We start from the raw sequence: 144,179 nt of genomic DNA on the forward strand, positions 1-144,179 counted from the left end.
TGCAACTCTGCGACTTATGGCAGTGACGTAGCTGGAAAGAAAAGTTTAATGTGGCAAAGGCAATTGTTGAGAAGAGGCAAGCATTTTAATGTTTGAAATAAAGAGATGTATAAAATAGAGCTATTTAATGGAGCCAAACATTTATAAAACGTCATTTAACATGTAATTTTTCTATATGTTTTTTGGGTCTTGCGGCCGTGCTAACTACTGATATATAGCCTATACTACATAATTTTTCATTCAGGCACGTTTTAAACCTTTCAAGGTTTTGCCACCTTTTCCCGTTCGTTAACGTGCTGGTAGGTCTATATCGATTTTTGCAGTTAGTATCTTTTTCGTCCCGGACGCGTTAATGACGAAAAATAAAATGATTGATTAATTAATACCATGTCATTAAAACGTTGCAATAGCATTAAAACCCATTTTTGGTGGGCAAGATAACATTTTCCAGGGATAACTGCGTCCCCAAGCCCCCAATAGTTACCTCCCTAAGTTTTGGTGAGCTCTAGACTACCCCGTGCACCCCGATTGAACAGAGCTGCATTTAACAATAAATTGGCTTTGTCAAATTACATTCATGACTTGCAGAAACGCGCGTGTGATTCACAAAACTGTAGAAAAGCAATCAAAAACAATAAATTTAGCTTGCTTTACTATCAACACAAAACAGCTAAACAATCAAATAAAAATTTCAACGTCAAGCAGGTTTTAACAGTAACTTATATGCATATTTTAGTCACAAAACGCTAAACTGACAACCGGGCAATTTTCCATCGCTTATTCTTGTGGTGGAATAACGCACCAAACACGTGTTTGATTGGTCATTTTTGACTTTTGATTAGAGCAAAATGTCCAAGATATTTCTCATTTTTTCCTTGGCAGACTCTTATGCCACTGCTACTACCATCAGTAAAACAAATTTCGTTTTTAAAGTTAATTTTATTTCTTAAAACACAAATAAAGGGTTCAGTGCAAAATGACTCCCAACATGTTGCCGATTTGCAATGCACATCGGCAGTCTACTATGAAAAAGCTTTTTGGGAGCAGTCGAGCGTTTCGGCTTCTCGGACCTTGTTTGTGCCACAGTAAATATCCCCGTTTGTACTGACTGATTCAGAAACAGTTATTTCAGCTTTGACCCTACAGCTCAGTTTGTTAGCGCATGACTTTGTGAACGAAGAAGCTTCAAGATCAAGCGACACTGCTTCGGCTCTCGGGGTGTGAACTTGAACAAGGCACATTAAGGACTGCTCTCCATTCAGCGGCATCAAATGGATGGAATAATTTCCTGGCAACGACACTTCAACAATTGGAAACTTCACTCTGTCAATCTCCTTGACCAGGCATGTGTCAGTAGTTTAAAGCCTCTTTAAGTGTGCGAAACTGCCAGGATTAAGCTCTCAAAGAATCTTTCCCAGTCCAAGGATAAAGACTCAATCAATCAAGTGACAAGGGTAAACCATAGGCCTACTATGCTACTCTAATATGTAGCACGAAAAAATTAATCAGAACAGTTAAGTTTGAAAGTGATTAACAGAAGTTTGACTCGTTTCAAAAGTTTTTGCAAAGTTCTGATGCAAATATTTTGACCAGTGATGGTAGTTACCCAATACAGCACGTATGGCGCAGCGAGCCGGTTATCAGCATGACGCATTATGAAATCAGCAACATGCAGTATTTCAGCAGTCAGTTTCTACATCAATCATAATAGTTGGAAATAAAAAGCAAAACATCATGACAACATATTTGGCATTTGGTGAAGGTTCAGTTTAGTTGAGAACATCTAAATCCGGGAAAAATAGTTCAAAAACCAGCCAGCTTGAAGTTGGAAAGGACCTCTTGGTTGTCAGCTAGTTTGGTTTTTAGGTGATTCCCCTAGCAGAAAGTCACCGAACTGCGTCGCTATATCACTGAGCGAACGTAAGCGGCAGGCAGGCATAGCAGAAGGGCCCGCGTCTCAGCTCGCTCAGGTGTTGTAAACTTTTCCAAAAAAAATTTCAAACTTTTAAGAGTGTGAAAATTTTACTGAAAATTCTCCATGGCAGAAACCGGTGAGAATAAGATATTAGAATAGAGTGATTCAGTATAAAATGTAATGCGACTTGCAACATTGGCATTCGAATCAGCAGCTTGCAATAGCACGCAAGTCTTAGCCAGTGATGAGTTACCGCGGTATCATATGCTTTACAACAGCAATGTACAAAGTAACTATCTTTTTCCTTTCATTTTTCATGACCCAATTTCCTTCATTAAGACGTTGCAAATGCAAACTTACCTACCGCACTTGCTAAGTGTAGTAGGCTACTTTTGTTTACGCACTGTCAATATGCGACTCAAACGATACACTAAATCAAATTACAAGTACAAAAATGCGTTCAATGCAAAGTAAGGATGGTCTAGGGCGGTTAAATATTTACACCGGCCAGATGTGATGCTTAATCATTTACACCGTTTTTATTTCTGTTACAAATGGATATCAATGTTTTACAGAAATGAAATTCAAGCAAAGTTCACTATGCGATGTTTGCATGATCTCTAAAAATAGCAGTCAGCACATTGTTGTTTTAATAAACCTTGCTAGTAAGCAAAAGTAGCCATGTCTTGTGTAGGCTTTGATCTTCCTTGGGACAACGAACCGTTTTGGAATATTTTAGCGCAGCCGTGTAAAAGCGAAGAGTGGCCACCTCAACAAGAGGAAAACAGACTTATTTTCTCTGCAAAGCCACAGTTGCACAGCATGGACGCTGTGTCCGGTTTTTCATCCGAGTCGGACACTATTGCAGAAGACAATGACTTATTTCCTTTAGAAGTTGATTCTTTATTTGATTATAGGCTTACTGTGGAAGAGCAACCAGCATTGTCGGCTGACTCAATCGAACTAATAATCGACCCTCTCCCTCCAGTGTATACTGACATACCTCAATCTTCTGCAAACGCAAGCAATGCTGTTTTCTCTCAACCTTGGTCTTCCTCTGAAGAAAATCACGTCACACAAGTACAGAGCTTACCCTTTAAAGACCTCAGCTTGAATATTAACTCTAAGGATGAGTTAGAAATTTCAGACGATGATTGTGAAGACAATGAACTGGACCATAGTTTGAAAAATGGACAAATTTCCAATGGAATTTTACCAGCAGTTGAAACAGTTTTTTCTCGTAATCCACCAAATGCAATTTCAATACATACAACCCAACCTCCCCCTTCACACTCAAGCGATAGAGAAAGCACTGCAAATGGTAAGTTTCAAATACTGAATAATATTAAGTCATTGCCAATTATTATTTTTTTCATCTTGTTAAACATAATTCAAAAATCCAATCTCACTCTTTTAAGAATTGTAAAATTGTAAATTACTTTTGAAAGTAATTTTCTCGTTCTGTTGGGAGGTGGTCAATGTTGGTAAAATCTGCAGCATCTTCTGTTAGTGTACTTGTTCAACATTGTGTTCTTCAAGCATAGTAGGCTAACATATTGTTTACTGTGCCGTAGTTCAATCAGTCTTTAGAAATTGGATCTTAAGTAAACTCTATACAAAGACCTTTAAACAATGGCCTCAAAGGCTTTCTACACAAATGAAAGAAAATTGATTTGCATTGAAGTTAGTGAAATGCTCTCCGAACCTAAACTGTTGTTATTTTCAAACAGCAAGAAGCTACCTCAAGCAAACCAAAGGGCAGCCGATATTGTATCTTGTTATTTTTCATGCTTTGGAGCATCCTGAACATTACTTTGATATGATCAAATGGGTTGATAGAACACAAGGAATATTTGAGGTAGGTTAAAAATGTTTTGAAAAAACTATGCATGCTGTTTTCGTTCTCGGTATATTCAGCTTAAAGTATTGAACGTTTGCAGCAAGTTTTTGCCCTTCAAATTAAATGCATTTTTGTACGAAAACCGCACACAGATGAACGACATTTGTAACTTATTAGCACACAGTCCCAACTTATCCACAAAACAACTGCAGCAGGCCTTCCGTTTCATGTTTGTGAAAATTGCCTATGTTGTGCGTAGTCGAACAGCAGCTCAATTTTAAAATTGCAAACCTTAGGTTGTTGATTTACGATTAGTGACACACATACATTCATTTTGCCTTGTCCGATTTTTGTGCCATATTGTAAATCGTTTCAGAAAACTTACCAGCACGCAGCTTCATGGCCTGTAGCCATTTTCTTTCTCAAGGCTGCTTTAACTGCAGCTAGCCTCTGTTTGCCTGTACAGCAGTAAAGTTAAGCGTAAAATGGTTTTCCCATCGTCCAAACCAAATCTGCAGTCTTTCATTTATTGAAGTCAAAAACATTTCACAAAGCAATTTCATATTTTTGTGTTAGAGCACTTTAAATATTTTATAATTATAAAAACACTATCTAATGTAACAGAAAACAACAACTACATGTAATTGTCATACAATTATTGTTGGCTTAAAGAAATGATAAAAAAGCGTATTAATCAGCTTAATTTATCAGTATACATTTCTGTCATCTCAAAAATAATTTTTTGTAATTTTTTCTATAGTTTACACAAAAATGCATTGTTGCTTGTATATATGGTATAAAAATAATTTATTCCAAATTGGTAATAATAATAGGTAATTTTGCAAAAACAAGCGTTTGACTGGACATACATTCTATTCAAATATTCTTTAGTCGATTTTTGGGGAGGAGGGCTGCAAAACTATAAAAAGAAAACTAGAACAGTAGGCAACCAATCAGAGAATGGTGTAGTTACTGAAGAATTGCTAGTTTACTTGATGTAAATTTTCTGTCTAATCATCATCATCATCATTATGTTCCTTCCTCGTATTGAGGGTTGGATACAATGCGCCATTGTTCTCGACCATGAGCTGTTCGTAGGTCTACTGCTTTTTCATAACTTAGTTTTGTCCATTTAGTGTTGTTTGATGTCCAAATCATTCTTGGTCTGCCTTTGTTTCTTTTACCGTTTATCTTTCCTTCTGTTAATGATCTTTGTAACGACTTTTGCCTTATTGTGTGTCCGAAATACTTCAATTTTCTTCTTTTGACTATTTGTAAGAGACTTTTACTTGAATTGAATTTGGATAATGCTTCATCGTTAGTGATCTTTTGTTTCCATGAAATTTTTAACATTTGCCTGTATGACCAGAACTCGAAGGCATCGATCCGTTTTTCCATTTTTTGTGAAACTGTCCAAGTTTCAGAGTTGTATAAAAGGGTTGACCAGACATAGCATTTTAGCATCCTTTGGCGAATTGCTAAATTTAAACTTTGATTGATTAAAACATTTTTCATTTTTTATTGCAAATTCTATCCGTCTTAGAATTTCATGTTCACACCTCCCATCTTCAGTTATTAAATGTCCAAGATAAGAAAAAGATTTTACTTTTTGTATATTTTCATTGTCAGTTATAATTTGGAGTACTGGGGTGTCTGGTGATTTTGAGATTGTCATTGATTTAGTCTTATTAGCGTTAATTTTCATATTAAATTCTTTGCCAATTGAGTTGACATTGTCCAATGTTGACAAGTTGACAATGTCTGTTTAATGCTGGTTGATATTTATGATGCAGAATCAGCTATTTTTTTTAATCAAGTTAATCTCGTTCGAATGTGAAACATAAACCTCTTTTTATTTAAAAAACCACTCAGATGAATATAATATTTGAGTATCTCAGACCTGGGTTTAGTTAAAGTCTAATTAAAAAATTACAAAAACTTTTTAAGTATTTCCAAATATTTGTCCTCTTGTAAGTGCAAATTTGCCAATTCATGACGATGTCACAGTGTAACGTTTATGAAGTTATTGAGTTTTAAATTGAACTTCATAAACTTGGTTTGTAAGTTTGCGATATAGCCGACGCTTTTCATCCTTTGTGATCTGGACCAACAAATATTATCACTTTTCAATACTGTACATCATTAGCATTAGTTATATGATCATTATGATGATCAAACCTATAAGCTGTGATCCTCAAAGCCCAAATGCTGTTCCCAATCACGATGAACAAATTCAGTTCCTGGGCTCGATGTACAAGCCCTGGACAAGTGAAAAAGTGCATGGAGTAACACTCTCCTCTTGTTTATTTGTGCATTTTTTGATTGATTAGCTGAATTAAAAATGAAAAAAACTTGATACTTTCAACTTTTGTTCTGCTGGTTGACATTCTTGTGGCACGTTCCAGCACCAGTTTTAAGGGAATTAAGAAACACAAAACGATGAACCGTTTTGCAATACAAAAGGGTAACATGAACTTGCAAGATAGACAGCAACTGTCACTTCTTTTTTTTTAATATAACTAATTACTTTTACTGAAATTGTGTTTTGAAACAGCCTATGTTATTGAACAGTTGTTTTTTCTTGAACAGTCGTTACAGTTTCATAGATGCACTTTGGTATAGGACCCAACAAATTTGCAAGAAGATAAAGAGCAGGGTCATGACGGTGAAAAATTATTTAAAAATTAATTCGTAAAGCTTCGATAGAGAGTTTGTCTTATTGTACCATAAGCACACAAAGTACAGTAGGCGTTTTCTGTGAGTCTTAAAATGTAAATATCTTAAATCCGGTTATGATACCCGTCTTTGTGCACTTATGGTACAAGAACAAGAGGTAAAAATTGGTGACTAATACCACGATTATTACATTTTTGCAGCATTGATTCAAATTACTGCGTAGCAGAATATTGATAGCCTACAAAGTAATTATTCAAAACTTACCCGCTTGTTTTCATTATACTTTTAGTTGACATTTCTATCAGAACAAATTTAATTTGACACACAAGAGCAAACACAAAAAATTCTCAGTTATTTTGTAATCGAACAATAATTTTAGATACTGTAATTTGAAAACAGTTTTAAAATTGTCGACATGTGCTTGCATGGTTTCAATTTTTTGTTGTAGTTTTTGTTTTTTCTGCAACTTTTGTGTTCTCTAAGGAGTAAAATATGAGGTAAAGTTGTGATAATTTTATGATGTGAAGTAGATTATTTGAAAAATAAGTGTTCAAGAAAATAAAATTTAGGCATGTAGTTTGACTTCATATCTCTTGTAGTTCATGGATGATTTGACAACTGTAGAACATGAGCGCAAGCATAACTCAATCAAAAATAAGCACAAATACACTTTCCACTGATATTGTAATTCGATTTTTATTGAATACTTTTTCATCTTTTGCTTAGTAGCTTTCAACAAAAAGAGTTTACCACAAAAAGCAAGCCACTCTGTAATTTGAATCACTTATTTCTAAATATCAATATATTTATGCTATTTTTAAGGTCAGTGAATAGTTTGATATTGTTATAACTGTATTTTGAAACTAAAAAGTGCTGTGACATACAATATGTTATCTGCAACTTGGTTATTCAATTAAATATTTTTCAATAGTATCTCATCGTGGTCTCAATTTTGCACAAGCTTATTTTAATGATATGTTAAATTACTCATTTCAATCTATCCAAGTTTATGTGTTATAACTTTGAAGTTAAGTAAATTTGTAGCCTATACTGTACAGTAGATGTAGTACTCAAGTATTTTTTCATTTGGCAATCTTACAGCTTCATGTTGAAGAAACCATTTTGCTGATCTGTTTGCTTCAGTATATCCAAATAATACTTAAGCTCAATAAAACCAAACACCCCAAAAAATGACTGTGATGCTGAATGATGTAGATGTTTGCTTTCCCATGCATTCAGATATAGCTAATTTTGACTGATGAAATTGTAAACTATTCATTTTGCCCTGGTAGTCAACAACCTATGCAGATTTTTTTTGTTTGACTGTGGAGCATCAGGTCTCATAGAAAGATAAAAACAATGTTTTGATAACACAATCATATGCAGCAGTGGTTTTCAACCTTCTTGTTGTGTATCGATTCTTGGTCACAGCGGTAAACCATAATCTCTTCTTGGGAAAATTTTAACATAAAGTTCCCGAATCCGTTCGTCTGTATATAATGACCGAAGAAACACACACTTGAACTTCTTTTCAAACAGTGTATTTCTGTAAAATTAGCCCGAGGCTATCGAAAACGAGGGGGGTGCAACGCCGTACACCACTGAAAAACTGTCACTACAGAACAGATTACTTATATAAAAGACGGAACCTTTGTCCAGCTAGCAAGCACTAAGCCAACAGTTAAATGTGCGGCTAGCTTTCAAACAATCATTTTACGAATGACCAGAATAGATAGCAATATCTCAAACTCACATATGCAGTACTGTGACGCAATAATGAAAGACAATTATGAAGTCATTCAAACAGGTGTTTAAAGCTGATGTAATATTTCCTGTTTAAACAGGTTTCAAACTGAAACAGGCCCAAACAAGTCCAAACAGGTTTGACACAAGTCTATGAACGATGGTGCAATTTTGGCACATTTTCTAGCAACTTCCATGACGTAATATTCAGTAGACTTGAATGGTTTTTATATGACGTTTGAATAGGTGAACCATTGTCTGGAACAATTCTATCACCATCCAGCAAACAACAAGACCAACAAGCATGAGCTTTAGGCCATAGTCTAAATTGCTACAAGGATGTAACTACGGGAGAGGGGGGCTTAGGAGAGCAATCGCTCCCCCCAAGTTTTTTCTTGGCCCCAAAAAATATTTTTATATTAAGCTTACAGTATGATAACGTTTTAATGACATTGCACTACATGTTGAATGACGTTTCATAATTTTTTGGCTGCATTCTGTAGCTATATTTTCAAACAAACAATTTATTTCAAACATTGAAACATTTACCTCTCCCCTGACAGTTGTTTTTACTCCATAAATTTTCTTTATAGCTACGCCACTGCAGTACTTTACAACTTTTGTAGTCAAGAAGGACCTCTTTAAATAAATATCCATCTTGCAAACTCCTAAATTTTCAAAAGAAAACATGTCCGGTTTTGTCAAAATTAATTTAAAGTATAAGAATTGTTGTGCTTTTTCCTTGATAAACACACACACGGGTCACCTTAAAGATTTTCGTGAACCCTTGATAGGTCTATGAACCCTCAAGTTATGAACTACTAAAGTGACCCATAGTTGTATCAATCTTATTGATTTGTGATGTGTTTTTTTTTTATGTAAAACTTAAAACTGTGTTAGGCAAATCAGAAATTCAAAATGGTGGATTCATTAATATAAACCAAAATATTCCAAATGTTGTTATGGTATCCTCATAGAGATTATACTGTACAAGGGTGTATTTTCTTAACTTTGTGAAAGTATAAAAATTATTTCTTCCATTAGTTTTTGATTGAATTTATTTTAAACGTCCCACATCAGTCACATTATGCTTTAAAAAGGTTGTCAGTTGACAATTTCTAAGCTGTGCATTTAGTTTAATTTAAGCGGTTTATCTAGTTTATACCACATCATAATTCATACTACAGTTTATACCATATTGTAAGCAAGTAAGTTATGTTTTGCGGAAATGGTGCAGTGTTCCGGAAAATAGTAAATGACTAAAAGTGGAAATTGAATAGCTCTTAAAACAACCTGTTTTAACAAGAAGCAGCTTGAGTATCAGTAGAAAACCTATCAGTAAAATTAATAAGGAACTAAAAACACTTCTTTCAAGCATGACACTCACAGTGGACTTATTTCTGTGAGCTTGCTAGTCAAAACATATCACTTTGTTATTCAAACAGTGCATTGAACATAACCTATGATTATTCTCTTGGGTTAGAACAAAAATATATCCAGCATTTAGTGTGATTTTGGTAATTTGAAATGGTTGAATTTCCAACAAGTATTTTTATTAGAGACAGGGCATGGTATGGTATAAAATAAAAGATGGACTGAAAGATTTCACATACAGACAAGGAGGCAGCTTCCATAGCCTACATCTTTCATTGTTACTCTTTGTAATGTTGGCTTTACGTTAGCTTACATTGAATTCCAAAAGTTTAACATAAATTACCATCTTTAGATTTTAGAAATTTGTTCAATATCATACAATACGTTCTGTTGTTATTTAATGAACAAGATTATTGGCTGAACTTGTATATCAGCACTAGCGTTAAACGTTACAATGTTTTCCAATTTCTTGTGGAGGCCATTTTGAAATTTACTGAAGTATGGAAGGTGAAAGTGAAGTCTATGGAATGTGAAAGATTCTCTTCGAGGAAGAGAAGATTTTTCAGGCTATAAAATCAGGGTTGAAAAACTTTTTTAAATTTCAAACAGGAATGCTACTTTAAACTGATGGTAACTCAAACTTGTCTGTTCAAAATTGTCCCAAACTATGCAGTTCCAACATGATAAATTTAAAATTTTAACCAATTTGTAATCAAGCTATTTTACAAAGACATTTGAAAATTTAGTAACAGAACTTCATCTAAAAACAAGCGATAGCTTTATAAAATACAGTAGAAAACATCTGAAAGAAAAGTTTGTGAAAACTCAAAGTACACATAAAGGACACATCAAGTACTGTACACATAAAGGACATAGTTTCGTGTGTCAAATGCTAAAACATGTTTGCCTAATTCAGGGGCGTAGCCACGGGGGCTACATCTCTGAATTAGGGGACCAATCTCCTTCTCAAAAGAATTTTAACACTATTACAACGTTTTAATGGCATTGCATTACATGTTGAATGATGTTTCATATATTTTTGGCTGTATTCAGTTGTTACATTTTCAAATAAACTCTTTCTTTTTAAAGCACTAAAATATTTGATCCCCCTCCAACAATTGTTTTTGCTCCTTTAAAATTTCCTTTCCAATTACGTCACTTGCTTAATTTATATTTAGATCAGGGGTTTTCTACCTTTTTTGCACCGCGACCTTCTCAGAGTAGGCTAATCTGGGTAGCCTTGCGACCCCCATAAAAGTATTCAAGATAAGCATATTTAATGCAAAATGTAATCAAATTTGATTCATGCCGACAGCCAGTTATGTCTTGCTTCTCTGTTCTAATGCACACTTCTGAAACCAAAAACGTTTTATCGTGATGTTATTTCGGCTTTTTATTACATTTCTTCCGATTATTATTTCCATTTTCTTTCAAACTTGGCTAGATTATTATAGGAGAAAAAATTATTAACATTAGCTATATCTTGGCATTATCACCAGTTGAATTTATTGCAATCTTTTATGCATTTACTGAATTCAGTTTCAATCAGAACACTTGTCCTGCATCTTTCAACAAGCTTGTTAACGTGTGGAACTGCTGCTGAAAGAACTTTGAACAAAATAACCTACCCATTGAAATTTTCCAATGCCATTGGAAACAATGCTGACAAATCCATATTTGACATATAGGATTCCAAATAACTCTGTTATTTTGCCATAGCGTGATTACTGGTTAACGTTAGTCTGCACAAAGTAACGTACAATAACTAAGTAAAAAATATTGAATGCTTTCGTATTGTTAAAGCCTTTGCAACGTCTGAAAGAACAATAAAGTAACCCCAGGTCGATGAATGGTCGATGGAGAAAAAACACAATTTTTAATCTTTTCTGGCAAAAAGAGTTGATGACGATACACTTGGACTTTCAGCCGTCTCACGACCCCCAGGTTGAAAACTACTGGTTAAGGTAGTAAGTTCTGCGTGTTTAAATGCACTAACACCATTGCTTTGATGAGTTGAATACAAGTTGTTTCATCTAACTTTGGTTTTGTTTGAACGGGCAAGGTTTCGGCTGCCACAACTTTAAAATCACACTTTAGCTGCAAAATTCTGAAAAGACCTGGTAAAACTTTAAGTTTAATGTGCATCCTTTTCTACGTGGAAATTTAAAACTTACCATACTTCTAGAACTCACTACTTCAATTCCATAGTACGCTATTATATAAGAGGTCATTATCGTAACACGTAAATCATCACTATAAATTTTATCAATGAATAAACATTTCATACCTTGCCATTTAGCTAATAAATTATTTTAGTAGGTAAAAAGTGCAAAAGATAAAATGCTAGGTTGAACTTAAAGTGACCTATTTTGTGAGAATTATATACACCAAACTCGATCCAAGCCCATCATATGCACACTACAGTGTACAGAGCAGCAGTGCGGACAGGGGGTCCAGGGGGTTCTTTTGGACACGAGTCCGGGATAATTTTAGAGGCCCGTACCCTTTCCAAGGGGCCCGAAAGCTTGAAGAGACCATGTCCGTATTCTTTGAATGCGGTGCATTTTTCATAGAGGTGTGTTGATTTGGGGCCCAAGGGTCATATTGGTACCGGGCCTAAGTTATCCTTTCAACGGTCCTGGTACAGAGTACCAGTTATTGGGAGAAGCCACATTTATTTTTGCATTGATTTTGCAAGGATTTCTTTACAAATAGCAATGGATAGCATAACTTGGTGTGAGGCTGAGTATTTTATATTTATTGTTTTTTTCACTCTCGCAGTTTCGTCAGGTTTATTACAATTGTGTGGTTTCGCCTACTAAGCGGGTAAGGCCACATTTCCTCAATACCATTCGCAAGCATTTTTAAGTCAGTTTCTTGTGTAGCTTACTGTACGAAAGTAAATACTTTTACATGTAGTTAGAGATTTCAGCTATCGTCACCATATTCATGGTTGTCTTACTGTATGTAAATCGTGGCGATAAACTGTGGCACGATACAAGACAGCTGAAAATACATTTTGTCTCTAAACCAACTAAATCTTTTATATTTGTGCAAATACAAAATTTAAGATTGTATACATAAAATGTCTAAAAGGTCACTTTTACGAACTGGCCAGCTTTTGTTGTTTTAAATGCAAACAGAAGATTAATTATTGTTCAGTCGTTTAGTCCACGCTTTAAAATTCGGTTTCTCTAATAAACAGTAGACGGCTTGGTCTTGGTTAAACATTATCCAGAAGTGGCTTATTCGGAGCAGTGGAAATACCCAGCGACCTCAAAAGAGAGATGAATTTGAGGGTTGTTCAAGTACAAATTGCGTCATCTACCATATATGTGATAATAGTGTTGAAAACAAACCACACACCTATCGCTTTTTACCCAATCATGAACCTTTTACTTTAGCCGCATAAGCGCACAGACATGCATTTCACATGAATATTCTGTACTTCTCTTTACAGGCATATATTTTTGAGCTACGACAGTTCTTCAGCAGAAATCAACTTTCAATGAGTGGGAAAAACGTTTTTCATAACAATAAACATCTTGGAAAAGCCAACAAGTTAATGACAAAAATACTACCTGAATATGGCTTCCAGACTGCAAAATGCGCTACTAGACAACGTCTGCAGACGTTAAATCAACGTGAAAATGACCGATTTTACTATCTGGGCTAGCTTAACCCAACTTGTCTTCATACTGCGTACACCACCACCGTCATCCTATCCTGAGGCTACGATTGATATACCGGTACAATTGCAGTGAGCCTAATGTTTAGAATAAGCTTTGACCAGCTTATGCATCAGGACTACCTGAAACAAAGTCTGCTTCAGCGTCTTTTTTTATTTTGTTTCAAAATTCAAGCAGTTTCGTTTTTACTGTGCGTTCCGAACGAAAAACAAAATATATATTTCTGACAACGCAAAAAGCTTCTACAAGTGGCTTTGAGCAACGCTCTTCAAAGGTTTGCTGATTTCTAGGGCTGTTGGGTGTTCAAAACAGAAACACTCGGAAAAAAAATTGTTTAAAACGAGAAATGTTTTGTTTTTGTTTCAAATAAAATTTCCAAAAATTCTGCCGCCTAAAATAAAATCTTTTTAAAATTGCTGAATTAAATTGCTTAATTTTTTGACACTTTTTGCAAAAATAAATATAGTTATGTGTAGGCAAAAATAACTTTTCATGTAAGCAAATTATTTTATAGGGGGCATGCCGTTCTGTTGTTTACAAAAATCAGTTTATCACACGCAAATAAGTTGACTGGCTGATTGCTAATTTCACAAATCGTTTTTTAATGCGTTTGGATGCATATTGACGAATTCAATTTGTTTGTTTAACTGACAAAACAAGTTTGCATTTAGGTGGGCAGTGGACCCACATGATTAGCAAAAGGCTACAAAATACCTTTGTCTCGATGTTAAGGCTTTTGACGTTTGAAAACTAACAAACATTATTGTGTTGGCAGCACAGTTTAGCTCGACTTATGTGCGACATTGTATGACATTCTTTTGTTGAAAACACGTTTGAAAAATATTTTTCATTGAAATTCTGTTGACTCGAGAGAATGTGTGTTGCCATCAGCATCACGTCACGTCTCTCTCATTGTCGCCTGCCGCTCTTTCTCTTTTTTTATCTTGAGAAGCTGGCGCAATAAGAGCGTCAGCCCGATAGCTTGTAGAGAAAATGAAGCAAAGGAATTTGTGTGGAGTTTCGATTCGGAAACGAGCTAGTTTCGGTCGCTCAATTTGTCACAAGCTTACCCACTAGACGGCCCTCGTGCAATTATTGCAACAAACTCAGAACTCACTATAAAGAAGGGTAAATTTTAAGAACAATAATTTTATGAAATTGTAATTCAATTCATTAATTGGATATTTCATAAACTACAACCAATGAAGAGTTGAAATTTCTTTTGCAATGATTTATAGATGCTTGTAGACAAAAAATGATGGAATCGAATGTAAAACTTGTTTTGCATGATTTTATTGAAGCGTTTGGAAAACTTGAAAATAAATGTCAAAATATATAAATATTTCAAATAAATCAAAACAAAACTGTGAAGAAAATTTCGATAAATCTGTAGTAAGTTTTAGTTTGAAAATGCTTTTCGAACTTTAAATACATGTGGGCTACAAACTTTGATATGCCGGCCAACGCTTGCTCATTAGCCCATCAAAGTTGTTTATCAGCTAAAACTACACTGGAACACATCACGGAACTGAAAACCGTTTCAAATCTGTTCGTCATATTTTTTTCATTGTGTAACTCTTGTGCGTCACTTGGCGGATGCTAGCTACTAACAGAGTTGTTGTTCTGTGCAAAGCTGCACTTCACATAGCTGAGTCTGAGCTTGTTTTTACTTTGTGTACAGATGTTAATAAAAATTGTTAAAACGGAAGCCAAGCTTCGTTATGAAGTCTCAACAAATATCTGTTGAAAATTGCATAAATTGCAACTGACATAGCCTACAAGCTTGACCTGCAAGCTGCACCTACCCAAAAATTCTTGATGGTTATCACCAGAGCTGTGGAGTTGGAAGGATTTTAGTGCTGATAATTTCAATAATCATTTCTGTAAAATTGGAAAACACTTGGCCGATAATGTTGAACCCAGTAATGATGATGATTATCTCAGGTACCTAAATAATCGAGTCAAATCTTCCATCTATTTCGAACCAACGGATGAAACTGAAGTAGACAATGAATTACGTCTTCTAGATACTAATAAAGCGTCTGGTTATGATAATATATCGCCATATTTTATCCGACCTGTAACAAGCATTATCGCACCTCCTTTGACAGCTTTGATCAACTATTCATTCTCATATGGCATTTTTCCAGACAAGTTAAAAGTTGCCAAAGTTATACCAGTTTATAAGTCAGGTAACAAACAAGATGTATCTAACTATCGACCTATCTCGTTGTTATCGTGCTTCTCAAAAGTATTCGAAAAGATAATATTTAAACGGATTTCCTGTTTTATTGGTAAAAATTCTGTACTCATTCCTACGCAATATGGATTCCGTACTAATCGCTCTACAACACATGCCGCTCTCGATATCATCAGCACTTCCTATGATCAAATGAAGACCAAAGATTTTACAGGGCTTGCTTTCTTGGATCTAAAAAAGGCTTTCGATACTGTTTGCCATAAACGACTCTTGCGCAAACTTGACCACTATGGCATCCGGGGAGTAGCAAACGACCTTGTCGCATCCTATTTGAATGACCGTCAACAATATGTTGAGATTAACAATTACTCTTCCACTCATCAGCTTATTGAGTACGGCGTTCCACAGGGATCCACACTAGGCCCACTGCTCTTCTTGTTATATATAAATGATTTGTCCAATAGCATATCATCAATACCAAGATTGTTTGCGGATGACACTTGTCTCATTGTCAAAGCTGAAAACTTACGTCTGTTAGAAAACAAGCTCAACTCGGATCTAGTCGAAATTAATAGCTGGATAAATGCCAACAAGTTAACTATCAATGCTTCCAAATCAAACTTATTAGTAATTCCGCCAAAAAAAAACTACAGTAATCTTGATAAAATCAATGTTCTCTACAACGGTGATAAATTAGAAATAGTTGACCACGCTAAATATCTTGGAATAACTATTGACAATCAACTTTCATTTAAACCCCACATTGATGATATAAAATTGAAACTTGCTCGGTCCGTCGGCATCTTGTATAAATTGAAATCTTTCATTCCTCCGAAAACAAGACTTCAATTATATCACTCGCTTGTGCATCCTCATATACAATATGCAATATCAATATGGGGTTCCACTTTTAAGACGCATGTCGACAAACTCCAAACATTCCAAAACAAAGCAATAAAAATAGTCGCGGGAGGTCGATGGTCCGATCACGTGACTCCATATTTTAAACAACTAAATGTTCTTAAAATAAAAGATTTGTTCAAACTCGAAACTTCAAAATTAATGCACAAATATGAAAACAATTCACTACCATGTACTTTTTCTAATTATTTTAAAAAAGCAAAAAATGTACATTCTCGCAATACCAGAAATGCAATTGACAAGGATAATTTTTATGTTCCTCAATATTCATCTTCAATACTTCAACGTAGTTTCAAGTATACAGGAGTGGAAATTTGGAATTCAATCCCATTGGAAATAAGAAAAAAATCACCTAATTCATTTAAAAAAATTTATAAAAGTTTACTACTATCATTTTACCAATGATGATCTTCAGGACTATGTAGAACTTATATTACATGATGTATTTTGTGTTCATTCAAGCAATTATACCGTAAATTTATGTTTTAGATTCTTTTGCCTCGCTTCATTGATGTTTAATTTGTTACTTTTTCTTTTGTTGAGGGTGGCTGCTCGACTAGAAGACCTTCCAGGTCACTTCGCAGCCACCCGTTGCAGTATCCACACATAACACATTTTACGTTATCGTTTGTTTTATCCGATTTTGTTGAATATGTGTGTTTATACTCGCAACAAATAAAATGTCAATCAATCAATCAATCAATCAAGTGTGTCCGGAGTAGGAGTCGTTAAAACAAGGCGGACTCCTACTCAAGCTTGATACGAAACAATAAGCAAAATTTTGCAATATTTTTTTTTTAAATCTTGTTGCTTGCTCTCCTTTCTGAGCTCTACAACTTCACCAAAAAATAAACGTGTTTGTTCTTGTTATTTTTTTATGAAAGCGCCGCTTCAATATTGATTACAACTTGAAGTAAAAATAACCTTAAAAGAATGAAAAAGGACAATTTTGTTTTGTTAAATGTGGCAACCCTTCGATATCTGGCAACACTGAAGCCGGAGTCCGACTCGGCCAGTTATAAACCGAGAAGTTGGAGTCGTACATTTTTCGCCCGACTCCCCTGGTTATCATACTGATAGCTGTGATGCAAAATGTTTGTGATAAGATTAAATAAAATTATTTTGAGATTAGAATTAAAGAAGAAACTATTTGCAGCACCTAATCGTTATTTTATATAGGCCTACAGTACCGAGTGTTTTCTATATTCTATAAACATTTTAGCTTTCAGCAGAATAGAACACAAACTAGTTTTGCTGATAACCTGGCAAAGATGCAAAAATCAACATTCAAGAGCTGAAGCAAATTAACATTGATATGACCATAAAAAATAAAAAACAGCTTTTATCTTTGATTCGGAGTATCTGAAACAGAAACACTTCAAAACATAGTGCTATTTCGAATAGCAACGAAATTGCGAAACGGACTGAAAGAATCCAAACGCTCATCAAGCGCTCATCTTGGCTTGATCGAACCGAGTGCACATCTTCTCTTCCTAGAAGCTATATTTGCTGACACAACTGCTGCAGTTTGGCTGAGATCTATTCTTGACAAAAAAAGAGACATATATTGGCTGAAATTTCGCATTTGGCTATTTCAATAAATATAAAAATGAAATTAAGCCTATTATCTGATTGCTGCAAACGTTTTAATTAATATAAAATGTAATATACTGTATTGTTTAGAGTTTTAGATTATCTCTTTATTTTTAACAATAGCTACCCTTAAACATTGCAGTCCAACGAAACGCATTTGAAATGGTTTTTTTTACTCTATTTGCAAAAAAATGTTTTTGTCTCCTGTATTTGTATCGTAATTTTTATTGGCATTTGTGTATTTTTTTCAGTTTTCTTCTGAAAACAAAGACAGTTTTGCCCGAGCTTGGGGCAAAGTTAAGAGCAACCGATGCCTGATGACTTACCAAAAGATGTCCCGAGCCTTAAGAATCTACGTGAAGAAGAAAATTGTTTTGAAAAAGATAAAAAAAAAGCTTCAATACATTTTTCTTCCAGAGACAATGGAAGAACTTTTAAAGAAATCCACAGGAAGTATAGTATCTTCAAAAATTGCGGATATCATGTATAAAGAATCGAGAATAGCAGAGTAAAACCACCAAACATCTTTGCATGATTTTGTCCTCAGGAAGTTTTCATTTTGCGTTTAACTGATGTGATTTTTTTCTTTTATCTAATTGTGATCCAACAACTTTGCTTTTGCCATACAAAAATAAAGTTTGTTGAAGTGATCTGTTTTCTTTTCCTCTTTTTTTAAACTGTTTGTTAGATGCTACTGTATGTTTATGTCCAATAACAATTATCGGTTGAAGCAGAGACAGAGAGAAGTAGACTGAATGGACATTGGGCATGTGTTAGTTTTGTTCAATGATCCGTTACATCATGAAATGTATCGTTGCTTCGTTAACAGCAAATAGACGAAAAAAAGAGAAGTGATTGTGAAATGCTTTTTTGAGTACATACACTGAAGTATGAAGTAGTAGCTCGTCTGTGAGAATAAATACCCTGCCACATGTCGGTCATCGATTTTTTGTGTTATCTGTCACATGTTTATTTACTGTATTTTAGCATCACTACTCACTAGTTGTTGCACATGCGTTGAAATCGAATAAAAATACACGCTCAAACCTGAGCTAAATTTTTCGTTTGCAAAAATCGTCAGCCTTCTTTCAGGCATCCCAACAATGCTACATTTTAGTGCTATTTCAGTATTACATATTTCTTGCTTTGTGTTTGTTTCGTGCTGAATACCTCCTGCTTATGTCGCAAATTGTACATGACGACTACAGGCTTAAACAACACCCTTTCCTGAACTGCCGTGTTGCATTTCCAAATTAACATATGACAGGAAAACATTCTAGCCTTATTATGCAAGGTTATGATTTTGTCAACAAAATATTCCTTTTTTAACTTTGCTATGCCTATTTCTGTTTTTAACACCATCTAATACTTCCACCAATTGATTTCTGTGAACTGCATTTTTTCAATTATTGAGCAGTCTATTTTTCTATCGAGCGGGATGTTTTGGATTTTTTTATTTTGCGAAATTTATCGCAAAACATTTTGGTCTAACTTTCACCTTACACTTGCCTCATATATGGCTTTTATTGTCAGGAAATTCACTGTAAAAAAAATAAAGCCGAAAAAGCATTAGGCCTACGCCACAGAGCTTGCAAAATTAGTGACTTCAGTTGATCTATATATCTCAAACATTGCTTTCATTATAGTGGTAATTTTTTTAATATTTTGCTTGACATGTCATAGTTGCAATTGTCCAAGCAACATAGTTCGAAGAGTGTTATTCTCAACGTGTTGGTGCGATAGTCATAGTATCCACGAACTTTAAAAACTGAAAGATTTCTTTTTTCCAACAAATATAAAGTGAACTTTTCAGTATTTTTGCTTTGATTTTGTCCCGAAAATGCAAATTTTGTTTTGCGTTTGTTAATAAACAAACAAACATATTTGAGATGAATTGTATTTTCTTGTTTCGATTTCATGACGTTGCCATTGGAAGTTTTCGGAAGATTTGCAAAATCATTGCAAGTGGCAATGACTTGTCTGAATAAGACGGAAACGACAATTGGCTTCTTAGCTTTCCTGTTTACCTTTCCAAATTTTAATTGCAAGGCGAAGGTCTAGATACGACCACTGTACGACTAAAGAAACTTTCAAAGCAAAACTCCAGCCTCATATATCAGTTAATAACAAGCAACCAAGAAAGACAAGCGATAAAAATTAATTGTAATTCAACTCGAGCCGAATGCGCTTGAGCATTGCATGGCAAAGATACAGTCACATTCAGCCGCTTCTAGTAAATGGCCCAAATTGACTGAGTTAATCGCTTGATGACAAACTTCTCTCATCTGATTTCAAACCCCAAATCAAGACTGTTTGTGAGCAAAAGCAGTTTCGATCAAAAAATTGGTGAAAAGTAGGCTAATATTTCGAAAACAGATCGACGGAGAAGTCAGTGAATGTGGCGTGGTAGATTTCGAAATACTTTGATGTGCGTTGTAAAAAATAATTTAAAACCTGCTGCTTTATATGCTGGTCCCTATCATCAAGTGTCTCACGCTATCTCGGAACATAAAAAGGCCATATGTTTCAAAGAAGGTAGCCTTATTTTTAGCGCAAGTTGAAGGCTAGGCTTTAACTCTTGAACTAACTTTGTCCACAAAGTGGGGCAGAACATCTGTGCGTTGTGAATGAAGAGACCGAAATGTCTCTGGTAAAGTTAATGTAGTCCTTGTGGATTGGATGTTCACTCTTTGGAGTGGATTTGGAGTGGATTAATATTATAATATAATGTACAGTTGTACACCCTCAAGCAGATAGCCTCAAAAAATTACGTCAGAAAACTGCTTTAGTAACACATTGTTGTCTCCTCTGACGCTTTGTGATGCTGAGAAACGTTTCGTGCTTAATCAAGAACACAAACAAATACCTAACCTTGTCAAATATAATGTACCATGCGGCTGCCTTGACTACCTCACTATTGCAAAAACGCTTGACTAAAAACAACTGCAAACTTTTTCAAGCTATTTGTTTGGCTTGCCCTAACTTATAGTGACAAGGCTTCAACTCCTTACTGCCTGCCGATACAAGCCAAGCAAGTATCACATTATCAATAAAACCAATTCCAGTAGAATGCTCGTACCTTTCTGTACCTTCTTCTCTATTACCAGACAGTTATTAAAAAATAATTTTATTGAAAGAATATATTTTATGTTTTATAATATATATTACATGCTTCCGTTGTGTATAAGTGTGCAATATGCACGCATGAACTACGGAAATTGAACATGACAAAAACTTTCATAACTGTAAAAACAAAAAAGTGATAATTATGTAAAAACAAAAAAGAAGTGTACAATAAGTGCAACAGTTTGATTCGCTAATACGTACAAAGAATACAATAAATTATTGTAAGCAGTGGTCGCTAGACCTTGTGCTGCACTGACGAGGCTCATAGGCCAAAACGACTGTCGGCTACTGTGACTCCACACTCGAATACGATGTTCACACAAATGCAACGTAAGAAATAAAACATACTTAAATTCATAAAAGTAGGTTATTGCGATATCTGGTGGATGAAAGCTTAAGAGAAAGAGTGCTAATTAGTGGCATGAGCTAAGGACAGTTCCAAGGACGTTTGTAAAGAAAGAAAATCTATAAATTGTTTTTTTTGTTTTTTATTCTAAAAAGGGGTTGGGACAAATAGTGAAATTGTTAAAGAGTGAATTGTGATTAACAGTTCTGCGTTTTCTCGAGATAAAAACAAAGACATTGTCACATTCCATAACAATTTATTTATTCTTGGAGAGCAGAATTGCTCCAACATTAGAATCATAATTTTCTGACCAGAAAAAATAATGTAACTCACTTCGTCTCCTTTACGCATCACAACTTAATTAAATTATTTCATGAAGACGAAAAAGTGAGACTAGAGGACATTTAGCGGTTGAAAGTCTTTCCGCTATCATAACTACATCACAGTGAGGAATGCTTTCAATACACATAGGATGGTTCACCGAACAAGGGCCGAGCAACTCTAGAGCTGGTACTTTTTCTTGTTGGTTCTCTAGTGCCACCACGCGGTTTTGTTTTGTACTTGAGGCTAGTAAAACGTTTCCGCTTTCTGTTCTGCAGCAGTGAATTCTCGTGAGTTCGAAGTCTTTTAAAGTGTAACTCATCTGTCGTGCAAAAAAATGGCGTTAAAAATTTTAGGCTTATTTTCGAGATTCCAGAAAAATCTGTTTGCAACATTTCTCAAACAAGCACAATAATTCTTCGTCTTCATATTTATAGTGAATCAGAGTATGATATATGACATTTGGACATGACATTACATAATGAGAAAAAACATATAAACAAGAAGCACCAACGAACCTTTCGGTTTTCTAGTCAGTGCTTCTTGTGCAATGCATCGCATTAATTATTGCACAAACAAAATATGTGTGGCTGACTTTTTTTTTTGATTGATTGAATGGAGTATCCGAGTAGACTATAAAAACGTGAAGTTAAAAATTTTAGGACTGCCTGCACGCGAAAAGCAGACAACGCTTTTCTTACCTCGTGTGTCCATTGACCGTTATAATCCAACTTCAGCGAGTTGACTTCTATGCTGTTTGCAACATACAAACGGCCAGAGTCATCATCCCAGGCAATTGCTGTGCTTGGTAATCCCAGGCCCATGCAATCATGTTTGATGATTTGCAACAAGGAGTACGACCAACCGTGTTTTTGTAATATGAAGACGTCACCGGAAGCTTCGCTGACAACAGCAAGCAGAGAGCTTCTCTCATTGGTCCACGAACGCATGATTGTAGGTTGAAATAACTCAGGGTTCGATATTGTCCCGAAGACAAGTCCATCACTCATGCTGTCTCCTTGTTTTTGTGTTGGTATTGCAATATATCGAATTTTAGACAATTCTGGACATGAAACATACAGAGTGAAATAGGTGATGTCTCCTAAAATTTTTTCTAAGTGTTTCGATGAAAAATCGATTGCAATTTCAGATCTAGACTCAAGTTCTGGAACATGAAAATATCCGCTGAGCGTCAGACTTAACTCTTCGGTGTTTCTTGATTTCCAGACCTCGATTCTTTTCTTTTCAACGCAAGTGGCAAAGACATAAAAAGATTTTCCCATCACCGGAGATACAGCGATCGATGACGTAAGATGTAAATTAGCATCTTTGGTACTTTCTTTGTACTCTAAACTCCCAATTTTTCCACCAGAAGGAGATTTTAAGCTTTCGCGTTCATTGATCCAATGATAAAGCCTTTCTTCTGTTTCCACACTTGAATGAAATGTAATTTCCTCAAGGTTAGACATATTTTTTTCATAAGTCAATGGTTTGCATTACCACAAGTACATAAATTTAAAGTTAGCTAATACACGAATGATTGAGCCTGATAAAATGAACAATTAGTATAAATTTGATAAAAATATTTTGCATGTAGGGTATTTTGTTTGCAAAGTTGAATTCCAGCACCGCGTGGGTGAGAAAGTTACGAAAACAAACTTCCAGTTCGGATAAAAATTCCAATGTTATGGGATTGACCAATGGGTTGACTATACTCAATAATTGTCTTGTCCAGACACAGTTACCTTCTATGGTGTGGGTGTGAAGCTGAGAGCCGAGCTTCATGCAGATTAATCGCCTTCATTTAAATTTTTGCACTTTTTTGCTTAAATAAGACTAATTCTAAGAGTTAAATAGAAATGATGAGCTGCACTTCACCCTTGAAGGTGTGAAGTTTTAAAATTACTTTAGTTTGAAATGCTCGGTACAAACAATGCACTAAATTTTCAATTTTAACAATATCCAATATAGCCTTATACCAGTGGTTCTCAACCGGGGGTCCGCGGACCCCAAGGGGTCCGTGAAGCGATTTCCGGGGGTCCGCGAAAGTTTCCGAGTTTTCAACATGACGGATAAATTAAGAAATTTAAAAATTGTTTGTGCTTTGTTTATGTATTAGCCTACAGTGATTCTTAAACTGTAAGTCGCAACGCACTGGTGCGTCGTTTGAAATTGCAAAGGACATTGCACAAAGGTTTGGTTTCTTAACTAAAATATCATATAAATTACTTAAACTCTTTAATAAGGCTATGTTGGCTATGTTCAACTTAATTCTTTTGAGACAGCAGATTGTTGATCAATGATTAATTTAGAAATACAAACGTTAGTCAGCAGTCTATCACCACTCACAGGTTTGCAATGACTGTGATCATAACGAATTAATATTGATTTCAAATGAAAAAAGGGAGAAATTCTTTGTGACAGTCGCAAGTATTCTATTAAGTTTTGATAAAAGTTATAGAAAAACATCAAATGAGCATATAGCTTACCGATGTTTGATCCTGTGTGCCAACATATAGCTCATAAGTCATAACATTATTTCGTCAATCTCATCAATCGTCAAGTGCGTTGCGAATTCAGCAAATTCTTTTAAGTGTGTTGCTTTGAAACTTATGTAACATATGATTCCATAAGAAAACGCGATATACCAAAATTTCAAATGGAAATTTTTAGGGGTCCGCGACCGCTTCGAAGACACCAAAAGGGGTCCACCAAGACAAAAAGGTTGAGAACCACTGCCTTATACTTATGACAACAGCAGTTAACAACATAAAAAATCAAACTTGCACATAACAGCGTTCTCCGCAAAACATAAGCATAATCAGAAAGAGACTATGAATTCAAATTATCCCCTTTGAGACAAATGTAGGCTTACGACAATTAAACTAATATTATTGATAACATTATTATTGATTTAGTTATCGTGATGTCACACACGATTCAAAAGAAGTATTGAAGTGTACAACACTCCTTTCGGGAGCGCTATTGCAACGATGTGATTCTTTTCAGTGCTAAGGCTGATGTGGCTTAATTATTTCCTATATAAATTCTTTCAATATTTCTTCATTCTTTAAAGCCTGCATTCCTTTCAAATACGGGGAAAGATTCCAAATCTTTAATATTTCAACACGTCTTTTGACAAGCTTAACTTAGTTACAAATAATAATTGTGCTGCTTTACTTTGCTTTACAAGATGGACTCATTGTTATGCTGATCAGAACTTACGCTGACGAGGGTCCAATGTTTACTTGTACACTGCATGATGTTTGCAAAACTTCAAAGGCTTAAACCTGTACTGAACTGTTGTAGAATAACAAAACATGAAGTCATTCATAGCCCAGTGAAAATTATACGTTCAACGCAAACTTCCGGTGCTTTGCGGAGGTATGAAACGAGTGAACCAAATGACCAGTATCTTCCTACATAAAAATTACAGAAAATATGCATTTATGTCTTTCAAATCTTATGCGTAAAAAAGAAGACTTCATACTAAAGTAATTTAAATTGTCATTTTAACTCGACAAGTGATCTTATTTTCTGCACTTCAATAGTGTCTTTAAACACTTACTTTCATCAGGTTATTCAAAGCAAGTTGATTGGGCTTGCCAACGCATACAAATACACTGATTGGTAGCTTAACACTTTTTTGGCGACTCAGGCATTTTATTCTCATTGAACAGGTGCTTTTATAGAGCGTCACTGACAACAATAAACCTTTGTGCTATGCTTTGAATACAAGAAATTGAATAGCTTGATAAGTTAAGTCAATGGTTACTTTACGAATATACGCTATCAACTGTACGTGTGCGTAATCAACAACTGAACTAGGTAGCACCAGTCTCAAAGCTACTTGTGTCATGCAGAATTATGCAAACAGTAGCGAATACAGGGAGCACTTGGCCAGAAAACCGAGCAAAAGCATGCAAAAATTATCTCGTTCGCTTTGCTTGTTCGATCATATTTTATTAACTGAAAAGGCAACATAAAAAGACACACGTATTTTTTAGCAGTAATCTGAAGAGTGGAGATTGTTACATGTGCTTTTCACAAAGTTAGAAAATAACGCAATACTTCGAACTAGGTTAAGCACAATTCTCACTCAACTAGTTAAGAATTAATGAACTTATTCTAGTGTTAGTAGAAAAATGAAGTCACGTGTTCTTTATACTACTGTACCCGAAAAGGGGGTTTGATGACAAATCGGAGGATTGTTAATAATTTTTATATTTTTCATATTAATATGAAGAGTTTTAGAAGTTTATTTTACAACTATGCAGAACTTCGTATAAAATAAATTATTGAAATCCTTCTATGGTCATGAAAAATTGAATAGAAACCGCCCTAGTGGAAACATTACTTCAAATTTAAACCAATCCTTGTAATTCCAAGTAACACATAAATCTTACTTTAATATGACTTAATAAATTTGGTCAAATGCAAAGTGTACATCGAAAGCAAAAAACCTATCGGACAACAAAATACAAAAAAAAAAAACAATGTAAAATTTGTTAATATTTTAAACTACCAAACCCTTTCTCTTCTTCCACCTTCACTCTTATGTTGTTTATTGTCTCTTCAAAGTCTTTGCTTAGCGTGCCTCTTAAGCTTCATCCTAGATATGCTGCTAATACCCCGAGTCCTGCGTTAAAGCTTTAAAGTTGCAGCACCAACTAAACGCTGTAAACTTCTTCTAAATCAGCAATGAGCTTCTAGTTCCTCTTTCGTGCTGTGATTGTAAGGTGTAGGCTAGCTAGGCCAAATTAAAGTTTTTTGATTCAGTTGCAACTTTTATTTCATAATCTTTTCATTGTCGAACCATAACCAAATATTGTCGTTTTTCAATGGCGTTCTTTCTTTTCGTTCCACCAAACAGGGTGTGAATCCTTTCACTACTGTTTTGTTTCCCTTGCTACATTCACAGGCGACTAAAAAAATCAATCTGCGGTCTAATCTTTCAAGCGTTTTCATTGCAGAATAGACTTTTTGTAAGTTCTTTGTGGAGACTCCATAACAGTCGAAGACGTTGAATGCATTTTTATATGTATGTGCTTGAAAGCATAACGTGTGTTTAATTACATTGCAGCTCACCTGCTTAACCACCTACGTTATATGGTTTTATATGTACAGTGGAATTCCGGGAACAGCAAACAAACCTTCAATATATAAAAAGTATGCAGCTTAAAATTATGTTAAATCAGTTATCAAGCATCTAAAAAACGACTATTAGTTTTGACAGCAATAAAAGCGAGCTCACGTTCCTGATGTGTTCACATCGGTTTAAGCACCTTTCTTCATGACACCTCGGATGTCTCTGTTTATGGCATAATAACGCAGGAAGTTCTTTGATGACGCATCCAGTAAGCTTTAGTCGGAAACCCGTCACGTTGCTTTCATCTTCGTGCCCGTGCTGCTCACAAAAGTGCGTAGTGCCAATAAGAATGTAACTATCATCTGTCATGTTGGGTGTCCCTTTAAATCCACACAAAGCGCTAGCAGAGGTGTAACTGATATAAACACGAGAATGGGACAAACTGTTCTCCAGGTAAACTAAATGCAACATGGTTGGCTTTTTTACAGTATATTGTGCGTGACGTATACGGCATTTGCATCAATGATATTGCATTTTCAATTAAGCTTCTCTCTGACACTAGCATGCACTTCCGCCACCAACTGCAATAGCGCAACACGGACTTGAGTCATCAATGCAATAGATCGAGTTTCGCTTTTATCAGCATGATCGTTGTTTACTTCACAAATGCAGATGCAAACGACCTGTTTTGCCCTGATGCTGCGGGTTCACTGTGGTAGTAGAGGTTTGCACTAGCTTTCGGAACACAGTTCCCTGGTCATGTGCAATGAAATATCTGTATGCAACCTATATTGCATACAGATACAGCATAAGTGCAACTGAGTTGCTCACGAGCTATAGTTCACGTGATCATGAAAGCTGTGTAGATACCATGGTGATGTACCGTTTCTTGCAGATTGCAACAAGCTTCCTGAAACATCTTGTTGCAACATTAACGTAAACAAATACTGGCAAAAACATGATAAGACTATTCATTAGTCAAGACATGTGGCGCAATTGCTTGCGTATGCCTGTAGAACATGGAGAGTTAATCAGTCTGAACAACTTTTTATTCTGTTAAATTTTCACATGATAGATGAAACTACAAGAAATCCCAGGGTCATTCTATGGCAAGAAGTTGTTTTTTTAACTGAGATTGTTGTTTTGTTTACTTTTGGTAAATTTTTAGTTATAATATAATGTATCGGAATATTCTCTCTAATACCAATTTATTTAAAATATATATTTACATAGCATGTAGGCTACATTGATATGTCCATCAAGAGACTTTTTTTATCCATAACATTTATTATCACAATCGTTTTCAATCAGAAATCCGGGCCCAAAGCTTCTCATACAAAAAAACAAAAAAAACATCATGTTTAAAGACGGGAGAAAGGGCCCCTTTTCTCATTTTTTCCACAAAGTATATAAACGAAGGTCACGAAGACGAATAAGACGATGGCATGACAATCATTCAGGCATGGACCGAACTCAATTTGGCAACACTTGGCGAGCTAGTTTAAACCGTGACTCATGGAGGCAGATGACCCGTGTTGACGCGGAGTCTTCTTTAGGCGAAGATGGCGACTGAATATGCATAAACAAAATTAAGTAAGATTTACCGATAATGGCTAGTTGTATTTTTCTACCTATACAACAGCTACAGAGGATTGTCTAAAGTCGTCAGGCGTGACTCCTATGAAATCCTTGCAGCTTACAAGATCGTTTCGATTTAGATATCACGTCATTAGCTAAAATTAAAGTAGCATAAGCTTCAGAGATGAACATGGACTTAGATTTGAACATAAATCCTACTGGGTTTGAAGTTAGCCACCAGACTGGATCGGATTTGGATTCAAGTTGTTTTAACAGCCGGATTTCAATATAAATCTGGACTTTTGTTAGTTTAGATATTACTTTAATGTCTTTCTAAACAACATTAGAAAATGTTTATGCTTCATATTGTATTGATAAAAGTGTTGTGTTAAAAATCTCTAGCCATAGTAATCCTTTTATTTCGACGGTAGTCATCCAATCGTGCTTGTTTGATAAACCAGTTCGTTTCTTTCCAGATTACACTGCAATTGTTTAAATTTAGTTGTATAGGCTGCAGTACAATAGATTATTTTTAAAGAAGTTTCTGTCTACAAAGTATTCTGTGGGTTTTTACTTTTAGACTTAGATCTATAATGTCAGTTCATTGTTTGATTTAACCAGATTTGGATTTTACAATGCATATAATCTGGACTTGGATTTGGACTTGGATTTAAAATTCTTAAATCCGTACATCTCTGCTAAGCTTATCTTGTCAATCTGCCATTTTTAAAAATGCATGATTCTCATTTCACGCAACCCATAAATGGAGGAAAGTTTGTGAGTATTTTTTCTCAAGTGTTGCAACTTTATCGTGAGCTCCACTGTGCGTGAGTGTGATTTGTTCTCCTCACCCACCAGATGTCGCCACAAGAAAAACAGCTTTGATGGCAAAAACACTCAGACTGAACGAGCGTTTCAAAAACAACCAATCGTTTGTTGTTTAAACGTAAGCAAGTTCTTATTTCCATCAAGAAGAAGCTTTGCCATGAGACGAATATTGGCCTTTGGTTTAAAACTCCACAAGAGACTGGTGAAAAAACCTACATTGATGAAAAAAATCCCCTTTCGCTGGAAACGTTTTGATCCGCTATCGGGACTTGACAGGTATTCTCACTGAAATAAAGATGCAACACAGTAGGCCTACGCACCATTGTTACCATGAGAGACTACAGTCAAAGCTTGATTACTCGAAGTTCTTTAACTCGAAAATCTCTCTATCTCGAAGAAAGTTGACTGATCCGTGCAAAACGCCTATTAATTATGCAAAAAAAAGTATCTCTAACTCGAAGTTCTACAACTCAAAATTTTGGTTAACTCGAAGCGTTTTCGTGTCTCCAAAGCTTATACAGCGCTCTTTATCTCAAACTTACTTAAATTGTCAATGTTTTGGATGCATTGCACACAGGGAATGGGATGGGATGGAATGGAATAGAAGATGGAATGGAATGAAAGACAAATTTTGGGATGGAAGATGGAAAATGTCAAGGATGGAAAGGAATGGAAGATCTTGATGATGGGATGGGAGACAATCTTCCATCATTCCATCTTAATTCCATCATTAAGTTTCTAACGCTTTATCAAGACATGCAAAATATTTCGTTGCTTGCTGAAATAATTCGATTTTCGGTTCATATTAAACCCACAAGACTGTTGCCTGACGAGCATGGGCTCTATCCAAGGGGGGGTGAGGGGGGTGATCACCCCCCCACTAATTGGAGTGGGGGGGTGATCGATGCAAAATCACCCCCCCACTCATTTGGCTTTGAAAAGGTTTTGTGATATTTTATTGATCAAATTTAAAAAAATATATTTTCGCTGTTAGCACATTTTGAATTTTTTATCAATATGAATATATTTCATTTCAATATGATTTTTTGGTTTGGCAACCCTGAACTACGAGCCAGGCGTTTACACTGTGTTTTAACCAGGGTTGGAAATAACGACTAGCTGTCACTATTCGATAGCGTTATTCGTTGCTTTCTGAATATCGAATGCTTATACCCATTCCTTTTAAAAATAAATATCGAATGCGCGTTATTCACTGCTTTTTTATGCAAGCAACGAAATCATTATTCGTTTTTCACTAATCGATAGCCTATTTAGGAGAACTGCTAAATCATTTTTTGTTGTTCACTTACTTTGTCGTCAAAACGAATTTGCGAGATTTGGTTTTCGGATTACTATCCGACCTAGACCCCTTCCGGTTTTCGAACTTTAAGGGATTAAGGAAAAATTTTCGACAACACAGTTCAGAAAAACCATGCCAGTGAGAGCCGTTAACAGTGTTGCAAACCTTGCGGTTTTGCCGCAAGTTTGGGATTGTTTTTTTTTCAAGTTTTGGTAGCCTACCTTTTTTTGAGTTTGCGCGTTGCTTGTTTTTGGGCTTTTTTCGGCCAGACAATTTTTAGTAATTGCTATTCGTTGCTTTTTTTTAAGCATCGATTGCGGAAAGTCATTGCTTTTTTGGGCACTATCGAATAGTGAAATAGTCATTGCTTTTTGACTAACGACTTCCAACCCTGGTTTTAACTTAGTTTGCTTGGTAGCCACTTCAACAAGAAAAAATTCTGCCACTGCAAATGACTAGAATAACGCCGCCAACCAATCAGAACATGTTATAAGAGGCTACCGTCCAATTGTGACCTTTCTCGCACTTAGCCAGACAGTTAATCTTTGCTTTGAACTTTATTTGGTAATTACAAAAGAAAAAAGAGCAATAGCAGTTGTGAGAATCGAACCCACGTCAATGAAATGACTACTTTCTAACCCTAACCCCTAAAAAGCCAACCAGCTGCCAACTTAGTCGGCAGCAGTGGCCGAGTGGTTAGCACGTTGGCCTCGCAGTCGAGAGCCTGCATGTTCGACTCCACCCCCCCGCTCTTGCTGTTGTTTCTCTGGGGAAGAAACTTCACTATAGGCCTAAGTATAATTGCCTCTACCCAGTGATCGATTTCGAGTAATTGGTAGGACCTAATTTAAGTCATAAGTAGAGTAGACAACCGGAAACAAACATTGCCGTCGGCTGCAGCGTGGGTCAGGTGTACGTCAGAAGGTGTACACCGATGCATAGCGCTCAAGTCCGCTTTCTCGCAATGCAGGGTTAAAATATGAAAAACAAACAAACAAACAGCTGATAGAAAATCCAGCACTTGATTTGCTTTGTATCATCTTCTTTTCGCCCTTTTTCACGTCACGGAGAACGTAGTTTATGATTGGTTCGAGTTTTCATTTGCAGTGCCAGAATTATTTCTTGTTAAGTGACTACCAGTTTGCTTACCAAAAATGCCATTTCCGAAACATTCTTTGTGAAACGACTTGAAAACCCTATGCTTCGATCAGAAAGAAGCTGATGCTGCAATGGGGGGTCTGGGGGGCGCAGCCCCCCAGAAGTTGAAATGACTATGACGATTTTAGCCCACTGTCCAAAAATCACCCCCCCGAATTCTAAAAGTGGATAGAGCCCCTGCTGACGAGTATTTGTCAAACCTACTGTCGTTAAGCAGACTTGACCAATCAGAAAGCAATAAACGATTCACACTTCTCCCAAGAGGAGGAAATTTCTTGACGTTTGACAGCATTCCATCATACGACACTTGTGTTCTATGTTTGGAGATTCTCGTGGGTTTTGTTTCGAGAAGGCAGTTAATTTGTGAAACTTGGCAGTTAATTTCTCAACAGTTTGTTTGTGAAACTCACGCAGGACTATAGCTTCAACCATATCATCCGATGATGATGACTTTAACTTGTGCTTTTATTACACCAATTGTCCGCGATGCTTCTCAAGTATTTTCGTTACTTCTTTATCTTCTCCAATGTAGAACTATTACTACAGTTTCATTAACTTTGCTACGTGTTGTTTCTTTCTGTATTTATAGAATCAATCTACGCTTCTAGTTCTAACACCAAACGGTACGTAATCCTTAGGAAAATACTGTTGTTAAATTTTTAGCTTAAATTTAGCCTATGGTTTTTAGGTTTATTTGTGGGATATTCAACGCGGAGATCACAAAATGTGAAGATGGAAGATGGAATGGAAGATGGAAGAGATTTCTGAGATGGAATGAAAGAATTCTAAGATGGAATGGAGATGGAATGGAAGAAAATCTCAGAATGGAAGATGGAAAAAATGTCTTCCATTCCATTCCATCCCATACCCTGATTGCACATGCTTAATAGAGCTTGGATACCAGTTGAGGCAAAAACGATAAGCAATTGCTTCAGACATGTCAATTTCATATCTACGACTCCTGGCATTGAAGTCACAACGGACACATCTGATGAAGATGACATCCCCATTGCTGAGCTCAGATAGATATGCTGCAAATACTAGTGTGATTTTTAACGGGACATACAAAAACCATGCAACAGCTGGTGACATTCTTGAGGCAGTAACAGAAAAAAAAACACTATATCTGACACTGCTGCAAGTGATGACGATTATTACAACCAGCCGGAAGCTAGATCCATACCCACAGCAACAAAAACACTTGATCAGTGCGTGGGGATATAAGACTTCTTATAAATGCAAGATAATTCTGCTGAAGCTTTTGTCTATGTAAAGAAACTTGAACAATACAGTGCTTTGCAAAAAGTAAAGGCAATGAGACAATTTACTGCTGTTGACGACTATTTGAGTGTGTACCAGTAATACAGTAATACTGCATAGTAACTGACTTGTTGTTGCGTCATTAAACTTTTTTTTCGGCAACTACGGATAATAAAATTTTGGTAAAGAGGTGATTTTTGGAACCATATACAAATAAGACCCAACAACCAGACGGCATTTAACATACCGTGATATAATTGTCCGCCACGATAGCTCAGTTGGTTACCGCATGACTTCGTGAACAAAGAAGTTTCAAGATCAAGCGGCGCTGGTTCGACTCTCGAGGTATGCGTTTGATCAACGCATTCTAAGGACTGCTCTCCATTCAGCGGCACCTAATGGATGGAATAATTCCCTAGCAACAAGATTTCAACAATCGTAAACTTCACACTGTCTATCTCGGCAACCGGCCTGTGTCAACAGACTGTACAAGTATGCGAAACTACAGGAATAATCAATCAAGGCTTTGTGAGTCCGAGGATAAAGATTCAAAACCAAACCATACCATAATAACATACTGTAAAAATAAACTAAAAGTTACAAACGTTTTCGGCCATACTCATGTTAGTCCTTTTCAAGTAACCAATTTGGAGGAGACGCCTGCGGCAGTTGTTTGCTGTTCACTCGAGACTGTTCGCTTAAATGTGGTGAAAGTTAATTGTGCCGAAGCAGCAAAGAAACAATTTTTCACATTTTCTATAGGCTAAATGATAACATGCGTTGCAGTGGCGCGGGAACTATTTTTCTCTAGGGGGGCTGAAGATGCCGTAGTGTTGTCAGCTTCTGGGGGGCTTCGCCCCCCAGACCCCCCTTATATGGGTCAGCATTTAAAAGTGGTAGTAGCCTATATAAGCATTCGGTCCCCTCCGGTGTAAGAGACGACGCCAAAACACATACATTGTAAATTATGACAAATGAAAAACGGCAACAACAAAGCAACTGTTCAGAAAATTTAAATGAAAACGTATAAATTAGAAAGTGATTTGAAAACGATAGTTTGTGGAAGTGAGTTCTCACACGCTTCCGAAGATTGCTTTTCGCTCAGGTGTTTTCTCTATGAACTGTGTCATGAGTTCTTTGACATCGACAGTGTCCAAAACGTTTTGGTGGACATGCATCAACGCAAGATGAGTAGCCTAAGTCTTTTTTGTGTGATTGAGCTTCTCAACCACGTTTTCAAGCGTCTTAGAGCAGAAAAAGAACGTTCTGATGATGCAGCAGGGAGGCAAAGGCAGAGCTCCACGAATTTTCGCAATTCTTTGAAAAGATCTAGTGTTTGAGGATTTAGTCAGGCCCGGATTTGGGGGGGGGGGGCAGAGGATGCAGGTGCCCCGGGCCCCCCTTTTGAAGGGGCCCCCCGACGTGGAAAAAATGTGATTTTGTGTTATTTTTTTCTTTTAGCCTTTGATGTTTCTACAAAATTCTGTGCAGTGCAGGATTAATGCTACTGTAGACGTAGTAGTTTTTCGCCGGGGGCTCCCCTATGTAAAAGTGCTCAGGGCCCCCCATCATCTAAATCCGGCCCTGGATTTAGTTGTGATAGTATCTCAGCAACCTTTTGAACGGAGTTTGCGGTTTTTCCACTTAAGCTTACAACTTCGCTGAACAAGGAAAGTTCCGTTTTTAGGCGATCTTTTCTGATGGCATCGGATAAGCTGTTCTCAGTAGCCTATCAGATCTTTCCTCACCATTTGCACAGCTCAGAAGGGCCTTCTATCTGTTGGCTGCTGTAAGCAGATCCACCTGGTTGAATCTTCAATCAAGCTCAGCTTGAACCAACTCAAGGGCTTCGATGTAGCCTATTACTGTTTCCACGCTCTTTCTCCCGCAGACGACAAACCATCGGATTCTTCTGTGTTTCGAAACCTTGCTGGAGTTTTGCCCACTCGGGGATCCTTTGGCGTTGTTAAGTTATCGGCAAACGTAAAGACGTTTGCTGCATCTATAAGCTTGGAAATAGATTCATCTTTTCTGAGATTTTTGATCCGTTTACGGAGAATGGTGATGGATTCCAAAACTGAAGAAGCAGAAATCTTCTTGTTTTGGAGCTGTCTTGCGACGGCTTCCACAGGCTGATAAACTTCACCACTGCAGGTAATCGCAATATAAAGCCGCATCGTGCGTACTTGTTTTACAAAGCCGAATATTTTTGCACGTGCGTCTCCTCGCATTGCACTATCTTCTGTCATGTCGGTCAGTCATTGCGACAGGGTAGGGTAGCACTTAACAACACGAGCGAGGCAAAAGCACGAAAGCACCAACGAGTAGGACGCAAACCCAGCAAATTGCAGGCAACTTCATCGGAACCAAAAAGCGACATGAATGAAGATTTACGCATAGACGATTCACGAATTACAACTGCAACACTTTGAACGAAGTTTAAGGCATCGGCAATAAGCCTCGCTTCCTTTACAACGTCTTGCAAAATCAAATCGAGAGCATGATTACTGCAGTGAATGTATACCGATCCAGGGCATAATGCTTTAAGTTTGGCCTGCACTCACTTCTAGCAACCAGACATACTGTATTTGCTGCACCGTCAAGACAGTAGCCTTGAAGGCGTTCAATCGGCAAATTCAGCTGGGAAAACAAATCGGTAATACACGAAAACAACGTTTCCGATTTCGAATCGGGAGCATTATAAAACCCAAGAAAAACGTTTTGCAACACGATTACTGAAAATATGTTATGTACCTGAAATTGTCAGAATTTTCTAGGGGGGGCTGAAGCAATTATCGAAATTTTTAGGGGGGGCTGAAATAGCTCTAGGGGGGGCTGCAGCCCCTTGAGCACCCCTACTTCCCGCGCCCTTGATGCGTTGTGTTAAAATAAGTCGCTTAGGTTTCTCCGTTTGTTTAGTGATTTAGTCTAGCGATTGGTTCAAGAAAGCTGGCCGTCAGAGCGAGTGCTTGCTCTTTCACTCTCGAAGTACAAAAAGTAGCCTACAGTACGAAATAAAATCTTGTAAAACTATAACCCAAAAACCTTCACATGTCATGGTCTTTATATCGGCAGGTGGAATTTTTTACAGCATTTTTTTTTGATTTTCAGTTCGCTTTTATTTTACGCCTGATTGATTTTTGTGAAAAGAAACATAGATGACGTAATGTAAAAATCCCTTTTCTCAAAACTATATCGGCTAGTCTGCTTGAAATTGAATAAGAAAACATTGCCCATTCTGCATCTATGGTAAATGATGATAAAAGCGAATGGGAAAAGCAAAATTGACCATCCAAAAATTAATAGTTAGGGCTGATTTAAAACATTGATAATACTGTCAGTGAAAAATGCTTGATATTTGGAAATAGTTTTTTTTTTCACTTCAACACAAAATGTTTTACTCTAGTTAGGCTACGTTCCAAAATAAGTACCTTTTTGTTTTGTTGTCAACTCGAAACGATATGTTCTTCGAAGAATCACTCATTATTCTAGTTTACAAGTATTCAAACCTTTAAACAATAATAACAATTATGTTTTACCGTATGCCCATTGCTACAAAATACAGTACTCTACACCAGGGGTCCGCAAATACTGGGTCGCGACCCAAATTTGGGTCGCGAGACCATTCACAGTGGGTCGCAAAACGGTTTAAAATTACCATGAATATAACTTGTATGGAAAAAATAAATACAATCATATAGTCTTTGATGTGCTGAGTTTCGTACAATTTGGTAGGCTACAAGAAAATTTATACTTTCGATTGTAGTACAGTAGTTAAGCCCACGGTTATATATATAGCCTGGAAGACAGCTTGAGCCAGGGCATGAAAACTCTCTCAGCTTAGGCTATCTCCAGAACTGGCGACTGAAACTTAGCAAAAACAAAACTTTGGCGGCAGCTTTCCACCTATATAGCCTACAGTCGGGAAGTTGATCGTGAGCTACATGTTCAGAACAATGGAAAACCTCTGACCTTCTGCCCCGAACCAGAATATCTTGGGGTGACACTAGACCAGGGGTGGGGAACCTTTTTAGTATTGCGGGCCACATAAAATGAGAAATAACACAGGCGGGCCACTAAAAATTTCGAAATTTTATTTACAGATAAAAAATGCAGCGAAGTGATTTATTTCACTTTCACAGCTAGTGGGATGGCTGAAAGTTTTTATTTTGGTGAGGCGTGTGATGTCTGCTGACACGGAAGATGTTGCAACTTGCAACTCTTAACTGCATCTCCACGTTTTTATCAGTCAGTCTGGAGCGAAACCGATTTTTGTTAGATTCAATTTGGAAAAAAAATGCTTGCAACGGTAGGTGCTTCCAAACAGAGACACATATTTCAAAGCATGTTTCCGCATCACTGGAAAATCATCAGCATTTATGCAGCGTTGATAAAAGTTGAACAGTGGAATGATTTTGTACATCGCTTTCACGTAGCGTCACTCTGGAGCTCTACTATTTCATGTTGGAAGTTACTAGGAACATGTTCTGAAACATTCTGCTTTCATCATCAATCTATCTTTTCTTTCCAGAAGCCAGTATACAGCGTAAAATTTTGCTGATTTGAGAAGTAGGCTACTCTACAAAACACTTTTCACGAATAACATAACTGACCGATTAACAATAACTGGTCACATTGTGACGTACACATTGTTGATACAAATAGCCTTCTATGATGGATCAACTAGTAGAAGGCCATTCGTAATATACAGAGAATGCAGAGCCTACTCTTTTTTGAGCTGTAGTTTCAATATATTTTGGGTAAAGAAATTTTGACGCGGGCCACATGGAACAGTCACGCGGGCCGCATTCGGCCCGCGGGCCGCAGGTTCCCCACCCCTGCACTAGACAGATCGTACACATACCGTCACTATTTGGTGTCACTGCGCAAGAAAATGACATCCCACGCTGCACTACTCAAGCGCCTGGCAGGCCACAGCTGGGGGGCGAGGGCTGACACTTTGCGTATAGCAGCCTTAGCCCTTGTCTACTCTTCAGCAGAGTACTGTGCACCTGTTTGGTGCTGCAGTGCACACTGCCATAACATCGGCACTGCCATAAACAGCACCCTGCGGACAGTTACCGGATGCATGCGTCCCACATCATTGGATAATTTTGCCATTCTCGCTGGCATCCAACTTTCTGAGCTTCGTCACGAAGAAGCCACTCTGTTTCTTAGCCGACGGGCACTAAAGCCTAACCATCTTCTCCACCACAAGATCTCTGCTTCCCCAAACCAGCACCCCAGTCGACTGAAGTCAAGACAACCATTCGTGCCAGCCGCTCAACTTCTGATCAACGCAGCAGAAGAACTTCATCTCTGCGGCTACTTGGGCGGACTATAAATGGAATTCTGAAAGGAAGTCAAGTACCACCGGACTTCATTCGTTCATCCCCAACGCCGACACATGCCCCATCCGCCTGACACTACAAAGACAAGCATGGGTGCGCCTTAACCGTCTTGGTACGTGCGTCTGGCTTTTCCGGTCAACCATGCGCCATTGGGGAATTAGCCTCTTCCTCCTCCTGTGAATGTGGTGCCGAGGAACAGACTGCAGACCACATCATCAATAACTATACCATCTTCAAGCCACCTAACGGAGTGGAAGGTCTGCGTGTCATGGGTGATGAAACTAAATACTGGCTGCTCTCTAATAGCCTTCCAGTGTAGTCAGGGAACATCTTGAGTCTGGGCTGGTAAAAGGATAGAGTAGACCCTCCGCACCAGAGGCTTGCACGACGACGAAGCGCACGGTTAATAGGTCCACCCGCTTATTAAGCCCAATTTGGTCCATTCCGGAATTACTGAAGGTATAGGAGTGGTAGAAAATTGTCTCCCGCAGCCAAAATCGTCCGGTCCCGATGTGGCCTTAATAAGTGGGGACGACCGTATTGGAATTAATATTAATTTGCAAAGTGTTTTGCGCAAAATTATATGCTTCCGAAACGTTTGGGTCGCGAAGACTTCAAACGATTGCTTTTTGGGTCGCACCAAAAAGTATTTGCGGACCCCTGCTCTACACTGCGATCACAAATACAACACAACAGACCATTGCAAGCAGTAGGCTACATGATCATGCAGCTTTGCCATGGAGTCAGCTTCTCCCATTATTTTGACATGCCTTTAATTAAGTGCCTTACTGAGGCACAGCCGCATGCTTTGAAGCGATGTGTCTCCGCTAGACCTCTGGGCAGGCGCTCTCACCACTCGGCCACGCAGCCGAAAATGCTTCTAACTTTAAAACATCTTTCAAACAATGTTTCTTGTAATTTTTCTCTCCATTTAAACCTCTTTTCATAAAACCATAAATGTTTTCGTTTAGTTTTAATGATGAAATTGTTTGAACCATCCTTATTTGATTATTTGTATTTGCATCAGACTCAAAGTATGAACATCAAAAATGTGTAAAAAATGCAACAGTTTGATATATAGCAAGCTCTTTTCGTTTTCAGATTTTTTTGGTTTCTATTCGATGTAACTTGGAAAAAGTGTCAACTACACCTAGCGGATGGAATAATTTACAGACAACATTTCAACAATAAGTGGAAGCTTCACTCTATTAATCTCGGTGACTGAGCCTGCGTGCTGCGTCAGGGACTCAAATCTTTTACTTCAACAAGCAGTAGCATTGATAGGGGTCCATTGGGTGCTTTTTGACTCGGGACGATTTTAGGGGCCCATAACCTTTCCGAAGAGCCGGGAACGAAGAAGCAAACTTGTATTCTTTGAATATGGTGGGTTTTTTGAAAGTAAGCTTATCTTGATTTAGGGCTCGGGGATCTCATTGGTACCGGGCCCAAATTATCCTCTCAACGGCCCAGCAAGTCTGCAAAACTGTCAGGATTAAGATCTCATAGAAGCCTTTCATAGTCCGAAGATAAAGATTCCCACAATCAAACATTACATTTCGTTGCTTTTTGTAACCGGCGAAAGAAAAAAAATAATTTTCTCTTTGTCACGGTTGAGTGCTTCTCGCCTTCAACCAGCACATGGTCTTTTTGGCATGTTTTGCTGTTTTGTTGAGCTTGAGGCCTTGAGGGTGGACGTCGGTTTGAGCAGCTTGAGTTGCTATTCGCTGTCGCCAGAATAAAGCAAAGTTCAGTGTTCAAGAATTATCATGACCGCTGAGTAAACTGTCAGACAATCAATACAGAGAGCGATCTGCAGCTGATGACCCATGACGTCATCTACAGACAAGTGTGTCATTAAATCAAACCGTTGTTTTTGCGCGCAATGTAAGACAGTAGACGTAACTGAACTGCTTGCCTCAACAAATAAAGCAGCAACGTTCTGTTTTGCCATGTCAAGGGGTCCAAACAAAAAGGCAAGCAACGAACAGTTATTCTCTGAAACACAGAAGAGAGATTTTTCAGATTAAAGGGTGGTTGCGTACCCGATACATTCTCTAAAACAGGAGTGACTAAATCACAACCCGTTGACCGCACCAGTTCCGCGACATCAGATGATCAGACCCATCAATGGTACTTGTATAATTTGCGGGCATTACAGATGAAACAGACTTTTGAAATGCCATTTTTTAACTTCTTTTTATGGATAACTGGCACGTTGTGGGACTGGGTCAAAAACTCAAGAAATTCTAAAGAAATTCTAAACTCAAGAAATTCGAAATTCTAAATCAAGGTTGTAAATGAGCATATTTTTAGAGTAGGCTATCTGAAGCCTACTTAACTAATGTATCACGAACAAAAGTTGAGTCTCTTCGCAACTTGGCTAGGTTGCTGTGGATTTATTGATTCTAAATAAATAAATATAGAGCTTTCGTTCTGACTTGCGAGCATTGAACAGAATGACCATCCGGTATGCGCTCGTCCATTTTTCAGTTATCCGGTCTGCTACAAATTAGCTTGGTGGCCCTGGCTGTACAGACAGGGCCGGATTTAACTGATGGGGGGCCCGGGGCACTTTTAGATCGGGGGGCCCCCGTGCAAAAAATTTTTTGCGCCTACGGCGTGAAAAACCATCTCTACTACGTCTACAGTAGCATCAGTCCAGTACTGCACAGCATTTTGCAGAAACTTTAAAGGCCAAAAGGAAAAAATAACACAAAATCACATTTTTTCCACATAGGGGGGCCCTTCAAAAGTCGGGGGGCCCGGGGCAACTGCCCCCTCTGCCCCCCTAAATCCGGGCCTGTGTACAGAAGCAAGAAAATTTCGTTTTACAACTTTTATTGTTTTCGATGTGATTCTTTTTGAAAATCGAAACAAATCTTTAGTGAACAATATCGCTTGTTTTCGTTTTAAAAATGAAGAAATTTTATGTCGATATGTCACAGTCATTTGAACCAAATTGTGTTTGTTCGAAATATGATAATGATCGAAATAAAGCGAAATTTCGTTTCATGAAAGATGGCTTGAAATAAAACTATTCATGAAAGATTTGTTCAAAATTTTGTTCCGCTTCAAAAGAGTTTTGCGTAATTGTTTTGAACCAGACCGAACCATACAGGTCGCTATGTTTTGAACGTAGGCATGGGATGAATTGATAAATCTGATAAAAACATTTTCCAAGACCACGAACTTCAAATTTTACGGCTTTTTGGGTCCAGATATTCTCGCTTGTGTGTGTCATCTCAACCAATAAACTTTAAATAGCGGTAGCCTACAGAAATCACAAAATAAGTCAAAGTAGCAAAACGCTGTCCGTTATAACCTAATCTCAGCCATTAACTTTAGCTTCCACACAGCCAACCATCATAAACAACTTTTGTAACATTGTTGAGTTTGGTTAGTTAGTAAGTTAGTTTAGTTGTTTTCTTTCCGCATAAGTAAGGATTCAATTGACTGACAAAAGCAGCGGTTGAGATTTGAGAACTATGTGGAATGAATTGGTGGTGCGATACTGATGAGCCCAACCTCATGGGCGAAACAAGTGTCTGTCGCTGTTAATTCTTGCTACACTCGACTACCGAGAAACACATTTGTAACATTGCTATTGCTACGTAATGATTATTAAAAAGTAACCAGCTATTTCATATTTTATTGCTACGGCACTGAAAGAGTGAAAAACAAGACTCAAGAAGAAAAAACTTCGAAATTGTTGATTCTGTTAGATCACAAAGCACTATCGGGATGACAGAAAAAGTTTGGGGAAGTTGCTTTTTACAACAGCTTGTTGACCCAAATATTTCAAATTGAAGAAAAGCACACGTTAAGCTTGAAAGAATGTCTTATATGACTCTAGTCCTATGACTCAATCGCCCAACACACATGGCGCTCACAGAGCACAATCTTCGAAAACACGGAAACGTTCGATCAATAGCAGACATGCCCAAAATATTGACCAATCCGTAACGAGAAAAGCGCAACGCCTCACGCCCTCTAGCAATTTCCTTCGTTCTGTCTGGAATCGCAGTGTTGGCTGAGCCTGAGACTTCATTCACGTACGAACAAATGCTAGGCTGGGTTAGTGAAACGCAAGCTGCTTTCTTTGACTACTTCAGTTTAAACAAGAGTAGAGAGGTCAAGTGTTTAATTTTAGTAATGCCAGTACTGTATTAATATTTAAAGCAGCTGTGAGCAGCAAGGTTGCCAATGATAAGCTATAGCCTGATTTGTTTTTGAAGAACCTGTAATTATTTTACTGTACTTCAACTGTGGTTTATTGCCCAATGCAGAATACGTAATAAAAGATGCAGTTTAGATGTTTGCTGTTTGGCGACAGCCAAATAGTTCTAGCAACTGCAAACACTCCATGTCCATCATAATCAGGTCTTGCATGTTTTTACTTTAAATTTAGACTCGTCCATCTGTCAGGATATGATTGTAGCCTACAGTCGTCACTTCATGGTGTGCTTTTTGTCAGTTACATGAAGCACCATGTTTTCGAGGGGGTTTCCCCAAAGCAAAAATTAATATAAAAGTTATAATCGGCTTGGTGCATAATCAGATATTTTAACGTATGGCTGACAGAGCCGTTGAGAGGATATTGTAAGTTTAAGTTAAAGGCCGTTGTTTTCTTACAGTATTGCTGATTAGAACTGTAGCTATCCCAACAGCTTCAGACACGAACACCTACACTACAATGTTAAATGTGATTCTCTGTGTAAGTTGGTTATGTTTTGTTAGCAAAGGTGTGGTAGTTGAAACCAGCGATAAAAATGCTGAACAAAAACATCATTCGACAATCAAGTCTCAGTTGACAATTCTTAGCATGAAAGGCTGTAAGCCGGAAAGGTTATTATTCACAACACGTCACACTATAAGTATAGACCTATCAATCATTTTTTTTCTGACAAGGCTTTAACAAAGTTAATTCTGCGTCATCTGTATCAGCAAGGTGCTGTTCGAATATTATCCGACACCATTTTCATGCATTTTGTAACCTCACTCACATCCAGTATGCCGCTAATTGAAACGTTTTCACCAACCTACTCTATTATATAACGCAATTTTGACAAGCCTCTAGTCTAGTAGAACGTCATATGACATTTGAATACTGTTACTTACATATGCTTACATTAATGTCATTCTCTTACTTTTTTGCCATAAACAGTGGTGCCGAAGTTAGTTGAGGATTGGGGGGGATAAATCAAAATTTTATCAAATTTTAGACAATTTTGAACATTGGGGGGGATGCATACTTTTATACACAATTTTAGTGGTTGTGGTAGGCCTATTAGGTTTATTAAACAATCACCGGACCTCGGTAAATTAGCTGCTAACAGCATAATACACAGACAAGAAATAGTGGAGATAAAAGCGCTACCTGTGCTCTTGTGAATGACTGCTGCAAGATTAAGAAACAAGCAAAGAAAAATTGGTACCTCCAGCTGGATTCGAAGCTATGACCTTCCAATGAATACTTAGTTTTTCCAAAAAAAACAACAGAAGTTATAGGCTACTTTTCTTTTTACCCTCTCCTTCACTAGAATCCAGGCCCGCAACCAGCAACTATTTTCGGGGGGGGGCATTTAATTTTTATCAAAGAACCAGCATTAAAATGATGCATTGTAACATTTTTATGTTAATGTCCACGCCCATTGATAAGGGACAAGAGAGTGTGGCACTACCATGTTACGGTTCAGTGGTCATAACTTATGTCAATCACGTTTTTGTTTAGTACAGCATTAAAGGAAACTAGCCTTAGTAACCTTTTCTCATTTAGCTATGACTACCCAAGGAAGAAAATTACGATAATACATATATTTACAAATGCCTAAGCCCAACTGAGTAGCTTATTCACCACGCTGTCGTAGCTGCTTTTGATCTCGAATTATTTAGTTGTTTTTAAACGCTTTTTATGGTGATGATGGATGCTGACATTATGTATACGCTAACGAAACAGATAATGAGGATGCCAGCCTAATTTGTCGAACAAAATCGTTAGCATGGCTTCCAACCAGCGTAGCCTACTTTCGGTTTCGATAGTCTACACTCTACAGAAGGGTTTCCCTAACTTTTTTGGGCCACGGACCACTATTTGTGAATCTGTTTATTCGCGGACCCCCAATTCCAATACAATGGTAAAAATGAATAAAACCGAATTTTGTTTATTTAAAAAACTGACAACATCAATGGGATGGATGGGATTGCTTCTTATTGCATAAGTCATCAATTCTGGGAGTTATTTGTGAAAGGCAAACTCTTGGTCAGGGCAAAGTCAGGGTCCACGGAAAGTCTGGACCTGTATATTGTCTTCATGTTGGTAAGAGCTGAAAATGCTGTCTCACACATGCAGGTCTTGGCAAAAGGCAATAAAATTTTAGTTTCCTTTTGCGATAGCAATGGATATTCCTCCACAACACTCAACCAGAAAGATGCAATAGCTGTTTCTGTTTGATTGAAACTAAGCATTAAAGTTCGATCAGATGATAATTCGGCTAATTCTTCTTCTTCGCGTTCTGATAGATCAGTCTTTGTTACAAAGAAAGGGTTTAAAATCCAGTCGAAATTCTCATATGTCTCTTTTAAAAAGTACTTCTTGAAATGTGCAGAAAGCAATTCCAAATGTTGTGTAACCTCAGAGAAAATCAACTCTATATTAGTTAAGAACTGCGGCAATTATCTTTGACTGGGTAGGCTACGTACTGTACAACGCATATGTGTGACTTTTTAATTTTTTGTCATATCGCCACGGACCACCTGTGCAGTCGTCGCGGACCACCAATGGTCCGCGGACCACAGTTTGGGAAACCCTGCTCTACAGTATGGCTGTACGACTGTACGTGTACGACGCACGTCTATTCATAATACATTTCATACTGCATAGAACGCTTAAATTTTTTCAAAAAAATTTCGGGGGGGGGCAAATGCCCCCAATGCCCCCCCTGGTTGCGGGCTTGCTAGAATCACTACACTTAGTGCGCTATAGGACAAAGTCACTAGTCAGGAGACTGAAAACAATCGAAGCTGCAGAAGAACATTTGCAAATTTATGACAAAAATGCTAGCTTTCAAACACATCACAAGAACTTGTTACAACCAAATTGCGTTTTACGGTAGTGCTCATTGAAAATACATTAGCACTGTCATTTATGCTGATGTCATTAACAATATTTTGGTCAATGTTGCAAACAATGCTAGCATTTAACCTTTCCTGTCCCAAAGTATTTCTCAGTCAGGTTTTCAATCTACGAAGATTGGAAAACGACCTCTCACAAGCAGCAAAGCTTACCGGGCAAAAAGAGGTTCTTAATCAGCTGGAGTATTTGAGAATAGAGAGGTTTTTTTTCAACTCGGACAATGCCTGGTAAGCTCTTTTGGCATCGTACAGAGATTTTGGTGCTGTTGCCTTGCTGAATGAATCAATTTGATAACTCATCGATTGTTTATTCAGCTCTGGATAATTTTTGACCATTTCAGGAACTAAGCCGGTCTTGAAAATTCGTGCAAGTTCTTTATACTTTGCCAAATCAGAATTCAGGCTACTTTCAAACCTCTCGGTCAGTTCAGACATAACTCTGTCCATGAACTGATTGTAACGTATTTTATAACTTAATGCAGTTGAGTGTCTGCAGTAGCTGCCATCGAGCCTCCACCCAATCTTTCAGGGACTCTTCTTTGCCGTGGTGCTTGCAAATGAAATTAGCAGCAAATTTTTCCGGAATACCTTCAATGAAGGTCCTTCATTGTCTAGCGTCAAATCCAAGACAATTAGAACTGTGATTAAACATCAATAAAAGAAAAACAACAGCAATTCGAGATGCTTACAAACAACTGAATCGAAGTACAACTTCATAGCAACTAATTTTTTCTGAATTATTGGGGGGGATGCTGCCAAAATATTGGGGGGGATATATCCCCCCATCCCCCCCTACTTCGGCACCACTGGCCATAAATAATGCAAAATAATTTACTTGACAATATACAGTACTGTAGATGGGAACTTGCGTATTTAGTAATACATAACATAATTAAGCCTACCATTAATAGCGTATGACAGAGTTCAGAGGCAAGCCGAGACAAAAAATTGGGGCGATCACCTTAGTTTTGTCCAGCAGAAATATAAACAAAATATTGAGAAACATACTTTTCTATTTTAGACCTCAGCGTTTACGAATATTTTAGTACAGAGTTTGGAGAGCTTGTCCATAGAACATGCAGTAACGGATCCAGGGGACACTTGGTTACGTCCCCCCCCCCCCAAGAAAAAACATGAAAATATTTTTCGTTTTCGTTAACTTAATCGGTAGCAAAGATGTCATTGGTCACACATATTTTCAGTAGTAGATATCTGAGGTAGGATTTTATTTACCAATGTCATCGGTTATGTCAATGTAGTATGGCTGAGAGACGAGAACGAGAAAACCTTTCAAAATGGTCGTTAGACCACTCGGCATGCGACAACTCAGCAAGTGCTTGCTTCAACAAAGCATGTACATTTCAGCTACTGCCAAATCAGCAAATGAGATTTACTTGCCTACTACGTTCGAACTTGGTCATCGCTTGTTAAACTCATTTTGCTGACTAGCGACGTTCCAAGCTTCGGCTTGCTCACTGCTCAGTTGTTACTTGCTCAGTTTCATCATTTACCAACTTCAGCCTCTTTCTGAAATGTTGCTAGCTCAGTTGTTGCTTGCTCAACTGCCATTTGCTGAGGTCACTACTGCTGACTTGCAAGATTTTTTTTCAAAATGCAAAAAAATGCTTTTTTGTGGGGTACAAAAAGCTACGTGACCTAGTGCCCCCACCTTGGATCTGCTACTGACCGCGAGTCTCACACTCTCACAGCACGTCACTACTTTTAGGGGGGCTGGGCATCCATGCCCATCTTTTTCAATCTTCTAAGTAAGACCATGATCAAAGATTTGTTTTGGTTTTGTTAGTGCAGTTTGGTTGATATTGTCATGACATAAGTTGCTTATTGAATATAAAATTATAGTTATTCTACATGCTGAGCATTTTAAAGGGTAGCGAAGAACCTCAGCCGCAATTTTGGAAGTTTTAAACTACATTTTGCGATTCCTAGGAACGTTTTAGGTTTCAGTGACAAGAGAAAAGCGAATTATGCAAGAAAATCCATGTCAACAGTCGGTTTGAAACCACTTCAGCGGCGCTATCTGGAAAAACATGTTATCTTTTGCAAACAGCGGTCAGAGGCTTTGTTGTATTAGCACAAGGGCTGCAACTAGAACCAGCTGTTGTTCAACGCTTTCGCAGCTTGCCTGCCAGTGAAAGCGTGCAGTACAATAGCTGCTTTTTCATTATTTTTGATTTTCGTTGTATTTAAATCTATACTTGGTCATTGGAGATTTAGACCAAGTGAAAGTGAAAGCAAGGAAGCCAATACGTGTAATTAAAACGCTGTTAGAAAAAAAAAACTCATGTTTTTAAACTTCTGCTTCATAGCCGCCGCAGCTTTCAGAGTTGAGCAATTTTATGTTATGGATAATTTAATACCATCTAAAATAATTAAAAAGCTTTTTTGTAATATTTTGTTTTATTTATGGTACTGTGAATTGGATGCCTGGTGTAGTATCGTCTGATGTATGGTAGCTTTATAAACTAACTGGACTTTCATTCCTTTAAAAAAAGTTGTAGGTAAAGTAAAGATTTTAGTATAAAAAATCTGATTACTGGTTAAAAGTTTTGTCAATTTTAATAACAAGAAAGCTGAAAAGACCCCAGTACCATGAATCATTATAACGGGAATCACGTTTGCAAGTAAGCAATATGACGAAAAACAGTGTTTAGTGAGTTAATGTCTAAACTTTGTTGTCAACCGCGTTTCGATAATTTCGTGCAGCTGTAAATGTTTACCTGCATTGAGTGTAATTCTTTCTTGAACAAAGGTTTCGTGTGGTATTTCCAAATTCTTATTTTGTAGACCACGTGACACGACAGCTTGGAAAGTGCGTTCCTCCAACACCGCCAAAAAAACGATCAACCCAATTCGAGCGATTGTTGACGGGATGGACGTCCACCCAAACCCGAATAAAAAGCTAATCACATTATCGTTAGGTATGCAGAAACGCATTGTTTTAGCCAAATACGATCGACAAGCGGCTTCAAGAATGTTACTCCATTGTTAGTACGAAATATGTTTTTTTTTGGATGGTTTTGGTGGCTTGTTTAATATCACCACTAATTGTTTGTTTGCTTTTCCCAATATAACTACTTTCTGTTTACAAAAAGTTTTAGGGTTGTTTAGAAACGACTCAATCTAGTGAATGGTGCTTGCTTGATAATGTAATTAGCTACAATACACAAATTAACCTCTGCAGGGTTACAGCAAACACATATGACGTTGTTTTTGCCTACCATTTTCGACCTCTGCTATTTCAAGGGTATAGCCAAACACAGGAGGCAAAATGTCTTCTGACTTGCTAAATCCCCACGTTATCGTTATCAAAACTGTGCCCAATAATATTGTTTCCAATGGAATAGCAACAAGTTAATACAAGCTGGACTGAAGTAAATAGTTTAAAAAATAAGATTAAGAATATGTTTGTCTTTCTTCTCTAGGTGATCCAACTGTGTTTGGTAACTTTAAGCCATACGATAATGTCATACAGGCTGTGCATGATGCGCTCGACTGCGGCATACACAACGGATACGGGCCCTCGTTTGGACACAGCAAAGCAAGAGAAGCTGTTGCCAAGTACGTCAGCAGACCAGAGGCTCCATTGAACGCCGGGGTAGGCTACTTTAAGTGTTTTTCGATTTTGCCACCACAGCTGTTTTGTCTTTTTCTGTGATTGCACAATTTTGAATTAGTTCATATTCTGACCGCATTAGCAATGCTATGGCTAAATGACACTGAAAAACGCATGTTATATTGTTGTAGATTGCAATGAAATGTTGTTGTGTGCTAAATCAAGATTATTAGCGCAATTACGTTTGTTAAGTTGCAGTATACGTCATAGATTAGTTGATTAATCCCCTACTACGTCTTCTGGTTTAAAATGTTTTAATCAGTGTCAATACTACAGCAAAATTAGAATTGCGTGATTTAATTATTGCATCCTTTAGCTTTTCATAGCATATAGCAAAAGATACGCTTTAGTGTATGCACCTTTATCCAGGTTTTTGAACATATAACAAACAACGCAGGTCAGTAGAGTTAATTAAAATAGAATAACTTGAACTTTTAAAAATTGTTTCGTTTCGACCCACGATTTCTTGCGCTGGTTTTGTTTCGATTGCTAAGCTTTATTTCGTTTTGCTTCGAAACGACTTCACTTTTCGTTTCCCTTTTGACGAGAATTTCTTGTTTTGACTCCGTTTCGAGTTACGTTTCTTTCACTTTGACTCGTTTTTCGTAGCGTAAAGTTTATTTCGACCCGAAAAAGAACGTTTCGAACAGCTCTTGCAGCAACACTTGCCATTTATTGGCATCTCTCGCTTCATCCAGGGTTGTAGGAATATCAGAATGTAACAAACACACAAAACAGAGTTGGCTAAATGCAATAATGCATGAAATTTGCAACGAAACACTAAACTCAGTATTGGCTGCTTCACAAACATCATATTAAAGCTACGACATGATCCAGGTAGTAATGTATATAGACTTACAGAGAACTATAAGTGGACATCGATACCTTGAACGTAATTCGATAGCAGAACAGGCACTTAGTTGTACACTGCCCCATCTCTGCAGACGACGTATTTAAAGGTAACCGGCCAAATAGATATTTCTTTATTTGTATTTTCTTTTAGGATGTGTATCTGACTTGTGGATGTTCAGATGCAATCGGATTGGCGATGACAGTGCTAGCAGATCCTGGAGATAACATTGTCGTTCCCAGGCCTGGTTTTTCACTTTATGAGACGTTGGCTCTGTCACAAGGCATAGAAGTGAAACATTACAATTGCCTGGTAAGTTTTTGAAGGTTTGTTGTGGCCATGTTGTTTTTTGTTTAAAGAAATGCTAAAATAACACTGAACTGCAAAAGCAAAGTTTTTAAACTGAAAGAAATTACTCCACAATCCCATCTTTGTTTAACAAGCATTCGTAGCATTGTTTTATAATTTGTTTCAAGTGGTTATCGTGCTGTAGAAATCAGCAATGTTAATTTGATGTTTTGCTTCATACGTACGTTTTTTTGGGGGAGAGGGGGTTGATAACTTTTTCTTCGCGTAATTATCTTGGGACAAACTCCTTTCAGCCGGAAAAATCGTGGGAGGCAGACTTGGAGCATATGGAGGAGTTATTGGATCATAAAACCAAGCTCATAGTTGTTGTGAATCCATCAAATCCTTGCGGTTCCAACTTTAGCAAGAAACACATCAACGCCATCTTGGATGGTAAGATGTTGCTTAAACGGATGTTGCAAATTATTTACAGGTTTCTTATCTTGTGGTTAACTGGTTATGGATGCAGATATATGAGTGAAGCAACCGGCTGGATGAAACCCTGTTTTTCTGGTTGTTTCTGGTCTACGTTGAATCTTAACCGTACAGTGCAGTAGTCAGTACAGTGACTACACTGTACAAAAGGATACTTTGTTTGGGCCACAGACGAAACTTTAATAATATGTTATCTCTTCTTTCCCTCACACACACTCTTACTCCGTCTCTTGTGATAGATATTTTATCGTCTTTTTGAGGTAAAATATCTTCAATTTTACTTTTTTTGCAGTTGCAGAGAGAAATAAAGTTCCCATTCTTGCTGATGAAATCTACGCTGATATCGTATGTTGAAATTCATGTGTTCAATTCAATTTGTTTTGCTTTTTTAAGTATGATATAGTAACTGTAGCTTAAAAAAACATATAAGCTTGACCAATCTTTATGTAATTTTAATTATTTAAACTAATTGTTTTGCATTAATAGACGTTCTAAAACTCTATCCTTTGCACTACATTATAATTTTATATGTTGTCACAAATTTTGTATGATACAGTGAACAACGCCTGTGACAGATGAAGTGTGAAATTAAGTGGGCTACACTCACAGTACGTTTTTATAACCTGACAATCACAGTGGCGTTAACTTTGCGTTGTCTGTAAAATTTATTTGGATTAAAAGTGAAGTTTTTAAAATATTTATAATCATTTGGAAAGATGTTTTTGAAATTTTAAAACCTTGTTTTTTTTTTAAGGTTTTCAGTGGCCAGACTTTTATTTCATGCGCGTCACAGACAACATCTGTACCAATTCTGTCTTGTGGTGGAATTGCGAAAAGGTAGGAGGGAAATTGCTTGCTGTGTGTGCATTGAGCCTGTTAAGATATTACTTACGGCGAAACAGATTCCACAATTTTTTTGATAGCAATCGTTGACTTTATTAGAATTAGCTAAACTTAGCATTTACATAACTTTTTTCAGTATAGGTGTTATTTTATTTCAGTCTCATATCTGTGCATTTATATTAAATACAGTAGTTAGTCACCTAACAACATTTACAGCCTGTTTCACTTATTCAAATACAATAAGAACCTTCTGACGATCCCAATTAAAGTGAATCAGGCTGTAAAAGATTTTAGGTGACCAGCAACTGTATTTGCTGTAATTCGCTCTACTGGGCTTTTTGCTTGGCATCGACACTTTTTGTAGTTTTGGTAGTATTTATTGTTGTATGTAATCAATTTCAGTTCTTCGTTTAACTACTGTATATACAATTGTGCGTCAGATTCTTGGTTCCGGGATGGAGATTGGGTTGGGTGGTGGTTCATGACAGGAACAGCATCTTTGGTAAAGAGGTGAGAAACAAGGCAATAATGTGCTGCTGCATCTGCTTATATGTTTCATTAGCAAGTCGAGTATGCTCATTTGATGAAAGCAAGACCGGTAGATCATTTCAACTTGTGCAATGATACAGTGGGTCACATTGTTTCTGAATTATTGTTTTAAGAAAACTAAATATTAACATGGCGTGAGAAAATTGTTGTGATAAGATTGAATTTGACTTTTGTCTTCAACAGACAAAGTCTATTTTCTCACGTTCCTCAAATTTAATTTGTTAACAAAAGATTCCAAAACAGTAACTTGACTTTTGCTAAGCCTACATTACAGCATTTTGGTTTTATTTTTTTATCTAAAGTAGTGATCTATTTCTAGTTTAATCACTGAGCCTAGAAGCTTAATGATGCTATAAACTATGGGTTTTTAAGGTTTTAATACCGACATTACTTTTAGGTACGGACAGGACTAGTCAAACTGACACAAAGAATTTTAGGCCCAACAACTTTCATTCAAGCCGCACTTTCTGGAATATTATCAACTCCACAGTCATGCCATGATGAAACCATACGCAAAATTGAGCACACTGCCAAATACATTTATGAACGACTGAGCGCTGTACCTGGCCTTCGACCAATCAAACCACAAGCTGCGATGTATATGATGGTACGAAATCAAAAGCGTTTTTTTCTTAATTTGCGTCATTGAACGTTTAACTTACGTATAACTTCATTCATGTTGCTCAGGTTGGTTTTGACAAAAAACGGCTTCCGGATTTGGAGGATGATAAAGTATTCACAGAAAAACTTCTCACGGAACAAAGTGTGTTTTGTCTACCCGCTCAGGTATTTCGACTTTGAATAGGCTGCCCCAGTGATTTCAACCGGTGTTTTTTCTTTTCTTTTTTTTCTTTCTTTTTTTTGTTTTATTTTTTTGTTTTATTTTTTTTGTTTTATTTTATTTTTCTTTGTTTTATTTTTTCTTTCATTTCATAAAAGGTTGTCAGGTGTTTCGCAAGAAATTTATTAGTTTAACTAGTGTTCCATGGAACACAGGTCAAAAATCAAAATCACAATAGCTTCGACTTTGTCTTTCTGCAATTCCTGCCCTAATGTCATCTTAGTGCTCATCCAAACAGGCCCAGATATCGCACTGGTGAAAACTGAAAGTGAATAATTTGTTGTTGTGTTGTTTACTTTATTGCATTCTTATAAAACTTTGCTTGGTGTTTTGCAAGACTATTTTAATGCATAAAAAGTTTCGTTGCCCAAAAAAGCCTGAAAACACCGAGCAACGCAGTACCAGAGTGTGACCATGGTTTTCAAACAATTCTTATCTTTTAAATTCACTTTTAACTATTGACGTGTTCCAATTCAACCGAAGCTAAGTAGAAGTCCACAATCTAACAAGAGTTGGCGTACTCAATGCAATGACTTTATAATATTTTTTTACTCAACTACCACCTACTTTAATTCTGCTCTTATGAATTGAGCGAAATGAGTTTAAAATGATATGCACACTCTGTAATTTTTTTTTCAATTGGCGAATAAATATGCTCTCCTTCGTTACAATTCATCAACATTCTAGTAATTCACCGATGGTGAAGAAATCCATCCAGGAATAAACTTTCATGTTTTTTAAGCGGGTTACTGTAGCTCGCCAATTCTTTGTTTATAACGTTTATTTATTTTTTTCAGTGCTTTTGCTATCCGAACTTCTTTCGCCTTGTCTTGACTGTACCCGAAGACCAAACAAGAGAGGCCTGTGAAAGAATAGCAGAATTTTGTGAGAAATATTACAAATCCTGAAACAGTACGCAAAACGCTAGTTCAATGGACGCAACTGTTTTTCTTTCTAAACAAGCTTTTTCTCTTGTAAAGCTGCTTATAACTACTTTTGTAGACCACTACTGTAGACTATGTCTTTTCAGTTGGCATACCTTTTATTGTCATTTTAGTCATGTACTGATACGGAAAATAGATGTAAGCACCACATTAAACGTGTGCAAAACGTCCCGCCAGTGAGGTTTAATGCATTACGTCAGCAAGAATCTTCATGTTCAACTGACATTTTTGTACATAATTTAGTGTGAAGATGCATGTCGCATTGATGTGTGAAACGTCAGTAAGTCAAACAATGGCATACTGACGTTCTTGTATCTGAGCGATTTTGAAAAACACTGCTGAAAAGTCTCCTAACCTTTTTTCACTTGAGATGCGTTAAAACTGTGACAATATCTTCGGATTAACAGGCTTTTGGCTGTTGTTTAGATTACTGTGCTATTAGACTTAATTGTTTTGAATATTGCATTTTTCTAAGTCTCAAGTTCTCCATGTTGTTGAAATATGTATGCTATCTTCGTGTAGTATCTTGCCATGCAAGCTTCAAACACGTAAGCACAACTTGCATTCTTTCACTTATAAACCTTCCTTGTAAAACACTTGTAAGTTTTTTTTTAATGTGTAAGTAATTAATCATGGAATAGTTTTATTGCTCATACTTTAATATTGCTGCCGAACGCTTACGTTTTATTTTAGTAATTTCAACATTGATACACATTAATATTTCGTACTTTGATGTTTTTATGTCATGAAACCGAATGTCCTTCATGGGTTTGTTCAGTATTCTCAATTTTACCTAACTCAATTCGATGCTACTCATTGAATAATGCCAGCAACACAACACAAATGAAAGATTTTCGTTACTGTGAATATCCGAATATATTTTTACGGACTATTTTATCCAAACTTTCAAATGAGACCATAATTTGATCAGCTTTATTGCACATGCTGTTACTGCTCCAGCGACTTTCTGTACTGCGTTTTGTATCCGCACTTTACAACGTTGCAAAAGTCTTGCAGTTGGTCTAACTCCATAGATATTGTATAGAACGTACTGTAAAAACCAGTTATAGGCGGTATTTTTAGTCTTAAATCTTTGTGTAAATATTGCAGTGTTTCTGCTGTTTTTTTCCATTGAAATATGAAGGCTTCTAACTGCTAAGGTTAGCATAAAACGCTGTAATAATATAAAGTTACAAGGTAAGCCATCTTTGAAATGCTCTCTTGGACGTAGAAAACAAAATCCTGAATATTTCGCTTGCTTCGAGTGCACGCCTGTTGTGATGCCAAGTTAGACCATCAATGTTTACATCCACAAAATGACCAGGCTTGTTTTGCGTCAGAGATATAACTTCAAATTAGTTTGGGTTTGGATTAGATTAGACAAAGCAACAAGCACGTTGTCCGGATTGTTTGGTTCAGTTTATTACAGGCTATATGCAATTGTACATAAATTATTTATTAAAAAAATACTTAAAAATCTGCAATATAATTAAACAGTGAAATAAAAAGTTTTAAAAATATAACACATCTTCAGCTACATTTAATTGGTCCAAACTACTTACATGCGCAATGTTAAATTAACAACCATTCATAAGCTGTTTCTAGAATCTAGAACTTTGCTATGTTGACGTGCATTGTTTTCGCTGTGATGGTCAAAAGTAAAAACAACTGAACAGAACTGATGACACATGATTATCCAAAGATGAAAAAACTTTTTGTATAAGTTGTAGGCTGCTAAAATGCTTTGTAAAAATAAACTTTGTGGTGTAATTATATCTCATCTGAATCATAGATCATTGCCAGTTCCCAGCAATTCAGTCATTTTACACAGGTTCAACGTATGCATTTGAGACAATGTAGAAACAACGGATTTTCTATATAGATTTATTCTTAGGCGATCGAAATATAAAAGTCTATATCCTACATAAGAATACAGTATACAGCAAACTGCAAAAGCATTCATTTAACGTCACATAGTAGGGCAACACCCCGTAGCACCCAGACATCCGGATTGAGGTTGGTCTTCAGATCGACTTCGGCTATGTAATTCCTGTCGGTACGCGATGGTTTCTTGTAAATGGGGCACCCGTACGTCTTGTTGTCTTGTTTTACTTCTGTGAAGCAAAACGGCATTGTTAAGATGCGATAGTGATCGGTATACAGTACTTCTTTAGAAAATAACGAACAACGACTCAACAAAATAAGTTTGTTTCACAATTAATAAATTAGTTTACTGTTTTTATAACAGAGAAAAATATGCTTCGAGAAAACAATCAGTTTGGTTCAAGGAAAGCTCTCCATTCCAAAACCCCTAGCAGAAACTTTACTCTGTCAATCTTGGTGACCGGGCCTGCGTCAGTGGTTCAAAGCTTGTACTAATATGCGAAACTGCCAGGATTAAGTTCTAAAAGAAACTTTCTCAGTCCAAGGATAAAGATTCAAACAACCAATACATATTTTTACATCAGTATCATGTTTAGATAGTATCTAAATTGTGGTGACATTGCTTCCAATCAGGTCTGTCAATAACTTGAGTCCTACTTTGCACCCAAACCCCAGTATAAACTCAGAAAGTCTCAAGAGAACGAGGCTACTGACAGTATAAAAATCGTGCAATGACACATTGGTAGCTGAGCTAGCTCAACCACTCACTTGCTTGTACTGCGTCAATGAGAATGATCGGCATCAACTCGAACAAAACTTTCGGTTTCGATTCGATCAGTTTCTGGCCTCTCTTGTCCCAGCCAGCTCCTTCCAAGTACAAGCCGTACACGTATACGCCTTCTTGAGGTGGAGTGGTGACGTCATCACTGGACATAAACCTGGTCACTTCGTTATGGAGGACGACGCTGTCGAGCGCCCATCCCTTGTGGGCTCGTGTCACTTCCTGGTAGAAAGATTTGAATTTGTTGAGTCGGGATAACGTGGCCGACTGGTGAGAGCGTCTGGCCGGAAGTCGGAAGACCTCGGTTCGACACAGATCGAGAGCACGTGGCTGGGTTGTGGCAAGAAAGTTAATAACATGTTTAAAAATAGACAGGATGGCATCTTAATCGCTCTAAAGATGTTACTACCACGAATATGCTTTTGTTTAAGGTCAAGGAAATGTTGAAAAGACATTTATCTCACCTAATGTGGCAAGTAGATGAGTTCACACTGAAACATCTATTTTTGAACGCAAATTTTAAAGGTTATTATAATTCTCATCTATTAGTAGGCTATGCTATAAATGGTAGAGATAGATTTCAAGCAGGTAAAAGTACATTTTCAAATTTAAACCTGTTTCATGGCGGTCAGGAATCCTTGAGGGTTGAAGAAACCAGTCATCCAGAACGACTTTGGCTGGCCTTGGAAGCACCAGGTATGAAACTGAGCGTTACGGTCCAGTAATTCTGTGAACCAAAATCCAAGAGTGCTGGAAGGCCACGAGATCTGCAAAAGGCAAAAGTAAAAACAGTTGGTCATTGAGGTAGCGTTGTCCACGGGTACTTTGAGGTGTGAATCCGGGCCCGGACTGGTTTTAGGGGGCCCCACTATGGCCTGTCGAGTTACGACTAGCTATGTCACATTTTGTAAGCAATTTTTAATGACACAAGAATGCAAATAATCATTTTGTTTGTGCTGCAAGAAAGCATTGTCAAATCTTGCGAGCTCCCAAAATCAAAAGCTCCCACTCTGACATGAAAACAGGCACCGTCGACCAAACTGGATGCTGCGATGATCGACTACAATCCATGTAACTGCATCGAGATCTATACTTTACCTTGAGCCATTTAGCCGGTATTCGAGCATCGTACATGCAATCCAACGCATCCCGGAGATTTTCACTCATGATTATCGTGCCTTCGATGGCTAGTTTCAGGTCAATCAAAGTCGTTCGAACGAGAGTGATGACCTAAGATAAAAGTAACTTTAATTTTCAAATATAAATTCTTTAGAAAAAACGTTGATCATTTTAATCTTTGAAACCCTTCTTTGTGAGATTCTGGTACGGCTAACAAGCCTACCTTTTGCATTCGATCAATTTCTTGTCTCAGGAAAATGTTCATGGGTTGCAGGATTCCAAGGATTTCCAAACGCTCTTTCACCTATGTCGCAATACAAACATATAGAATGAGCTTAGAATGACAAGCACAGCTCATCAACCACTCAATTAGTTGCTATTTCTATGCACGTCATATTCAACTTTCTATCTATCAACTAACTTTCTATTTGCTTAGAGAGTGCAGACTCGACGACCTCACACGCCTTCCGGGCTACAGTCTTTCGCACTCTCTCATTGGATGCACACTGTACGTTTTTGTTTTATGTACGTTTCGCATCCAAACAAAAATAAAATGACCATCCTATCTATATCTCAAACCTCATATGGGATGTAGTCCGCAGGCAGCTTTTCCAACATGTCCTCCGCAAGCTTGTAGGCGACATCCTCTCTCGTCTCGCCAGTGCCTGAGCTGCTGTCTTTGGGCTGGATGCTGAGCACAGTATCAAGAATGTTCTTGGCGCTGTTCGTTTGATACGTGATGTCAGCATTCGGGTGGAGCCCAAACACTTCGGGTGTGTCTGTGCTTGGAAGTGTCTGTTTGAATGGAGGATGACAATTAAGTGTAAAAATGGTTTTTGTTATTTGAAAGCCTATATATTTTTCATCATTTCAACCGACGTTGACAGCACAGTTGAGTAGTGAGAGCCCTGATACGACGCACAAAAGGGCGCCAGTTCGACACTGCTCAAGAGCGTGTGGCTGTGTCTTTGGTAAGAAAGGCTACTTAGTGGTATATGCCAGAAGGTGGACACAAAGATTGCCTTCCCGATCACTTAATCCAAATCTTCAATTTCCGGGAATAAAGCCTGGGTATCGCAAAAAACTGATCTTGTCATTTTGATGACCTTATCTTCGTTTAAATACGCATGAAAATTATATAGACATGATCGATCATACCACATTTCACAGTTTAAATGGAACAGAAAACCTTTTATCCGTGCAGTCTGGGCTTCCCCGTGCAGTCTGGGATAACACCACCAGTCCACCACCTTAGCTTGAATGTTTTTGGATCTTTATCCTCGGACTGGCAAAGCCTTGATAGGTTATTCCTGGTAGTTACGCATAGGCTACTTGTAGAGGCATTGACGCAAGGCCGGTTACCGAGATTGGCAGAGTGAAGTTTTCGATTGTTGAAATGTTGTTGCTGGGAAATTACCTCATCCATTTAGTGCCGCTGAATGGAGAGCAGTCCTGAAATGCGTTGCTCAAGCGCACACCCCGAGAGTCGAACCAGCGCCGCGTGACCTTGAGGCGGACGCGTAATCACTGAACTAACGGGGTGGATGTGGTTGCTTTCAACTTGCAACAGGTTAAACAGTGGTGCAACAATGAAGCTCAATCGCAGAAAAATCGTAATTCCATTTAAAAACGAATACCACAGTGGTCAACAAATAGCCAGGCAAGTAAATAAATTGAGATGACAGCGCATTTCACAAAAGAATTTTATTTACCTGAATATGTTCCAAGTACTGGGTTACAGTTTTGCAATGAGGAATGCCGTACCCTTTGTAGAACTGAAACGTTGACTGGAACATAAACTCTCCGAACCACACTCGGCCGAAAGTGTTGAGCAAGATCTTGTCGTAGTCGTCAGTCACCCGTCCGCCATATTGAATTTCCCCTACAAAAACACTGATGAGTATCTTCGAAGTTAAAGTACAGCACTTTCGCAGGTAGCACAAACCTAAAACGTTTAAAACCTACATTTTCTGCACCTCTTTTAGCTTACAATAATGATCTAGCCATACTGAACATTGAAATAAAATTATAATACAAGTACAGCTACCTCTGTTTATGCGTTATTTTTTGCAGAAAACATCTGTTCTTAATTTATATCAGAAGTCGATTATACGAAATATAATAGCAGCTGGTAATTGTTTCGGCCTTCTGGACTTTGCTAGAGCCTGGACAAATTGTGATAAGTATTTTAATATGTTCTGTCAATCCAAAGTCCACACCTATCATGTATCTGACGGTGTTCCATGATACTCCCTTCTTTAAATCGACGTCATCGAGATGGTTTTGTACAAACTGTACGGTAGCAATGAAGTCGGCTTGGTTGAACTCGTACGGGATGTTCCAGCCGATCGGACCAAACTTGCGGCGTTCTTGCACGGAGGTATGCAGGAAAGCGACGCCATAGAGCATAGGTTTCCATTGTGGCATGTTCGATATTTCAAGTTGGTCATGAGTGATTGCTGAAAAGACGTGTTTACAAGCATTTTTACTGCAAAACCTTGCAAGCTTCGATATGAAATACGCATAGCTTCTGGTAAGACAAAGTTCAACATGGCAGGCTGCTGTATAGTTTACTGTTTATTCACATAAACATTCAGTTATTTTTCTATTCATTCTTGTTGTCAAAAATTGCTGAGAAGACTTTTTCAAAATAACTTACATGCGTAGGAACGCTTTAATCCGGCCTTCAGTCCCTGGGGAGGATCGTTTGTGAATTTGATAGATGTTTGAAGAAGAGTGATGGGGAATCGAGGATGGACTTCAGTCGTGATCCAAAGCCTAAAGGAAGGATCAACCTCTTCTGTCTCTGTCACCGTCATGAGGAGTTCATCGAGGAAGTCCAATGCAAGATGGCAATTCTGAAGCAAAGCCCATCCACCCTGCAATATGAAATACTTTCTAGATCATATGTTCAGATGTCTACCAGGAACCTGAAAAAAAGGAATTATGTGGAAAATCTCATACACTCCGAAGCCGATGAGTGAAAGGCATCCGTTCAAACAACGTGATCACTCATAGATCTGCCAACAAGAATGGAATATCGTGTTCAAGTCAATTGGATATGAAATATGAAAAAATTATGTGATCAGATGGCTCAGTGGTTAACACGCTGGTTTTCTACGGCGTTGGCTGAGTTTCGATTCCGCTTTGATTAGTCGCACTCTGTTTGTGTAGCAATTGAGGAGCTGATTATTTTTAAACAAAAACAAACACAAAGCCGAAAGCAATTGCATGACTACTCTGTATCATATGCACTATGTCATTGGCCAAGTCAATTCTTTCCATAACAGAACGATTTCCAAGGTGTACATTACACGAGACATTTTTTTTACCAATCATTAAAAAGATGGTTTTTGACGTTAAATCAACTACATTTATCACAAATTTACTCAAAAAAAACTCTTTTCAATTTTAAGAAAAAAAGGATGTACTTGCAAACAGCTGTCGGATTGGCCCATGATGCAAGAGAAGGATCCAAGTTGACTTATATACAGAAACTCAGCGAGCGAAAATAAAATGTTAGCTTACTTACGTTTGTCATAGAATGGTTGAGAAGCCTTCTTGCGTGAACTTCTTGGCCTTGTCCCATGCTCACATCTTTGCAGTCGATCTTCATCTTCTTTGCTAATCCCTCAATCTGAATGGTGGGATCAGATCCCATGGATAAAAAGCAAATGATAGGCGTCCTTGGATTGCTTTCACCCCACATCTTCTCAAGATCAAGGATCACTCCTTCGGCAAATTCCGGTCCAAGAGTCTCAACGATGTATTTTCGGCTCTAAACGTTGAAATAATGTTGAAAAAAATGCAAAGCCTGAAATGTGTCATATTATAGAATACGTACAAAAACCTAAGAAAAGAGGTTTTAAAGATCTCTTTTAAAAACAAAAATAATTTTATAAATTCTATGCTGGAATCCTTGTGCCTTAAAATAAACAAAATGGATTATGGAAGAATCTTAGAAAACAAGATCTCTTCGATAAAAAACTTACAAATGTGGCTGACCACGTTCTGTAAAGTAACACATGCATGTGTCACTTCAAAGAACGTGGTATTTTGACGTTACTCTTCTGGGTTGATTTTAAACGTAGTGTTGACGTTAGGAAAGCATTCGTTACACGTTAAATCTACAAAAACGTATTTACGTTTCTTCAACAAGCCTAATAATGACGTGGCATAGAATTCTGTTAGTTGGAATACAAAAGTCATCTTGTGAAAGGTGGAGCAAATGCATGATGTACCTGTGACATGGTGCGGTCTGGACACCAGCATCTGATCAGGAGGAGACGATGAAAAACTTTAAGAGATCCGTCGTATCCATCAGGGATGGCGGCATCTTCAGGAGCATCTTTGTCAAACCATTGCTTCCATTGCCTATCGTTGTTTTGTACCTAAATTGAACTTTTTTTGACAACAACTACAAAAAGTTCACTGAAAACAAGTCGGTTCATTAGCCAACAAACTATGTTTCAAAACTTTTCGAATACAATCGATCTATCAGCTATTTTATATGTTTAGTGCATGCCTCTCAATGATACTTGGTTATTTTACGCTTCTCTCGAGGACTGGAGTTAAAATACTAAGTATAGGATAAAATAACCACTGTGAATATCATCAACACTTCTCTTCTGTCATTATTTTAGTTACTTACGAAATATTAGAGCTTTGGTAGAAAGTTTGTCTTGTTGAACCATAAGCATACGAAGCCGAGCAACTTATCAAGCTTAATATATTCAAGTTTATTACATTTACATTACATTATGAAACATTGTTTCGACCATCCACAGCCATTATTCAAGTTGTGATTTGAAAAGAAGGTAAAACTATACGCTAGTACTACGTCATGATGGTCGGACCTGTCTCAAAATGTCGCGAAAGTGTGGAAGTTTGGACAGCTCCACCAGATTGAGCCAGGTCATGTCCAGGATCCATTTGCAAGGTTTTGGTGGACAAGCTTTCAAATCAAGCGAGGCCCCGCCTAGGAAAGAAACACGTGATTACTGATCAATCAAAACTTAGTTGAATGCAAGGTTTCATTTCGGTAGGATAAACTGATAGGAACCAGACCAAAACATGTTGTTTTAATCGGGATGTTCTGTTTATGGCTGCAGGAATCACCATTGTGATCTGTAACTAGATAGCGGTTTTGGAGGTTGAAAGTTCGGATAACATGCATTGCGAAAATCCACATGTTAAATTTTTCAATTTTGTAAGGAACTACTTTCAAGGAATAAGATCATTTCGAACCAGAATTGCATAATTGGAAATCCAACGCCTTATCCGTTGCGCCATCCCACCGGCAATTGAGATCATACCACTACCGATTTTGTCTATACTTTGATGAGAACAAGTCAGTCCGGCTTTCGAGCAATGTTCATCTTAACATATTAACCATGCTGAAAAGAGCATCTGAAGATTGCTTACAATATATGTTAGATAAACTTAGCAAAAGAAAGCAAACCTTTAATGAATGTTAGGAATTCTCTGTGTTTTATGTCTTTGGAAGTGAGTTGAATCTTCAGAGCCATCAGAAGAGTGAAGAGAGTCTTATGGTTCTCGTAGTAACCCCTTGCGGCATACTTGAACACTTCATAGGTCATGACAGATATGATGTTTTGGATTCGTTTCTGTGTGATCGGGCTTTTTCCGGCGCTGCAAGAGTTTTAGTGTTTTTTGTGATAAAATTAGGACTGGATTACACAAGAAGTTTTTTTTTTTTAATTCCGAAAGCAAAATTATGTGGAACAATGATGAAAAAATCGTTGAATGTCTTCAATTTTAAGAAATGTGTTTCTTTTTAGGTTAAGATGCAACATGGTTAAATATTAGTGACAACAGGCTACTAATAAGTTATCAAAGATGATCACATTAAGTTTATATAGAAAGAGACAACAAGAGATTTTTCTAAGTACAAAACGTCTATTTTTCAAATGCTTCAAGTCGCTGTGTACGCAGAAAACTGTCATCACAACAAGATCATAGAAAAGAAACAGTTTGGTAAAGACGCTCAACATATGAAATCACAAGGTAACATGATAACATCTTCTACTGTATGCATTCTGCCTCCTACATCGCGTAGTGATAAGAGTGTTTGCTCAGTGCTTAAAAACCTGTCAGCACGTGTTGCCTTTTTTCCATTCGATTCAATTTAATGCAAACCTTCAACTATCAGATAAAAGCAAGAAAGCGGCCACAACTATCATGCAGACAAGCTTGTTTTTAAAACTTACTGCGCCAATGACAAGTCAAAGAGTCCAAGGAATTGCTTCAGCGACGTCTGGTACATGACATTCACCATTGACATCTCAACAATCAGGAAGTAAAGTATGCTGCCTCTAGTTGCGACCGGTCGGTATTCTTCACGAGCGGCATTAATTTGGATTTCTGTCTCAGCAGCCGTTTGCAGTTTTTGAGTGACCTAAACGCATCACACAGATGTTGATTACACGAAAATAAAAACAAAGCATAACTGAATGCTACGCTTTGCACTACAAAGTATTGAATAAAACAAGTAGAAAGGTTTCGAAGGGAACATTTATTAATTTACATTTATCAACCAACTTGCAGGGCCACGGCAATAAATGCCATCATTATCTACTCAAAGTGAATGCTACGGCTCCACATAAACTACATTATCATCCCAACACCGAATAAACCAATAGCTTCCGTTGTAAACTAAAAACAACGTTTGCACTGTATTTATACTTATTTTGAAAACGTCTGACGATAAAAGGTTAACTGTAGTTATGTCATCACAAAGTCGATAAATCTTGTATTGAAAGAAAGTTTTTTTTCGCTGACCTCTTCAGCTGTTTGTTTGGTGATCCGAAGCACCCCCAACAAACTCTCATCTTCAACAAGACTCCCTTTGGTGGAAGTGAGGCGATACAAAAGATTGTCCTCAAGTTCTTTCATCTTCCTCTTATTCTGCGTCACACCGCTCAGGAGATCGTTTCTCTCTTTTTCCAACTCCTACAAAAAGAAACCAATGAAATACAAAGCAGCAATAAGCACGAGCTTGTATTTGCTTGAAAGCCAGAGCCTGGCCTATGATACTAGTTTAAGTGAACCGCGTCTGGGTTGAATTTGTAAATCCTTTTTTAGCTAACAAAGGGAATTGGAAGGTTATCCATTTACGTCGGGTACGCTTTTTATCATATTCAGTTATACACCCGGTGATTGAAGATTTAGATTAATTTGAAGAGGAGGCAAGGAAGCCAATCTTTGTGTCCACAGGCATGTCTTCAAGTGTCTTGTTAATGACACAAACAGTTTCCTAAACTTGTTCTAAGTCAAACAGCAATGTTACCTATTTCTATCACTGTATATGCATTAATATGATTTAGGACAAAAAGTGAAAAATAATGTAAATACACATGCACTCAAAATTGAAGAAATGTAATTCATAAACTTCTGCAAGATTTGCTTTCTAAGACCAAGTTTCTGAATCAGTTCATGCTAACCTGTTTTTCGGTTAAAATAACTCTTCCAAGAAGTTGATCTTCGAGACCCCTTACGGTGACGGTGAAGTCTATCATTGAGGTCCGGGCGCTCACTTCCGGAGTGTAAGCCGGATTGGGAAGCTTTGTGGTGATGTACAAGCGGAATCCGTCCATAACATCAACTTCCTTATCACCAACTTTCACCTGTGGGATGAAGAAAAATAACAGAATATCAAGAAACAGCTGAGTCTATTTTTGCTAGTTTCTTTACTCTCCTGCAAGGATAGGTTTGAATATGTTCAACAACAAAATAGGAAGCTGGACGATTAAATGACGGTGCATAAGAAACTTGACCGTAACAAGAGCGGTTTCCATTGATATCTCCTTTTTAAGTAGGCTAAATTAAAATTCCATTTAAGTTTGTCGTATCCAGGCCTACGCCCGGTGATTGAAGATTTAGATTAAGTGAACGGGAAGGCAAGGAAGCCAATCTTCGTGACCACCTTCAAGCATGTTTTTAAGTGTCTTACCAAAGACACAGCCGCATGCTCTTGAGCGGTGTCGAACTGGCGCCCTTTCGAACGTCGTCCATTTAATTCAGAAGATACAAATCGAACTAAGCGAATGGCAATTTTGAGTGAAGCTCACTGCAGAACTAAAAAGCTTTAAAGCAAATTGAAGAATTACTTTGTAAGATTTTCCAAGTTTGATGAAGTTCTTGTCCAGGATGTTGTCCAGAGCCGGATCTAACTCTTCTCCAACATCTTCAATGAGAAGAGGACGTCCAAGCGAAAGAGCGTCTTCAAGATGAGCGCGGAAGTATTTGTGGTTGAGAGACGTAAGCTTAAAAAGAAGAGAAATTAAATATTTTCTGAACCAACAAGGCCATTATTTTATTATGCTTTTAACACGATATAAAGAAATAAATTGTTGATTTTATAGTGTCAGCATACGGCAGGGGTACTTAACCAGGGGTGAGAGACCTATTCCCATGTTGAATTATTTACTGAATTATTCAAAGACGTAAAAAGCTGTATGTGTTGTAGGCTACTTGTTTACCGATAACTAACATTTTTAATTGTAATGTAGGTGATTATAACTTTTCTGCTATTCTTATAGGAGAGGGTGCAAAAACTGGTTGATGATCTCAATGAGGTTCCAACAAGGTAAAAGGTTAAGAACCACTGGCATACGGTGACAAGTACAAAACCTTCTTTTAAAGCGTAAAATTTTGTAATTTCTTGTGAATTAAATTTATTATGAAATATTAATCTTAAACGTTATATAATTTTGCAAAACAAATATCGCTGTAGGCTACACATGTTAGGTTTTAAAATAAGCAATACCTGCATATCATGGTTGGATTCCTTATTCTTGATCCAAAGTTTACCTTGGCCCTGCGGGTCCACGAGGAGCGGATATCGGGCTGCCTTTGTTACAATGATCCCGTTCTGGATCGACAATTCGTCGTTGGGCAAGCCCTGATTTCAAAATGAATCCTCGTTATTTAAAGTAATATCTGAAAGTTGTTGTCGTAAGTGACAAACAGTTATTGCGTTATGTACATAAAGGCAAAGTTTTTAATTGATCTGGGCTACTCCCTCTTCTCTACAGTCGTAACTTCCAACCTCTGAAGAAAACTAAAATAAAAGTGGTTCATGAACACCGAACAATCGTTAATAAAACCTCACTGTTTTGTAAAAGTCACCTGTAAGTTCCACTCAGTGATTGTAGCAGAGTCAGTGAGCATGTCAATCAAATTCAGTCCATCACTGTGAGGGATCCTTCGTTCGCGCATTTCCTTCTGCCAGTCTATAGTTTTGATAAATTGAAAAAAGATGAAATTTATGCCACAAAACAGCAACGTGTGACATGTGGCGTATAAAACAAGAATATTTTCTCATCTAGTACATTGGTGTTTAAATCAAATCAAATATAGTTATTACTCTTTAAACCCTTGACAGCCTGTTTCACCTAAAAGGATAATGATCAGAAGGTCTTTAGATTATATATTACGAACACAAAAAGGAAGATATTTTATTCTGCATTGTTATCATTTCTCAACAAAGAAATCCGTGATCACATTTGCAGGAAGAGTGGGAAGATTTCAAGCCATCGTTAATCTTGGGAAGTGTAAACAACATAAACTAACGCTGGTAATGTGAAGTGGTGGCTCAAACTGCACAGCTTGCTTAAATATTATTGTCATTTCTACATCCATGTTCAATAAATTCAAGCTGTAAAAAAATGACAGATTGAAATACATTGTCGAAGCCACTGAATTAAGACGTTGTATAAATGTTGTGTTACAAGTTAACTAATGTTATAGTGAAAGCTTGCAATCGTACAAAACGAACCTCCAAGTAACACGTTCCTAAATTCCTGGTTAAATGGACCGGCATATGAAAGGAATGCGGTCGCCATAAGAACGTCTCCGACTAATCTTCTCGTTTGAGCCGTGAACTCTTTGCCTTGTTCTGTCCATCTCTCTTTTTCTCCTCCAAGAACATTGATGAGAGAAGACGCAGTCTGCATCTTTCTCCGACATGCTTCGGCACTTGCCATCAGTTCCTGACAAAGGATGATGTTTATAACTGTTTTTTCTATATTCAACTGCAAGCTCTATCCTTAGTACAAAGCTTCAACGATTTACGGTCTATAGACTCAAGCAAACGCCATGTATTTTCTAATAATGTTAAAATTTTATCATGCTAATTTCCTGGCTATCAGTGCCAACCTAAGCACACTTTAGTACAGGGAGCACTTTAAGTTCTTATGTTGCATATCCGCTGCCGACTTGGGAAGACTAAATGCTGTTTGTCTTACTTTCCCAAGTCAGCTGTCAACAACAATGTACGTTGTGTTTCAAAAACCAGTAACTTAGAAGCTGGGCAACAAAAGCTGGAAAAATTAATTGATCAATTCAATGAAATGTGGATCTTCAGTGGCGCATTTTGCTACTGTTTCAAAATAGTTATTAATCGTGTTTGATGTATAATGTCAGAAACAATTTATAACAGAGCAATTTAAACTTAAAAAAGGTGCTAATACTTTCTAATACTTTTTAATACTTAAAATATATTTTAACCTGATGTATCTGAAATTTACCAGACACTCACGGCATACTTACAACTATTCCGTCCTCATCATAAAAATGCTTGCAAAAATATAGAAAAAATGTGACACGTTATGATCATTTCAAGTATCTTACAACAACTTAAGACCAACATCAGCAATAACCATATATAGTCTACTTGTAGGGCCAATACAAAACTTGTTTCACAGAAACCATTGAATAGAATTGGTTTCATTTTCTTAAAACAGCTTTGCAATATTGCAAACGCACACAAGGTCAAAAATTAGCAAATATGAAAGCAACAATAAATGTAGAAATCAGTCAATGCATTAGCAGAAAAGTTTCTTGCGGGACACCAAGAACTTGGTTGATGGAATACCAAAACTAAATAAAAGAACGTCATCTCATTTTCAATGGTGTGTTGCTGCATACTGAATTCATTTTTATTCTGAAATACTGGATTGAAGTTCGCTCTGGTAGCGTTTCAGTATGGTGTGGTAAAAAAAACACTTTGAAATTTTACAATTATTAAAAGCTATAAACGTTATGATTCTCAAATTTAATAGCTTACACATTCGGACTAGGAGTTTTGGCATTTTTTCTAAAAAAATATCCGTTTTAGGTGGAAAAACAAACGCACGCCGTTATTATTTTAAAAGCAGTCACCAAAGTGCTGGAAAGTTATTTATATCTCCAATGACACATTGGATCGATGTGACAACCAAACAAATTCGTCGAAAATTACAGGCAAACATTTTATCTAAGACAAAATCATCTTTCGAACTTCATCCTAAGTTATTTGTCTCCACAATTCTAAGACTGGTTAAATTATTCACCTTTTAAATCAAACTTAGAGTAATATCGAGATCTTTGTTATAGCTGTCAAAATAGTTATCTGATGCAAAAAAAACTGTTTTTTCTTTGAGGAAAAGTACTTTAAAATAGAATAGACAACTACCAGCACACCTCTTTCTCGCTCATGGCGGCGTCGTACTTGGCTTGCACTATCGCAAGCTCTCTGTTCTTCTCTGCCAATTCTTCTTCTGCGTTCCGCAGATCGATCATGGCTGTGGTGTAGCGTCCTTCCTGACAACAGAGAGTTTAAAGTGGTAACAATTCAAAGAAGCTCAATAATGAGGGACAATTTATTTTGTTCTGACACGCTATTGAGTGACTTTCAAGATACAGCAGCGTGCTTCTGAATCTCCACTCACTTGAACAGCAAGGTTTGCTTTCAGAGGCAACACCTCCTTATTGATGACGTAAAAGTTCGCCATGGCCGTCGTCCAAGCACATAGGCCGGCCACATTACCACACACCCTGCGAGCAGTGTCGATGTTGTAGTCAGGGGCTTCGAAGTAAGGCTGCATCAGCTCTACCACCTGAAAAAGACATTTGTGGTTAAAAATACCAAAACGTTGGATGAATTTGATAATATTGAAGTATTTAAATTACGTAGGCCTGTCAAAGTTACACTTTGTGTTGTGCTGTTTAGAAATTCGCTTTGGGTACGCTAATGGTAGCCCACTCGTTTGTCATGTATTTTCAAAATATTTATGCTATATCAAAAGTTCAAATCGGGTACATCAGAAAAATATAACCCAATCTGATTTATAGATAACTGGTCGACATTTTTACCAGTTGAGCAATTTTACCAGAGTTGTCATTGCTATTTTATTATTAATAAAATGTTTTACTTCGTCGTTTATTGAATCTTTATTGAAATTTTGAAGATTGTTCAGAAATCCTGTTTCGGTCATCATCTTCAAAGATTCGTTCCATGACGGCTTCACTGTCGGACGCTCCGGATCCTGGGTGACCGGATCTAAGTGCCGCTGGAAGAGGATGAGAACACAATCCATGATCCTCATGATCAGGTGAGGAGGACGACCGAGTCTGAAGAGATTTTTAACATTTAGACAAAAATGTTTTTTTGAGGAGTCGAATGGAAATGTTCGTTATTGCAAGGGCATGTTTCATAGAGTGTTCTTCTGTTTGTACATTCGTAACTTCTGACCTGTTTGATACAATTTTCCTCATTCCATTAGTTTTGTTGATTGTTATTCACTGGTCTGCTTTATTCGGTAGCTGGCAAGTTTTATTTTCTTGTAAACAACATACCCTTGTAGCTTAGATTGCCACAATTAAGTTAAAATGTGCTGGCAGTTTAAACTTTGTCAAAATTTTGAAAATGAAGCAGGCTAGTTCTTATTGATTTATACAACAACATTTATTATATTTATTATTAATATATTTACTAATAAATATGTTTATATATTAACACCATTATTTATACTTTTACACCATTTACTTTACGACGGCTGAGAATTTTTTTTATTTTGTTGAAACCAGAGTATAGTTGATATGGATGAAAGAAAATGAAGATGGCAACACTTTTTTCAAGCCTCACTTTACACTTTGCAACTCAAACCTTGCCAGTTTCAACAAACCCATTCAAGACACAGACCTTCTCACGGTGGCGATGTCAGCAGGCTGAATGGTCTTCAACGCAGCTTCCGCCATGTCTAAAGCTGGTTTGGCTTCTTTCAACTTGGCCTCAGCAGTTGCCTTGTCCACAGCAATCATGTCCACAATGACTTGCGCCTTGTCCTTTACTTTCTCCACCTCTTGCTTTACCTTGGCAGCAGCTTGAGCTTGGCTTGTCACCTGAAAAGTTGGAGAGAAAAGCAATAAGAGAAAAATAAGTGATACGACCATTACCTAAAGCAGACAGAAAGTTGCAGAGTAAAAAATGCTTTTGCGGTGGTTTACAGGGATCAAGATTGCACACGGAGAAAAGTGCAATATAGTAAGCATTTAAACGGTAAACGTTTCACGTAAGTCCAAAAGTTTCAACAATCACCGAAACACCAAGGGTTTCATTCTTTTTGTGGTAGGTCTACTGTTTGTAATGTTATAGATGTTTTCAAGACAATTTTAAAAACCCTGTCTACACTTTTTATCGTGTAAAGAAAAAAATTCAACTGCTCAAGACATATTAGACTCGCCTCTTCTAGAATCTTCTGCGCTCTTTTGTTTGCGACGTCAAGTTCCTTTTCTTTGACCACCAGCTCTTCGCTCAATGCAGCTACCGAGTGACCAGCTTCGTGCAGCTTTTCCAACCCCATCTGCATACGATTGGCTTGTTCGTTCAGCTCGTTCTGTTTGTGATCGTAGATTTCTTTGTAGCCCTGAACGATCAATGAAATTAAGCCGCTGCTACAAGCAAATCACACACGTGTGCAGAAAAGCGTAGTATGACGTCAAGGTTATGACGTTACTCAGCAATTGTAACTAAAATGAGATTCACAGAAAATTAAGCAACATGTCGACTGCATAGCCGAGTGGTGAGAGCACTCCCAGACAACCACTTTATCTTGTCCAGGTCTCGATCATATAAAGTGGTTGTCTGGGCTGTTTCGATGTTCAAAAAAACAGCGCCGGTTCGACACCGCTCCAGAGCATGTGGTTGTGTCTTCGGTAAGATAGAAAGGCACGCCTGAAAGAGTTCACGAAGATTGCCTTTCTTGCCTTCCCGTCCACTTAATCTAACTCTTGAACTACCGTAAGACACGACAAACTTGGATACGACAAAAAGCAGCATCCACGATGTCACGTAGCATGTACTGCAGTTGTAAAATGCTGAACGACAAAAAGGTTGTTTGATGCTCTCTGCGGTTTTTGTGATAATAATGTGTTTGTGTCATTAGGCTACCTACTTTCATTTTTTCAAAAGCTAACAAAAACACTTTCCGCCTTTCGCTCAGTATCACATGCTAAGCTACTTTTTACCGAGTAATGCAAGAAATTCAGTCGCTCAATAACCGTCTGCAGAACTGCACAAAAAAAGGGAAATTTTCTCAACTTACAACAATGAACGAAAGATATGACTTCGGCGTCACGTGAGCTGATCTTCTGAACCGCTGGAAATAATCGTTGCACTTCACAGCGACTTCATCATGGTATGTTCCCATTGCTTGTTGAACCTGTGCGGAAATATTCCATTTCAGAAGATACAAATAAATGGCGAATGAAATCCATTACAGTCTACGACACATAATTTTAGGGAAACGCTTTATTCTTTTGACGTTAGAACAATGTCAGTTTATAAATTGAAGTTTTGGGAAGAATAGTTACCCAGATAGCAAACCAGTCGTTTTTACATAAAGCGACAGATTTGCTGTCTGGGTATATAATACTCAAATTCAATTACGTTTGAATAAGAACTGCTTTGAAGATATGAAGCGAGTAGCCCAAAATTTTGAATTTTTGCTAATAAAATCTAAGTTAGGCGAATGAAGCAGACTTAATAAGCCAATCTACTCCTCCATTTTAATCAAACAATTTGCCTAGGCGATGTTCCCAGTGCATGGAAAGATGTTATAGGATTATACACAGAGGTGATACACAGTAAACTACACATTAACATATACAACTTCTCGTACAGAACAATAAATTTGATCAAATAATCAGATTTATTGGTCAATAAATCTAGCAAAGCAATTAAGGAAATTGTAAAAAAAAAAAAAACATACGATCAATATTAATCTGGGTATCCCACCTGTTTTTTAACTTCAGGGGTGCACTTGATAACGTAAGAATGTAAGAAATGGGTGGAAACTGCAATGAGAGCGTCCTTAGGCCATCTCCTGAACCAGTCCATCGTGCAGCCTGATATCAGTGCCGGGAACTTCAACGAACGGTTCCGGAATTTTTCGCCTACAAAAGTTGCCAGATCAATAAATCGAGCTGCTTAAGTGCTTATTGTTCTGCAAAAATAACGTTTTTTCGACGTTTTCTTACCGACTGGTGAAAAGCAAAGGATCACGTGGAGGTTTTGACGTACTCGGCTCATGAAGTACTCGTAGAGGTTTTCGTTGGTCGGTGGACGTCTTGGGAATTCTTTCTTCATCACAGGAAGAAGCTCCTGCAAAAACCGCAACAAGACAAATGAGCTCCTTTCCCCAACCAGCAAAAACTTACGTCTCCTTGCATTGATTTAACGTATTTTCAAAGCCTTTTGAAGGTAGGCAAGTCTTGTTAAGTTTTTCATTTATTTATCACAGCCGTCACAAACCTGCATAATTTCGTCCATTTCGTCTCTGGCAAAAAGATTGGGGACTTCCCCGGAAGAGAGAACGTTGTTCATGTACTCGAGGAAGGATTCGTCCTTTATCTCATTGTCCGTGAAAATGAAAGTAACTCCTTTGCCCTGCAACGAAGCATAAAAATTAAGTGAAAAAGAAACGACTTTTTTTATCAATGCACAAAAAAATCCTTTAGATAAAAATGACGTAATACACAAAATAAATACGTAAAGACGTGAAAATAAAGACGTAAAATGAGAATGGTAATTGGAAACTGTTTGAACTGATAACCTACACTTTCGCGTCTACACACTTCTGAAAAGTACAAAGAATCTAGAATAAATAAAATACTTTTCACGGTTTGTTTGATCAAATTAACGGAAAACTACAATGTCATTTAATAAGCTGCTTTATGAAAGATAAGGTTGACATATCAAGAGCTAAAGCTTTTCAATGAGTTTTATTTGATTTAAAGTACATTGAAATTATGCTGTAATTATAAAAAGCATTACACATACGTGCATTCCGGTGTTTTTGTACAGGATCTTCAAATCGTCCATGAGGTTGCTGGCATTGTACGACCGCGAGAGAGTGATTTGGAAAGTGGTGTAGCCAGCAATGAATGAAGCCAGCTTTGTCAGACTTTGCTTTCCAGAACCTAAAAGTGTCGAAATTGTAAAATTTAAAAATTCGATGACCGTGGAACAGCAGTCGTTCAACATTAACAAGCGGCTTAAGTTCGTGCTTTAGCGTTCTTAACTTTTTACAAATAAGTTTGTTGCTTCATTAGGCTATTCTGGCTCGTGGACAAGAAAAGGCATATACTGTAATTTTAGGAAAAATTCATCCACAATCAATAATTATTTACCTCCAACTCCAACCAGAAGAGCATTTCCTCTCGGAGTACCTATAATCCTGGAGATCTTTATAAGATGGATCATTGCATCGCGAAAGAACACCAAATCCATTTTCGATCCTCTGATGGTTTCATTCATTTGCTCCATGTACCTGTGGAAAGTTGCCAATTTTATTGTAACATTTGAATTTTTACATTTTCATGTAAAGTACCATATACGTCTTTGTACGTCGAATCAATGTAAATTGTACACAGTTGTATCTTAAAAAGGGGAAACTGAAAATTCCGCCATGCACTTACGAATGCAGTCGTTCTTTTAAAAAGTCAAACGAGGGAATCGGGTCGTAGATCTTAGGAGCACTGAAGTCAAAGTCATCCGGCTCGTCTCCTGTTGCCTCTGGTGGCTCCCGGAGGAAGTCCACAAAGTAAGGCTCAGCATCCACCACGGAAGCCAACTCTTCATCAAGCTCGGAAGAGGCGACTGCTTTAGCTGCTTTTCCGAACCTTAAGTAAAATCAGAAATTGAATGTTTTAACTGTACTATACAAACTCACACAACGAAACAGCACAGCAGCTAATTGGCTAAACAATGAACAATTTCTGTAAAATGTAGGTTAATAGAGTCCACATAATTTAATTCATTTAAACTTTCGCCGTATTATATACAATTCGATTTTTTAAATTAAGTTTTTATGACTCTGAATATGATAAAAGGTGTTGTGAAGAAGTTGCTAAGGGTTTGTATAATTTCTCACCAAATTCTGTCATCTTCGTTTGTAAATCGGTCAGCAATGACTCGAGTGCATTCGTGTTTCCATAGCAGCATCAACTTTGACTTTTCGTTGACTACCTCGCTGATAGCTTTAAGCATGCCCTTGGTGACAAAACAAAATATCTAGACTAACTTATTTCGACATCGTGTAGTAGGCTATATTATAACTGTGCAAATGTGCTAGAGTTTCCTTAAGAATTTGATCACATCTTTTACCACAAAGCCATATCTGAAAATTATCTCTGTTAAGAAATTTGGTTTCAATATACTTTGCATACCTGCCAAATCCTGCTTAAGTCTCTGAGGTTGAAAACATAGTGGAACTTGGCTGGCGTTGGTAACATCTTCACTTTGGTCGCTTGCCACAGTTTCCTTGTCAGGGGAACCAAGTCCTTCAACAGAGCTCTCAGTTCGCCCTGCAATAATATCATTACTATGATTGCGTGCAAGAGACAGTAATGACTTTCTTTTATTCTAACCTTTTCGTCAAGGACTTCTTCAAAAAGTTGAAAACAGCAATCAATGCAGTTGCCAGAACACTACACCGGTAACGGGAAAAAAGTAGCAAATGCAGTCCATAGTAAATGACGAGTAATGCTGTAAGTGTTATCAACTTGCACCAAAATACCCGCAGAAAAAAACCTGAACCAACTATAGTAAATCTAAACCAAAATGCATCAGTAGAAAGAAGAATGTCTTCTTGGCTTATCAGCAGAAAAGCTGAGCAGTTAGCACTTACGCATGCTTCCTATTGTAAATTTAAAGTCTTATATCGCAAGGTTAGACACCTTACTTATGACAAATTTAAAATTTCTTGTCGATTTTTTGTAAATCTTGCTTGCGCAAATGTAAAAAACCTACATATAAACTACCACACATTACCGTAAATCCACGCTCCGCGCAAAAATGTCCACATCCAATTACACCGAAGATCTTGTCAATGGAGGAGTTAGATGGGAGAGTGCAGTTGAAAATGACAAACTGTCTCTTGAGGCGCTGCGGGATGTCGTTTCTTCCACCTCCTGGATGAATCATGGCCGCCACGAACTAACAATAATGAGAACAATTCAAGATGAAGATTCCTCATTCTCAACTGTTATTTCGCGTCGTTTAACGTCACTATTACCAACTTTTAATACCTAGGTTGACTATACAGCACGTTCAATAACTAAACCACGTTTAATCAAAGGATTTAATATACAACCAACTCGCAAGTTGAAATTTTCACGTTGCTTCGTAGGTTTAATAACTTAGTATCAATCGTGTTCTTTTCTTTGCAAAATAGCGAGAATAAGTTGAGTGGTGAGCACTAGGCCACAGCATTGGTAGATCGATAGGGTTAGATGATCAAAACTCTATCTTCTCTGCTGTGAGAAAAATAAACTACAGTATTGTTGTTTGTTAAGTATTCATTGTAACCCATGCACCATTGCACCTGCATGTCAACGATGTTTGTGAAGTCTCCGGGCTTGTCCAAGTTGTAGAATCCTTTGTTCTCCAGCAACTGACGGACAATCTCGTTGGTGATCTGCAAATGACATTTTTACAACTTTTAAAATTAACTTTCCACCGACCGCTTAGATCGATTTGTTTTTCTCTTCAAAAACTATTAAAACCACAGTAGTCCTAGGTCTATGACTTGCCTGATCGCCCCATTCGTTGATAACAGGCATGTTGATGTCATCAATGAAAACAGTCATTTTCTTTCCAGCTGAGGGCCCGTACGTGCTCCCCATGCGCTTTTCGACGTAACTCTCGATTGTCCGCTATGGTAGAAGAAAAAAAAATAAATAAAAAAATAATCTCTTCAAACACTCAGTGACTTGTATGCTTAACGTTTTCTTTTATTGAAAGCCATAGCTGAAACGTAGAACTACAAAAGCCCACTGCAGGATGTGACATAATTCATACTTCAAGAGATGGAAAATAATTAGTAACGTTAGTACCAATCGTGTAACGTTAGTGCCAATCGTGTAACGTTAGTACCAATCGTGTAACATTAGTACCAATCGTGTAACATTAGTAGCATAACCAGACCCGTTGAGAGGATAATTTGGGCTCGGTACCAATGAGGTTCTCAAGCCCCAAATGAAGACACTTTAAGAATAATGCGTTATATCCAAAGAATACGAGATGGCTTCTTCAAGTTCTCGGACCCCTTGAAAAGTCTACCGGCCTCTTAAATCATACCGGGCTGGGTTCAAAAGTGCCTCCGGAACCCCCTCTCCCCCATTAATGCTACCAAGCATAACTACGCTGGAACATTGTGAAGTTAAAATCTACATTGTGAAGCAAGCTGCAACAGTTGAAAACCATATCATAACGAACTAGATGCTTGGAAAATGAATACGACGTGAGATTCACCCACTTCAAAACAGTCACTATCGTGGTATACGCCTATGTTCTGGTTACTAAAAAAGGTTTTGTTGACGTTTTAGGTCACATTATGATTCTGACATGCCTGGAACATCATTGGAGTTGTTGCGCTGGAGAAATTGATGTTCTTTGACAAATGTTCCTCGGGATTGTAGCCCGACATGAAGCCCTTTACTATCACAGTCTTTGCTGTCCCCTGGTGAAAACACAAACATATAATAAGTGGCCACTCAAAAACAGTTTTCAAACTTTAATCTTTGTATTATCAACTCGCTCATTTAAGAAAAATCAACAAAATACACTGTAAAGCAGTTTTCTTGCTGAACATGTGTTACAACATGTAGCGGTCATAAATACGGAATGTGACTGTTTAGCAGCATTCAATTATGAAATAACTTCTTGCGTTCTTCTGGTTAACAATGGTTAATAACGGTTGATAAACAACTTTTGGTCACTAACGGTTGCACAGGTGATTCACCTGTTCGCCAATGAGAAGAACTCCTTTTCCTTGCTTCGCGCATGTCCTTATAAGGAAGTCCGCTCGCACGTTGTCGACGTTCGGCACCAAGATGGAACCGTACTCTGGGGTAGAGTCAGTGGGATAGACGTAATCTGAAAGTTGGAACACGTAAAACTAACGTGATTTTAGTCTAGAAATTGACTCAACAGAAAAGATTGGGATGTTGCTGTTGATTGGGAGCATGCTGGTGGATGTACTGACTAGATACGTAACTGGAGTGATCTGGGGACCATTGCCCTTTAAACATTTTATCTTTTTTCGTAACAAGTTTGATTCTATCACTGATAGCCTACATTTTATTCTTTCTCTCAGACCAATGTAATAATGTTCCTCAACATTTTTTTTGCTACCTTAAAATTATCTGTTTAGTCGCAAGTCAAGAACTAAAGCAGTGTTCGATTTATTTTTAACTGACCTGTGACTCTGGTTGACCAGTGGCACCACTGCCCTTCTTCGTTGACCAAATAATCAAAAATCGAGTCATCCGAGTCAGAAGTAATCTTCGGAAGGTCAAGGTTTAGGCCGTCAGTCTCTAAAAATAAAAAAGTTGATCCATTTGAAAACAATTCTAACAAAAGGAATCACCAATTCATAAAGCATTGAAAAGCTATATTGCAACAGTGTACAATATAAACCATTTTTCTTTACGTTTTTTTTGTTATATTTGCTATGACTTGGCAACTAACCTGTCAGAAAAGTTTGCAGTTTTCGTCGGTCATCAAGCTCCAACAGAGCGCCAACACTCCACATGATCGTGAAGACAAAGATCTTGCTGAGGTAGTCTTGTTGAGATGAATCTCGTTTCTCTTTCTGTATCAGTCCGTCCATCAATACTGTGAAAACGCAAATTGCTCATTGTCAGAAACACGCTAGTCTTCCTAGTCAGCAGAAGTTGAACTGTACGTGGTGTTGCAAAATTTATGAAGCACATAACGCTGTTGATCAGTATGATTTTTGTTGATTTTGGAATCTTCAGCGTTAGGTTTTAATCTAAAGTGGTTGCATTCGGGTCATACGAAATTATTTCAACGACACATCTAGCATTTTTCCAATTTGGTGACCAAATCTTTCACTTGCCTTAAAGGGGAGAATTTTGATATCAGAATAACCAAAAAAACTAAAAAATGAAATCATAACTAATTGTGTATTTCATGCAAAAATAATTAATTAGCCACTGAAAAGAGTCCGCAAAATAAACTTATGAACATCCTGACATACCAATGCACTGGCGAATGACAAACGCTTCTAAGACCTCCATTTTGAAGACGAAATTTTGCAATGCGTATCTGTGCACCATTGGAAAGCATCGTTCGAACAAAGACAAGATGATCTGAAAAACAAAATGTCAATTTTCAAATGCTCAGAAAACGAAGTTTGCGCATCAAGATTTCGAAAGAAACTTATGGCTCCTATTATTTTAGCACTTTGCTTTTTCAAACTGTTCCTTTTCAAACAAAAGGCGCTTCAAGTTGCTGTCATGTACACAATATTTCATACTCGTGTTGAAAATGTGCCCAGTCATGGGTAAAAAGCAAAATAAGCAAGAGTTAAATTGAAATGTTAACAAGAAATGTTTTCAGCGGAACAACATAGAGTAACTACAATACACGTCTGAAAATAAGTTGTTATCAATTGTCTGTCTATGGTTTTTAAAAAGTACCTCTCTACCAAAGCTATACTTTCAAACAATCTTTCCATTTGATATTTTATAATTTTCCGGTGGACCACTGCTTACATTTTTCTATTTTCTATTCCACATACTTACCTGAAATACAACTGAAACGTTTGCTGTTTATTTTAAGGAGTTTAGCGATCAAAGCATTTTGTTAAAAAAAAAGTCTAAAAGTAGAGCGCAGGCAACAAAACGAGCATTTCGTTGTAAAAGCATGACGCTTTAACTGTTAAGTAAAACGATTGCAAAAGATTTCTACCGTAGGCTACAATTGCAAGCATTACGTCACATACCGTTGCTTCAGCGTCAGATCTAGTCTTGAGCCAAGCGTTCAGTATTGGATCCCAGTCCAAGACCGATGAGCTCATGAACACCATTCCATTCCTGGACACAGTGGCAGGGGAGGCGTTGTCAATGTTGTGAGGTTCAAATATGATCTTGCAATTGGGAGCCATCGGTATGCGGTCACCGTTAGCCAGGGTCAAGGTCTTGTTGTCGTCCAGCACACTAGAAGACAATTTACAATCAAAAAAGGTATAGCATATTTGTTTCCATTGTCGGCTACTTCGCCATCTGCTATGAGCAGTGGAATAACGCTCGAAAGAACCCTCGTTTGAAAATATAACGACTGCGTCTTGACAAGACACTAAACGACACGTTCAAACATTGGCGCAAAAATTGGATTGCATGCCGATAAGACGATACTTTGGGATATGTTGCCTGAATGGCTGCATCATAAGCAAGAAGAAGAAGACGATATTTTGATTTGAAAATTATTAAAGTTGAATAACTGTTCAGTAGAAGAACAGATTACTGTGGGAAAAACAATAATTTAAGAATTCATATTTCTATCAGTGAAAAATAGTTTCAAATGTAAAAAATCACCTGTTCAGATTTTCAATCCATATCGTGTCGACCGGTCCATCCAGCACCAGCCACACGTGCTCGCCCTTTTTGGCGCGCAAAGTCCTTCTCCAGAGTGTGCTAAAGATCCCATCCGTCCAATCATTGGTTGCCACGTCAAGTTTGCCAAACATTTGAGGAGCGGTGATGGCTTTGGGATTCATCCGCATTTCACGATGTGGCTCTCCGCAGTCTGCAGATAAGAATGAATAAGAAAATTATAACAAACGTTAAATTTTAAACCATAAGACTGAGTCGTCATTTTTAAAATACATGATATAGAGGCAATTCAATAGCAACGAAATATTTTTGCATTGTTTTTCCACATAGCAGTTGTTTGATGGTAACAAAGCGTGAATCTATCCCATCATCTTGAACACTCACCAGTCATTGCTTTCATGAGGACATGGATGCAGCAAGTTTTCCCCCCACCGCTCGGGCCCAAGGCCATCATCCCATGACGGACCCTTTGGGTCTCGTACAACTGAATGACTTTCAGTACCCACGGGGCATGATGAACCAAACCGGCCTCCTCTACTCGCCTTTTGATGGCGGCCTCAAGGTCCAGATAACCTCCTTTGTCAAGGTTGATGCCTAAACAGAGGAAAATCGTTAAATATTTTGACGAGTGTTTTAATGTTTTTTTAATTTTGGTATTGTTAGTTAATATTCTTTTGAAAGATACGGTATCAAGAAATTGAACATTAAAACCACTTTTAATTTTTTTTATCAGAAAGATTAAATGTATTTTTAGTGGAAGAAATTGCCATTGAAAAAGTAGACAATCTTTCATTTTCTTCACCGCTCACCATTTTTCAATAAGTATGAGAATAATTAATGTTTGTTGAATGAGAGCCTACTGACCAGGAAACAAATCACTGATGAGTGACAAGAATAACGGTTCATCTTCGTCGATCAGTTTCGAAAGGTTCATGTCACGCAACCCTCTCATCACAGTCATGTTCTCGGTGTCTCCGGGGTTGGCACGCTTTGCTGCTCCAAGTGTCCTCAGCACAGACAAAATATTTCGCAATCCGAAGTCGTAATGTACCTGTTGACAAAAGAAAACGTCCCATATGTATATTGAGCCCTCATTGCTCGGTAAAACTTAACTGTGTTGTGCTGCTTTTAACTGCACTTCTTCATTTGAACCTTTTGTTTTCTTTGCCACTCCAAAGATCGAGGGGCTCTTTCCACCCTTAAACAATAGCAGTGAGCTGGGCTAGTTGTTTAGACAGGTGTAGAGCAGCCTTTGAACTGACTAGTCGTCCAGTTCAAGCAGATCATGCGCACCGTTTGGCGCATGATAATTTGCACAGTTGTTTATGGTGACTTTACTCAAACATTTTTACTACACGTGAGAAAAAAGCAAGCTGAACAAAAGTAGAAGAAAATTTAGAGTCTCACAAGTCACTGCAATCCTTACCTGTTTTGTGAGTTGTTCCTCGCACAAAGTATAGAGAATGTAGAACTTTCTAGCCAGGGCGATGTTGTCGATGAAGCCAACAGCCGCAAGTCTCACTCTAAAAACAAATTGTTCTCACGTCGTGACAGGGTCTTCTGATTGATGAACTGACAGAAGTCCAGTCTATCTATCAGACGTAGATTGATAAGCTGAACTTCTAGAATAAGCATGGAGTGATAAGATCAGATATTAAGCGGGGGGGAACGAACGTGGGCAACCATGGGAGAGAAGCAGAAAATAATCACATCTGCGATTGAAAGGATTTTCCAGAAATAAGATGATTACTTATCCAGAGAGCACAATCCGTCATATTCATATACAAAATGACGGAATGTGTTGTCTGGATATGCGTGATTGTTCGACGATTGAGAGTGAAAATAAGAGGAGCACCAAAAGAACACGGAACTACTGCACAAGTGAGAATATAAAGAAACAACAAAAGCACAAACGAAGATGGACGAAAAGAAGATGCTCACGACAGATAGACCTTTAGAAACATGAAAAACTTACAGGCGACCCTATACAGTAGGATTAAAACCCGCAGATGACCGTGCACTGCACTACTTGGTAGCTAAGTATTTTTTTTTGCATAGATCTACCTGATGATGATCTGCCGATCCGGGACCATCATAGCAACGTTGCGGAAATGGATCTTGAGATTTTCAGGAAGCTCTTGTCTTCCCGCGTATCCCGGATTCATCGTGAGAAAGATCCCAAACTCTGTATTCAACGCAACCTGGAAAACAGGTTAAGGAACGTTGTGAGGTCCCAATATGACCATTGCTGCTTGTTTCTGTGTAAAGCAAAAACTTCGATGTGTGTCCTGACTTGTGCTAAAGTTATAATCAATGTTTGAGCAAAAACAAGCTCTATTCCTTTCTAATTTACCCGAGAGATTTGATTTCTACCACTGCACGAAAACTTTATTTTCAAAACACCAAACTCAAATTACTACGTCATGGTTAAAAATATGTGGTTATTAAAAAGACCCAAGTCTTCAGTAGAATCGCTGAATCTCTCCATAGAAATGCAAAGTATGAAGACACGTTAAAACCAGAAAACAGATTCAGGGCAAGTGGATCGGAAAGATGGCTTACCGAGTCACCATCGGTGAAGATGAAGCTTGTTTTTCTCTCTTTTTTTGCCTGAAGAACCACTGCTATCTGTTGTGCGGCCACCGACAAGACAGGCAGCTCGATTCGGTTGAATTCGTCAAAGCAACCCCACGAGCCAGACTGAGCAAGACCTGGTGTGAAGCAACGAGTCGTAAATTGGGGCCACCAATTCGAAAAGTAAGCGGTGTTGTTTTAACGGTCAAGTTTCAAAAACATCCTTCTCGTGCAACTAACAATCAAATGCGACCTGCAGCACATGTTCAATCAGCCTTTGCAAACTTAAATTCAGCATTAGCCATTGCACTTTAACTTTAAACAAATACATAAAAATTTGAGAGATAAAACACAATTAAAACAAAACATGTAACCAGATAAAGCCTAATTTCGATTTAACGAAAAACTTCGGTTTACCTTTGAAGATCCGTCCCAGACCTCGGAAATCCATTTGGTCAGAGCAGTTGAACACAACCACGTATTTGCCAAGAGCTTTCCCCATGTCCTTCGTGGTTTCTGTCTTCCCTGTGCCAGCTGGACCTGCAGGAGCTCCTCCCATGCTCATCCCAAGAGCCTGGGCCAGGGTGATGTAACATCTGGAGGAAAATGACAAACATCTCGATAAAAATTAATAAAAAAACTGTCAACTTTGCTACTTCAGTAAAATTACAAACCTTACAAGTGTTCTAAAATAGTAGAGATAGTACGTTATGCCCAGATAGCAAAATCTGTCGTTTACATTGATTCAGCGTCTGCTGACCGGCAATATAATCAATGGTCATATCATTCACGGACGAGATCTGCAATTGCTGAAAGAAAAAGATGCAGAGATTCTTGAAAGCTATACTGTACTATAACCAAAGGTGTTGGTTTGGAAAAATCTGTACCTGTCAGTCAAAGGTGTAATGACAAGCCTTTCTGCGATGCCCAGGAATTCATTCTGGTAGATGAAGTCCACGTTGGTGATACAAGCCATGGTTTTGTCGCGGTCTTCGTCGAAGTAAAATCGACATTGTTTTTGCCATTCAAAATCTGCAGGACTCTTGATGTGCATTTTGACCTAAGCAAGAGCAGAGACTCGTTTCAAACATTAACCTCATCCCTGATCGACATACAATTTGTATTTTACAGTTTTAAGGGGCAAAAATGACTTTTTATATTGCAATAATTAAAGCATTTAATTGTTCACAATCAAAATGCCTTCAAAATTTAAAATACGTACGTAACAAGCATTTTACAGCCTCTTTAAAATTTAGCAATTTTCGGGAAACTACAAGCAGTGAGTTTGACACAAATCAAGTGCAAGATAGGCTAACTCGTTTTTATTACGTTTGCCTACAATGGAAACAGGTAAGATTCTATATAAGCAAATCTAATCCCCTCACCAAGTCGTCGAAAATGTCTCTCTGGTGGACATGGATGGTGATCAGTGTCTCGTATTTTATTCGCTCCGCTTTCGTCAAGTCTTTTGTTGTCATAGCGATCAAGGTGTTGAGGAGTTCCAGAAAAGTCTGGTTTGTAGTTTGCATGACTTTTTTGTCGAATTTTGCGTTCATAAGAGCTTCTGTGGCATCTCGGGTCCACAACATTTGAAGTCCAAGCACACCAACCTATTTTTAAAAATATTTTTGGTCAATAATCTCAAGATAACATTTAAAGATGAAAAGTTAAAATAAAGTGAGGAGGTTCAGCAGGTTTGCTTGTTTTATGAAGCTGTTATGACGAAGTAGCGTTGGAGTGGCAACTGCGCATAACATTTATCAAAACACACTCTGCTGAAAGCACTTTTCCAACAAAAAACATGTAATGAAAAAGTTATGCAACATTTTGGTGGTACCAGGCTTAGGTCCAATAGTTGAAATTGTAGACTAAGCAAAATAATGCAAAATGGCCGGAATTCGTGTCATGGAGATTGTCAAAGGACAAAATCAAGCATGTTCTTAAGTGTCTTGACAAAACATAGACGGGTGTTTTTTGGAGGAGCCGAATCGACCTCCTTTCGATCCAGAAGCTCTAACCAACATAAACCAACAGTGACGCAAACAAAAACCTTGTACTAGATCTGAAAGATTAGGGGTAGAAAAGTTATCAAAAGTGTACAAAAAGCAAGCAAGGATTTTAAAATTGACAAAGTAATAGGACAATATACCAACCTGCGCAGGAAAGGTGTTAAGAAAATCGATGAGCATAAAGCTTGGATCTTGAATTGCCATAAACGCTGTTCTGATGACTCCATGCACGGACAAACGGGACTTGTCCAACAGATGTTGCAACCAGACTTCCACGTTTCCTTCAGCTAGCACAGGCTGCACGAGATCTATCGTCTCTCCTTCTTTGGAGGAGATTGCCAAGATGCGATCATAAAACTAAAAGTAAAAGAAAAAATTAAATATGAAGACTTTCACCTCTCTTGTAGAACTTGAAACCAGCTAGCAGTGTTCAGTTCAAACATTACATTTAGTTGGAATGGAAATAGTTTTGTTTCATAGCTACAGTACAGTATGATATAGGCTTGTCGTCGTCGTCGGCTCCAGCTGGTGTCCGAGCATTGGTTGCTTCTTCAAATCAAATTTGGCTGTGGATGGTGATTTTGTATGTGGCTTTGGAGGCCCAGTCTATGACGGAAAAGACGTGGGCAAAAGTCACATTGTATGGAGGGTGGGGGACGTGGTAGTACCATGATAGCCTATAGGACGTGCCATGATATAGGCTACCGTTTTAACAACAGTATGTTGCGTCTGCACTGTTTCTGAAAGGATTAAGTGCGAAAAGTACCGATGTATACAGAAGGTCTTTTTCAAAAAAAAAGATCTTAAAGTGCCCCTGACAGGTTGGATCCAAGTATAGTAACTTTTTAAAGCATTTCCTAGCGCAGAATTACACTTAACGAACTTTTTAATCTTAACCTCGTAGCTCGACTGGTTGGGGCGTAATTTAATCAAACGACTGCTCCGCAGCGCCACCACAGGCGAAACTCCATATTCCTCTGCTCTGGGACGACTTTGGTGGTATTACGTCATCCTAAGTGGACGTCGTTAGCAACGGATGAAACAAACGCTTCCTAGATGTAATTGGTGGATCACAGTTTGGTCGGAGTTGGTACAAGCGGTTGCTTTTTTCGAAGATTTATTATTTTTTGCAGTTTAATAAAACTGTACTGGATACGTTCCTACAAAACCTAAAATATACTTGAAGTAAAAAATGAAGAAATCGTACGAATCATCATTCATATTTAATTCATCATCACTATTCAAAAATAAATAAAAGTTCTCTTTCTCTCTCATAATGTGCCTTCAGTTGGCCATTGAAATCCTGTGTAACGGCCATCTGGATCTGGAAAATTGTTTCGGATTCGCCAAACAATGCATGACGGCATCACAATCCGATTGTTGCTTCCTAGAGCATCACCTTGTAGTATACACTCCAACACATGCCTGTAGGCATTTTTACTTGAGTGGTATTAACAAAACCATCTTCAGTGAAGTGAACATATCCGACTAGTTTTGTATGGCCCATCCCACTTTCGAACACTTAAAGAAAACTTTGACCATTTTCTTCTCAGTACCTTGTTTTGTGGGAAAGTAGGAAAAGAAAGCACACGGTCTTTGTCACTGACAATGTCACATAAACAGCAATTTGTAGGCATTGCCTCAAGCATAAATTAAAGGTACTGTTTGTGAGATACTGTTGTTACACTGCAAATGGCTATAGCCAGATTAGGACAAATAAAAAAGTATTAAAATTGTAGCCCTATGAAACTGAAATTTCAATTGAATTGAGATGCTGTTTGATAAAAGTAAACTCAACCTATTTGATCGAAACCTGGTAATAATAATAAGTTCACTTTTTCATTTCGGTAATTCTTAATTTGCACATGCTTTAGACCAGAGGCGTGCAACATACGGCCCGCGGGCCAGAGCACGGCCCGCGGTACCCATTTACGTGGCCCGCACATTCTTCATCAAGTAGCCTATTATTTTTAAATACTTTTCACTGTTAGATCGGAAGATGTTGTTATTTGTAACGTCATGATTAGCATTATTGACTTTTAGCATTATTACATCATTAGCATTATTGTTGCGTCATTAGTAAGCGTTCTAGAAAACCGCCTTGTTCTTCTGGCAATGATTCAGTAACATAAATCTTACTTTATGGGTGCAGTGTGGTGAATATATTAATATTTATTCTACAAAAAGCTTAGCATAGTAAAAATGTCTAAAAGTAAGAAAAGGAAGGTTGATTATGAAAGGCGGAAGTTCAACAATGAGTGGTGTATAAATTACTTCGTTGTTCAACACAATCTAGATGTTGTTTGCCTGATTTGTCAAAACACCATAGCAGTAATGAAAGAGTACAATATCAAGCGACACTACTGTGCAAAACACTCTGCTAATTATGATAGCATTGTGGGTCAATTACGGGTTGACAAAATGCAGCAGTTGAAAAAGTCTTTGAGCAAACAGCAAGAGGTATTTCACGGTTACAAGAAAGACATTGAGCTTGTTACAAAACTGATCTTCAAGATATCTGAAACTCAATGTGTAACTTGATTGTGTGTACTTTTCCATTAAATAAATTGTTCATATAAATTCATGTGTTATTCGATAGACTGGCCCTCAGCATCATTATAATTGTACGTTGTGGCCCATTGCGATAAACAGTTGCACGCCCCTGCTTTAGACTAACAGAGCCCCACACATTCACGTTTTGCAGTAGCCGTACCATACTTTACCAAGTCATCACAGAGAAAGAATGTATCCTTCCGCTTACTGTGACGTCACAGCGGTGTTGCCGTTTTTATTTTCGCAATTGAATGAGTGCCAGATTCGCCGATGTCAACGAAAGTTTGCAAGCGTGTAATTTAGTAGCCTGTTGATATTTTTTACGATTTGCTGGTCAGGGAAGTTTGTTAGTGTCATCTTTTTGGTATCTTAGGTAAATTTAGCGAATTTATTTACCTGTCAGAGGCACTTTAATTATCATACGCGCGATATATCATTGTCTTATTTTCGGTGCGGTAGATTGTAGGATTTTCACGTAAGTTTCATTTAAATCCAGTTACTCAGCATCGTTGAGATTTTTATATTTTTTAAAGTTGCAAATAAAATTTAACTTTTGTTGGATAGTACTTCACGGCAGCCTATCACGCTGGAAGTTAAACCACGGATATGGCAACTAATAACTGAAATCGTACTTAACCTAACCGCACTTTCCTAGACTTCATGTCTATCACGAATCTGTAGTTTAATACCGAGGCCGCAACCATGACAGGTCGATCCTACCTTGTCGTGAAAGCGGACAGTCTTGATGTTGTCAAACACATTCAGCAAATGAGACTGGATGGTATGAGAGTCGCTTGCTTGACCGAGAATCTCCAGCAATGCAGGATCGGAGACGAAGAAAAATCGCGGAAATAAAAGCCGCTTTTTCTCCAAGTACCTGCACGCGTAAACCCAACGTAAAGCAACGTCTACTACCAGAAATTTAAAACGAAATCAGCAAGGATGTTATTGATAAAATGACACCCTGTTGGTGAGAGCCAGAAATCAATTATTATTTCAAATTCTAATTTTTATGCGGCACCTTCGACGGTGTAAACGGCAATTATATTGGTCAGTGATACACAAAACTACAGTAGAACTATACCAATGTATTTCAAACAATAAATATTATCAACAGTACAAAAAGTGCTCAATGCCAAGCAAAACAGCCAAGTAGAGGGAATTACATCAAGTAATAGTCATAAAAACGTTGACAGCCTGTTTTACACTTATTGGGATCTTCAGAAGGTTCTTATTCAAATAATATTTCCAATGTTTTTTATGTAGCCTACAATCGTCAGTTCTCCAGTGGTCAAATCATTAACAAAGTGAATGCAACTCAAATGGAATCATCATTTTCAGCAAAACGTCGTCATAAATTGAAACCGCTAAACATCACAGTGGTACCGTTACACATAACATATCAAGCCGATTAAAAACGGTACTAAACTTCATATCATCACGTACCCAGTCAATGATTTCTGACAAAGTTCAAGCTGTTCCAGCAAATGAGGCAACAATTGCTGCATTGTCTCGTCCCCAACGCAGCATTGGACGACTTTGGCAGTCTCGTGTGCTCTGGTCATGATACGCACCCAAGACTTGTCAATATTCGAAAACCGTTTTGCTTCCTAAACATGAATCAAACCGATCACGATGAAACGATAAAACCGATCACGATGAAATCGTAGTCCATCCCTGGCAGCAAATCAGTCACTTTTAACATTGATTCAACGTCTGCAGACGTTGAATCAATGTAAAAAACGACTGATTTGTTGTATGGGATGCGACATGTCGTCGCAGTGAAGCAAAAACGTCGCTAAATATCTTAGCCGTGTAAAGCGACAAAAACATGAGTAGTCTACTGTAGCCTACATAATTACTATTATTACTATTGAAAGAATCCATCTGCACACCTTTGGTAGTTGTTTTGCGATATCACCACCCACAAAGACAGCCTCCAAATAGACCCAGAGATTTTGCACCGTCATCCAATTTTCTATGATTTCTGTCGTATTCGTCAAGTTCTGCACCCACTTTTGAATGCGGGCGCGGAAAGGTGCGTTGTATCTGTAATGATCAATTCATAATAGTAATGATAATATTGACGATGATTAATAATAGACGTACTATGAGTGAGGTACAAGACAATAAGGTTCTCGTTGCACTTGGCCAGCGACAAAACTGAAAGGCAGTGTTGCCAGTTCTTTTCTCTCGGCCGCTTTTTTCAGTAACAGCATTCACTCAATTCATCACACCCTGCTGGATGTAGACAAGATCACAGTGTTTTCAACTTAGCCTGGTGTCGAACCAGGGTCATGTGGCTGGAAGCCAAGCGCCTACCCCACTCAGGCATTGTTATTTAAACAAATAAATAGTAATTACTTAGTGATAGATTAGAAATAATAATGTAATAAAATTAATAATATTATCATCGGCAATATAACTAAAACGTTGAGATTTAAGCAACACTAAAGCCTAGAAAGATACAAACAGCATTTAGAAACAATGCAGTAGTAGGTGACAGATTTTAGAGTTGACTATCATCAAACATTCGTGAACGAAACATTTCTTGAACTGGATCCTAGTATAGAATAAAAATCTTACACGCATAAACAGCACATTGAGTACAAGCGAAAATTGGATCTGGTTGCTACAACAGCGATTCAAGGTCCCAAGACAAAGCTACAGATTTGATTTGATGCTAAAGATTTCAAGAATAACTAATATTTATTGAACACTATTGTTATGATTATTGACTATTCTATTAACTAGACAGGCAGCAAATCAGTTGCCTTTCTCATTATTTGTTAAATCAATGCAAGCACAACTGATTTGCCGGCTGAAAAAGTGAGTACCATCACCTGTTGCTCATCAATGAACTGAGGATCATGAGACTGTCTTCGATAGCGGTCACAATCTCCCCTGTGTGGTCTCCCCTCAACAAGAGCTCGCCTCTGTTCTTGAATTGTGCGAATACAAACTCGTGGCTGTCCCATTCTTTAACCACCTGTTGTAGAATATAACAAAGGTCAATTTTATTTTAAAATGGTAGTGAGTGAGAAAATATGAACAAGGAAATCGATAATAAAAAAAAGTCAAATACGTTGACTTTATAAAAAAATCTATTTCTGATGTTGGAATGACAATAATTTGTGTTTAAAGGCAGAATTTGTTAATACAAAACGCTTTTCAACATACATAGAACTCCTTCACCAACAACAAACCTGCTTCAGTTTAGCTTCTATGTCTTTTTCTTTCACTGCAGCGATGCAAATGTCTTCAATGTCCTCCTTGAACTCCAGAAGAGGAGCTTCCATGATACCACGGAGAGTGAACGCTTCGTTCTCGATGTCAAAGGGATGTTGGGTCACCTGAGCAAACAGTAAAAGATAAATTAATATCATGATGCTCAATTGCACGGCGTTATTCAAGAAAAGTTAATGCGATTTTCGAAGCAAATGGAATAGGCTACTTTGTTGATGTAGCCTAGTTAAGTTATTTTCAATCTGATTAAAAATATATTAAAGTTATTGCCAAAAGTACGACGTCCACTAAATGATAAATGCAATTCACCTTTTATTTGTTTTTTTTCACGAGTCGACAACAAACTATCAGCAATTGTTTTCGTTGTTTTTTTTTAACACCATATCAAATAAGTTGTGCTTCTTTTGCTGGTCAACCACCCCAAAGGAGCTATCTCGTTCAGATTTCGAAGCATTTTTTGCACTATTTCATACCGCAGCTATCCTGTCCCAATGTCTTTCTTTCATCGCTTTGTTAGACATGAGTTCAAGCAATGGACAAGTTTCACTGAAATCATCGATCTTTTTCTTCAAGTCAAGGAAGGCTTGCCATTCTCTGAGAGCTCGTGGTAGCTTTCGGCATCTACGGGGAAAGAAGTTGACAACTGAAATCATAGCAACCACCAAAAGTTGCCACGTTACATCGTCTCAACGTGTAGCGACGTTAAAACGATGTAAACCGGAAATTTTGTTGGTTGAAGTTAAACCTGTTACAACAAAACGTCAAAAAGAAGACAAGTAATCATGAAATCCTTTCAAACAGTTTGAAGATTACAAAAACACTAACGAATGACACAAAACTAAAATATTGCTTACCGGTTTTGGAATTCACTCAATTCGTCATTGATTTTTTCAATGTCGATTTCCGACCACATGATGTCGTAGTAGCCGTTTACAGTTTCGATGACGTTGTTGTAGAGACCGTACAACTTCTGCAGAAGATTCAGTTGTCGACGAATTTCGTGAAGTTCTGGGTAGGGGGTCACTGGTAAGCCGAACAACTCCTCTCCTCCTGCAAAAGACAAATAAATTACATGTAAAATAAAAAGATAAAAAAGCGGTAATTTATAAAAAGGTAACCAATCTTTATTCCACTTTGATTTAATTTGTAACCAATTTACAATGCTACTGTGAATATTTAGAACGAGATAAAAAGTCGTTTTTTTTTCGTTGTAACAAAGCTATTTATATGACTAGCCGTGGCCTACGATATAACACGGCCGGATATCGTGCCGCGAAGAGAAAAAATTAGAGGGGTAACGCTTTGCGTCTGGCAACACTGTCAGTTCAATTTTCACCATTTAATTTCATTCTCTGAAGTTACTAAATTGTAGCCTAAACGTAAAGTGTTGATGTTGCAGCACAGCTCCTATAAAACCAAAGCTTTTAGAATGGTATCTGTTGCAAGAGTAGGCACTAGGTAGCACCAGTAATCATACACCATTTTAACATCTTTGGTCTTGTTAAAAACTTTGCTGTAGCCAGCAGTATCAATTTTGCTGACGAAACAGCAAATGTAATTCGGAGTGGCTATTTTTACCCACATATTGCCATGGTCACAATCAGGTTTTGCCAGAGTTAGGATTAAAGTTAGGATGGGTTAAGCTAAGGATCTTTTCCCAGGACTAAAAAAATTTCCAAAATACAAGTTTTGTTTTCAACAGCTTTGAACTTTTCTCAAATTAGGGCAGAATTCCTTATCTGGCAATGCTATTGAGCCATATCTAATCTAGTTTGAATTGCTGATTGGAGCAGCTTGTTAATGCTTGAAGATAAACAATAACAATAATATAGCGATAAGTTTTTGCACAGAAAATATTACTTAGCAATAGTGACTAACAGGTTAAGGTTTTAGTGCAGTGATGACACCACAGGGTAGACGTATATTGTGCTGCAGTACTAAGTTATGCTCTATGTTATAATCTGCAATAATGGGTAGGCATTACATTATTAGTCATTAGATTATTCAGTTTTGTGATGTGATCTAGGCCGTAGTCAGGATCGAGAGCAGCAATTAAATAGTTTGCATTTTTTCCAAAAATCCTTTTATTAACATTTAGTAATTTATTGTCAAATTTTTGAAAAATGTCCTTGTACAAAGCCCAGAAGCAACCAAACTAGAGGAAATTTTGGCTGATATTCCAAAAACCACTTGGTTATAACCAGTATATATATATTTGTCAAATGTCACTCACAAGGTTGAACAGACATAATCATGCACATTGAAATTTTTCTGTGGAAGTCAAGTGCCTCATTTTTGTCAATATAGCTACAGCCTTGGTTTAGATAGTTTATGTGCTTATACCTTAATTGTATATGCATATTAATTATAAAATATGTTTGTAGCTTAAGCAATATTTGGAATACCGTTAATCGGGGTGACTTTGACAGTCAGTGTGACTTTGACATTGGTTATCAAAGTCACACTGAACGTCAAAAATTGAACAATGGTGTCCAAAATTCTGTATAGTTGTGTTTTTATGATAGTAAATTTGTATTTTGTGTTGTCTTTGTAGATACTGATTAAGTTTGATAGTATACTGTAACAATTATGCCACGAGTCTACAAACGGAAAGCTGTGTCGAGGGGGTATCAAACTGCATATACTCAAGTAGACCTAGAAAATGCTGTACGGCAGGTGCAGAATGGACAATTGACCATTCATGCTGCATCGAAGCAGTTCAAAATACCATATGGAACGGTTTGGAACAAGACACGTCCAACAGTGAAACATGCAGGAAAACCAGGTGGACAATCAGTGTTATTGGCTGCTGAAGAGACAGCACTCGTAAAAGTCATCAACCACCTAACTGATTGGAAATTTCCATTATCGTCTTCTGACATTCGTTACCTACCTTGTACAAGATTATGTTAATCGACAAGGTAAAACCATAAAAATCTTCCGGGAAAACCTGCCTGGTTGGGACTGGCTAAAAAAAATTAAAGAACGTCAACATCTTTCTCAACGACTTGCTGACAATGTGAAGCCAAGCCGTGCTGAAATTAGTTCAACTGTCGTGAAAGAATATTTCAAAAACATTTATGAGGAACTGAATGGGGTAGAGCCCCAGAACGTGTACAATTATGATGAAACCAATGTAACAGACAATCCAGGGGCTAAACAGTGCATTGTGAGAAGAGGACTTCGAAGAGTGGAAAGACATCACACTCCAAGCAAGCCGTGAGCATGATGTTTTCTGCGGAAATGCAGTGGGAGAGTATCTCCCTCCGATGGTCGTGTATAAATCAAGGAATCTCTATGCTGGTTGGACGGAAGGTGGCCCTCCTGGTGCATTATACAATCACTCAGTTAGTGGTTGGTTTGATTCCACTACGTTTGAGGAGTGGTTCAAGTTGTTTCTGGACCATGTAAAGGAGAAGCCTTGGAAGAAAGTGCTTATTGGGGATAATTTGGCATCACATTTCAGTACACAGGTGATAGCTGATTGTGAAGAAAATGATATCAAGTTTATCAGTTTAGTACCCAATGCAACCCATCTACTTCAACCAATTGATGTTGCCGTATTTGGGCCAGTAAAGAAGATGTGGAGAAGGATACTGGAGGACTGGAGAAAGGAGAGCAGAGTGAGGGGCAGCATACCAAAGACCTTGTTTCCATCGCTTTTGAAACGACTGTGTAACCAGATGGAGGAGAAAAAGGAAAACCTTGCAGCTGGATTCAAGGCTTGCGGTCTAGTACCTCAGGATGAGCAGCAGGTGCTTAAGCGTCTCCCTGAAGCAAACAGCAATCCAACTGAGACAGTCCAAGAGACCCTGGGAGAAGTTGTGGCAAACATGTTGAAGGAGCACCTGTCTTCACCAGCAACAACACGTCAAAAACGTGGCTCCAAAGTAGCAGCAGGGAAGGCTTATACCGTACGTCTGAAGACATAGCTGCACAGAAAGAAATGTCGAAGATGCCATCTGGAACAGGATCTGGAAGTACCAGTAGTCAGAGAGGCAAGAAACGCAAGGTCATTGAAGTACCATCGAGTTCTGAAGAAGAAGATGAAAGCGAAAGTGACAATGACGGTAGCTGTGATACTTTGCCACATCGAATTTTTAAGTTTTGGCTGACCAGATTAGCAATTGAACCAAGCATATCAGCGTATGAGTACAATTTTATGTTGAATGCTTTTTAACGCATCATTATGTCCATAAATTGTTCAGTAATGTAAAATATTTTGTCTGTTAACCATTGTAAAGCTGTTAGTATATGCAACTTTGTGCAGAAAAGTTACCCCTCTAATTTTTTCTCTTCGCGGCACGATATCCGGCCGTGTTATATCGTAGGCCACGGACTAGCCTAAGCTCAGAAAAGCGAAAAAATTACAAAATCAAAGTTCGGTCTACGAGAGTATGGCTACTTCAAAATTTTCTCAACAACCACTTGATGCTAGCGTTATCGGATACAAGAACCAGACATTAAATACCGGTAATGAATAATTTATATTATTCATTACGAAATAGGGTGCCCATTTTCCTACCTGAGTAAGTGATGTATTTTCTCCAGATTGTATCAAATCGGTTCTGGAAGATGATGAGTCGGTCACTGGCTTCCTGGGGTGCAACTCCCTCCACCATTGGGCCATCCTGTAGAAAAATGTTAGCATCACTTTCATAATCAATCTTAGCACGATACTTGTGTTTAAAATCAAAAATATCGAGAATGGATTCACGTAAGATCACAATTCACAATATACAGTTTTACATGGTTTTAAGGCTTTACAACGGTGTGATGGCGCAGAGGACAAGACGCTCGCTTTCCAATCATGCAATCCTGGTTCGACTCCCGGCTTCAGCTGGTTGTTGAAAAACATCGCTCACCTCTACCCAGTAGATTGGGTGGGCGTAGTTGCTGAAGCAAAGGTGGCCGAGAGAAAGGAACTGGCCACCCTACTCTCGTTAGTGCCGATGAGTTAGTATTATGAGAACCTTATCATTTCATTCTCCAATGCTTGGATCAAGTATGAGACTCACCTTTACCTTCTACTTTTAAATCAGTAATTTTATGTTGGTATTCTGAATTTAACACGTCCTGCAGTGGGTATTTCATAGCCATACTAGGCTAGTCTACTTGTATCAATAGTGTGTAAGCCTACATTTTTTGCTAAAATCAAAAATTGGTTTAATATGTGATTGCATTTTTTCACAACTAACTTACTCTGTCGTAGTCAGTAAAGAGTGTTTTGCAATCTTCTTGGAACTGTGCAATGTTGCTGATGAGTTCCCCTCTGAAGTTTGGCTGAATCGCCCCTAGTTGGTGCTGGTAGTCACTGGCTTGACTAAGCACCCGCTCCCATGTGTAACGAAGCGTATCTACTCTCTCGGACTCATCTTTTTGCACGGAAAGATCGGACTTGTTCAAAATCGAATAACTGGCCTGAAAGTAGAACCGTAGATTGCTTTATAAAGTGAAGTTTTGGGAAATCGTTATCAAAAACATTAGTTCGCTTATAGTCCAAATCGGTAGCGTATTAAGCTATGAGCATTTTTTTGGCAAAACATTCTCAAATCGAACAAGAGGTTCTATGAGTATTGAGTAGTCTATGAGGATTACAAAGTCACATGCAAAGATATTTTTCCACAAGTGTACATTGTACAGACTTCAACTGCATATTGCATATAGGAGCAATGAGACCACGCTACGAAACCAATAAAAATTAAAAAAGGGTTAACTTTTTTAAGAAGACATTTGAAATGGAAAGTTTTGCTTCAAGATATGAGGTCGAAGCAAACGCGTTTTCCTGAGAAGGTAAACGAAAACATTTCAAGCGCAATGCTTCGATTTTGCATCTAAAATATGGCATTAAATCAGTATATTAACATCAACAATGTAACCGGTGACCATTCTTCAATTAATTAAGCTTCTCTTCCTTCTAAACAAAATTCTCTTTCTTCTTCTTCTTCTTCTACATAAGCTCCTCCCCCTCTTCTGTTTACATTCATTTGGGTTATTGCTCAATGCTCACTGACCGTGGCCAGTGAGGCAATTGCTTCTTTATCAGCGATGGTCCGCCCGGATAGCTCAGTTGGTTAGCGTGTGTCTTCGTGAACGAAGAATCTTCAAGATCAAGAGGCGCTGATTCGACTCTTGGAGTGTGCGCTTGAGCAACGTATTCTAAGGACTGCTCTCTTTCCAGCGGCATCTAATGGATGGAATAGTGCCCCGGCAACAAGACTTTAACAATCGGAAAAATTCACTCTGCCAATCTCGGTAACCGGTCCTGCATCAAAACTCAAAAGCCTCTACAAGTAGCCTATGTGACACTACCAGGAATAACCAATCAAGGCTTTGTCAGTCCTAGGATAAAGATTCAAAAACCAAATCATTCTATCATTAGAAATAAAGATGGCTAACAGAATTGACATTCAGATCAATACCAAAAGTACAAATATTACAACATTTGACGTTTCGTTTACCTCAACTGGTATGATGGACATGTCAATGTCGATCTGACGTTCTCTGATCTCCCGGAGGCTTCCCATCACGATCCGGATGTCATCAAGATCCTTGACCGGACGGCTCATCCTTTTCGTTACATCATCCATGAAAGCAAATATATCCTCCATCTGTGACCTGTACTTCGAGTTGCAATGCTTGCCGTAGAAAGCCATCCAATTCTTGCACTCGGTGACTAAGGACAGCTTTAGGTCCTCTGTGAATGAATTAAAATAAATACATTCTCAACGCATTGAAAATTAAAGTTATATTGAGTGGTGATGATATACTTGCAGTCGTTTGTTAATGGAATTTAGTATTAAAAAACGTACTGTAGAACAATCGTGGTTACAAGGCATTTTTGGAAAAATATCGTCACATAAAAATATTTTTGTTTATGGGAATCTTCATCCTCGGACTGAGCTTTTTGAGAGCTTAATCCTGGAAGTTTCGTGTACTTGTAAAAGCAGAAGCTTTGAACCACTGACGCAAGCTTGGTAACTGAGATCGACAGAGTGAAGTTTCCGATTATTATTGAAGTGTTGTTGTCTGTGAATTATTTCATCTACTACATGCCGCTACATGGAGAGCAGCAGCCCTTGAAATGCGTTGCGCAATCGCACACCCAAAGAATCAAGACCTCAGTATTGTAGGCCTCAGTATACATCATTTGGGTCTTTGATAATTAACTCCACGGGTTGTGCGGGGATCTATTTTAACGTTTTGCAGATTTTTCAAAAAAGTCTTAACACTTTCGCATTTTTTGTTTCATTTAATTTATATTTTCTTACCTGTGTACAAAGCTATTGATCCAACAACCAAGTACTCAGGTTCCCCGTTGATTTGGTCGATAAGCAACTTGTAAGAGAGGATGTGTTGCTCGAACTCATCAACACTCGGAGATCTATCAAAGAGTTCCTGCAACACTGTGTCCCTGTCCAGTTTCCATACGTGGTGGTAGCGCTCGAATTTGGCCAAAACATTGTGCACTTCCTGCAGTGAGACAAAAGATAGATAGTTCATACATGTTTCTCTAAAACGATATCCAGCTATATAAAAGCTCCATGCTGAAGAGTGAAGATTTCGTGCATGTTTTTCAATTTTGTTTTTGTTAAAATTAGTAACAATCAGAAACTGGGGGTGCAGGGGGTGCGACCGCAATTCTACAATTTGTCGAAGATTCGGGAAAGTTTGATAAACATTTGGGGAAAAATTTCATGCATGTTGTTTCACAAAACAGCATGTTTGCATAATCAAGGTGATTCTCTGCAATCAAATTAGTTGCATGTAAAGTTAGCGTATTCGTCTGAAAATGTGCATGTTTTAATTCATTTTATTTTGGAAATAATTTTGTTTGAGTTTGCAAGACTTTAGAAATAATTTTTAGCCTATTGAAGATAAGATATACCAAAATGATAAACTTTTGATCAGTTTTGTTTCTAAAATGATCGCAATTGTGGCTAAAAATACAGCAAACGCTCTATCTCCTTCAGCTGAAGATAATTAGAACTTAAATCACTAGTCAGACCATTTTACTTTGCCAGTTGAGTTGATGCAACTGCTGAGCTGACTTTGCAGCTTGTGGACGTCTTTGTTTTCTCTAACTTTTTTGTAGTAGTTCTTTGAAGGGCTCAGTATATCCAACGCTGCTGGCTGTGCTGACATCTCAACTAACGAAACCTTGCTCGAGGTCTTGCTTGAAACTGTTCTTGTCGTTGATCCAGCGACAAGAGACTTGGCAGTCACAACAGTCCCGGATCCCATCGTCAGTGCTGACATGGTCGATTCGGAAACGCTACTGAGACTGGAGACGCTGGTACGTCGTTTGTAGCTGTCGGCAAACAAACCACTTCTTTGGTTCTGAAACGCATTGATTTCAAGATAATAGCAAACAGCAAAGTGAGAACTTGAACGCGAAGTAAATCGTACATCAGTGACAATTTCAAAGAGCAAGAACGAAAAATTGAAAACTAAAATGCCAGTCAAAAAAGCTATCAAAATTATCGCAAACCCATAATTATAATGCTTGCTTACCACAGGTAACCGTTCTCTGCTCCACTGCGCCACCCCACGCATAACCAGCAACACATATTCTGCCGCACGAGTGATGGCAAGCTGAACTTCCTCAAGTCTCGGGCTCATGTTGATGGTGGGGATAGCAAGAACAGCGTTGGACTTCAAGAGCGGTACCAGGCGATGTTTTTCTTTGCTACTGTCTTGTGTGCTTGTATCAGCTGCATAAAAAATAAAGTCTTTATGATTCAGTCAAATCCTCTAATTACAACTCAACAAAAACTCTTTAAAAAATTTTCTTTTGGTATTGTGTAGTATAGATACCTAAAACCATGGACCTCGCTTTTTAGAAAATATTCCAGAAGACAAACTGTGTGTGATATTCCAGAAGACAAACTGTGTGCACACTATTTAGTGATGTGACAGTCTTATATTTAGACTCATAACGATCAGGTATTTTCCGAAAGTTAAGGAAGACATGTCTTCTCGTTCCCTTGAAAGTACGCTTCACATTGGCTACCAACGCTTTTGCAGTGCACCATTGCTGTTTGTTCATTTAAATTTTTGTTGTAAAAAAGATCTCTATCCTGAAACATACATATGAATCTCTGTAAACTTGGCGATATGATTCGTTTCCGTAATCCTTCAAGAGTTGCTTTGACAACTTTGAGCAAGGCTTCCAAATTCCTGTTGCTGAAGTATCCCAGGAGCTCTCTGGAAAAAATGAAATTAAAACATCGCAAATGCATTCAAAACCAAAAGAATTAGTCAACGCCCTTAGAAAACAACAATCAAGAATGACGTGGTGAATGAGACGACTTTCGCACGGTCAGACGAATGTCTGGTTCAAGAACACAATCTAGCGTCTAACAGATCAACGTCTGGTCCAAGTGGGTGTGTCTTGACCAACACCAATATTTACTGTTGGACCTTCCCATGCACTTCGTTCCAAGCTTCACCAACAGATACAAACTTGAATACAAAAAACAGTCGTTGATTTCGCTTGCGATGTTTGAATAGAGCGATTGTGAAAGAAGTCGTACTTGGATTCTTCCTCCATAAGTTGAACAATGTCTTTCTTCTTTTTTCTACGGGCGCTGGTTGCTCTGGACAACGGAGGAACTGGATCTGTACGGTTGCTCTGAGCGCTTGGAGGAGCGTTTTTGGAAGTTTCACTTTCCTAAACACGCAAGCACATTGAAGAGAACCCAATCCTTAAATCTCGATAAAGTATTACAAGAAATAAAGTCAGTTAAGTTTTAATCAATAAAATCTTCAGCATCTTATTCAAATATAGAATAAGTTTCTGAAAAGGCTCCCTTTAAGGTGACGATTGCTTTATTAATAAATCAAACAAGTTTTCGAACCTAGGTGCTTTCATTTACTTGCTATGTGTAATCGTTCGGTCGTATCCTAAATGAAGGATACATTGTGCTGTCACTTTTCATTCTCAATTCGATCGAGAAACCGGAACAGAAATGAAGTGAAGAAGCATCAGTGGCTACTTCATCGCTTGTGTTACAATTAAGAAAAATCTCAGGAGTAGATAGCCACGAAACATTAACCTGACAAAATGCTACTGCAAAAGTGTGTCCTAAACCACCACCATTGTCTTGTTTAATAACTGAAAGGAGTCACCCACTTGAAATTCCGTCTTTGGTGGTTCGAAGTCCAACAACATGTCAATCAGTTCGTTCACAGCTTCTTGCACTAATTGTGACTTCGCCTGCAAGGTTTGCGAGCCCGCGGTGCACAGATCCTGAAAAGTTGGATGAGAACCCACTTGTCGTTACTTTGTAAAACCAAGGTTTTCCTGTTTGTTTAACATAGGCCCTAGCCGATTAAAGCTTGGGGTAAAACACAGTTTTCGAAAATAAATCTTAAAACCTTTCACATTTTTATGTTATTTCAACTTTACAATATAATGTTTAATACGGTCAGGTACAGTTTGCTTCTTTCTGCCTTGAATAAAACTAAATGCAAAGAAATCGTTTTTAAATGAAGATTATACAATGAACTTAAGCAACTCATTGCCACAGTGCCTTAAATCTGACACAATTACTTTATGCAAACGTAACTAAACCAAAATGTGATTTAAGTTCAACAATCAACAAGCAAGAGCAAACCCAAGCTGTTGAAAACACGATGTGGTGAACTGTGCAGAGTAGCCTATACTGTAATGTTGTAGTCCTGCGAACTACAGCGAACGTCTCCGTGCAAAAATATAACATACCTTGGTCTTCTGTACGAAGTCGGTTATCGAGAGCGGCTCATCGGAAGGCAGTTCCACAAGAGGAGTGGTGGACATGTCAGTGAAAACAGCTTCAATGCGATATTGCACCAAGTCGGTTATCCGGTCCAGCAGAAGATTCAGATCAGCTTTATGATAAAGTTATTTATTAAGTAATCCCTTTTTAATGTCATTTTCAATGCTTCAAAACGTTGAATCAGTGCAAATGATGTCTTACAACAATAAAAAATTGTCAAACAAGATATGTTAAAAATTTGTGCGATTTGCAAACAAGCCGAGAGGTGTGTCGACATGAAGTAACCACGTGTTTTCGATGATCGTGGAATCTAATGGTGGGTACTTTTGTACTCTGGGCCTGGATGATTTCAGGAGCCCGAAACCTTTCCAAAGAGCACGAAAAAAGAAGAAAATGCCGCATGTTTTTCACTATAATTTATTTCATCAACCCTGTTTTATTTGGAAAATTTTTTGTGTCTTCAATGATTAAAAGGTGTTTTAGTTTTTTAGCGGTGTCTTGTTTTAGGAAGCCGAGAATGTTATTGGCACCCCGGCCAAGTTATCCTCTCAACGGCTCTGATCAAACACTACACCTCTGTCCTTTCGATGCTGGTCAAACGCTTTTCTGTCACGCGGTAGCCAAGTCATATGAAAAAAAGTAAATCAACCAAAGCCGTCATCATTTATTGAACATCGGTTCAAAGCAGTTAATTACAGGGCTTAATGGTGATCAGCCCAGTTGTTTCAAAATTTATAGACCAATGATGGACTTTTGGTTTGATTAAATTTTGACTGGAAAACACACGGATCCGACATCTAAAACTTGGCTAAGCTAGACAACCAGATCAACCCTGCTTTGCGTTCGAGACGTTTGAGTTAAGATTTGAGCAAGCGAACAAACTTTAAAAGCCACCCTAACATACCAAGTGCTCTGTGAGCGTTGTCTATGAACTGCTCGATGTTGATGCTGGTCCAACTGAGATATGTCAGTCCAGGCTCCAGTGCGTCGTCCACCTTAGAGATATGCGGCAACATCAGAGGCGCGATGCAAGGAATGATCTTTTTTCGAATCTTTTCGTTTTCGTTCAATAAATCCTAGAAAGAAAAGAATTCCTTATTGAAAATTATAAAAAAAGATACTTTTGTTTTGAAGGCTATGAATTCTTTGATTATGTATACTATACTGGCCCTGCAAAGAGGTAATCGAAATCATCTACAAGTATGTCTTAAGCAATTACAACATTTGGATGCCTACTTGCATAAAACAAAATAGCAATATTAAAAATACATGTATTGCATTATCTAAAGATGTTACAGATTAAGGAACCAACTAATTAAAATAAGCCACGGATACAGATCAATATTATTTATTGAACTTGACGTCGTGCAATCACAAAACACTTCAAAACTCGTGATCTATTTATATTCTAGTGGTGATAAGTTTTTAAGTTTAAAATTTCTTTTGCTTTAACCTCCTAGGCTTTTTTACTGAGTTCATTTTTTACCATTTTCAAAACGGAAAGTTAACAAAATTTTCCATTAAATTTGATGAGTTTTGAACTTACATTCAATTTGTTGCTATGGTCCTTCAAGGATGCGTGTTTCTGTCTGATCTTGGATGCCCCAAAAGGAATTTCCAAGTCTAACTTTGCCATCCATTCGGTCTCTTTGATGAGAGTCAGTACCATGGGGTCAAAGTTCACGAAAAGTTCCCCTGTTTCAGGATGACGTATAAGAAGAGAGGCTTGCAGACCTGCAAAGAAAATTTCAAGAAAATTAAATCAACCTTGAGATAGGAAGTCCCTTAAGCTGTAAAGTCATTTTTCAAACATCTGCTATCATTCTTTTTTTTTCAGTCAGTGAGTCAGTGCATTTCTTTGTTTGTTTTTTTTAATTTATGGAATATTCTCGCTACTATCATATTGCCGCTGCTGCACTTTCTCTTGTTTTAAAGTGGAAAATCGAAATTGATACTTGTTGTTATGATTCATTTCTGAGACATATAATAATACATGGAAATGCCCAACCACCACTCACCAGCTTTGACACCATCAATTTGTCGCATCCATCCTCTGTGATAGAGCACCTCAAATTCTAAAAGAACTTTCGCAACTTTGTTGAAGTTGCGTATGATCCTTTTCGCTTCTTCACTTTTCAAAAGATGAGGACACTCTTCCTGAAAAAGATCCATTGGCTCCTTGATCTTCCGGAACAGTTGTCTCGCCCACATAATCTTTCCTAAAAAAGATAATGATTGGTACAAAAGCCAAACCACAACGTTTACGGAACTATTAGAAATCTTGATGTATCTGGCAAAATTGCAAAATACATTTTAAATGGTTCTTGTGGATGAAAAACGTAGTAAAGTACAAAAAGCAAAAAAAATAAAACTTACAACTTATAAGAGATCATGGTTAGTTAATTTTAACATTTTGTATTAAAAAAATGACCTAAAAGGCAAATTTTAAAAAACTCAGTTGCATCAGAGATTCAGTCGCATCACCTGCAGTTGGAGGCATATCACGTGGTATCACAGGGTCATTCCTTTGCTTCGAGTATATCTTTGATATCGCGTCAACATCGCGGCCGTAGTTGAACAAAATGTTTTGATATTTTTCTTCAATATTCAAGTTCGGAATTCCAATCCTAGAAACAAGAGATTATTATCTGCCCAAAACTTGCAACGTTTCATTCAAAGGTCATATAACAATGAAAATGCAACGTAAAGCAAAGGTTAAGTCATTTATGAATTGATAATCTAGTTTCAGTGCAACGTCAACTATCCAAGCAAAATTGAAAATTGAAAAATCTTATCAGACGATTCATCAGGCGGTTAAGAACACAAATGTAATATTCCGCTAAGAAAACAATAGCAAACAATATTTCTCAAAAATGCAAAATGTTGGTTTAAAAAGAGATCAAGTACAAATAAGAAAAACACGGTCTGTCAAAATTGTAGCTGTTTTCAAGTTATTGATTTCAACCGACGCTTACTTCTCGAACTTTCGCAGCAGCATAATGGCTCTCGAGGTGCTGTGGAGCTTGGCAAACTGCTGGTCCATGAAAACGGCTATTTGGTTGTACAAGTCGCCAATACTGTTGTTGAAATCATCAAAATCTCCATCAAAATCGCCATGTCTTTGGTCCAATGCGTTGTAAGGCTTTTTCTTCATATTCGCCACAATGACCTACAAACATAATCGGTAAATACAAATATAATCGTCGGAAATAAAAAAAAACTAGTTAAAATTTCGACATCTTGTGATAGTCTAGTCTACAGTCACCGGAAGAACGCAAGAAATTAATCTATAATTAAAGAATATTGTTTGTAATATGTATAAATAAAAATTGTCCGACATAGACCGTACAAAAATAATTCTATTGTAGAACATTTAATTAACTTCTTCGATAAAAGTTACGTTTTTCCCAAGTTGCACACATTCTTTGGTAGGCCATGCTATGCTAGTGTTCAAAGTTTCGGTAACATTAGGTTAATCTTGTTTGTAGTAGCTGGGTTTGCTTACTCGAAATATGTTAATTTTGTAGGTCAAATCTTCAACAACTGTATAGCCTATAACAGACCTACAATCAAGTCAACGAACAAAGCCGAATTGGTCCGACTAACCGGGGGATCCCGTTAAACGAGAGTTTTTCTTCCTGGCTACATCTGCAAGTAACTCTAAGCAAACGTAGCGAGTCATTGTCTACGGCAGTATCAAACTAAAAAGTTTATCTAATTGAGTAATCTTTTTAAAATACCTGATATTTGCCAACCATAGGTTCTAACCCTTCTATCTTGGACCTTTCCAGAGCTGAATAAATGCGAATCGTTTCAAACATGCTGAGGATCTTTTTCAGTCGCCTCTCCAACGCATCGAACTTTCCAAAGATGTACATCTCGCTAAAGTCGAACTTTCTGTCGTTGGGCGACTCTTCGAGCTTTTGTTTTGTTTTTTGGAAGCATCGTTGATATTCCTAGCAATAGAATGAGATTGAAATAAGGTAAAATATCTATTGCAAGCTTTCACTGCTTAAACAACTGGCAACGTAAAAAGAACATAAAACATACATCGATTCCGACTGAAATCGAACTAAGTTAATAGTTTCGAAACAAAATATATCAACTTTTGTGACGATGCATGATTTAACAGCAAATCAAAAATAGGGTGGGACATGAGCTACCGTAGCTGGCAAACGTCGCTATTTTTACGTTGTTTCACCGTCGCTAAAGGTCGTTAGGCGTCGGTATGGAAATAACAACTTTGCTGGCCAGGACGATTGAGACAACATGAAAAATCATGACATACAAAAATTCAATAAAAAATAAAAAAGTTCGTTGAAAGAAAAGAAATTACGCACACCAGGTTTTGTGGCAGAGAATGAAAAGAGCATTTCATAAGGCGAATATTATGACGTGTTATACAAGTCTAAACACGCTTCCATAATTTCAAAATGTGTTGATTTATTAACAAAAGACATAAAGGTAACGGCTCCGCAAATATTGACTTTTCTCTCCTCGGAATACTAAAGCAACGGCGACATGTTATTACGCCTGTTGCCATGACCACACCTGGGAGTGTATCAAGCTCAGAACTGTACTTTGTATAAGGCAACAAAGGGTCAGTTGTACAAGCTGCTAATTTCGGTACAAGCTGAGCATTTACTCGCGTGACATTACAGGATGGTGCACACTGTACAATATGCAGTGCATATTATGCACCACCCCAGAAAGCAAAAATCCGTCATTTTTACATTAATTCAACGTCTGCAAACGCTAAATCAATGTAAAAATGACGAAATTAATTGTCGGAGATGTAGGCAAAGCAATTTTATTGTCGCGTTGGGTTCCTTTACGGCTTTCAGAGTAAAAGTTCACATTTTGTTTCAGTTATTGGACGGTAATTAGTTGCGTAAGAAAGTCATACTGTACATTGCACAATGGATGCTTTTATAATACGACGATTTACAAAAGCGTTTTCATGCAAAAAGCTTTCGTTTATCCAATCGATTATTTCGTAATAAACTTACTCGCTTTTCTTTCAAACAACAATAAAAGCATAACCTCACTCTTTTCACTTCTGGCATCACTTACTTGGTTCAGTTTGATGCAGGCTTCCAATTTGCTTGTCAGCTCATCCCTGGGTTCATCCCAGATGGTGAGCGTACCATCACTGGTGATGTAAGATTTGCAACTGGATACCATCTGGTTGGTCACCTGAACAAGAAGAAAAATTTGGATCAGCAAAAGAGTTGCACATTTAAAGGAAGTAATTCAGAACGTATCACAAAGAACGTGTAAGCTATAGCCACACGTGTGATTTCAAACAGGTGATAAATAATTTTATGACTATGTCTGTGATCGCTAGACAGCTCAACTGCACACAGTTCAGTTCAATTGTTTTTATTTCTGAACCTCACAGCAAAAAACAATACACTTTAGCATATAGCAAAGGTCGAGAAAAAGGTAGAAGCGACAAAACGCGAACATTAAAACGTGCTTGTGACTGAAATAAGTTATTACTGTAATTTGAAAGAAATTTGGCACGGTTGCAACAGCTTCAGAAAAAATCAAAACAGAATGGGAAATAAAAAATAAATAAAAGTTTCAAACAAAAATAAAAGCAACAACATATATTCAGGCAATAGCTTTATTAGCCCATATGGCTTTAGCTGATATTTTCAAGATTTGAATAAATAGACACTTGCTATAAGATCGGCCATGGTGCGTTATCAAGAGTGCTGATGGTCGTGAGGGGAACACATCGTGATGCGTTTAGCTCATAGCAATTAGCTCATAACACAAAACAGCTCAAGCCTTTTTTTGATCAAATCTCACTTACTTTTACAAACAAAGAAGTCATTTTCTCGGATGTGTTGTAATATCTGCTGATGCTATGTATCATGCGAATGGCGTTGATAAGAAGAGGTACTGCATCCAGCATTCCAACTGGGTCACTGGAAATGAATTCAGTAATAAAAATCTATCAACTGTCCCATGTCGATTGACACTGTGTCAAAAGATAATTGAATAATGTTCAAAACATTTTGCAACTTAAAAAGACTAAGAAATCAGTATTCAAAATGGTTTTAAAATTTTTGGAGACCCTGTGTTTCTCAATAAATATAGAATCGTTGAAGATAAGATGAATATAGATAAAAATAGATAAAAAATATAGATAAAAAAGTTCTGTTTCAAATTTCAACATTTAGAAGAAAACTCACAACAAATGTAAAGTATTGGTACTTTAAACGTCTGTAAACAATATGCTTAGCAAAGCTTGTTGATCAACAAAAGTTGCTCGTACCTGTTGTAAAGAGGGTCACAAAATTTTTCAAGGGTATGCAGGTATTTGACGTTGTCCTTTGCCTCGTTGGCTACATCGGTAATGCGAGCATCCAACTCACGCCACACCTGGTGACGTCATAAACAAAAAATGAAACAAGCAAAAAGCGAGAGTTTGACTTGGCTACAACCGACAAGCATAAGTCTATTTTCTATCTAGAAATACTCGTCTTTTTACATTGATTTAACGTTTGCAGGTGTTAATTTTCCCAGCTGGGCTCAAATCGTTCTAGGCAAGAGGTTGAAACGATGTAAAAGCAGTAACTTTTGCTGGCGAAAATAGCTTCCAAGCAAGTGATGAAAAGTAGGCTACAGCAATGCAATTTAAAGCACGAAATGTGTCATCGATAAGTTCATCTGTAAGCAGTAACCTCTAAGTATACTTCTGAAGTCATACCATGTGATACTAATGGTTATGCTAGTTGCCAGAGATCAGTGATTCCCTATTTGTTTTAAATAAGCTCCTCACGCTATGGTTGATTTTGATCACCAGCTAGCAGGAAAATCAACTGTTTTTTACATCGATTAAAGGTATGCTGACTGATTGATTGATTGATTGATTGATTTTATTTCGTTGTAGGTAAATATAATACAATAAATACAGCAATAAAAAAGGAATTTCCAGCAACGGGAATCTGCGAAGAGACCATGGGTCTTCGAGTCAAGCAGATACCCCAGATTCTAATAGAAGTTCTAAAATTGCGATAAGAATAATTCAATAACGAAAATTGAGACAAGGTGTTAGAAGATGGTCATAGAGAAATATATTTAGTAGTCTATCGGTAGCATAAAGGTAATACAAAATTAATCGTGCTAATATTTGGCGATGAGTGAGTATTTGTGTTGTTTTTTAAAAGAATAAAATGACAATTTACGCAAGCTCGTTGGTAAGGAGTTCCAGACTTTCACTCCGGCATATTTAATGCTGCGCTGGAGTCGGGATGAGGCGTAACGTGGGACAAAATAACAATCATTGGAAGAGTGTCTAGTAAGTCGTGCATTATACATGAGTTTGGTTTTTTCAAAGTAGTGTGCGAAAGGCAGAGGCAATACATCCGTATCAAATTTAAACATGAATTTAGCAATTTCATGTTCGTACAAATCTTTAAGCTTGAGTATGTTAAGTTTCTTATAGAAAGGTGTGACATGATCAGACCACCTGCCACCTGCTACTATTCTGACAGCCTTATTTTGTAAGGTGCTAAGCTTGTTCATTTGTGTCTTGCAGCATGAACCCCAAATCGTTATCCCATATACGATATGAGAATGTACCAGTGCGTAGTATAATTGTAATAATGTTTTGTTTGGAAGAATGTATTTGAGTTTCGACAATATCCCTACAGATATAGAAAGTTTCTTGTGGAGCATATTAATATGAGGTTCAAAATTTAGACCATTGTCAAAAATAATGCCAAGGTATTTGGCAAACTTAACTTGTTCGATCTGAACACAATTATAAAGTACATTGATATCTTCTGGGTAGCTGCATTTTTTAGGAGGGATTACAATGACATTTGATTTGGAAGGATTGATAACTAATTTATTGGCATTAATCCAGTTCTTGATGTTAAGTAATTCAGACGATATTTCCTTTTCTAAGTAGGTTAGATTAGGAGCGTTAATTACCAGGCAGGTATCGTCTGCGAAAAGTCTTGGAACAGAAGACGTGCAGTTTGGTAAGTCGTTTACGTACAATAAAAACAGTAATGGACCCAGCGTTGAACCCTGAGGTACACCGTGTGTTATGCATCTCTGTTCAGATTCCTGTTCATTAATCGCGACATACTGCATTCTGTCTTTTAGGTAGGAGGAGAATAATTCGTTTGCTGTACCTCGGATTCCATAGTGGTTGAGTTTGTATAGTAGAATGGGATGGTATACTGTGTCAAAGGCTTTTTTGAGATCCAAGAGAACCAAACCTGTGTACAGGTTGCTTTTTACGTGTTCATAGGTGGCACTAATAATATCAATAGCGGCATATGAAGTAGAGGAGCCAGACCGAAATCCAAATTGCGTAGGAGCAAGGACAGAATGTTTGTCTAGAAAGGAAGAGACCCTTTTATATATGAGCTTTTCCAAAATTTTTTCGAAAGACGATAAAAGGGAGATAGGTCTATAATTATTTACCTCAAGTTTGTCTCCAGATTTGAAGACGGGTACAACTTTGGCAAGTTTAAATGTATCAGGGAAAATACCGAACTGAAAGGAATAGTTAATAAGATTTGAGAAGGGCAGGGCAATAATCACGGAGGCGATCTGTATGAAATATGCTGAAATGTCATCGTAGCCAGTTGCTTTGTTGGGTTTTAGAGCTGACTGACGCAAAAAGGTTCAATTTGCTGGCTGGGCGAGAAGCCTCTTTTCTGAACCAAAGCGGTTTCAGTCAGTAGTTAAAAACACGTTCGAAAGTATGTCAACTCAAGACATCGGTAGTTTGTTTCTGTTCTAATTTAGTTTGTTTCTGTTCTAATTTTCAAATAAGAAAATATGTGTGTGTGTAACAAGTAAAGTTTTTCAAGGTAGCGTGCCTTCCTGTGAGGGTCTGCTACTATTCGGTGAGTCCGATTCGGTGAGTCCGATTCGGTGAGTCTGATTCGGTGAGTTCCTAACCTCTAACCCCTAACCCTAACTCCTAACCCCTAACCCTAAAACGCCAATGATAATTAGGCCACGGTACCGGTAATTAAAAAAAAAAATTGAAAAAATCCCCCGTTAAGGGATCGGACTCACCGAATCGGACTCACCGAATCGGGCCATTCCGTCCTGTGAAAGGGTGTTTAAATACCATATTAAAATATAACTACTGTATAGTAACATACTGAAAATTGTGTGAACCATAATTGATTTTTTAAATCGTCTCGGATATCGGTTTACTCAGGCAAAGTAGATTTGCCATCAAAATTAAAACCATAGCCTACACACAAAATTATTCTGAGGTCGAAAAAATATAGGCCTATATCGGTACTTTGCATACATTTTACATAGAAATTTGGTAGAAAGGTGATGTTTTTACCATAGACTCTATTTTAAATAGACAATATGCACCGCAAAGAGAGAACATCGCAGATTTTGGATCTCGTAAATATGTCGTTGATTTAAAAAAACGTTGATACTTACTAGAAGAAGCTTTGACTTTGCAATGTGGAGAATTCCGAGCACCGCCTTCACTTTCTGGGTCTTCAACTGCTCTAGGAGAAAGTTAAACTTTGACGTTTTCCTTTTCCAATGTTCAAGCTCCGCACGGGGTCCGATGTTATCTGCTTCTCTGCGGAGCTGTTCCGCTTCCGCCAAAACCTATTCCGAAAGTAATAATTGAAGCTTTCATAAAAATCAGTAGATGACAACTGTGGTTTATGCGCTGCTGTCGTTGGAAAAAGAAAAACTCCTAAAATGTAGGTTGAAAACTTTAAGCAAAAAAGTTTTTAATTTAGCAGACTTAAAAAATAATAGACTGTTTAAAACAAAAGTTTTTCGTGTGCTAGGCTATGTACTGTAGACCACCAGTTACCACTTAGCTAAAGTTGAGGAAAACTTATCTTTACTAGCTTTTTTATGCTAGAAAATTAAAACTTCTTTCACGTTTTAATATTCGCTTTCCTAAAGGTAAACCATTCCTTAACGTATGTGCTACCCAAGCGGTAAGCATATAACTCAAAGTTCAAATGATGCATAGCGTTTGTACAACAAAAACTATCTAACCTGCTGGATTTGCTTAATCCAAACTTTCATGCAATCCTCAACAAGTTCCAATGTCTCAGTCGAAGAAGCAGCGACGGTGTACTCGGGGGGTCCACGAAGTTGTTCGAAATCGATTGTGTGACACTCCTAAAGATTCAGAAAGTTGGTAACAATCTCGGTGTTCAAACTATACCTGCTTATTGTGCAAATTACTCAAACAATCAGGAACATCAGTTCAGTTCAGTTTATTTTTAACCATCACAACAAAAACATATGCCGAACACAGCAAAGGACTAGAAAGAGGTAGAAGCGACAAAACACGAAAGTTACAACGTGCTTGACACAGAAATAGGATAACCAGTTTAAAACTTGGCACAGCCGCGCAACACGAACAACCTAGACAGCAAGTCAGTCGATTTTTTACGTCTGCATACATTGACTCAATGTAAAAACGATTGTTTTGCTGTCTGGGACAAAATCTAAAGTTACTGTTTCTCTCTCACCTCCAGCATGACTTTCTCATCGATGCTCTCTCTCGCTCCGGCCAGTACGCCTACAAAGGAATCCAGTCCGTTGAGAAATTGCTTCTTCAACTGTTCGCCTTGAGCAGATTTTGAAAGTTCTCCCCAGCCAGACTTGTTTGCTTTCAAAGCTGGAATGAAAATTTGTTCCAACATTTTTTCGATCGCTAACTGGACTCCACCTTCTGAAGCGTCCATCTGTTGCATGTGAATCTCCTGTACGAAAAACGAAATATAATTATTCAAATATGAGTTCAGTCAGAGAAACAATAATCTTGTCCTGTCAACTTGGGCTAGTCAATGGCACTCTAGCCTTATGCAATTCAGAAAAAACGAGCCAGGCTTATATATCGTGGAATAGATGAACCCCCATTGATTAGTTTACTTTGAGTAAATGTGGAACACTCAAATCTTGTCAATCAGTTTATATCCGCATAAAACTTCCCCTCAGTTCAAACACAACAAAAAGCGACAAAAAAATCTTCAAAATTTAATAGCCTACAGTTTACATAATTATTCTGATACAATAAAGTCATTAAATGTCTTGATAAGTATGACCTTGTATCTTTCTCGCAAAGAACGTTGGGGAAGCAATATATTTGCATACGTTAGTACGGTACGGTAGCGATAGTCAGTCGCTTTAATGAACCTCTGATTCAAAATACCGCCTTACCCGGTGAATATTGTCTCCTGTGACGGGTTTGTCTCTGCTGTTTCGGAGAAAAAAGACGCACTGGCCAGTTAATGCGACATCAGTCCCATCGGTGATGAACAACTTCATCTTGTTCGTGCGAGGAGAGAATGGTTTGTTCTCCGGGCGACCCAGTTGCAGGTGTCCAACCGCTGTGTGAAAAAATAACACGGAAAACAATAGTTATCCTCTGGAATTTTGTTAATCAAAATTCAAGAACGACTTAAACTTTTGTATTAACAAAAAAATTTTGGAATGCAAGTTTGAATCCAAGAGCATCAGAAGTTAACAAAACAAAAATGTATCAAACGGTAAGTATCAAAATATTTGTTTGTATTGACGTTTTCGCAATGTTTAACGCGTTTGCATAACTTCTCGAAAAAGGCTTACCAAGTTTCACAATTTGATAAAGTAGAAAGCAGTATTGCAAAGAAAATGTAAAAGATTTGTTAAATAAAATGATCTTACCATCCAAGTGTAGTGGTTTCACCTCTTGATAGTAAAACATCAGTTTAGCCGATCCTCTTGGAGCAAAGAAAGAGTCCATCACTTTAAGTTGTGTCCCTTCCAACAACGAATCTTCAACCTCACCCCTGCGCCAAAAGCATTACGTAATAAACATTCTAGAATGCAAACATTCTAAAATGTTACATGAATTTCTCACCTGTCCAAGCATAACGCTTTTGCTACCGAATCTATGACGTAATCGTGCCTGGCATCCAGATGAGCCCGCTTAGATTCTTTTTCTTCTTTTAACTTTTGCTGAAATAAAAAGAGGGCTTTCTTAAGCTTTTCACAGTTACTGTATCATGTTATTAAATTTCTGAGAAATCAAATCTTGCTACGTGGAAGGCTAGTTTAGCACACCGGAGTTGCTTTGACGTTTAACTATCCTGAAAAAAAGACATCCAGCAAAGCAGATAAGTAACTGCTTTTGTTTTGGAATTAGAGTGCAGTGCGTTTGGAACTATTAAGTGGACTGCTTTTGAAACTTGGGAGTGAATTCTTTCTACCAAAGAAGAAAATTATATGTCACATAGACAGAGAAAATATTGTCATGAAAACGAATAAAGTACAAGAAAGAAATATTTCTCGATCTTATGCAGCTTTTGTTACAAAAGCTTAACTATATATCGGACGAATTTTTCTTGATACTCCCTCGATGGTAGAGCACCAACACAATTACAAGTCAATGTACGAAGATTTACTTGTTCGTCAAATTTGAGTCTCCAAAATGTTATTTTAAACAATCAAACTCAACATTGCGCAAAAAAAGCAGTCAAAAACATAAACGCGCAGTGAATTTAATTCGTATTGCATTGGGAACAAGTTACAGCCAACCCGATAAGAAAGTATGGCAACGCCATACGCTCTTAGTCTGATGGGCCTACTACCGAGCTGAGTAAACATGGCGAATCTAGAAGAGGATTCACAGACTTGTTTTGGTAGCCTGCTTAAGGGTTATTTGAGATCCGCTTTAAGTTCTGCAAGGATGGCTATGTTAGCCTGACCGATCGAACATTCTTGTTTTAAATTATATTAGCCTGGAATGGATTACATAAGAGGCTTAACTGCGTTTAACCGATTAGTTTCCTTGGTTAGGTCTTCACATTATCAGTACAAAATTGTACACAAGCAAGCTACATGGACGAAACCAATTAATTGCTATTTCACATTCATTGGACGTATCATGACAAGTTGTTGTACTGTACAAAACATCACTGAATGTTTTTTTAGCCTACTTAAAAAAGGGAAGTGTAGGCCTACCAATAGCCTACTTATGAGCTCAACCAAAGGGGACAAAAGATTGCCCTGATTGAAAAAGTTCTTTGCTGTATTATACTAAACTTCCAAGTGTTGTTTCAACGTCTAAGCGACGCTTGTTCTTCATGCATGTCTCTTATATAATTGCTTGATATCACAACCCAGATTTAACCAGTGTGTGACTTACCAGTGCTTCCACGACATTATGAGTGCTTTGTCTGTATTTTCCACTTGCTATAGTTAGCTTAGTATGACTCTGTCTTTGAATTTCTGACATTTTGGCTGCAAAACTCTCAAACAAAACTACATACTCATGTGCATTAAGCAAGTCTATAAAGTTCCTATTTTATGAGATATTGAAAACGGAAGTATACCTCCCCAATACTTTTTCCAACAGTTTACGATTTCAAAATGTTTAGCGTCTTTTAATGTTAATAAAAGAAACTTATAGCCTACTAAAAAAAGTTACACCTACAAAATCTACCCTTGGCAACAACAATGGCCCTTCGCTGGTGATACTAAACTCTCAGCGCTTTTCCCAAGCATTTTGATCGACTGCGCAGCCTTCTGTATTCATATTTTTTCTTTTTTCTTAACATTGCCTACCCTAAGTCAAATCATCCCAGATACGGCTGGTTATTATTGTTCAACGACTAAATAAATAAACGCAGTTCACCAACTCACTTATTGTTACCATGGCTTTAAGTTTTTTTGGGTTTTTGTTCACGGTTTCTCTAAATATAGTTTGACACAAAGAAATAAAATTCAAACTCTTTTTGACGAATGCAGGCTTCAAAAGTAAGTGATTGTTCATTTACATCATGAAACATATTCCCAGTCGCTTTGCCAAGCATACAAAATAAACAGCATGGCGTTTGATTAGCTTTGAAGCACCATGCTAACTGAATAATACACTGGCTGGCCCAGTGCACGCACAATGAAATTAGACCGAAGAAAACTCTTTGTGAGCCAGTCAAAGTAGGTTCCGATGAAAGATGCCAGTTTTCACCATGAACGTTGCTTGATAGTCGCCCTCCCAAATAACTGCAAACCCATCAACACAAAATCGAGAACAAACCGTTATAAATTTGTTTTAGGCAGGTCTGCTCAACATACGGTCAAATTGTTGGTTTATCAATTCGATTTTAACAAATATTTTAAACTGATTGTGCTGCTTTGGTATCATGCACGTTATAACGTCCGCGTTTTGTCGCTTCTACCTTTTTTTAGACTTCTGCTATGTTTGTCATATAATTGTTTTTTCGTTGTGATGGTCAGAAATAAAAACTGAACTGAACTAAGTGCGGGATTGACTTTTTTGAATACGACAACGAGGTAGTGTGGCAGCGTACGCTCTTTCAGCGGTTACCTTTCCAACAATCGGTTTCATTTTTTTCCTTAGTCCTTGGTAGAAACGTTATAATCACGTTTGTTTGCGGTCTGCGAGTACAGTTTCTACTGTTGCGGCCATTGTGCCATTTTGAGCTGTGCAGCCGTGAAAGGCTTGTCGAAGGTTCGAACCAATGAAGGTTTGATTGCAAGCGTAAACCCAGCCAGCAGACCAGTGCAGTGGCGTAGCTAGGGGGGGGGGGCGGGGAGGGCGGACCGCCCCGGGCGGCACGTCTGGGGGGCGGCACTTTCAGACAGGACGTTTTGTTTTTTTGTTGATAATGCAGAAGTACACGGAAAATAAAAGCAAACAGAATGGCAACGTTCAAAACAGTGGCGTAGCCAAGGGGGAGGAGGGGTTTGGGGGTTACAACCCCCCTTTGGCACGCATGTGATGTCATGATATTGAGAATGATGCTTTCAGTCTCTATGTCTCTAAAACAAAGTTTGCCTAATCTTAAACGAAACTCCATTAAAAAAGCGAGTTTTTCTAATACCAAACATTCAAATATCTCAGCCAGAAATTAGCAACAAGAAAACATAGAACCTTAGCTTTATTAAGTTACCGAAAAATTTCCAGGAAAACATGATCTTATCCTTTTCCTATGCCACCGGACAGCACCATTTTACAGGAATATTTATACTAGGGAATTTATACCCATATTTTTGTTGAAAATGCTCTCAGAATGCACCAAATCCAAAGTAATTTTTCAAAATTTTTTGGGGGAGGCCCCCCAGACCCCCCGCCGCTGGGTGTCGTCTTGGCGAGGACGCCGTCGGGCTTCGTCTGCCGGCCCTTAAAACCTCCCCTTTCAACATTAATGGCTACGCTACTGGTTTAAAACATACAATAATTCCACTTATAGTCAATTAAAAAAACTTCATTTTCACATGCTTTTTCTTTAAGGGGCGGCAAAATCTGAATCCGCCCCGGGCGGCACATTTCCTAGCTACGCCACTGGGCCAGTGACGTTTGCATTGGTTCAACGTCTGTGAACATTGATTGTAAAATGTAAAAATTGATTGCAAAACTTGAAAGAGGCTGACTTGGTGGCAGAAAAACTACAAAAAATAAACTTGAGTCGGCAAGTTTCAAGTTCATTAAAGTCCTTTCAAAACTTGGACTTCTTTTGACCTCATTATTTCTGTAATTACAGTAGAAGCTTATAAGAATAAGCAAGCCAGGAAAAAAAATCCAAATACGTTTGGCACTCTCAAATGAAAACTTTTGTTTTCACGCTGCATATTTTCATCACTGCATGATAAGCTAGCACTTCCCCAAGCAAACGCAAGCTATTTTATCTACATTACTTCAATGTTGCTAAACGATGAAACAAAGCGATGTGAATAAAACAACTCAAATTTTCTGGCAGTTATAAAATCAGTTGTTTTATTATTCTCTTGAATGACTTTTGTTGTTTCGGCTTTGAGTGGTTGACCCCCAGCGGTGCGAGGATTTGAAGTTTGATTTTGTTGTTGTGATTAAGATATGAAAGATTATTTAGTTGTTTTCAATTGATGGCAAATATGAGGTAGTTTATGGGAGCAGCAGTTCACTCACGTTTGGAACCTTTATTTATACTGTGCTCGCTGTTCATACTAGGCCGACTTTCCACGCTTTTGTCGTATCCAGGCCTACACCCGGTGATTGAAGATTTAGAGTGGACGTGGAGGCAAGGAAGCCAGTCTTCGTGACCACCTTCAAGCATGCCTTTAAGTGTCCTGCCAAAGACACACCCGTCCCGCATGCTAGTAAGCGGTGTCGAACCAGCGCCCTTTTTCACGTAACGGAAAACGTAGCGTACGATTGGTTGATTGACTCAAGGTTTCAGTGGCTGTGGCAGAATTTTGTCCTGTTAAAGTAGCTCCAAATATAAAGGTAGGCACTTAAACACAAAATTTTTTTATTAATAAAACCAAAGAAACATCGAACCAATCAGAAGTTGCAGGGAAAACAGATAAAAAAGGAAAACATTTCTGGTAAGAAGTAAATAAGTCAACATTTCGTCGTCCACAGCTTGACCTTAGACTAAAAAGCAGTGATAGTCATTTCAATGATGTGTGTTCGATTCCCACCCAAATCTTAAATTTTTTTTTTAGCAATTACCAAAGTTCAAAGGAGGATCAACTCTCTGGCTGAATGCTAGAAGGGTCACAACTGGACGGTAGTCACTTAAACATGTACTGCTTACTTGGCGGTGTCATCGGGTCTTACAGGGAAATGTCCTGTTTAAGTGGCTGCCAAATCAAAGTGGTGATTCAACTAGTCCACCAAGTGTAGAACCGTTCTCCATCTAAACGCTAACTTACAACTGCACATGCAAATAGAAATCATTTGCCAAAAATAGCCAAACATCGCAATCACATCAGAATATTAAGCTCACCCGCGACAGTGACGTAGCCAGAAAGACAATTTTAGGAGAGGGGCAAAAGCAACTATTGGAAGGCAAACATTTTAATATTTGAAACAAAGGGTTTGTTTACAAATTTACAGTAGCTACTGAATTCAGCCAAACATTTTTGAAACGTCATTTAACATGTAATACAATGCCATTAAAACGTTATAATAGCATTAAAACCAATTTGAGGAGGAGGTGATTGCTTCCTCAAAACCCGTAGCTACGTCCCCACCCGTGGCCTGCTGAAGAATTTGCCGAGCCGTCAAATTAAACTGTCGCATGACATAAATATTGAAAGCAATCCACTTACCACGCCAGAAACGAACAAACCAGCCTGGTGGCGGGCTTTCATATGCTCTGGTAGATGTTGTCCCAGTAAAACTTGCCTAACTGAAGTGCTGAGTCGTCGGCTTAATACTAGCTTTTCTTTGTCGGGTGCTTCAACAAACGAACCATCTTTCGGACCAACAACATCCAGTTTTGACTTTGTGCTTGACCTGCTCAAGCTAGGCTTTAATAAAGGAGCATTTTGATTTTCGATTATTGTTGTGTTTCCATAGACTCCTGTTCCTTGTGTTCCTATCCCTGTGTTTTCACGCGTCACTTTTCTAGCATAGGCTTTCAAAGAGTTAGGTGTTTTTGATCTAGAATATTGGTGATGCTTATTCTTGTGAACTTTCATGCTCTTCAACTCGGCAATTGCAGAGTGCTCTGATTCTTGATTAGAACTGGTCTCAACGAAAAGAGAGGCTTGAGGAGACAAAGATTTCTCGTCATCTGCTTCATGATCTATATCAGGAAGAGAGACAGAGTCTGTTGAGCTCGATCGACTTCTTTCACTGGAGCTAGATCTCGATGAGCTGGAAGATCTCACAGATCCAAACGGATGATCTTGTATGCTGCTTCTTCCACTTCGTTGAGAAGCAGGAGTTTGTTTTCCGCTGCTAGTTTTTGCATATGTTTCTTCGAGTTTGAGATCATCTGATATTTCTATCTTTCTGTGACTAGTTGCAGAACTGGCTGAAACCTTAGAAGACATGGAACGAGAAGAATTTCTATTTTCTTCTTCCGCTTCCTTTTGAGCGGCCGCTACATCAAAGACTTTGGAACAAACACTGCTTTGCTGGCTTCGTTGTGAGGATCTGCTGGGCAAGTTGGTGCGGGAAGCATTTTCTTCAGCAATACTTAAAGTTTTCTCTTTGTTCGAATGAGTACTTTGAAAGCTGGATCTGGTCCTGCTGCTCTCACTGGCTTTCGAAACCTGACTGGATGGACGAGAATCTACGGCTTGCTTCGTCACATCGTCAGAAACTGCAGATTTTACGCTTAAATTGTCAGAGTTCAAATTGCGAGAATGAATGCCACTGCGATGACTTCTTTGAGATGATGTACTTGATGCATTGGTTCGCGGTACGTTTTTGGCTTTTTCATCATCAGTACTGTCACTGCTACTAGAAGAGCTTGATCTTGAGTTGCTTTTGGTACTGGTGTGTGATTTGCGACCGGACGAGCTCTGTTCTGTCATAATGTTCGCTTCACCTTCATCAGTTTTTGCTTCAGAAGAGTTAGATGACCGACTGCTTGAGCGCGATTGCTTTGAGCGGTTGTCATCTGCACGCACGTGCTCTTGATCAACCTTGGCCACTGCTATGGAGTCTGAATTTTCATGAACATTTGCATCATTTTCATCAGACGAGCTCTTCCTATTGTCATCATCTTCCGCTTTATGTTTCAGAATATCAGGTGAGCTAGTTTTAGTTGTTTTTGTTCCTGACTGACTAGAGTTTGATGATGTGCTGCTTTTGCCAGCAGATGCATTGTCATCAGATTTACTTTTACTTGACTCATTGCTGGACTGTGATGTCACTGAGCTCGCATCACTTTTGTCTGCATCGGCAATACTACGAGACAACTTGTCGCTTTCATCTTCACTGGAACTAGATGAAGAGCTTTTTCTGCTCCTGCTAGACGACCGAGAAGAATCTTCTCGGTCAGACATACTTGTTTATTTATAATTTTTGTTATATGACAGGTTGTTCTGTAAGCAGAAAAGTAAAAATAAGACTGAAAACGTGTATCCCTTTGTGCCACAGGTAAAATTATACTGCTCTACTGGATCGAGAGCTATTCTCTCCAAAAAAACGTATATAGATTACTCTAGCAGTCTGGAATTGCATAGATTTAGTAACAAAATGTAAGTTATGAAGTAAAACATTAAAGTAAACTACACTTACACTTCAACTCGCCAATTCTTTTTCTTAAAAAGTAAAAAAAAAACACTTTAAAACAACAATTCCTTAATCTGACTGTCAGCAGCTTACTGTAGAAAATATTCTCAATCAGCAGTGATGCCGCCTTTGTAACCAGGGACACCACAACTAATCTTCCTAGTAACAGCTTTAACAATGTTTGCATTAATGGATTAAGTACACAAGTAATGCCCGATTTTAAACAAAGACGCTGTCATAAATCCATTGTACTCAGACGAAAGACCAATCGATAGACTCAGTTATGAAATGCAAAGATCACTGGCTTTTAAATGCTTGCAGAAGTTTAAAACACTTTGCATAGGTGGAATTAGGGATAGCAGAATTTTAATTTCTTATTTTCGTTTAATGCTTTACATACCTTTGCCGTGTTATTCTTTTAAATTAAAAATTGTGAATCTTTGTCATCAATTTTCCTTAGAAAATCACAGTAGGCCTATTAATTAAACAACAATATTTTAAAATTACTCTCGGAGCTTAGTTGCCACGCCAGATTATAAAACAACATTTTTGTTTCTCCCACAGGGCACACGAAAGAAATAATGTGTGAAACGTTGTGTGCGTTCATTATTGCTGTCTTGTATGGGTTGTTGTTTGCTTTGGTTAACAGATAAGTTAAGTATTTGGATTCACTATGTATGGCTACAGAATAGTAAACTATTTTTCACTTTGCACACACAAAAAAAGAAGAAATTTGAACCGGGTCGCAGCATAAGGTCAATATTTCATCTTTGATTTTAAAAAGCAAATTGTTTTTGCTATCCGAACGTTGCGCAATAAAATGGATAAATTTACGATAATCTAAAATACATTTAAAGCAAAATGTGTTTACCTTTATATACAGTCTCGTAAGTTATCTTACAATTTTGCTTTGGTGAAAACTATCCAGTCGCCTACTTTATAGTGATTAAACTTTGCATATCATCTTGTAAAGTCTTCCCATTTGTATTGGCTCTCACGTGATACACGTGACACCGCAATTTACCAATGTTGTGAATGGAGCAAATTTACGTTTTAGTAGTTGTTTGACATGCGCCCAGATGGATATTTAACCAACTTTGCCACAATAATCATTACCATCATGCACATGTTATACTTTTGATGATTTTCTTGTAAGATTAACTCATAGACAGCCTTCAGTAGCCTACGCGTGGATTTAAAAACGTAAACAAAATCGTAAGTAGTTAAATTAATTATATGACTCGTAAAAATTGATGGGACAACAAAATTTTGCAAAAGTTCTGTTAATGTTACGAAATTAAAACAAAGCAGAAAACTGTGTGAGCAAAAGTAGTCCAAAATTTGCAAAAATTGCCCGAAAGAGATTTCTTATTAGATGATTAAGCAAATGTAACAGGCTATTTAGGGCTGTAAAAAATACAATTTCAGAAAAATTTAATCATTTAAATAAACATACCACGAAGGAATTGAGGCACACAGCAATGCAACCCCGACATAAATCACTGGTTCTGACAAAGTAGCATTTCTCAAGCTGTAGCTGGGCCGGATCTAGCTGATGGGGGCCCGGGCACTTTTAGATCGGGGGCCCCCGTGCAAAAAAATTTTTGCGCCTACGGCGCGGAAAACAACCTCTACGTCTAAAGTAGCATTAATCCAGCACTGCACAGCATTTTACAGAAACTTCAAAGGCTGAAAAAAAGAAAAAAAAACACAAAATCACATTTTTTTCACGTCGGGGGCCGTTTAAAAGGGGGGCACCTGCACCCTCTGCCCCCCCCCCCCCCCCCCCTAAATCCGGGCTTGAGCTGTAGACTAATTATTTTGAACAACTCAAATATTCTAACCACTGTTGCATTGATGATTTGATAAATTAAAGTTACGGGATATTGCAAACTTTGGAATAGAATTGTCAAAAAAACACTGGTTTGCTTTTGAGCTCGTCAAAAACAGTATTTTGGATTAAAGAGTATCTGGCAACCTCTTTATTTGAGTCACCGTTTCTCAACCAATAAAAGCAAAATAGCCTACTTGCTAGTTTTGAAAAATTTTGGTAGGCCTAAGGTTTAGCTTGTATTAGCCTACTTCAAAACGAATCAAATAAATTACCATTGCTTATTTCACAATTAGGCCTATGTTGTAGATATTTTTTAAACTGCTTACAAAATATAGCAGTAAGCAGTCTAATACTGCAATGTAGTGATTAAGGGAACACAAGTTACATAGGTATATCATACTCACTTCCGAGTGTACAAATGACAGTGTTCTTGGGCTGGTAAGTTTCCTCATTTTTTTACTTCAATTCACTATCTAAATATCCTAATTCAACTTTAATAAAAAGGAAAGTCTTCTGATTAAAAATTATTTGTAAAGTGTAATAACTAGCTCTGCAATCTGTTTTTGCACACTTTCTGGATCAATGCTTTGTTGTCCCAAGGACGCACAAGCAACTTTTATCTGTGGCCTTCAATTTGCTGATTAGGCCTTCTTAATCTTCAACACGACGTACCTATCCGAAATATCATTGTACATTTGAATGAAACACACTTTTTGTGTTAAAGACCTGACATCAAAGAGGATAAGAGCACTTACAGGCGCTTAAAACGTGCTCCTATAGCCCATACAACTTTGGTTGATCATCACAATAGATGAGTAGCCTAGTCTTTCGATACGCTGTAACCCATAATGCAAAGATGTTTTATTTAATACCGCGGTTGTACTATCTGTCTCTCTTCAAAGAAAGTTAAACGTGAGTATTGATAGGACAGGAACAAACCATTGGATGATAACAAAGTTCTGCAAATGATGTGCGGTACAAATGGCTACGAATTGCTAGTTGTTCTAAATTTTGCACTTTGTTTTTCCTTTGACCAAAGTAAAGCAGTAATCTGCTGCGTGCAGTTTGATATAGTTTAATGATATAAGAAAACGTTGCAGGGTCGAAAGCACGCATTGTAGTAATGCCTTTCCTTACTGAACCACACTTTGCCTGCCTTGTCTTAGTGGACACAGGAACATAAATCACTTCAAACCCTTTGGCAAGCAAAATTTTAACTTTAGCCTAAGCATTCCTAACCACTTTTCTCCTGTAAGCTACTACAAAAAAGTCAGATATCATACATTGACTTTTTGTGCAAGTCTCAAATTTTGTTTCATGAAATGTCAGACAAAATCATTTGAACAGCGAACACAAACAGATTTAAAAGTGTAACACACAACGACCTTAATATTGTTCATTTTTTTTATTCTTGCAGAAATTATTGTTTGCTTTCTGCACTAGAATCATTTTCCAACGTCGCACTTGTGACCAAGAGTAGAAGGAATGTTACTGTAAGCTGATGTTGAAATTATTGTTTCAACGACTCTGATTTATCAGCAGGGTGCCTTGGTAATTGGATGGTGAAGGCATTGACGACGCCACGTTATAAATGCACTTTTTGTGAATGCCGTAACATTTCATCAACGTTAAAACATTGAAATAACCCCCAAAAGAAAATACATAATGATCCGTTATTTCAAAGCTTGGTTGTAAAGCTTGATTATGTTTTCCAACAACTTTTTTTTAAATCTAATTTTGAATTGTAAACTTAGCACTTATGTTTTGTAATGGCTGAACTGTGTCACATTCCCACGAATAAACAGACTACGGCTTTTACCCAACAAGCATTGGTTGTTGTACATAGTTTCGATGTCGGCAGACGTTGAAACAACGTAAAAATGGCTAATTTTGGAGGTTGGGTACTTTAACATGACTAGAATTAAGAGTTGTTGAGATTCAATCAAGTTTTTTGTTGCCTCATTTACTACGTTGTAGTGTGATATGAAAACGGAAGTTTACTTTAAAACAGTTGTTTCTACTTTACATTTTAAAGCGAACCCAAGAAGAACAACAATAATTCAACTGCATCCTCTTCATTAATCCTTCTTCGAAAATGGTAAAAGTAGATAAGGTTATATTGGAATTTGAAGGGTCGGGATCAATTGATTACGTTGTGGTGTTGTTTAAAAAACTATTTGAACCATTTTATTTAAAGAATTGTTTTGACGCATTTTTTTATTTAAATTTGTTTTGAATTACTTTTCGTACAAGAATTGCGTTTCACTGGGATCAAAACGTTTATTTTTGATTGGCCTACGAGTGCACTAAGGGATGTTTATTTCAATTTATTTATTTATTGCTTATTGATAACATTTGATAATAATTTTAGATAGAATCAAACAAAATTTTGCAAGGTGCTGTCGCGCAAAAACTATATTTTTCTTTCAAAATAAACGTAGCCTCTATCAAAACCACAGTTTCTTTTTTTTCGGCGTATTTTTTCTTTTTGAAATGTAAGCAATTGCATTCCTTTCTGAATTTGAGGCTAAACACAAGAGTGGGCTACCTTCAAAAAAAAAGTGTCATAAAATTTAAAGTTTGCCCGCCAATCCGCTATGTTCATTGAAAATTTGTCAACTCGCTGAGCGACATTGAAAACACATATCATTCTTTAATTTGAAGCAACATTGCGTCAACCTAATAAAATAACTGTCTAAGTCATTTTTTTGCAAAAATAAGATATTTGTACGAAAATGATTGGAAACGCAGAGCGGTTGTTTTGACTCGGTCACCTTTTCAGATTGTTCACTACAGAGTATAGCATGCTCAAAAAATTAAACTGCCCAAGTCATGAGATGGATATAGGCAATTTAATTTCTTGCCTAAGTCATTCGAGTTTTGATTTAGGAAAATGACTTAGGCAGTTTTTTTATTAGGCTGTCGATTGATTTTTGCCTTAAGTAGGTAATATTTCAAATCAATGTTATTTTACCAGTGAAGTACAGTGCTTTGTTTTGTCCTGCCAAAGCAACTCAATCACTCCTTCACATACTAATGATCTGCCTACTCAGCTGAAAAAAAAAATCCATTTCTCAATCATTGAAAATTTAAATAGTCTTCTTACTAAAATTCATAGACGTCATGTCAAGGTAAAATCAAATTTTGTTAACGGGGTAATTATTTCATGCTAGAGACAAGTCATACCTGTAGCTCTTTAATTTGATCTGCCTGCATCGCAGTGACTCTCTTTCTGCATCCGATCAGTGTTTTTCCTGTATCAGCCCGGGTGACGGTGCTGCTCCCCCTTGATCCTTGCCTCCCCGGAGATTGTGGCACTTTACTTGTTCCTGCTTCATTCCAAGGTTTTTCTTGATAACCTCCTTCCCATGTGGAACGCCGCCTCGACATTTTGTTAAACGTTTTAATTTTACTTAACCATAACTTTGACACTTATGCACTTCAAGATAGATCTGTAACTTGTAATAAGCCTGTTTAGTTTCTTCTCCTGGCGCTCCCAAACAGATTAAATGGTTTTGGTTAATTGATTTCATGAAAACGTTTAGGGCTCTAGGGATAGGCAATTTTTGGAGTGGGAAAGCTTCTGTTCTTGAGATTAATCCCAGCAGTTTGGTGCTACTTTGCTTAAACAGTTACCTGCATGCGATGTTATGCAAACGCTACAATAAATTTGCTCCCATATAACTTTAGCCCCTTCGGATTGTCTTGCCTTGTCAACAAATTTGTTTAAAACTGACTTTTAGGGGAAATGGATTTTCTTTAAGACATGCTCCTGTTAGGCCTTCAGTTCTAAATAGTGACACTTTTGCTATCCTTTGCTCAATTTAAGCTACTTTGTGAACAACACATAGCCTACTTTATAGTGGCGTGAAGAGTCTCAGTTTGTGACAAACCCTATTCTAGAAGATGATTTGTTGTAATAGTACTTTTGTGTATTATCAAAGCAGCTCAGGCAAGAATAATAAAAATTCTCTTTGGAAATGCTAGGCTACTTATCTGCCGCCAAACTATCATTGTATATTCAAGATATTATTAAACCTTTGCCGGATTAGCTAAAACCTTAATTGCTAAGGCAACAGGGATGAGTTGTCAGTAGATGTCACAGAAAATATATTTCGCACTTGCTAGTGCATCGTCAGTTCTGATGATGATGTTTGGCGGATTAGCTTGCTTTATTCAAACACGTTGGTAAAATCCGCATCTGTAGCCTATGTCTTTATAGTAATAAATAAAAATGCCAATTGTTGCTCAGCGTACAGTCTACTACTGTAAAGCAGTAACTCCTTCTATTTCATTGAACATCATGACTGAAAGTAGCCTACTGTCTACCGTATTATTTTATCACCATCGTACAAGCAGCGCCCAGGACCATAGTTTGCGCTATGGATGTGACGCTGTATAAATATAACTTAGGGAACGTTCAAATATTACGTAACGCTTTTTTTCCGAATTTTTGACCCCCCCTCCCCCATGTAACGCCAACGTAACGCTTTTTTCAATCCCCCCCTCCCCCATGTAACGCTTTTTCACTACAAATTCAGCACAAAAAACTACCATTCCGTACTCGAAAGCGTTGCGTAACGTTTTGCTTGAACCCCCTCCCCCCGATGTGACGCTAACGTAACGCTTTGCATAAACCCCCCCCCCCCCTCCCCCTCGAAGGCGTTACGTAATATTTGAACGTTCCCTTAGCCATTATACTATGACTTCAAAATGTTTATCTTAAAACTGAACTATCTGTAGAGTAGCTCACTGGTTAAGCGCCCGCTTCAAGACCACGCGGCGCTGGTTCGGCTCTCGGGGTGTGCGCTTGAGCAACGCATTTCATGAGTGCTCTCCATTCAAAAGCACCTTTATAGTAGATGGAGTAAATCCCAGACAACAACTATTCAACAATCGAAGCTTCACTCTGCAAATCCCGGTAACCGGTCCTGCGTCAAAAGCCTCTACAAGTATGCGAAACTACCAGAAATAACCTATCAAGGCTTTGCCAACGATAAAGATTCAAAACCAACCAACTAGGCTCTGTACCAGTAATAAATTAAAAAAATAAACTTAGCTTGTTAACCATACGTGAAACAACTGACGAGGAAGCAGGGCAGTTGTAAAATATTGCAGCAAAAAGATATCATTGCATCAAAATGTTGTTAGAGGATCTAATATACATAAGAGTCTACCTTTCACTTGGGAACAGAAAATAGTGACAAAATATTTCCCCTGAAGAACAACGTTTAGAGCAGGGGCGGGCAACTTCTCCAGTCGGCGGGCCAGATATGGGAAAATGAAGTACTTGGCGGGCCGGATTCACGAATTGCTACATTAATCGCGTATTTATCTACTTAGACAAGAAATAAATCGTATGTAATGTAAACTTGAAGTTTAAAGCATAGAGATCAAAAACAGTATTTAATGAATTTATCAACAATTAGCGTAATGTTCTTCAATAGCTGCTGAAGTTAGTGAGACATCTGTGGTCGATTTCGGTAACACTTTCATTGCAAAGCAAACATAAGGCCTACTGCTTACGTTTCTGGGCAAAATCAATGGGAAAATATTTATTGTAAATTCATAATCTAATTTTAACTGAAAACAAAGAATCTAAAAACACAAAGAACTGAAGAATAACTAACAGTCACTATTATTTGCATACGTTCTCCGTTTAATTATTACACTACTTAGCCAAATTTCACTTTGATTTATTTTTCCGGCTTGAGGCGAGGTTTGAGACTGAAGGAGATTCTTACAAGAGACAAAGAAAAAGGATGGAAGGGCCCGTTTATGACATAACATAATGTGCTTGTCACTTGACTAAAAACCGAAAACAAAGAGTCAAAGAAGACAAACAACTAAAGAATAACTAACAGTCAGTATTATTTGTCGTAGTAAGCAAGTAGTGAGTGATTGCGGCAGAGTGTGGCCGCGGGCCACATTATCATGTAAAGAGAGGGAACTGTCTGCGGGCCGCTCAAAATCCCGTCGCGGGCCGGATCCGGCCCGCGGGCCGTATGTTGCCCGTCCCTGGTTTAGAGTGATATTTCGACAGCTTATCCGACGACCATTTAAATAGACAACGGTTTTTCAAACGTAGAAAAGAGGCAATGAGGTAGAGATTGGCGCCGCCTCACAGACACAAAACAACTTCAACATTTATACATAACGAGAAAGTTTTTTTTCCAGCTGTAAGGTAATGCCCTCCAGTGACGTGAGATGAAACTCACGGTGAGACACAATAAGTCCTTCCAGAACTAAGCTTATGTATGTTAAACAAACGTTTTTTTAACATTTAGCAAAACAACATTAACTGTAATATTATACTTAACTTTATCTTTGATAAAATGGTGCAAGCAGTGGAGCTGCACACAACAGCCCTTGTCTTTGAATCTATTCTTCAGAAGAGGATTGTAGGCTACACTAGTTTGGTGCTGCAGTGCCTACTATCACAACATCGATGCAGCCATCAACAGCGTCCAGTGAAAATCCGGACATTTTAAACAAGTTATTCCTTTCCAGCCGCAGTGAGTGAAGCTGGCAAATAAAATGTGTTTGCGGGTAATTGGGCGGGCTAAAGACGAATTGACTAAATAACCAGCCTAGACTACGTTCATAACCTATATCCCAAAATGTCGGCATCCGTACCACCAAGCATTTAACTAATTAAGTAGGCTACAACTATCTGAAAATACTCCTACAATAACGTTTAATTTTTATTAATTTTAGTAAACAATGCTTAGCCTATAGGCCACTGGTGTGCGGTGTGGCAACTTCACTATTTTAATTTGCCAGATTTAATTGCAGGTGAAGAGGCAGCGTCTTGCCAGCCTTCCCTGTTCTTACGTCCCTGAAGCCCTCGAGAGGGTGGTGTCTGAAAGTATAGCGACGATAGCCTACAGTAAAGAAGCAAGACGTCACATTTATAATAATGCAAGAAAATGAGACCACGGTTGCCGCAAAAGCCCACGATATCTGGAATTGGCATTCGTTTAACGCAGAGGTGACGAACCTGTGGCCAGTCAAAGAATTTTGTGCGCCCCGCAAAACAATTTGACAATCGCTCATGCATTAAGGGAGAAGTTCTACTTAAAATCGCATTTTTCGTACTTGTCGTAAATAACAATCTACACACAAAAGTTTACGCACAAACCCCAACAAACCATATATTGCTGGAAAAAGGAGGAAACAAGCAATCCAAAAATATTTACTTTGTTAGGCTGGGGCAATCCATTAAGGGTTTATACCATTTTGAATTTGTACATAAAATCAACCCATTGTCTCCATTGCAGCCCTAAAAACTCGAAAATGGTTAGAGGTAGGGACTTCAAACTGCATGGTGATCTAGTAGGGTATCCTAGCCATAAATTGATAGAAGGGATTTCTTTTAACTGTTTTATTTCTTTAAATATAAAAAGTTCATAATTGCTATGCATCGAGAGGCCTACTGTACATCTGGTTCTGTTAAAAATTTTAGCCAATTCTGACAAGTAGTTTTCTAGAAGAAACATTTTTAGTGCACAAAAACATGATTTTGAGTAAATCGCATTTGAAAAATAGAATTAGGTAAATTTATGCCTTTGACTTTAAATGTGACTTTTTTATTTCTTTGTCCTTTGGTTAAAGGTTAACCTTTTGAAAAGGTGGCGCTATTTAGCTCACTCATGATTAGATTTTGTACGGAAAAATACAAAACATCTTGCAACCAACATTCTCACAAAAATGCAAATTTTTATTCATATTTTTAACTGAGGTGCGTTCAGAAAACCTTCCGTTTGAAGCCTAATGAGGGCAAATAGGTAAAAACTGACTGCATATTCGTAATCTACGATAAATTTCCAATAACAAAATAAATTTGAAATTTTTTTTTAAGTAGAACTGCCCCCTTAAAGACATCTCAAAGCTGTTTTTTACCTTCACTGGTACACGTTTCCTTTGCTATTTTCTTGTCCTAAGCACTAACTTTCAGGGTGTAAAGTTAGAAAATAGGAAAACTACGAGGTAAAGTTGTGAAAACACTATTCACCAACTTCACCTTGTATTTTTGGTCGATTCCAATCTATGACGTCATAGAATTTTGACAAGCGCTCAGTCTAGACTTGTACACCAGCTCCATATCTGTTTGGTTGGTTTTTAATCTTTATCCTCGGACTGACAACGCCTAGATAGGTTATTCCTAGAATCCTAGTAGTTTCGCATCAAACTGTTGCCTAGATATCATGTTAGTTTTTTCTGAATAAAAATTTTGTGTGGCCCGATAATTCATGTGTAATTTGTGTAATTGACAAAGTGGCTCGCGACCGCACAAAGGTTCGTCATGCCTGGTTTAACGTGAGTTTAGACTTTATGAAAATACAAAAAGCAGCCACTTTCAGTTCAGACTATTCTTTAGCCACATAACCCATGCCAGTTTATAAGCGTGAGTTTGGCAAAGCCTCTTCTCGTTGGCTATCTACCACTATAACTAAACTTGTACAGTATGTGTTGATGGTCTTGGGCCTTTACTGCCAAACATAGAAAAAATACTTGAAAATAAACACATCCGTCATAAGTGTTACGTCGATTCGTCATTATAATGACCCACTACGCAATGTAACCATAGCAGGTTTACACTTTTGCCTGCGGAGCTTTCTGCTTTAAATAAAAGTGAAATAACAAAGAAAAAGCGACCAAACAAAAGGCACAAGCATGTTGCAAGAAAATAAACACTCCACTGACACAGTACAACAGTGTCTAAAGAAATTAGCAAATTTGTACAAGAACGTGCCTGCTTCAACGACTCGACATCTATTTCCCAGGAATATGTTACAAAAAGACATGCATCAGATGCCCCATTCGGTTCGAAACTAGTTTTTTACATGTACAAACAGTATCTCAGTTGATCTAAACCCCAAAACTGGTGTAAGTTAATCTGAGGCTATTGATTTAGAGTTTATCACCTAAAAATAAGTAGGCCAACTTGGCTTGTGCTCGCGGTTTTAAATTTAAAATAGTTTTGCGTTGCTGAAAACGTTAGTTATGTGATTGTGAGGCGAAGAAAGCGTTTTTAAACATCAAAGTTTTATCAACGCAAAATACAAAAACAGAAACGTTGTAGTTACGAAACACTGTTGCAGATATCTAAGATATCTACGAAATGAGCAGCAGCTTGACCAAACCAGCTTTCGTCTGTCAACCAGCAGATACATACCACTTTAAAAAGAACAATCAACGCAAAAAGAACGTCAGGTTTAATGTACGTACGCCGTGATAACCTATTGGAAGATTTATTGTCGTTAGAAGAGGCACACCTACCCAGCCGGGAAGAATTGCGGGTTTGCTGTGGTAATACAATTTTATGAAAAAATAACAACGCTTTGAGAAACAGTTTAACCATTTCTTTGCACTAAACATTCCTATCTTCGCGAAAATTTTATGCAAGAAAATGTTAAGAAAACGCAAAAACAATGCAATGTTTCAAAAAGCAAATCGGCACAGCGTTAAACATTGCGGTGGTTGAGGTTCAACAAACATTTCTTGTAAGTCTGAAATTGAAAGCTTCGTGATCAGATGACTGAATATCAGGCGTTTTCAGTCATTCTCCATCTTTAACACAAAACTTTTCTATAGTGGGTATCGAATAGTCAACTTTTTTAAAGGAAATTAACCCAAGCAGCTACTTTTGTGTTAGGAGCAGGGACGTAGCCACAGAGGGGTTTGGGGGAGCATTCAACCTCCCAAATTTTAATCTTGCCCCCTAAAAATATGTTTTTAATACCATTACAACGTTTTAATGACATTGCATTGCATGTTAAATGGCATTTCATAAATGTTTGGCTGTATTCAGTAGCTGTACTTTTAAATAACTTTTTATTTTAAACATTAAAATATTTGCCCTCGGAAAATTTTCTTTCTAGTTACGTCACTGGCTAGAGGTTCTGGTATATTTAGCGCATTCGAATCATCAGCGTCTTTAGAAATTCACTCTTGATAGAAACACCCAACCGAGAAAGAATGGCGCGAATCGACGTGCAAGTAATAAAGAAGCTCAAAAAATAAAACAAGGAAAAGTTCCTATTAACTTTTGTGTTCCGCGCCTGCGATCAGTTCATCGCATATTTTCGTCAATTCCTCGTTTTCTCGACTTCTGTCTTGCAGCGCAGCAGTGAGCGAGGAAATTGTCATTTGCTCTTTCTTGTACTTTGCTTGCAGCGCGCCAATTTCCCGCTCTGTGGCGCTTCGGGCTTTGGCGACCTCAGCAGCAAGTCTAAAACACAATGACCTGATGTAAAAAGAAGAAAACACAAAGACACAGATTTTAGGCTAAGTACGACTCAAAAGCAAAATTCAAAGCAGATTTGAAAGGTTCTATGGAACAAAAAAAGCATTGCATTGTGCATTTAGCATTAAAATAAAGTCAACTGCCGTTTCGGTCCATTTCTGCGATAAACTTCAAATCAACTTGGCAAGCAATTCTCACTTCGCTTTTGTTGTTTCCGCGTCTTGCTTCAAAACGCGAAGATTCTTCGCCTTCTCGGTCAAAGTTTTCAGTTTGTTGTCCAGTTCCTCTCGAAGCTCGAGGTCGGTCTGCGATTGTGCAACAAGTGAGTAACTCAATTTGGTATAGAGGTGATTTTTTTAACCATAGACAACTAAAACCTAACAACCAGATGGCATTTGACATAATAACATGAAAACAAACTACAAATTACGAACGTTTTCGGCTATATTCATGTTAGCACTTTTCAATTAACCAGCTGACTGATGTTCTTCATAAATTGAAATTACAGATCTGATCTACATACACAAATATCGAAAAAAAGAAACGTATAAAAATGAAACGGCAAGGCAGAGGAGAGGCAAAATCACATGTCGCTTAATTGCCAAAGTGAGTAATGGGCAAGCAAGACTTCGTTAACTGGACCTAGTTCGTTTCAATCTATTGGTCGTTTTGGCAAGGTTGTCTCATCGTCGGATGAAATGTAATGGAAGAAATCTGTTTTGCTGCGTTTCAACAATCCCGAATATTCACATCATTTAAACGTCCAACGACATTGAAATGATAAAAAATGGATAACTTTTGTAAGCTGGATACTGTGGATAGTCATAAGGGGACGATTGACGGCTTTTAGACACAAAGTAAAAAATTTCCCCCAGTGAATATGGATACACAGTTAAACAATAAATACTATTAATACTACAAAAAGTGCTCAATGCAAAGCAAAAAGCCAAGCAGAGCAAATTACAGGCTGTAGAAGTTTTAGGAAGTAGTAACTATGTGCGATGTCACGCAGCTAAAGTGACATAGCATTTGAGTAGTTAATACGGGCTGCTGCATACTTGGTAGCCAATGCTTGGTTCTTAACGAGGTACAGCCTCTAGTGAGAATTGCTATGAATTACCGTATGTTGTTGTACTGGTAGGAAAACTGCTGTTTTTAAATACAGTTAATTCAATCAAGGAATCTCTAAGACATCGGAAAAATGAACATCAGCTGCAACGAATTCCCCAAATCAATGCAATTGCTACGAGTCGTACGTGTGTTATCATTGGTTGCGATAAAGTCAAGCACATCATCCCGTTAAAATTAAAGTTGATATTTTCACGCCGAATTGCGACTACTAAAATTTGAAATTTTGTCGACAAAAGAAAAAATCAGTTGTAAAAGGTTGAAATGACATCAACATTTACTGCCAATCGACCACAAAAATGTTGGAAATTGAGGACTTCAGAAACTAAGTCCTTCCAATGAGCCACAGCCACCTGTTTATGTGCTTTCAGGACCGGTAGCAATTCGCTGGCCTTGATATGGTAGTCGTGGTAGACTCTTTTCGCGGAGACAATGTCGTCCAGCACTCTTCTCTGATCAACGTGAGCCGCGTCCAATTCATTGCGCAATCCACTGATCACCTTCTCGAGTTCTCTCTCTGTCGTTTTGTTCGCCGCAACCCGAGCTCTGCAATTGAGAAAGAAACAGTTCAGTGGCCGAGTAGTTATCGCCTTCGGCTCTAGTGTTGGTGGGTCTGAGTTCGATTCCAGGTCGGGTCATACTAAAGATTTCAAAAACGGTACCGACTGTGTTCTTTCTTGCGTAACGCAGTGAGAATAAGTCGGGAAATGATGTGTTGATATCGTAAACCTGATATAAATTAAAAATGAAACCTGTCGTTAAAAGACCTTAGCTGGAGCGACAATAAATAAACTACAACATCATTATTATTATTGTTGAAGAAGAAAAGCCTGATTTGACATGTCATGGCTGACAAAATTTCAAAAACGTAAAAAAGTCTGATTCTCTGGCTGCTAACACACATACTTCATGTCATCTATCGACGCTCTGAGAGCTTCTTTTTTCCGATTCAGCTCCTTTTTTTCATTTTCCATTCGCAGTAGCTGTTGCTTGCCAAGAAACTCCTCGTGTTTACGTGTTTCCTCCGAAGAATAATGAGTCTTCACGTTCTTATAAAAACCAGTGTCTTTCGCAGCCTGAAGTTCATGGAAAAGAGGATAACATTATTAAATCTTGTTTTCACATCTTCCTTCACGGGTTTTTGCGAGGACAAAAAATTCAAAATTACAGCTTTAATATATGCTTCCACGCAAAATGATATATGTACTTTTGATAACGTTGATAAACATTGTTTCTGCAAAACTCCCTTTTAAAATTAAAAAATAAAATTTAATTGAAAAAGGTTGTTATGCGGATCCAATAAAATTTTGTAACAACGTATAGACCTGATCAGGACTGAAGGAAATCAAGGCTTCATTTGAGGGTCCTTGCGTAGAGTTAGCGTTCCACTTGTCACTGACAAGGTTCTGAGCCAACTGGGACACCGCTGGATGGTAAGGAGGAGTGCCGGAAGCCATCAGATTAGAATCCTCATCCAATCCCTCTCCAGTCAACTGAAAAGGCCGAGTTTGAAATAAAGTTTTGTATGCGAAGGCAACATTAAACAGCAAACACCGATCATGCCTAGCAAATTAAAGGGCCGTCCAGTTGAACAGATCTGACAAAGTTAAATATTTTTTTCCAAAGTTTTTCCATCGTTAAGTTTGAGCCTTATTATACTGTATTCTAAGACTGATAGAAGTTTCAGCCAGATATCCTCAATGTTAATTTTCAATTTCTTGTTTGACGTTGGCAAAGAAACCAACCAAAGGCATTCACGAGCCTTGGTCGTTTATATATAAAATTAAAAGTGGTAATAACATCTAAGTTTGAGTTATTGCTTGACTATAGTATCCCAACTTTGTTCTATCTATGTCTTTGGCCTTTTTATGTTTTTTTATCTTGTTTTTGATGTCATCAGGGTTGATCGGTTTAAACCGCCCGGTTAAAACCTGGTTTAAACCGGGCAGTTTTGACCACCTATTACTGGTCAAAACCCCTTTAGTGTATGAATCAAGTTGCTTTGCAATTGAATTAAAAATATTACCCTCCATGTTTAGTAATGATGTTCAACTATATTTCGTTTTGATCAACAATAATCTAAATGCTGGATTTGGAACAAAAAATATTCAATTTCTCTGTTTATTTTTAATATTTCAATCAGTTGGTTATTTTAATTATTGAGAAAATTCAAATTCTAAAAATAAGTTTCTAATGAACCAAAAAATTCTTGGTACAACGATGAACCATTTGCACAGCCAACTGAAGTACAAGAATTTATTTCAACAAATTTTTTTTTTATGAAAAACATTTGCCATCAATTTTGCCATAAAATTTGCGCAACATTTGCTCTCCCATTGCGTAGCACATAAGACGTAGCACGACATGTAACTAAGGTAGTAGTCTTAACGCTGTTTGATGTCTTGTTTTTGGCGGCGCTGAAACAAGAGAAAAATCCAAGATAAATATAATCTTTCCTACGAATTTTACAGGCAGCCATCTGTGGCTGCCTGACAGGTCGGTATTGGCGGCCATTAATGAAAGTTCAGGCGGCCATGGCCGCCAGCTATTTCGAGGCCTGCATATCAAAATGGTCACAACTCACAACTGCTTTTATATTTCCTAAATAGCCCATAGACCGGGTAGCCTACCATTCACTACATAAAAATATTTTTCTGGGTTTTGACCGGCTTAAACCTAGTTTTCACCGGTTAAAACCAGGTTTAAACCGCTTAGTGGTCAAAACCAGTTTTGACCACTTAGAGATCAACCCTGGATGTCATTGCATTGCCATAAATACCAAGTAAAAACCCCAAGTAGTGGGTCAGGGGAATAGAGTCAACTTATTTTAAGTATGCAACATTGGTAAAGCTTCAAGTGTTCATGAAGACGATCAGCAATACACTGCTGTATTCAAGTTTTCGTCCGTGCATAAAAATACAACAAAGTTTTATCTAACGTGTTTAATTTGGGAGCAGCGAAATAGTTTATAAAGAGTAGTAGCCTATGAGTGCTATACATAAGCAGAAAATCAGTCATTTTTTTACATTGATTCAATGTCTGTAGACGTTGAATCAATGCAAAAGATGACTAATTTGCTGTCTGAGGACTTACTGTCGTGTTGGAATCATTGTCAAATGTGTCGGGATATGACGCGTGAGGTCCTGAACAAAAAAAAAACATTTTGATAGTTTTGATTCTTGGCAGCAAGTAGTAGAACAACGAACGAAGCATACCTCAGGCGCATTGGCTGACTGCTTGGGTTGTTCGAAACAACATTTAATTCAAACCGAAACAAAATTGAAGACTTTGAAATTTGCGTGAAACAAAATGTTTTGAAATAGTTTTGTTCTAAACACTCATAAGTCTGAATAACAATTGTCAAATCATTTCGTTCCAAAATAAAACGAGACAGCTTTTCGTTCAAAACGACATAACCAAGACAAAAAATATGCACCCAAACAAAATCTTTCCATTTCAAGCAACCTCATTGACTGTACAGTGCACACCACATCAAGCGACAACAACTGCTGCAAATGGTTAGCCAGATTTTGCACATGGATCATGTTGAATCAATCACTTTTGTACCGAACAAACTAGATTTCATAGTTCCTTATAATTCAGCCGTTCACTAAAGGAGAACATCATAATTATTTAAAGGTTTTCCAATGTTGTAAACTTAAATAACGCTGGGACCACATGAGAAAACTAAGAGTAGGCTATCTACTACAAAACTGAACGAAGGACAGCAGATCTGCATCGTGGTTGCTGTAAAACTAAAAAAAATCACACCTTTACTGGCATTTAAACCTCTCTGATCAAACACACAAAAGATGTATAATTATATCCAGTTACCCTGGCAAGATAGTTTTCAAATGTTCAAAACATTAATGGCAAAAAAGCAGCTTCTTGTTCAGAAATAGAGGAAAATTTTCAGATATTACTAGTCATAAACTCATCACAATTGGGCGAATTAGCTTTGTAGATGAGAACGCTTTTTAAAAACATCAAATAATCGCAGAATCGACTCGCAGAACAAATAGTTATTGGTATAAGCATATCAATTCGTGTAGTCCAATGCCAAACGAAAAAACAACTTTCTTCTGGGATGCTAACTATTATGAAGAAACCTTCACAAAAAAAAGGTACGAGAAAGAATGTCTGTCCATTCAATAGGAAGCAGGAGTGCATGACCACAGTGATTAGTTATCTAAAGGGGGCTTGAAGTACTCGAGTTCAAAACGAACAATTCTTGTGTTACCTTAACACGTGAAACAATTTCTACAACTTGACCGTTCGCAAAAATACTGCTATGACTTGGCGTGTCATATTGAAGTTTTTTTTTTTTAACTGGTCTAACGTGCAGAGAAACTGCCTAGACAGCAAATCAACTGTTTTTTACATTGATTCAACGTACAGACGTTGAATAAATGTAAAAAAACGATTGATTTGCTGTCGTGGTAACCAAATAGTGAACTAAATTGTGTTACTAAATTTTTCGTTTATGTGAACTAAATTTTTCATCCTTTCAGTTGTTCAATATATCATATAGAAAAGAACTGAAAAATTAAGAGAAGTCGATTTAAGTGACTGCACAAAGAAATACCTGCTTTTCGACGACGTTGCAGCGTTATATTCCAGTATAGTTACAAAAGGAAATTGGAACCAAGCACCCTCAAGATAATCTATCTCTAAATAATTAAGCAGGTGCTGGATGACATCTCAAAATTTCTGTTTGAAAAACAAACCTAGCAGGTAAAATCAATCCATATGCTATTATTAGTGTTTTATTCAAGATGTACAGAACAAAATCTGTCAATAGCCTCTGCTATAAGGCTTATAAAAGTTATACAAAACCCTTTGTTAGACACTGTCTAGTGTCTACTCTATATGCTCAAAAAACACTTTCGTTTTGAAAGTTACTGGCAACTGTCTAACACAGATCGTCAAAACAAGGTAGATCATAACTGATGATAACGTTTTTCAGTTTTCATCCTCTAATCTGCACTGGTTTGAGTGACCTGTTCCTGTCGCTTCAAATTCACGCACTGCACAACTGACTAACTTTTTTTTACATCATTCTTCAATTTCTTCCCAAGCTAGCAAGAAAATTAAATCACTCATTTGACGCTTGGTGTAATTCTGAAACGCTAAGTGGCTGCTGGCAAACAACTCTCGACTAAAACAAACTAGTACAAGTACACATCGTCTTGTAGTCAGATGCGTATCAAGCCCAAGTAGCCGGGCAACGACATAAGTACGACAAACAGCGTCAAATACAAAACACTAAAAGAGCGCGCGCTCTTGTTGGACAAATAGCCAACAGTTCTATTCGCCAGACAAAAGGCAGAGTGAGAGATAAATGTCAATATAGTAGAGCAAACACATTCGTTGTTAAACTTTTTCTTGTATCTCTTTGTTTGGCTTACCTTAGTGACAACGCTAAATCAATTGTTGCCAAATGATCGTGTTTGTTTCTTTAGCAGGTTTGGTGAAGATTATAATGCCGGTCAGGTTAATATTTCTATTTTGACAGTGAAGGTCTGGATAAACTTTTTCTAGATTAGGGCGAAAACGGTCGTGCAGATTTCGTTTTGCAGAAACGAATCCATAACAGAGCATTTTAAAACGAAAAAACGTTTCGTTGCATTTAAAAAATAAAGTCAGTCTGAATAACTCTTACATAAATTTGACCGGAAAAATCAGTAAGACACCGGTACTTCATCTCGACAGACAATGCATCCAATAATATTTAAACTTCACATACTAACCTTGTGCAATGTGCATACTAACCTACAAGTGCATGCTAACCTTGAATAGTGTTCCGCATGAGGGCACCCGCGAGATTACAAGAGTACAAAATCAAAATTGACAACCACACAGATGGTAATAATGTTAGCCAGTCACACTCACACGATTATGACAGCATCTTTATTTCCAAAACATGTCACTTTGAAAGCAAATATATTAAAAATATCCTTTGCTTTTGTTTATAATGAACATGATTAGACTTGTTATTTTTTTAACTCCGCGTATATTTAGCACGACAAAAACAACAATATTACAAACGCTCATTTTTCAAACAATAAAACCACAAAAGCAGTTTTGATGAACTGACACAACTTCATAGCCCGGCTTATTGTTCATAATAACCATTTTTCTAAAGACAAAAATGCTAACAAATGAAACAATCATCTCTTGTGAAACTATCGCTAGGCGAATTTGTCAGGACGAAAAAACAAAGGCTTTCCGGTCATCTGGGGTTTTCTGCTTTGGTTCTACGTCAACGTATTGGCGACACGGAATGGCCCGTTTCGGTGAGTCCGATTCGGTGAGTCTAATTCCCTATTCGGTGAGTCTAATTCCCTATTCGGTGATTTTTTGAATTTTTTTTTTAAATTATCGGGTACCGTAGCCTAATTATCATTGCCGTTTTAGGGTTAGGGGTTAGGAACTCACCGAATCGGACTCACCGAATAGTAGCAGACCCTGGCGACACTACCGATTGCTCGCACTAATTAACAAGCAATTTTCAATCTTATTATCTTATATCTATCTAAGTTCATCTGCAACACTTTTATTTTGCTTCTGTTGTATCAGACACAAATACCATATGACCTATTGACAACTTTTTTCAAGATTTTCAAGCGTTGCCGATGCTATACTTTTTACTTACTCGTATGAAACAAAAATGACCACAACGCCAAAACTGCAAAGCACCAAAATGGCCACATACTTTCAGGTTCGTTAGGCATGAAAACAATACAACACGGAAAAACGTGATTAATTGAATGGTGAAGGACTTTAAAGAATGAATCAGTCACTTTTTCTTTCGTCCTACAAAGAAAGCCGTGAGATATCATAAGATGCCTGGATATAACGGATAACCGGTCATGCTTTCACAACACTTACCTTGGGTTTGCTCTTGATTCTGCTGCATGGCCCTTTCGATTGCTCTGAAAAATGAACCAAGAATATACAAGACTGCAGAAAAAAACTTGCATTTATTTTTTAATATTTTAGGTCCATGTACAAACACTTTATGCTGTCATAATAACCATTATTACTGACATTGCCCCAGTTAAAAGTGGAACCGTTCATAAATATCTTCTGACAAACGTCAAACCAACAATGCTTGATATAAACGACTCGGTCAATCATTGCATGTCTTGTAATACAAACAAATTTATTTCACACCAGCCAGTTCAATTATAAACAGCTAAAAATCGATTTCAATTTTCGGAAAAATGGACAGAAATTTTCAATAAATCGAAATTAATTATTATCCTTATAACGCTTTTAACCACGAAAATATAACAAAGTAATCAGCATGACAAAGACGGTACTTACGCTACAGGCTCGACTAGCGGGTCAAACTGGACATAAAGGGATTGCTTTCTTAGTTCTGACTCAATAGCCGAATTCTAAAAAGTTTGAACAAGTCAATAATTACAACGTAATAAAAATATCAGAGAATGGAATAAGAATTTAGTACGGAATATTGAATAAAACTGTTCACCAGGCATTTAATTATAAAATAGTTTCTGAATAGGGTACTGAAAAGTTTGGGTGTTCATCAGGATAATTATCGTTTCTAGCACTAGTTGCAATATTCATCTGATAAAAGTGCAACTGGTGAAACTGTGAAAACTTGAATCGCTTTCGACTGCCGAATGTCAGGTGGAAAAAGCCGTTTAAACACACCACACACACGATACGCTCTGGAACGCGTCTTTTGCTTAAATGTAAAGGTTACTATCATATGCAATAAAGCCTAGGCCAGACAAATATCTAGTAGCCGAATGATCTTGAAAATCATCAATGTATTACTTTAGGGGCCACGAGAAAACTTACTGAATTATCATTTTCCTTGTCCCATAGATCCTCCCACGACTTCAATGAATTCGCATCACCAAATACTGGGGGAAACAACAAGACAACACAAATCAAAGAATGAAATGCAAGTACTTCAGAAATCCAAACACACTTTGAAGTTGCAACACCTTTTGCACAATGTCTAAGCCATAAACGCTGCCACATTATGTCGGCAGTTAACCACCGCAAGTGGCATACAGCTGTTTGAGTCTACTGGGTGTTACCACAACCGCGTTGGCCACTTGGTGACCAGTGCCATTATTTATAGTCGGTCGCTCCTGATGGATGAAAATCAAACAATCAGTTGCTGTGTCCACTGTCCAAGGCAATGCAATGGAACGAGATATCATCAGACTTCAAGCGGAAGAACGGGTGCCCACTACAACAACTCATTGAATTATCACAAAATGTTAGAGCTGCTGAGTCTGAATCCCGATTATGACAGAGAGACTTTTGTTTAACAACAACGAAACTATTCTACAATCTACAGTATTTGAATAAAGACATTTATGATCATGGAGGGGAAGCTGACTGTTGCAAAGTTTCACATCGTGTGGTAATTGAATCGATGCGTCACGTATCAGTATTACGCTGTTGCGTGCTGCTGCTCTCTGCTGTTCATATACACAAAGTTGCAATGCCACCAGGACCTATTCTGTTTTTTTCCCCGATGCAAGTTTGTGCCGAGTTGGAAGATTCCTATAAAATTGGGCGGGAAAGCCAGACCTTTGTATCCATCAGCAAGCACATTGTCATGTATCTTGCCTATAGACGGTCGTCTGCTTACAAAGTGTCAATCAAGCGTTATCAATACTCGGCCATGCAACCAGCATTTACAAAGCTACAGTCATCTTTCTAGTTTCATGAAAGACCAGATTGTGCTGTCTGAACTTAATGTCAACAAGTACCCACCTTTATCGGCTGGCCTAAACAAATTGTCAACTTGAGGTTCAGGATTTCTTATTTCACTGTTTTTGCTCTGAAATTTAAGTAAGTTTTAACTTTTTGAATATAAAATGCTGCAACTAGTCATAAAGATGACATTAAATGTTAGTCAACTCACGATAAGTGTAGCAGGAATACCAACTGTCTAAAAATCACACTCACAATTTAATATCTAGTTTTCAGATATATCTGCCATATTATATTTTCAAAAGTTTAAATCAAGGCTGCAGAATTCCATTACACTCAACCATGATGTAAAAATGTTTAGAATGGATCATGTGAACTCTGCTATAATGGATACAAATTATGGCTGGGTGATACAAATGTGCGGCTACAGTTTGTACTCTTGCTTTTATATTATAAATCTTGCATTTACATTAAAGTGCAACTGCACGATGACTTTGACCTCACTTTATCTGAAAGAGCATGTTTCAATCTATAAATACCAACCTCGCCCTTGCATTTTAAGGTTATATTTATCTCAGTAAAAATTATCAAAACCATGGTTTTCCACGCGCTTGTATTTTTGGCCACGTTCCTGTAATGGCGGATTGCATTGCGCAACACGCGGATTATGACGTCACTTGTAGTCAGACCTCGGAGCGACTATCGGTTTTGCAAGTGCTTTGGTTGGCTTAGTCTTAGAGGGAAGAGGTTTTTTTTCGCTGCTTCGATCTCGTGGCACGTGCTTTTTATGTGAAAGCAAGTAGTATAGGCTCTTTGCAATCTCTAGTTTGAAAAAATAAGCCAGGTCTGTTGTCTTGTTCATTGAGATTGTTGGTTTAAGAGACTGACCAAAGCTGTCATAGGCCCATAAGGAAAGCATACGTCTTAACCAATGTCATGTAACATTCTTGTAAGTTTCAAGTCTTTCGTTCAAATGTATCTCTTGGAAAAATGAGCTTTTAAAAGAAAACATTTCTCTAGCAATTTCGTTTCATAGATTATTGTAGTTCTGAACTAAATATTTAAAATGGTGAAAATTTTCTCTATCTGTCACACAAAATCTGTTCCTGTTGCAAGGTGACATTTTTTGCCTTCCCGAACGATCAACATTTGCAAATTAAGTGGTGCAGGTTTGCTCATCAAGTCCGTATGTGGAATGGACCCTTCCCTAGCAGTGTTATCTGCTCAAATCACTTTCTTGAGCATGATTTTGAAAATTGGGAAAAAGATGACAAGCCCAGACTACGCAATGGAAAGTTGTCAAATGAGTGAGTAATGTTGTTTACTGTTCAACAGCCTTTCAAAAGCTAGTTGCGTAATTGTTCCATTCGTACTTAACGAAGCTGTTATGCCTCTCAGGCTGGTCGCTTATAGGCACGTGCTGGAGAGGCTGTTGGATGGAGAAGTTTTGGGCAAGTCGAACAGAGTCGTGCTGCCATCCTGCATTGTCTCTTTTATTCGTAGAAAATACCCTAGCGACGATGGGGATTATGCTGGATTCAGAAAACAGCCACAATGATGTTGCGACCGTGCCATATTTTAAACTGATTGTCCTGCTTTGGTAGGCTATCATGCACGTTATAACGTCCGCGTTTTGTCGCTTCTACCTTTTTCTAGACCTCTGCTATGTTTGCCATATATCGTTTTTTCGTTGTGATGGTCAGAAATAAAAACAAACTGAACTGATTGTTGAAGCGTTATTGTACAATACAAAAT

The 144,179-nt window shown here is 37.8% G+C and overlaps 5 protein-coding genes and 1 pseudogene across 6 annotated transcripts in view; 3 read left to right on the forward strand and 3 right to left on the reverse strand.

The window, feature by feature from the left end:
• The first annotated feature begins 2,498 nt into the window (after positions 1-2,498).
• LOC145787484 (uncharacterized) lies at positions 2,499-19,839 on the forward strand. Of its 2 annotated transcripts, none has more exons than XM_082599234.1 (3): positions 2,499-3,236; positions 3,646-3,773; positions 18,203-19,839. In XM_082599234.1, the coding sequence occupies exons 1-3, from the start codon at positions 2,597-2,599 to the stop codon at positions 18,461-18,463; spliced, it is 1,029 nt and encodes a 342-aa protein (XP_082455360.1). In that variant the 5' UTR covers positions 2,499-2,596; the 3' UTR covers positions 18,464-19,839. The 2 variants fall into 2 exon arrangements, with proteins under 2 accessions (XP_082455360.1, XP_082455361.1); XM_082599235.1 differs by lacking the exon at positions 18,203-19,839 and adding an exon at positions 11,352-11,487.
• Positions 19,840-21,081: 1,242 nt separating this feature from the next.
• LOC145787642 (uncharacterized) lies at positions 21,082-23,286 on the reverse strand. The gene is made up of 2 exons (XM_082599425.1): positions 22,446-23,286; positions 21,082-22,066 (listed from the first exon to the last, which is right to left on the reverse strand). The coding sequence occupies exons 1-2, from the start codon at positions 23,211-23,213 to the stop codon at positions 21,785-21,787; spliced, it is 1,050 nt and encodes a 349-aa protein (XP_082455551.1). The 5' UTR covers positions 23,214-23,286; the 3' UTR covers positions 21,082-21,784.
• Positions 23,287-47,951: 24,665 nt separating this feature from the next.
• LOC145787980 (tyrosine aminotransferase-like) lies at positions 47,952-55,623 on the forward strand. The gene is made up of 11 exons (XM_082599819.1): positions 47,952-48,081; positions 48,245-48,378; positions 48,859-49,055; positions 50,077-50,235; positions 50,526-50,664; positions 50,999-51,051; positions 51,461-51,543; positions 51,990-52,059; positions 52,496-52,705; positions 52,786-52,884; positions 53,737-55,623. Exons 1-11 carry the CDS (start codon positions 48,050-48,052, stop codon positions 53,845-53,847), a joined length of 1,287 nt encoding a protein of 428 aa, XP_082455945.1. The 5' UTR covers positions 47,952-48,049; the 3' UTR covers positions 53,848-55,623.
• Positions 55,624-55,639: 16 nt separating this feature from the next.
• LOC145787186 (dynein axonemal heavy chain 5-like) lies at positions 55,640-120,278 on the reverse strand. The gene is made up of 86 exons (XM_082598909.1): positions 118,590-120,278; positions 113,392-113,489; positions 113,196-113,320; positions 112,710-112,879; positions 112,019-112,252; positions 111,537-111,662; positions 110,955-111,131; positions 107,800-107,906; positions 107,335-107,449; positions 106,587-106,709; positions 105,254-105,469; positions 104,489-104,682; positions 103,998-104,140; positions 103,532-103,732; positions 103,060-103,247; positions 102,418-102,589; positions 101,480-101,625; positions 100,889-101,005; positions 100,290-100,426; positions 99,845-99,960; positions 99,245-99,467; positions 98,770-99,064; positions 98,025-98,226; positions 97,215-97,450; positions 95,956-96,174; positions 95,279-95,384; positions 91,608-91,803; positions 91,227-91,374; positions 90,714-90,860; positions 90,351-90,496; positions 89,403-89,556; positions 88,954-89,117; positions 88,228-88,384; positions 85,099-85,311; positions 84,331-84,555; positions 83,833-84,005; positions 83,363-83,541; positions 82,934-83,082; positions 82,436-82,572; positions 81,798-81,894; positions 81,236-81,422; positions 80,756-80,965; positions 80,354-80,564; positions 79,762-79,975; positions 79,015-79,126; positions 78,483-78,629; positions 78,212-78,328; positions 77,755-77,888; positions 77,362-77,472; positions 76,544-76,666; positions 76,336-76,428; positions 75,783-75,947; positions 75,179-75,316; positions 74,884-75,002; positions 74,429-74,632; positions 74,141-74,280; positions 73,791-73,930; positions 73,263-73,397; positions 72,989-73,112; positions 72,747-72,904; positions 72,055-72,171; positions 71,194-71,376; positions 70,653-70,852; positions 69,883-70,081; positions 69,400-69,567; positions 69,152-69,271; positions 67,467-67,680; positions 66,818-66,921; positions 66,456-66,590; positions 65,797-65,952; positions 65,131-65,313; positions 64,469-64,639; positions 63,898-64,085; positions 63,129-63,319; positions 62,524-62,645; positions 61,909-62,058; positions 61,200-61,445; positions 60,327-60,546; positions 59,887-60,126; positions 59,380-59,549; positions 58,247-58,462; positions 57,891-57,971; positions 57,647-57,778; positions 57,163-57,315; positions 56,536-56,770; positions 55,640-55,997 (listed from the first exon to the last, which is right to left on the reverse strand). The coding sequence occupies exons 1-86, from the start codon at positions 120,276-120,278 to the stop codon at positions 55,843-55,845; spliced, it is 15,591 nt and encodes a 5,196-aa protein (XP_082455035.1). The 3' UTR covers positions 55,640-55,842.
• Positions 93,343-94,933, forward strand: LOC145787850 (uncharacterized; annotated as a pseudogene).
• Positions 120,279-131,003: 10,725 nt separating the features above from the next.
• Positions 131,004-144,179, reverse strand: part of LOC145787373 (uncharacterized) — an 18,040-nt gene continuing 4,864 nt past the window's right edge. Inside the window, exons 2-11 of the mRNA XM_082599104.1 lie at positions 142,485-142,551; positions 141,552-141,616; positions 141,048-141,121; positions 140,610-140,653; positions 136,812-136,861; positions 135,044-135,211; positions 134,625-134,794; positions 134,072-134,264; positions 132,789-132,895; positions 131,004-132,575 (exon numbers count right to left, since the gene is read on the reverse strand). Of these exons, the coding sequence (XP_082455230.1) occupies positions 132,386-132,575; positions 132,789-132,895; positions 134,072-134,264; positions 134,625-134,794; positions 135,044-135,211; positions 136,812-136,861; positions 140,610-140,653; positions 141,048-141,121; positions 141,552-141,616; positions 142,485-142,551 (1,128 nt within the window). The 3' untranslated portion in view covers positions 131,004-132,385. The remainder of the gene's footprint in view (positions 132,576-132,788; positions 132,896-134,071; positions 134,265-134,624; positions 134,795-135,043; positions 135,212-136,811; positions 136,862-140,609; positions 140,654-141,047; positions 141,122-141,551; positions 141,617-142,484; positions 142,552-144,179) is intronic.

Source organism: Aplidium turbinatum, chromosome 18 (genome assembly GCF_918807975.1).
Source record: "Aplidium turbinatum chromosome 18, kaAplTurb1.1, whole genome shotgun sequence".
Taxonomy (NCBI): Eukaryota; Metazoa; Chordata; class Ascidiacea; order Aplousobranchia; family Polyclinidae; genus Aplidium; species Aplidium turbinatum.

Bases quoted from the DNA above. Each gene is read 5' to 3' on its own strand.
- LOC145787484 (XM_082599234.1), top strand. From the start codon at position 2,597: ATGTCTTGTGTAGGCTTTGATCTTCCTTGGGACAACGAACCGTTTTGG. The intron at 3,237-3,645 runs GTAAGTTTCAAA...ATTTTCAAACAG, and splicing joins TAGAGAAAGCACTGCAAATG to CAAGAAGCTACCTCAAGCAA. The intron at 3,774-18,202 runs GTAGGTTAAAAA...TATTTTTTTCAG, and splicing joins GAACACAAGGAATATTTGAG to TTTTCTTCTGAAAACAAAGA.
- LOC145787642 (XM_082599425.1), bottom strand. From the start codon at position 23,213: ATGTCTAACCTTGAGGAAATTACATTTCATTCAAGTGTGGAAACAGAA. The intron at 22,067-22,445 runs GTAAGAAAAGCG...TTTGCACGACAG, and splicing joins ACGGTCAATGGACACACGAG to ATGAGTTACACTTTAAAAGA.
- LOC145787980 (XM_082599819.1), top strand. From the start codon at position 48,050: ATGAATCATTATAACGGGAATCACGTTTGCAA. The intron at 52,060-52,495 runs GTGAGAAACAAG...CATTACTTTTAG, and splicing joins ACAGCATCTTTGGTAAAGAG to GTACGGACAGGACTAGTCAA. The intron at 52,885-53,736 runs GTATTTCGACTT...TATTTTTTTCAG, and splicing joins TGTTTTGTCTACCCGCTCAG to TGCTTTTGCTATCCGAACTT.
- LOC145787186 (XM_082598909.1), bottom strand. From the start codon at position 120,278: ATGTCTGACCGAGAAGATTCTTCTCGGTCGTCTAGCAGGAGCAGAAAA. The intron at 102,590-103,059 runs GTAAGTTCAAAA...TTTTCTTTCTAG, and splicing joins ACCATAGCAACAAATTGAAT to GATTTATTGAACGAAAACGA. The intron at 91,804-95,278 runs GTAGGAAAATGG...TGTCTTTTGCAG, and splicing joins AAAATACATCACTTACTCAG to GAGGAGAGGAGTTGTTCGGC.